At 39.7% G+C, this 144,179-nt stretch overlaps 1 protein-coding gene, 2 long non-coding RNA genes and 1 other non-coding gene across 24 annotated transcripts; 1 reads left to right on the forward strand and 3 right to left on the reverse strand.

Moving 5' to 3' along the window:
- Nucleotides 1-9,006: 9,006 nt before the first annotated feature.
- On the reverse strand, nucleotides 9,007-44,381 carry LOC105354749. Of its 2 annotated transcripts, none has more exons than XR_909305.2 (5): nucleotides 44,197-44,381; nucleotides 30,598-30,686; nucleotides 19,426-19,582; nucleotides 11,902-11,983; nucleotides 9,007-9,374 (listed from the first exon to the last, which is right to left on the reverse strand). It is a non-coding gene; the product is annotated as an uncharacterized LOC105354749 (long non-coding RNA). The 2 variants fall into 2 exon arrangements; XR_909304.3 differs by lacking the exon at nucleotides 44,197-44,381 and adding an exon at nucleotides 41,875-42,274.
- mir9a-4 (microRNA 9a-4) lies at nucleotides 39,115-39,218 on the reverse strand. Its single transcript, NR_107133.1, has one exon. It is a non-coding gene; the product is annotated as a microRNA 9a-4 (primary transcript).
- LOC111947900 lies at nucleotides 43,279-48,124 on the forward strand. The gene is made up of 2 exons (XR_002873858.1): nucleotides 43,279-43,529; nucleotides 46,993-48,124. It is a non-coding gene; the product is annotated as an uncharacterized LOC111947900 (long non-coding RNA).
- A 447-nt stretch (nucleotides 48,125-48,571) lies between these two features.
- mef2c (myocyte enhancer factor 2C) lies at nucleotides 48,572-117,173 on the reverse strand. 20 transcript variants are annotated; one of them, XM_011479270.3, is made up of 14 exons: nucleotides 116,888-117,169; nucleotides 108,778-108,891; nucleotides 106,252-106,432; nucleotides 102,332-102,435; nucleotides 86,054-86,268; nucleotides 76,543-76,746; nucleotides 63,318-63,461; nucleotides 60,106-60,295; nucleotides 59,244-59,291; nucleotides 54,294-54,466; nucleotides 53,908-53,931; nucleotides 53,004-53,133; nucleotides 52,536-52,671; nucleotides 48,572-52,250 (listed from the first exon to the last, which is right to left on the reverse strand). In XM_011479270.3, exons 5-14 carry the CDS (start codon nucleotides 86,105-86,107, stop codon nucleotides 51,902-51,904), a joined length of 1,452 nt encoding a protein of 483 aa, XP_011477572.1. In that variant the 5' UTR covers nucleotides 86,108-86,268; nucleotides 102,332-102,435; nucleotides 106,252-106,432; nucleotides 108,778-108,891; nucleotides 116,888-117,169; the 3' UTR covers nucleotides 48,572-51,901. The 20 variants fall into 20 exon arrangements, with proteins under 20 accessions (XP_011477572.1, XP_011477576.1, XP_011477573.1 ...); XM_011479274.3 differs by lacking the exons at nucleotides 63,318-63,461; nucleotides 102,332-102,435 and adding an exon at nucleotides 63,012-63,149 and having other exon boundaries at nucleotides 60,115-60,292; nucleotides 116,888-117,173; XM_011479271.3 differs by lacking the exons at nucleotides 63,318-63,461; nucleotides 102,332-102,435 and adding an exon at nucleotides 63,012-63,149 and having other exon boundaries at nucleotides 116,888-117,173.
- Nucleotides 117,174-144,179: the final 27,006 nt, after the last annotated feature.

Here is a 144,179-nt window from a genome sequence, read left to right on the forward strand (position 1 = left end):
TATTTTACTTTTAAACCCTACAGTTATAAGCTACAGCAGAATTGGCTTTTGACAAACATTATTCACAAAGGACTCAAAACTGTATTTTTGTAACTCCTGAGAGCCTTGTATGTTCTATTTTAAACCAAATAGTTAAAACAAAAAAAAAAAACAGAAAGAACCTACAGCTTATTTTGAAACTGATTTTTCTTTCTTTTTATGACAGTGGGATTTGACATTTTTTCCCAACTGGGAAATGTTGTGTTACCATATTATAAAGTGATGCATATCAGTTCCTTGGGTTTTCTTTTTTAAATTAATTGCTGGTAAACATTTTGCTGCAATTGTACTGGGTCTGTAGTAAGTTTACTGTACTTTGTTGTAATTAAGTCTAAGTTTCACCATCCATTTTTGTGATTCAGAAATATGAGACAATAAAAATAAGTAAAGATTTTTACATTTCACATTTAACCCCTTCATAAATATATGACCCAGTAGATGACTTTTCCTTTATAGTGAGTCAAAAAGTAAAACCAAATCATTCAGATGTTTTTTTTTCTTATATTTAGAGAACACGTAATGTAGGCTTGAAATTAGTCTGTCATACAATACAAACACTAACACAGTGCAGGAACATACAAACATCATTTGGGTGCCGAATTCAAACCCAACTCCCCCTATACTTGTTTAACGTCTTGGTGTATACAGGGCGCAGGGTTCTGCTACAGGGCATGGTATAATTGAAAGGGCAGAACACAATACTGCTTATTCAAACCAACCAGCAGGCAAAGAGGGCATGATAGGAAAACAAAGCTGCAGCCCCAGGAGTGAAGCAATGGCTACAGAGATGAACTATTTTCTTACAGTTGGTCTTGTGACTTATGGGTTGACAAAACCGAATGTTGGAATTTAACAGATTTTGTCCATTTTAAAATGTAAACATTAAAACTCTCATGTTTAAAAAGGCTGTAACTATTCTTGTTCCTAATCACTTTAGTTGTTTTATTATTTGGATTGGATTTTTACTTGTGCTATTATTCTATGCTTTAGAGTTTTTTCAGCATGAATTTTTAGTAAAAGAAAAAAAAAACTTTGGTCCCTCTATGGCTGTTGTTAAGTGATACAGAAATGAGGTTTAATTTAAAAAACAACTTTACACAGTTGAACAGAGCTTTATGAAGAGAGCCTGAGTAAGTTATTTAGACCGATGACCATTCTTTCTTCTGTGAAAACAAATTGCTATGTGAAAACTTTTTCAAATTGTAATTTTGATTTTTTGTAATCATATTTAATGTGCGACCTGATGTACTCCATTCACATTTAAGTGGTTTTATGTGTTCTGTATTTAACATGAAATCTTCTGCAAATCTGAGTCCAAAACCTCCACCTGTGACAGTTCAGCTAGCAATGAGAAAAGGAGGGAAGACAACGGAAATAAAAATGGAGGTTAAATTAAACAGAAAACAGCAGAAGAGAAACACGGAAACAAAGAAAGTGAAGGAGTGACCACTGTCAGTGTTCTACACTGTACGATTTATCTCTCTCAACCGGACACAGCATCACGACATGTGTGCAAAGACGCACAACGCTCACACGTTACATTTACTGTTCTCTGTCTGATAAAGAGGCAGCTAATCAAACAGTGTGTGACAGCAGCCTCTTATGCTGTGATGTGATAAATACGGCAAAAATTAATTTGACAAGTTTCTTTTACCAACATCTACCCTGTTTAGGAAGGGTTAATAACACTTTCTGGGTAAATGTACCTTCTCCAAGTTGTACTGAGATGCAGAGGACTCACCTTGCTCCATGCACTATGGCTGATACTGCTCTCTAGAGCAAACTTAAGTCTATTGAGTTGCAACAACAGCAAATCCGTTGAGATGCACACCAAGAACGATCATGTAAAATATCAAAATTTGACTTCAGATACAGATTATAAATTTAACATGCAAATGTTAAAAATCTGATCATCGCACATATTTTTTTCCCAACAATCAAATTAATTTTCATACTTGTTCATTTGATTTTTTTTTACTTTTATATCTAAGGAAAAAAACATTTAAAAGAGAATTCATGTAGTCACAAGATAAGAGAGTAGGTGCTTGCTTCATGCAAGTTAACTGTCATCTGCTTTTGATGTCGTCCAAACAAACCACCACAGAAGCTTGTTAACCTGTTTTGAAGACCTGTAAGCTCTGGGACCAAAGGCATACATAATTTTAAAAATATGGGAAAAAAATAAACAAACTGAAGGAAATCAAACATGAACTGAAGCATATTTGGGTGTTTTGTGAATATTAGATTTCGGAAGTGCATGTAAATGTATTAGATCTGATTATTGCAATTACCTGATCATACCCACTTTTTTAGATATTTATATGCACTGGATAGGCTGAAATGAAACCATTTAATGAAACATCAATTTAAACTGAAATCTTGAATGATGAATCATCATGACAGCACATGCACGCCATATTTGGAATTTATATTTCTGTTGATAAGAAAAGCATGAGTGGCATAAGCTAGTAAGTGCCATTGCAAACATGAAAGCAGAGCAACAAATCACAGAGACAATCCTTCTCTGAAACTGGTTTGAACATTTTACTAACTGTTCATGACTATCCAGTGTCTTGTTTTTTGGTGAATCGTAACCTTGAATTACAGCGGATACTAGAGTCCCCACTGTCTGACATTTAGTTTATTGTTAAAAATGGTAGCAATTGTCCCACTCAGTAATGCTAAATATACAAGTTGTTTTCATTAAGGCAATGCATAGTTGAAATTGTAGTTTTATGACATTATGACTTACTAAACACTCACATGGAGAGAATTGTTTAATTGAGGTCTATCTGACTTGAATAAGGATTTTCCTCATTTTAGATAGGTTACTTTTAGCTTTTTAGCAATTTTTAAAATTGCTTTTCAATGTGCAATTGTTGCATTGGTGACTTTAAAATGTCTTTTAAGAGTGACGGGTCTCTGTTGTGTGGCTTTCGGTGGCTTTGCCCATAGGCAGCTGAGATGGGCTCCAACACCCTAAAGGCCCGTACACACCGGGACTAATTTTGCGCGCGATTTTCGCCGACGTTTAACGCCTCGTGACTAAACAAAGGGCACCAATGTGAGTGTGCACAACAACGCGAAAAAACGCCACGTGTCAAAGCGTCAAAAAAAAAAAACGCCTCGGGTTCGTTTTTTTTTTTTGACGCGTCGAAATCTATTCGACCAATGAGAATGGCGCTTTTGCACATGTGTCTGGAGCTTCTGAAGTTACAGTAAAACACAACTTGGGGGCGCTCAAACACAAAACTGCCTTGCTGAGCACACATACCAGCAAAGAAGATAGACGCCGAGTTGCATCTACACAGCCGCGAAGAAATAATGACGGACATTCTAAAATATCCCCGAACCAAGCACCAGTTGGAGCTACTGGTGCTTGAAATATTCATGTTTTTTTGTATGATTCTGACAAGCGCGTAAATACTTGCTCTCTTCTTCTGAGGGAAAATCGAGTTTAAGAAGCGTAAAGTTGCGCAGCACCACCTTGTGTACAGGAGTATTTCTGTTTACATTAAGCGCCATCTAATGTCAGGGAATGAAATTGCATGTTCGCTCGGCTCATCGTCAGCGAAAATCGCCTGGGTGTGAACACAAAAAACGTGGCGAAAAACGCTGGCGAATAACGCCTGGCGAATATTCGTCCCGGTGTGTACGGGCCTTAAAACCTGGAATCCACTAAACGTTCTATTCTGGTCCTGTTTAAATGGTCTAGGCAATTCAGGAAAGGATTTCCACTCAAAGTTGGCGCACCATTGCACACAAAGCTAACAACAACAATAGAGGTCATCCAGCAGCAGAAATCCCGCTTGGCTTTCGGCACTTGTATATACAAAGCATTTAATGCATTTTGAGAAAAGGTTGCTGGCGGACAAGAGGAATACAGCTGCTTTCTTGTCGCTTTCTTTTGTTGTATAGACCTTCAGCAAATCAACGGGTTTCAACAGTAGCCCCGGCTTAACCGGTCCATTTTCATTTTTCTATGGACCTACATCCAATGGAGGGCCAAAAATGCTTATGTCCGGTCCAGCTTAATGAGTCCATTTTAATATGGAAACGTTCAATATACCAGACTGCACCAGACCGTACTGTACCACTCAGTGGAAACGAGGTTTTAGTGATCCTGTACAGCACTTGTCTTTCACAACTGATCTTCTTAATGGTTGGTTGTTCTCTGCTGTCTTCCTTCATTGCTTCCGATTCAAAAGTCAGTGTGACACATGGAGCCTGGTAAGAAGCCAGTGGCCAATTGAGGTTGACTGGGTTGTGGAATTATCGGGATGCAAAGATGTATTATGTTAATTTTCACACATGCTTTAAAAATCATTTGTCAGCCAGGAAAATATGTTTTTGTATCATGTAAGTGTTTTTTTCTTTATTCCCTTCAAGGGTGTCCACAGTGAACCCCCCAATGATTTGCATAAGTGAGTTGGCTTCAGTTAAAGGTGATGCTCCGCCTGATACAGTGTTTTGGTTTCCATTGGCTAATATCTTTAAGTAAAATTTCAACGTCAGACAATTATTAACAAATTTCATTTGTTCCTTGGTTTAGCATTGACCTTCAACAAAATGGCTATCTAAAACCTTTTATATTGTATTTTATAACACTGACACAGGAGCAAATCTGTGGTTTCCAGATCATCTAAGGAGAGAATTAAAGACAAGCACAAAAAAGCAGTTTCCGAAACACCTCATTTTTCTCTCCATGAAGCCTCCAAACTTTGAGCTTTGTCGTCTGTTGGGTTCATGGGGTGGATAGTACTAGTGAATCTTCTCCCAAACAAAATAAGATAACGCATGGTTCTGCTATCTGTAGATAAAAGTGAAATACTGTGCCTTCTTGTGGAAAATAGAGGTGGTAGCTAAAGAAAGAGAACTAAAAAACAGACCTTAGAAATTGTATTTAAAACTTTTTCTTGCCAGCACTTTACCAAGGTTATTTTTACAAGCCAAAAAAATAAAGAAACTGCTTCATAGTAACAGACACAAACAGTTCATCACCTGCTTGCAGTGTGAAGTACAGTTTTGCATCAAGCTTTTCAAAACGAGCCTTCCAAGGACAGTTAAAAAAGAAATGATGGTATAATCTTTAGTTTTACAAAAATTAAGGAAATGTGTGGTTGCAGAAGTGCGTACAAATACTTAGAAGAAAGTAAAGCTGCAGATATATAATGTTTACTAACATCAATGACCAGAAAGAACTAGGAAATCAGGATCATTGCAGAACAAAGCAGTATCTTTATTTACATTGGTGATTGTTTATTCTGGTGATATCTGAGCAATGGCACAATCTAATTGTTCAGCTTCAGGGGCAAAATAAAAAGAAAATTGTGTTCTCTAAGAAACTTTCACCCTTTCTTTGAATTGACAAAACTATTTTCTACTGACATAAAAAATAAATGTGATGCCAGAATGTTAAGGGACCACAAAACTTTTATTTACAACTGCTTATTGAAATACATGTGGTGATAGTGTCAAATTTGAGCACAAATAAAAAAACAACATAAAAGACCCACGCCAATGTGCTTTTGATGTTTTAACATGTTCTTATGGCATTTTCCAGATGACATATGTTAAGAAAATTAAACTTAAAATCACATTACTCTATATTTCTTTATTCAAACTGTTGTGAATCAGAAGCAGCTGAAAAAATGCCATTTGAATAAGAGCTTCTTTTTGAAGTTGAAAATACGTAGGGCCAAAAGCTCCCTGCTCTGCTCCATTTTGATGCATCCACTTGCAGACAAATAGATCCCTGTCACTGTAAGCCTGGATAGCTCCGTTGCACCATTTTTGTTACACCGGTAATATTGGTTTAGGGTGGTAAGCCAATAGGAGAGTGGGAACACTTTATAATAGATCAAATGAAGATTGAAGCTGGTCTTTAAGATCCTCTTCACGACCTTTTATAATTTGTTGTCATCCTAAATTAAACGAAAAAGATCTGTTGACATAATTAGTCTAAATTGCAGTTTTTATATTTGTTTAAATATTTTCCCCGCCCATTGGTTCTTAAACATAACCTTTGAAGGTGGCATATAATGTGCTGCATTTAAATACTTGAAAGTAAACTTTCATTACTCACTCATCACTGATCTCCTCTCTATTTAATGCATCCCCTGAAGGAGTCACGTTTTTAGGAACAGTGATTTAGTTTTACACCCCAATCTTTAACATTCGAGCTGAGGGAAAGATTGGGTCTCTGTTATGGATTTACTGGTCTGTCCTAAAGGTGGATTTGAAACCACAATCTCCTAGCAAACACTTTGCCAGTGAGGTAGTCCAATGAAAACAAAGGTTCATCGGGTTTATGAGTATTTTGTTGTTGCAAAAGTTTCACCCTGCATCTCTGAGCCCCCTCTGTTCCATTTTTTCCACATGCCAATGCTATCTGAAATGAACAGTCACCATACACCGTTACTGCTTCTGTATTTCCTCAAAAGCGTATAATCAGAGAGTTGAGCAGATACATAGACATAATGGAAGGATGGCATAATAGACTGACAATTTTGTTTTAGGTGTGAAAGTTGATGATGACTAATCATTTTAAAACTTCGGTAAATCTTAATTTGTTTTTCTTTTAAATTTAAGTTCTGCCAAATTTCCCTAGTGACAATAATATACTATTTCTGAGTAAATTTATTTTATTTTGAAAGGAAACACTCATTGTGGGGCATGTGTAAGTCCCACTGACTGTATATGAAAACTGGACAGAGTGAGCGTCACCCATGGAAAATGAGTTGCTTCCAGTTCCAACTAATTAAAACAAATTCAGTTGCCATATTTTTGCAACACAAATGTCGACATGTTGGATCCAGAAATTGTCAGTATGCAGTTATTGGTCTGAGCTGGTCTGAGTCAACATTTCCATGGCAACCACTCTCGTCAATCAGGAGTGAGGTTGTTGGAAGTCCACACCCCTAACACTTAAAAACGGGCTCTGGAGAATCTGTGAATCAAACACTTAGAACATTTGCCATGAGACCACATAGCCTGCTTTTATTGAGAAATCTGATTGGACAGTTTATAACTTGAAAACCTTGCTCTACAAAAATGTTAAATAAATGTAGGAGAGCAAGAATGGTTATTCAGACAAAAATATATAACTGAATTATAGCTGTGTGTTTATCAATAGAAGTGTATGGGATTTTGCCTTTTTCGGACCAGCAGGTACTTCACGATTGGAACGCCAGGGGGGAGGGGTCACGTCCAGTTTTCTTTTAGTCGATGGTAATTACACAAATGAAGAATGGGTACAAAAAGAATAGAGGTCTGCATCTCTTTCTGCCATAATCTCATTATGCCTATTGATCTGTTGGTTTTAGAAGCAAAACGATCTAAAAAAGATCATTTTGAAGGAAAAAAACGGATGATGGCAGGGCAGAAGAAAAAAAAAACATTTAAAATGTTTTAGAAAATGTCTGTATCTGCTAGTATCTGTGTAGATACCAGAATGTGGGTGTTTCTTTTGGGCAAGTGACGCTATTACAAGCTCCTACTATCAGATGAGGACTTATAGAAACTCTCAGGTTCTTTTCTTGCTTTAATTTTTTTTTTTTAGTATTTTAAGTTTTTTTTTCTTTAATCTAGTGTAAACTCAGCAAGTTGATAATCTAACAATTACAACAACTTAGAAAAATAATTCCATACTATTCACTGATACCCTGTGTATGTACATTTTTTTATGCATGCTAATTTGAACATACACTTAATGAATAACAATTCCTTTCAAAGAGATACATCTTCAGAGTTTATCTCTGCAACGTTGTCCTGCAATTCCCCTCCATGTATGCAATGTCTCAACTTGGAGGACGATGCAGGATTTTATCAAAGTGACTTGGAGCTAAGAGTGTTTCCAACACTCCCTGAACATTTTTGTTGGCGTTCCTTTATTTTGATAGTTACCTGTGGATATGAAACCGCTGGCTCAAGGGCATCCTTTGTTTTATCACAAAAGCCTCCAGCAGTTGACACAAACATCAGTGGACACTCCTGGAACACACACCACCTCACCTGTCATAGTGTAACAATCCCATCAGCGTTGTGCGGCAAACTTCAAGCAAAAATGTACTCAGACACAAACATCAGCTTGGATTGGAGTCCCATATGACCACTGATGTGTGAGTTTGGAAACACGTGTGTGTGTGCGGCAGTGTCTTCCAGGGAGGCTATCTTTCATGCCTGGCTGTGATCAGGTATTCTACACATGACATGATATGATGATACAGGCCCAATTAAGGGATGGGGCTGGGTGAAAAAAGTGATGACAGGGCAAGCTGAAAACTATACTGTGATCTGACATCTGAAAGGAATAGAAACACAAGAGGGGGAGAAAGCGGGAGAAGGAAATGTGTATGGTAAGGATTGGGGGTAGGAGAAATGGTGGATGAGCTTGAAAGAAAGTTATAGAAAAAGAGGCTAAGAGTGAATCAGTGAATCGCAATAATAAGGTAAATGACATGTAATTTGAATTCAAAAAAAGATAAATCATTAAAAACAGCAACTTGATCAATGAATAATCACAAAATACATATTTTAGATTTGGTTGCATAATAATTTATATGTAATCCACTTTTTTGGGAAGAGTACTAACATCCCAATGCACCGTTTTTTTTATTTCTTTCCTCAAAAAGGATTAGCTAAAAGATGTGTGTCAGAAATATTTAAGTAGTGCTTCATATAGGAAGTAGAGGAATAGGTTTATAGCCAATCTTTTCCTGCTGCTGTCTAAACTTGTTTCCTCAGATATCGTTAGTGTGCCTGGATAAACTACAACTCTGTCGGCTGTTGTGGTTTTGATGGGGACACATGCTGCTTTGATCACCTTGCCAGCTTTTATCAGTTTGTGTGCTCTTTTCACATTCAAATGGGAACCCAATTATGTCAAACACCCTTTTTTTCCACACCTGGTGTGTAGCAACTTCTTTTTTCACAGAAAAGACAAAATAATTCACACTTACAATGTCATTTACAAGAAAAAAACAGCTTTATTCAGCTGTTAAAAACACACCAAAAGAACCCAATCATTCTACATCAACAGTTAAAGCACGAAGCAGTTTTATTTTATATCTGTTTTTATTTTTGAGAGGTAATTTTATGTAAAATGTTGAATCTGATAAATATAACCACAAAAAAGCACAGTGATCAGATTCTCTAAGAGTTGAAGGTACGGTACTATTTTCAGCTCGTTTAACAGCCCTTTGATACATTGCATTTACAGAAATACAGAAGTAGCTGTAGTAGTACTGCAGAAGCGGCCAGAGCAAAATTAGATCTGGAAGTTTGCCTTGATGAAATTCTCATCTCAATCTTCTTTATGTGTCATCATCTGGAAACTAAGAAAATGGAGAAACGAGGGAAAAATTAGTTTTTATTTAACATGCAGGAAAATGATTTATAACATTTTTTACTAATCTTTGGTATAGTGAAGTAAAAAAGAGTTAGTACCACTTCATCAAGAAAAGAACAAACACAACGTTTATGCACAAAATGTCAATCATAGGATGGAGGACAGCAGTGAAGAAAATAAAATAAAAAGAACCCAGTGATCTTTAAGCTCCAAGTGTAACAGGCCTCAGCAATATCCGCTGACACTAGTCCCCTCATATCTCACAGCACTTGAATTTTCTCGTATTGTTCTCTCTCTACTTCTCACATGTATTCTCTTACATGATATGCTTAGAACCTGATAAGAAGCTCCGCAAAGGTTTTTGTAGTTGAGGACACTGGCCTGGGAGTGTCTCAGGGTTACAGCCATGAATGAAAAGACTCAAATACTGCAAGATTTTTCAGAAGTTTCCCTGGTGTACACTAATACCCCAGAGGTTTCTATCAGGTAATACCAAATACATTCCATGCTGTGTCCATCAACACATTTCTCTGATGTTTGGTTGGTAGTTCAGAGCTGTACAGGGGGTCCCTGGGCCAATCACAGCAAGCCACAGTTCAAAAAAGAAGTGAAGTGAATTTGGTCAATTCAAGCCCACTTTTCTGTCTTCTCCCAGCCCCATATTGGTACACACTGGCTGCCTGTCTAAATGTGACAGCTGATTGCAGTAAAGCCCACATGCGCGCCACACTCCTGATCTTCTCTGCTGACACTGCAGTTCAGTAAAGAGTGAGTGTACCATCTGCGGCATGGAAAAAAAAAACTTTAGGTAACATCATTTTTTTCAGAGGTAGAAGCTAAACAAAACAGGCAGCAGCATCAAACTAACAGATCAAACAAATATGTAAAAAATTGTACAATGTTTTTCTTTATTATTACAAGTTCTAAAGAGGTTAGGTGCTTGTATTTACACAGTGCAGCAAATCTACCACCGTATTTGATGACTACAAAGGGTTTAAGCCAAAAGAATAATCCAAACGTTTTTGTCTGAATAACAATTTCATGATTTCATTCCTAATTATATTTTGAAGTAAATGTAATGAACAAATAACCAGCCAAAAAAAAAAACATGGAATTATGATACAAATAAATACATTCCACAGTTTTGGCTTATGGTTGAACACAATGGTTTCATTTGTCTTCTACCATGCTAAAGAGTTTTGGTAACAGGGGTGCGTGCATGTTGTGTGACACACATTCCATTGATAATAATTCTCTTATTAAAACCTATTTTACCACAGTTACAAGAAACACAAATGAAACAAAAAATACAACAACAAAACATGATTTGGATTTCATTTTAACAGTTTTATTTAAGATAAAATTTGGAATTTAGGGGGGTTGGACATGGGGAAACTGTATTTTAGGGATAATCCAATTTTTTAAATTATTTTCAAGCATTACTTTCATAGATTTTGTCTTAAGACAAGTAAACGTAATCAGTATTTTTGTGTTTGGATTATTTGAAATATGATGAATGGGATGTAAAATGCTCTCCAATTCTCCAATGACCCCCATAGCTAAATTGTTTAAAAATTGAAAAACGGCAAAGTGATTGTTTTTTTATTTTTTACAGATTTGTATTTTTAAAGTTCTCATCCATAAATAGAGAGTTTCAAGTCTGGGAGACCTTTAGCAAATTAAAGAAAATCACATGATATAGTGGTTAGTGCTGCCCAAACAACAACATTGTTGGAGAGTTAAATGTCTTTTTCTGCTTTTGCAAGCAAGTTCTAGAGAGTACCGGTACTTACTTACCTGAATTTTAAGCAGGAATGTAATGCTACTGACTTTTTTTTTTCTTACAGAATCAGACGTGTAATTATAAAATAATATTTACAAAGGCATTTGATACAAATACCCTCAGGTAAAAAAATATTAAACAAATGACAATGTCTTGGACTGTTAGTGTTTTTTCAGACAGCTCTAACAAAACCAAAGCTTAGTGCTTGTGCACAAAATGTCCTCTGCATCAACACACACATGCATATGTGTCTCTCTTTCTTTCTTTTTTATTCTGACGATGCTTCTGAAGCTCAGACAGGCATATTGTTTTTCATCTGTCAGTACAGATGGAAACAGTCATGATCAAAACACACTACAATGGCTTTGTGAGCACCAAGGAGGCTGCTTGCTGTCTATGCTTGAAGCACTGCATTATCCCTAAGTGTCTAGCATCCAGAGTACAGTAAATAATGAATGCTACTCTTCCTACTCAAAATCTCCTCCACTTTGGGGACCAGTCAGGGTTTACCTGTTTAAATGCCCCCGCCTCTATCTCTGGAGTAATGGGTAGTACCATGGGATGTGGCTCAGTTGAATTTATTGAGACAACATCTCTCAATGTTTTCTCTTTAAAAAAAAAAAATATATAAATAAATAAAAAAGACTTTTGGCAATTTTGTAAAGTATTCTCTCTAAAATAAAATACAAAAATCTTATTTTCAAAATCCTTTGAAAAGACCTCAACCCACCTTGAATATAGGCAAACGATGACGTCTTCAGTGTGGAGGCTCCTGTCATGTGTGGAGATACGGGTCATGGGCTTCATTCAACCTGAAAATACAAAATATACACTTATTAACATTAATGTAAACATAAATGTACAAGCTTCCTCAAAATGTGAAAAGTGCCATCTGCTCCTTTATCTATAGTAATTAATACATTTGTGTTAAACAACATGTACAATAAAGATTGACTCTATTGTGCCACAGCATAACTGAGTCTTTATGGTCTCCTGCGCCTGTTCTTTTAAAGCTTACACAAAAAGAGTTTCAGCTATTGTGAATTATTTACTTGTTTCAGCATTCGGTCCTTTAACCCTACAGAGAAAGCACCGGCTGTTGGGATTAAAAATAAACTCCTGCAAGATCCTAGTTTGACTTTACATCCATGTCAGCGCTTGTGAGCACACGTGTATGTCACATTCACAGGGGTGGCCTTAAAATATGAAACTGTGTGCAGCTCATTAAAAAACTCATTTGTCTTTCATTTTTTGTATGGAAAGAGAAATTTAACTGATTACTAGAATTAAGGGGAATTCAAAAAGGAATCTAAATACAGAATTGTCAGAAAACAGCAAACATTAGGATAAAAATTGTAGGAAACTGACTGGGACTTCAGCAGCTTCACTTAAACTCAGTGAAAATGAAAAAAATAATTATATGCAAGCATTATACACAAGCACATGGCTCCATCAACTTTCCTTGTTCATGTTACCATGGTATATCCTTGCATGCAGCAAGGTTGTCATGGATACACCCAGACACATCCGCCATCCCAGGAGCGGGGGGATGCTGAGCGCTTCAGAGGGGCTGGCGCCGAAGCTTTCCCCCCACTTACTCCAAATCCTCAGTCCCCTTTCTCTGTACCCCTTCCCCCAAAACGAATCCTTGTCCCTTATTCTCTCTGAATAAACAGCAGAGCCTTAAAAAAAAAAGGCTCTCCTCCCTTCAGTTCAGCAGGCCTGTAAACACACACAACAGATGCCATCTTGCACCATCCTGGCTTTCCTTTATTTTATAAAGATTGTAATGTAACCAATGCATTGTGAGGCGGTAATACTGAATTTTACCCAAAGATTAAAGAAAAGAATGATGCTTTAACTTCAGCTGAAAGAAGGCCAGATAGATGTAAAATCAGAAAGTGGTTAGTTTGTATGATTAGAGGACCTGAGGTTGATCTAAAAGTTGTCCGTTCCAGTAGCTATTATCAGTGACTTAATATTGCATATACTTTTGGGGAAAACCGTCAATCTCTGCAAATTCACTCTGTCCTATAGTACTCAAGTACTTGGCCTGCGCCCAAGCCTACCAAGGTGAATATAGACTTATAAACCAGCACAATAATAACTAGTCTTCAAAGATAAAACACCAATCAAGCCATTTTATTTCAAGGTGAAAGCTAGGCATTCCTTTGATTTACAGAACAAATCCTTCATTATTTCTCTACAAATGTCTGTTTTACTGCATTAAAAAATATATAGTTGCTATAAAAAGGCACATCAAATCAGCTATCGTGTGGGCTACGGATAGGATAGGGTTAATCTTCTATGACATGCCCTCTTCCATTCCCACTCTCTTTACCCTCCCTTTTATATTATTTCTATGGCAGTGCTCACTGCCTGCACATATGCTGAGAAAAATAATCCCCTTTGATTGGAAGGCTAATTTGAAGTGTCAATAATTCTTATGCAAATGAAGGTACAGTTTCGCACGTCTGGAATGGGCTGGGGGTTGGCAGGGGGTGCGGCAAAGATGTGTGCGTGTGTGAACCAACCCTTCCAGCAAAAAAACATAAAGTGCATTTCTGACCCCCTCCCCACCAACTCCTCATCCATACCTCTCTAAGAAAGCTTGCATACAAAGAAGGGGGCATAATGGGACGAGGATATTTGCATGCACATTGTCCATGCTGAGCACCAAAGTGAGTATATACTGAGTTTCATGTCGAAGCTGTGTAAAAAAACAAAAAACAAAAAAAAAGCTTTAAAGGGAAAGTCAGCCTCCATAACAGACAATGAAGCGTCATAGCTCCACGTTGTAATAAAAACAATGAGATCATGTTTAGAAAACCAGAAGCACAACTGGTTCAATCGTGGGAAAATATTTGATCGCACAAAACAATTTACCCAGAGCTTTGTCATCCATGCATTCTGTTCTGCTATTCTATACCAGAGATGAACGTAGTGAATATAATCCAAGTATCTGCTCTAGAATTTAGATATGAGAATAGCCTGTTAATGGAGAAAGAGGCATTAAAGGAACTTAGAAAGCTCAACCAGGAATTTACATAGTAAAATATGTAACATTTGTTTCTAAGAACAGGAAATAATCCACGTTCCTGTCACCTGTAATAAAACTAGAGTAAAACACCGAAAGAGAGGGAGAAAAGAGACTACAATCAGACTGCTGTCTGACCCTCTCAGCTGATGTGGCAGTTCAAGTAAGAAAAAGGCCTTTCAAACTCAAAACAGGATCAAACAACTTGCTGTAGAGTCTGGTTACACCATAACAATAGCTTACATTCACTCCCAGCTTCCACACATAAGGTTTTACCTCAAAAGGAGTAAAGGGAGGGAGAGTGTAGTGTGAAGAGTGGGTTTGTGTGGGTATGGAAGGGAGTATGGTGATATCTTAGACGATAATGGCGTTCAACAGATTAGATGGTATCCGACTACCATGTTTGTTTTCAATTCTCAGTTTCTGCAGCTATGCTGAGATTTGTGGTCTAACTGAATGTTACTGAGTCTCAAGAACATCTTTACATACAGATGCATCTCAGTAAGTTCAAATATCTTTAAAATATTGATGGAATAATTTGAATAATAACAGTTGGATAGTGGTGCAACCTTTCATCAAGGTTGGCAATCTGCCCATGGAGGGTGAGACACAGAAGGTCATGGGTAAAGAAACTGGTTGTTCAAAGAGTGCTGTATCTAAGCTAAAAAAGGTGATGCTGAATGGAAAGGCAGTACTAACAAGAGATAGCTGCAGCCTTGATAGAATTTTTAAACAAACGCTGATTGGGTACTCAGAGCGGATTCACAAGGAGCGGACCGCTGCTGGAATCATTATTTCTAAAGCTACTTTACACAGAAGTATTCGGGACAAGGACGTTAACTGTTATATTTTTGGTGTCAAGCCACTCTTAAACCAGAGACAATGTCTTTAGTGTCATAGTTTGGCTAAAAGAAACGGGATGTTGTTCAGTCGTCGAAAGTCAATTATTGCATTTCTTTTGAGAATTTGAGTAAAAAATTTAAAAAAATGGAATCCAAGTTGCTTAAGGTTCAGAGGTGGTTTGGGAGGCCATGTTATCTGCTGGTGTTGGTCTGTTGTTTCTTACTAAAGGCCCGTTCACACCGGGACGATTTTCGCCGGCGATTTTCGCCGACGTTTAACGCCTCGTGACTAAACAAAGGGCACCAATGAGAGTGTGCACACCGACGCGAAAAAACGCCACGCGTCAAATCGTCAAAAAAATAAACCGCCTCGGGTTCGTTTTTTTTTTTTTACGCCTTGCGTCGAAATCTATTCGACCAATGAGAATGGCGCTTTTGCACACGTGTCTGGAGCTTCTGAAGTTACAGTAAAACACCACTTGGGGGCGCTCAAACACAAAACTGCCTTGCTGAGCACACATACAAGCGAAGAAGATAGACGCCGAGTAGCGTCTACACTGCCGCGAAGAAATAATGACGGACATTCTAAAATATCCCCGAACCAAGCACCAGTGGGAGCTACTGGTGCTTGAAATATTCATGTTTTCTTTGTATGATTCTGACAAGCGCGTAAATACTTGCTCTCTTCTTCTGAGTGAAAAGCGACTTTAAGAAGCGTAAAGTTGCGCAGCGCCACCTTGTGTACAGGAGTATTTCTGTTTACATTAAGCGCCATCTAATGTCAGGGAATGAAATTGCATGTTCGCTCGGCTCATCGTCAGCGAAAATCGCCTGGGTGTGAACACAAAAAACGTGGCGAAAAACGCTGGCGAATAACGCCTGGCGAATATTCGTCCCGGTGTGTACGGGCCTTTAGTCTGCCATTACTAGTTTTCCTGTTATCCAAACTATACTTCATGATGATTACTGATATCAGATATACTGATATCTAAAACCTTCATATGCATAGCTTTGCAGACCTGGTCTCCAAAACCGTGGATAAGCAGACCTGCCATTGAGATTGAGTGTTGTGAAGAACAAGAACAAGAAGAAGAATAGGAACAAGAAGATGATCAGATGCAATGAAACAGAGCAGCAGAAGACTGTGATCACAGCTTGATGGGCTTCCTGTTCAGCAGTTCCACCAACTGATTGCCTCCCTGCCATGTTATGTTGCTGCAGTAACTCGTGCAGAAAGGATCGCAAGCCAGATATATACAATTTTCATGTATTATTTCAGTAATCCAACAATCAATGCTTTCTTACTTTACTGAGACATAATAAATAAGAGGCGTCTAAATGTGGCATATAAATAATTCCTCAACAAACAGAGAAAAAACAGGAGCAGTAGACATGTAATTTTTGATTGTGTGAAGTTTTAAACTTAAAAAATACCCTTCCTCAAACTTGAGGAATGGTCTATACATTCAAATACCATCGACAAATTCCTTAAGATGGAGACAACTTCAAAGGCAGTTGTTGTAAACTTAATCACCTAAAGGATGCTTTCTGAACAACTTCAACAATGGAGACAATCAGCTGAACAGCCAAAATTCTGCATTTGATGCAATGACTGGTAGCCCTGGCAGCTTGCATTTGTTTTGCACTGGATGAATAATTTTGGAAAAATTAGTATGCGGTCAAGGATGGGAGGGCTTGTCAAGATCAGGAAGAAACATCTCCAACCGATTGGGTGGATCCCCGTCCACGAACAAGGCTGACAAGAGGGCTGACTAGTGTTAAGACAAGAAGCAAATAAAATGGCGAAGAACACATTGAATATTCCTTTTCATATGAGTGCACTGAGAACACCTTCATAGACAGCCATGCTCTCTATCTGTCTGTCTCATATGTCTGTTCATCTGTCAAGACATTCTCTCTCCCTTATTTCTTTCTCACACCCCTTCGGCTGTCTCCGCTTCTCCAAAACTATATGTCATTCACGTCAAACTGCTCGGGCCTCTTTTTTGAGGGTGTTCTGCTGGACCATAGAGCGAATAAACATCCATGTCAGGCGAAAGCGATCTGGGGCCGTTTTCTCTCTGAGCTTGAGCTCTCCTGGGAAACACACAGCTCATACAATGGTTAGAGAGGGCCTTTTGTTGAGTCTCTGGGAGCTGCATGGCTAGTTCTGGATCAAACAGGAGTTGTGTGTGTGGGTAAGTGTGTGTATATGCGTGTGTGTATATACTTTTACATTTTGTCCACACACTCTCACTGAAATCTCAGACTTTCCTCATCTCCCTAAAGTCAGTGTGACTAAGTAAACTGCTTCACCCTTTAGCAGTTGTTAGAGAGCAGGAGAATGAATTTGAAATAGCCAGAGAAAAAGTGCATAGAAGAAAAAAAAGAGGGAATGGTGACGTAAGGCTGAGCTGCACTGATTTAAACTGGTTTAGTGTCAGTCTAAAAAGGATTTCTGTCGTACTATATAGAGACCACAGTTCAAAGCTTGTGGGCTGAGGTCCCTCCAGGGGTCCGATTCATGGGAACTCTGAGGGAAGGTGTGAAATACTAATGTCTGCCAATGTGTTTACAGGTGTCAGTTACTTATGGCAGAAATTGTTGAATCTCAGAGATTGTTGATGATTTAATACCTGAAATAGCAAAAGGATTGCAACATACATGTGTGAAATAATAGCTGTTATGCCAAAACACAACAGATTTCATTTTTGTTCTGTAGGATTTCCTCCTGGGATGGTAAAGGACATACATTGCACATTTAAATGTCTAAGAATAAGTTCAAGGAATTTAAATTTAAGGCCACAGCCTTGCTCCTGACCATCTGCCTTTGCTGTGAGAACTATGGGAATTCTCTTACTAAAAGGCTTACTGAAAAGAACTGACTCTGTTTGTTCCCACAATTGCACTGTCTTTGAGACTCCCCCTTTTCCAGTCACCCCATTTCACACAAACCACCTCACGAGTCCCTCCTTTTCTGCCTTTGCATCCTTCTTTCTGCTTACCTTCCTGAACCCCCCTCCCCTTCCAAGTCCCTGCCTTCCTTACAACTTCAATTTCAGGCACAATGAAGTTGTTCTGGCTGACAGTTCGGCTAGTAGAATGAGTGGTGTTTGAGCCTGCTGTGTGGCCCATTCTGCCCCTCGCCAGCTCAGTTACCAAGACCTTTGCTGGTGGTACATGGAGAACCTCCATCCGTCCTCACACTCCCATTACAGCCCTGACAATTTGTCTCAAGCTGCACAGAATCTCAGCAGCACCTTTTTGTTGCATCCAGAATTCATCAAATAAACCAACATACATTTATAAAGCCGATATTTAATTGTCTCCAGATAAAACTGAGCCATTTTTTCATGAGTTTTAAAAATGCAGACAGTTTTTAAATCCTTTTTTTCTCCTTTGTAGCCTCAATCTGCTATCCATCTGTTATGGCAAAGCCAGTGCCATTCCAAAGCCAAGTTGGCCTGATATACTCAGTAACTCCATGTCTTGTAGGGCGTGTCAGAAAGGATTCTGTATTGGGGTCAGTTGTAAAGACAAAGCCTGCAGCCCTCTCTCCTCTGTCGCTTTTAGTAACCATCAACCAGCTTGTTGTCCCTATGCCCCCCCTCTGAAATCCCTTTTTTACTTTCCATGTGATCTCCCCCTCTGAAATCCCTTTTTTACTTTCCATGTGATCTCTCCAGCTTCCTTGCCAAGCCCGTAACCAAACAAATACAAAACCTGTGCTGTAAATATTGTTTCAATGTGAATCTCTTCTGATGTTTGAGCACACAAAGGGACAAACACAGTAGCCAGGACATGAGAAAGTGGCTTGGAGAGGCCCTAAAGGGGGGACCATATGTTCAGGCGTTGTATATCAGTCAGCTCTCTCCCAGTGCTCTGCCAGACCACCATAACTTAGTTTGTCTTCGGCACAAAGTTTGGTCCAAGCTTGGCTGGTTTGATTAGGAACCCATTCTCTGGAACCAATGAAGCTTAACAGACCTCCAACGAGGGAGTTAATCACACCCACTGCCGCCCACACTCTTTCTTACTATCGCTCTGTCAAAATCACTGTTTCTATGATTTCTGTTTTCGAACAGGAAACCAAATACAAGTAATCTGTTGGTGCCAGACAGTGGTGACTGCTAAGTAAGAGTGAAAGGTTAGAAAACAAACACTGAGTGTCACAGCTTTCTTTCTTCACTGTCTAGCCGAACCACATTCAAAAAACAAAAAAGCAAACATAGATAATTGTGTCTCTGCTGCTGGTTCACACATGTTGTTTGTGTGTGTGAGAGGACTGCAGCAGTGTCATGTTCTCACCTGACAGATGCTTTTCTGTCTCAGGTGTGAGGGTTTTTCAAATGTTGTGTGTAGAATGAGAACCCACCCATGATGTCTTGTATGTCAACTGGAGAGCATGTGCGAGCTGAAGGACGTGGTGCACTGACAATGGAGCGCCCCAGGGTGCAGAATACTCTGAACGACCTTGAAACTCAGCACTTTCCATTTCCATGGCTGCAGGGACCCAGAGACAATCTGTGTATCTGCACAAATGGGAGAATTTGAGAGAGCAATTGATGATCAGAATTATCAGATCTACAGAATTCTAAAAAAAAACAACAAAAAAACCCCACAATATTTCGTGTAAATCAACACCAAAATCTTCAATGCTTAGAGACTGAAACTGCTACTCTGAGCCCCACAGAGTAGGGGATTTGCCACAGATTGTACACTGCAATTGAGTATGTCTTAAGTACATCAGCACTCTAGATATGAGGATAACTTCAAAGTACACAAAAACACATCCAGATGTGCACAAAGATGAAGAGGACTTGGTGGGTCAAAAATGGCGGTAGGGGGTACCCATGGCGAAGACAGAACCAGCAAGAGGTAGCAAAGGCCATGCCGGCGGGCTGTGCTCGGACACAAATGTCAACAGCATGACAACCTGTGTACAGACCCCCAGCAGTGAGGAAGCACACAAGATGATCAAGAAGAAATAGATAAACAGGAAAGCATTCAGTACAACCTTCTAAAGTAAGGTATACCAAAGCTGGGGAAAATATGCATTGTATTGTTTTTGTTCCTTTTTGCAGAGATTCATCTTTTTTTTATTTTATGAACCAAATAAGGTTTAAGAATGCAATCAGAATTGATAAAATAAGACTAAGACCAAGTGACAACTGTAACAACAGTTTGCTTGAACAGTTTTTCTTCATTTGATATAAATCTTCGTATTGTTGCAAGACCAACACTTTAAAAGTAGGATTCTTTTTTCTGAAGCCCTTAATCAGATTATCAAAAAAATGGACTATTATGTGCAACCAAAACTCTCATTTCCGATTTTAGAGAGTGAAGATGAAACACAAAACTGTTTATAAAGGTAAAACCACCGAATGGAGGGACTTTGCCCCCAGCTACAGCATCAGATGTGACCAAACAATATACACTGATCTGATATGTTAAAACAAAATGAAGCTTCATGCCTAAGACTATAGAAAGGTAAAAAAAAAAAACCTCTTTGAGATCTCAGGTGGCAAGGCTTTACATATAAAAACACATTAACTGACATTCATCTTCAGTACATAAGTCTGTTCTTGGATCCTAACTTTCATTAAAGTAAGTTTATTGCATACATGCCATTCTTTGTTTTACATTCAGGTCACCTAAAAATTAAATTATGCTTCTTCAATCATACCCAGATGTGATCTTTCAATTACAAACATGTCCCTGTGTGTGTCAGTGGCTGCACCTTATCATTTAAGGTGACAGAAAAGTTTAGTTGTTCACATCGATGGCTTAGTTGTCTTGTTGACTGTGAGTTAGCAAGTTGAAATTGATGCCATCCTTTTATGGAGCTAAAACTATGTCAAAAGGGGTATACAGGTTATTTAGTTTAACATAAGACAGGATATACTCAGCAGCACAAAGGGAAAGATTATGTAGGGCCATACACACATGAGCAGTTCCGATTGCAGAACAGCAGGTTCCACGAACTCAAATCCGAGGCCATCTTTCTTTCAGAATGCTCCGTCTGCATCTTCACTCTTAATACAATTTCTTTCTTTCTCCCCTGCTCTTTCATTTCCTCCATTTCTGGCTTCTGACTGGAATCACAGCAAAGTTCCTCAGTGAAAGCAGTCTGCTCTCATCATCACAGACGCTTCCACAGAGCCTCGGCCAGACAGTGGTGATTTGTGTCTGTGTTAAGGCAGAAATACTCCCTTCCTTTTTCATAGTAAAGATTGCTGCCATTATCTGGATCTATTCCTCTAGCTGACACACAAAAAAGACCAAAACACGGAGGGAAGGAAGATGAAGGAATTTCACCCAACTGCTGTGTAAATTGCTGATTGAACCGTAGAGATAATTCAGAAATCTATTTGTCAGTGTCACTTACAGTTAAGATGAGGGACTCTCATGATGTGGTGCAAAGTTTTAGTGGGTCTGTGGCCAATGGTCAGTGTTTTAGAGACGGCGGTTCTGACAAGCGGAACAGTAGACAGAGCTGGAGGTAGCAGAGATAAAAATGTTAAAGTTCTCTTTGGGGGTGACGAGGATGGATAAGATCTGGAATAAATACACCAGAGGGGCAGCTAATGTTATATACAGTATATTCTGAATGTAAAAGGGAACCAGATTGAGATGGTTTTGGACAGAGAAAGGAGGAACAGCAATCATGTTGGTAAGGTTGAAAAGAGCCTAGAGGAAGACCAAAGAGGAGGTCCACGGATGCCATCGAGGAGAACATGAGAGTGGATAGGATAGGATTATGGAGGCGAATGATTCGCTGTGGTGATGTCTAAAGGAAGCAGCTGAAAGGCAAAGAAGATTGCCAATGGACAGTTTCCGATGGTTCAGTCATTATCATGTAATATTCTAGATGTAACTTATGAAAACTATTTCACATTGTTCTCTGCAAACGTATTTCTATGTATCAAGCAACCTTTAAAAAACACAGACAGTTTACACATGAGCAAGTGTTACAATTGTGGCATAATCTGAGTAATATTAAGCTAATGTGCAGTGAATTGCAACAGAAATGCAAATTCATCCTTGTCTTTTTTCACACAGAGTAATGAAATCCAATCTTTTGTGGCCACTGGGCATCGAGGGTGGGAAATCCAGCGAGGCGCAAGGCTTTCTTTGGTCACTCGACTGGACTGTGAATGAGCCAGTCACCAAGCAGGAAAGATGGTGTGCCAGCGGCGTGCTCTCTGCTAATTGATTGCTTCTACTAACAAGAGCATAATGTATTCTATTGTGATCATCCGTTGCCCATGTTCATTAAGCCAGGAAGCAGCGTGATCTTTCCTTTTTGTCTTGCCCTTTTTCTCCCCCATGCTTTTCTTATCCCCCTCTCACAATCCTCTTTTACTTGCTCCCTCCTCTCCTCTACCCCCGCCTCTCTCTGGCGCTGGATGGGAACGGCGATACAAAGGTGCCATGACACGCAAAACATCCCTCACCATTAACAATGTAAAAAAGAAGTGGAACAAAGAGCAGTAGGGAAAAATAGAGTATGGCTGGCAGGATTGCTGATGAAGGAAAGAAAAAACACATACAGAGCAGAAATGCTGAAAAAAGAAAGGAAAAGGGAAGAATGCATCACAATTTAAAAGTCCAAAAGATCAGTATCAGGGATATACCTCTTTCTCTTAACTCTCCCAGACTTTTCATTGTGCCAGGTTCCAGACTTCTCCCCAAAACCAACTATTTTGTGTTGTACTCTCATTTTCTGGCTGCTTTCCTTCTCTTGCCCCCTTCTCACCCACCTCCCATCCCCATTTTACTTCTGATTGTATCTCTGCTTTGCCTCTTAATGAGAGCTTGAGGACAATAGTGCCATTGTTGAACATGTTTGGAACTCTGAGCTTAAACAATTGCTGTTTACCCAAGCAGTGGCACAGCTTGGATCCTCTTCTCTTTGGCACAGCTGGGCCAAGTTTGATTAAGTCTGTTCTGCAAGTTCTGAAATAAAGAAGTATTTCAACCAATAGCCCCCAGTATGTGAGAACGCTCTAGGCTTATTTCAAAAAGTTAAATGATTTATCTTTTCTGTGTTTCTGCAGCATTTTTGCAGCAATGGAGCAATCATTGCTCCTACTCTACCAGTCACACAGTGGTCATGACTGCAAATACATTATAATACCACGCATTATTATAGCTTTTTGGTCGTTTTTTTATTAGTCTAAGACTAATGTCTGGTGAATGTCTGTTTTGTTTTTATAATACTTTGCTTATTTTACTGTAATGCTCTCTTAGTTGGAGCAGCTTTTGGTTGGTGCAGGCTTATGTAACAGTCTGAATTTCAAAACCCAATCCAAAGAAAATCACGATTTTAGTGGTCTTACCATGTTGTTGTGGAATTTTTCCCATGATGGAGGACATCTAATAAGAAAACAAGGTTTAAAATTGTATTTCTGGGTATTTCTTTATTCACATCATTGTGAATCAGGAGCAAACGAAAAAAAAGGCCATTTAGGTGTGACATAGAAACTACTACTGCAAGCCGCAAACTCCCTGCTCCGCTCCATTCTGATGCATCCACTTGCAGACAAAGAGATGCATGTCTTTGTTTTCCACGCCTGAGCTGGCATCTGGCTCAAAACTGGATAGCTCCAATATCGCTTGCCATTTTTGCTGCACTAGTAATGTTAAGGCCCGTACACACCGGGACGAATTTCACCGACGTTTAACGCCTCGTGACTAAACGAAGGGGCACCAATGTGAGTGTGCACACCGACGCGAAAAAACGCCACATGTCAAAGCGTCACTTTTTAAAAAACGCCTCGGGTTCGTTTTTTTGGTTTGACGCGCCGCGTCGAAAACTATACGACCAATGAGAATGGTGCTTTTGCACACGTGTCTGGAGCTTCTGAAGTTACAGTAAAACACAACTTGGGGACACTCAAACACAAAACTGCCTTGCTGAGCACACATACCAGCGAAGAAGATAGACGCCAAGTAGCGTCTACACTGCAGCGAAGAAATGATGACGGACATTCTAAAATATCCCCGAACCAAGCAAATATTCATGTTTTCTTTGTCTGATTCCGACAAGCGTGTAAATACTTGCTCTCTTCTTCTGAGTGAAAAGCGACTTTAAGAAGCGTGAAGTTGCGCAGCACCACCTTGTGTACAGGAGAATTTCTGTTATACATTAAGCGCCATCTAATGTCAGGGAATGAAATTGCATGTTCGCTCGGCTCATCGTCAGCGAAAATCGCCTGGGTGGAAACACAAAAAACGTGGCGAAAAACGCTGGCGAATAACGCCTGGCGAATAACGCCTGGCGAATAACGCCTGGCGAATATTCATCCCGGTGTGTACGGGCCTTTAGGCTGGGATTGTGAGAGGCTGTAAAGTAGCAAGAGAGCACATTAATAGATGGATGATGGGACCCGAGGACTGGATAACTCTGAATTGACGGTCCCACCCATAATTCAGAGGCAAACTTCTATTGAACTCCTGCCGCTCTGCAGAAACTATGTCCCAGGAAACAACACAGGTTTTTGATTTAGACTAAAACAGCATAATCATAATTAATAGACCACTGGGAGCACTTTTTAAATAAATCAAAAGATGATTGGAATCTGACTTTAAATGCATTTACAGTTTTTTCTGTCTTTTTTAAATAAAATAGGTAGATCTTCTGAGTTGTGAGACTAAAATTGGCATGATTGATAGAAGGTTGTACGTCATATAGATGTGCCTAGCTCATTAATAAGCATTCCTTTTTTAAGAAACTGCAGAAGTTCCAGGTAGTCTTATTACGTGCCAGGGATATTTTTAAGAGGGTCTTTGTCTGCAGAGAAGAGCGTTAAGGAGGACACCCTCAGTGACCTTTTGGAGCCTAATATATTTGCAACAGCTCATTAGTCTGTCTAACTCTTCTGTCATGACCTAAAATATTTCTGGTACCAAACTCCCTCTGAAGGTATATACACAACAATATTATAGCACTCCTTCTAAGAGAGGAAAGAAGCAAAAAGGAGTAAAGACAGAGGAGAAAGTGTCGAAACATTAAAGAAAATGGTGAAAGTGATCTGGTTTCAAAATGACCTTCATAATGTAGGACAAAGCTAATTTCTTGATTAAAAAAGTCCCACTTGGGCAAAAGATGCTGCAGGCAGTGGATCTATGATTGACTGCAAGGAAAAACAGGGAGCCCTCTCTCCATAAAGGCCTCAGATAATATACCAAATGGGCATGGAGGTATCAAGCTGATGCTTGTGGCAGAGGCGTGCTGAATCAGTGGATTGAAAGTCTTTTCACTCAGCCACATCATTCTGCTCTGTGGGCTGTAACCTGCGTGTGCTAGCAGCACTATGCAAAGCAGCATCATGAATATGCGTAATTAGGTGGGACTGGTGTAATTTTTCTGTGTTATGGGATGTGACATTTGTGGAGCAGGAACATACATCAGTGTCAGAACAACTGACAAATGCAAATCCCCCCTTCTCTGTGGTGAGACCTTCGACACTTTGTGACACAAACTCCACAAACTGTGCGGTTTGCCTTCACGCATTTCATTCATGCAGCTGCAAGCAAGATGCAGAAAACTGCTCATTCACAATCAAGCAAAGGCATCCAGCAGACAGAAAAATACTTATCCAAACAAACATGCACAACAAAGGCAGGAAATAAACAGTGAGACTTTTGAACACATTCAAAGATACACTGTGAAACAACATATACTGTAAAATAAAGGTATTTGTGTTAGAAAATATGCACCTTTTTGCTCTCTAAGGGTAGGACACAAGGACAAAAGAGAAGGACAGACATTTAAAGGTGGAAATATAAAATGAAAACCTAAATATGCTCATGTTAGAACTAAAGATAAAGGACTGGACAATGCCTCTTACCGTTTTTCAACGGTAAAAGCCATTGTAATTTTAATAATAGACTTCAAATATCTCTATCAGCTAGCACAAAGTGCTGAACTCATCTCACCTCCTATTTCTTTTCCTTGATTTTGTTTAAAAACATTCCAGGGAAAAAGCTGTACTTCTGTTCTTCTGAGACTGAATCATAAATCATCCACTTCACTTTTTTTTTCTCTTTTATCCTATTCAGTTCAGAAAAATCTTCAAAAAAGCTAAAAATATTAAATCACAAATAATATCATATCCTCTTTCTACACTGCCCAAGCAGCTATTTATAAGTGGAACTTTTTTGTCTTTTTTTTTTTACCCGAAAAAAACACATAATGTCCACAACAGACCTCTATTCCACTTTGTTGAGAGAGAACCAATTTAAGCAGACTGTTCTGAATCCCAGAGCCACCTCTGGTCTTTCTTTTTGCTTTGCCCCATCCGTATCCCTTTCTTCATTCCCGTTGATGCACACATGTACAAATACACATATATATAAACACACTAACACTCAAAGCATACTGCCTCCATCAACCACCCTGCCACACATGCAGAAGGGGAGGACACATCCCTCATAGCACCCAGGAAATTAACTTGACATTTGATGCAGACGGAAAAATATATTTTGGTGGGGGGAGGAGGAGGTAGAAAAAAAAAAGTGTACCAAAGCCGAGATAGCATAAACTCATCCCTTGTTCACCCTTCCCCATTGCAGTCCCCTTAAGCCCAGGGACGTATTTGAGGGGGATTTCAATAATCTGCAATGCAGAGGCTACTGGATGTCCACGAAAAAAAAAAAAAAAAAAAAAAAAAAAGCCTTCATCTCTTTGTCAGCATGTATGTTCTCTGTACACATAAAAATATTCGTGTGAATTTCCATGTTGTCTATATGTGTGGGTGTCTGCCTGTGTGTGAGTGTGTGTGTGTATACGTCTGAGTTTGTCTGTGTGTGTCATATGCGTCTATGCAAAAATTGTATTTTTGCCTGTGTGTCTGTGTGCGTGCAGTGCGAGCATTTGAAGTGCTATAAGCTATAATGCCTACATAAAATCGCAACAGTTTGTTATTTCCTGATCTGTGTCTTTCAGTTCTACATCCATAACCCACTGCTGCTGCTGTACTCGTATATTTGTGGAATCCAAGAAATCTTTAAAAAACAAGAGCAAAAAAAAGCACCAGTGGTGTTAAACGGCTTCAGTCATCATGCGATGCAGAAACTTTGTCTTGCACTAATTTAACAATTGGATTAAATGCTTAATTTTTATCTCAGCAAGGAGCCCAAACCACAGGCCAAAATGAACATACACAAGCACAGCAGCAGCACTGCAGACTGTCTCAATGTCCCCTGCATTAGACATGCAGGAATGTTAACATTATTATGCACAATTGTGAATGTCTGTCTGTGAGTGCCCTCCCCCTTCTCTGCTCTGCCATATTGTGTCTGTGTGTTAAGTCAGTGAGTGTGTGTGAATGCTATCTGGAGGAAGATGGAGGGTGGTCTTATGCAAATGTTTCCTTTTTTTCTTTTTAGATGTGAGTTTAAATAAATTAAAGGCTGTAGTCTGACTATTAGATTCTCAACATGTTATATTGATAATCCGTGTTTCATCTTTTTGTAAAGGAGCGATGCCAAGGTTGAATGAATTGCATAAAAAGTGAAATTACGTTTAAAGAAATTAATTAATTGCGATTATTTGGGATTTTAAAGCAAAATTGTGTTCGGAGATGTGTCTGCAAATAATTTAAAACAAGGTTTGAGATTTCTGGAGAACAGGCAGACACACTGAGGAAAACACACACTAAAAGGAAATACAACTGTATTTATTGTGTAAGAAACAAATTTTAGTTTATGGTTCTATGAATTTTTTTATTTCTTTACTTTGTTTTAATATATTTGTGTTTGTGTGTGTGTATGTACTGTATTTTCAAGGTATACATTATTTATTTTGTCATAAATGTTGGACAAAATGTGTCCTTTCTATGTTTTTGATTCGATTTCTTTCTTTAAAAAAAGAAGCAAACACATTTTTTCCTGTTCTCTTTACTTATCAACTTAAATCAATTTTGCATGTAATTTTCTATACACATTAATGCAAAGGGGGAACAATAAATAAGACCACAACAGTCAACGTAGACCTGCCAGTCACTGAATATGTCTTTATAAAATTTCTGTGCATAGCAAATGCATATTTTTCCCTGTTGGAGCAGAAAAGAGAGGTGAGTCTTTCATTAGCTCCTTTGTTACAAATATCTGCTGCTCTGCATGTCATTAAGGCGGAGCCACAATATTGCATCATCCCAGCACTTCATACACATGAAACATGAAAATATGGTCCGCATGCTTTACATCCCATTTATGCTAGTTGCATCTTTAGGTAGTCAGCGATTGCTACTGTGTTTTGGTTGATTCAAATTGCCATGACAATTTAAAAAAATCCTTTCTACCTCTTAGAAGAAGAGAGTATTTTTATCCTATATTTGTAAAATTAGGTTTTAAAACCAATTTAAAATTTGTTTTTTATTTGTTTTTCTTTTATTTTAATGAATGTTGTTAAGCTTGTGTTGCACACAAAGTCTTCGGCATCTTTTTGTGCCTATATATAATCTCCTCCTGCCACACAGCTATTACTTGCCAGCAATTTGCATTTATTTGCATGATTTTCACAATGTGAATTTTCCTTTGTTCTACAGTATGATGATGTGAGAGAAGTCCCTTCTGTCCTGCACTGTTACACACTCTAATGGAAGAGACTTGATTTCAAAAAACAAAATGTATATATATTTTTCATTAGAAAATAATTCAGTGACATCTGTGCATTATCATCAAAACATTTGGTATAGTAAAAAAAAAATAGGAACTACTGTGAGTACTTTTACTTGTATATTTGTGAGAGTTGTGTGGGTGCAACAAAAGAAAACTGTTGTACTGCTATAAGGGGAATGAACATCTACAATAAATGGCAGGAACAAAGAAACATAAAACATGACAAATGGGACACAGGGAAACAATTTGAAATCCTTAATTTGAAATCTTCAAAATGACTTGTAGTTATATTTGTCTTAATAATTTACCTGATATCCCCCCTGTAGCCCTGTTGGGGTCACCAAATGGCTTGCCTTTGATTAACCAGATTTTGTCAAAACTAAACTTTGCAAAATCTTCACTGTGAAAAAATACTATTTCGTTTATTAGTGTAAGTATCTGCCGCATGTCCTTTCTGCATGCATACACCTTTTTTTCTGTCTTTTTTTTGCTGAAGATTCACAAATTCACACTATCTGACTCTCTAACTCTCGTTAATCATGAGGAAACGTGCGAATGAGATCATTGATTGCTGGACTGGCACATGGCAAAGAACCTGAACCAGTATGGAGATTTATATTACCAGACTCAAAATGCTGCACAATTAGAACTTCATCTAATTGAGCAACTAAATGTTTTTGTATCAATGAAGTGTCTATTTCATCAAAATGTCACAATGGAATTTATTTTTTTAAATTGCAATAAAATAATGTCAGTCAGGTAAGCTGAAGAACAAACCTGTTTTTTATTTTGGATTTTAAACCTCTGACTCTTTGGTACTCTCCATGCGGAAACAGCTGACGGGCAGATAGATGTTGTTGTTGTTGTTTTTCTTTTTTAAATAAGACTTTGTAACTAAATAATGCAGAAACATATAGTTTTTCTAACACACTCTGAGCAGTGCTAGCTTGCAAGGAGGTAAAGCTATCAGGAGTGCTGCTCTGCAGTTGTTGCATTACCAAAGAAGAAGAATTATTATTTCAATACTTAAAATCTTTTAAGTATAATATTGTTTAACCATAGAGACATTTTTAGTTATTCATGACATTCTTGTTTGTGCTTAATGTGAACTATCATAAAAATGGTTAAGTTTTGATGAATATGAAATCAGTTCAAAACACAAATGTTTAACCTTAACCTTAACCATTACAGCAGAAGAACAGCAGGAAAGATCAGACATATGATTAAAGTTCATAGGTTTTAGGTTATAAGGTCATTGATACATAACATATCTATATATTTGTAGGGGTCATTTTTGCACTGAGACTAAATGTTTTCCCCATTTCAATGGCATGAAATGTCATTGGCAAAGCATCTAATTGGTCGAACAAGACGCCTACCACGTATAGTCAGCACTGCCAGAGCGGAGAGCAATTAGTGCTTCTGTTCCAACAGGAGATTACTAAAATCACTTCCTAGTTATAACTATAGTGTGTGTGTTTGTTTTGTGTGATAATGAAATGTGCGCTGTAAGCTTTGTTTCCCCCCTGCGCTCGTTGTTTTTGGATTGAACCACAAGGTTAAAATGGGTCATGGGATTTCATATTACCCACAATCATATCGCCTCAGTTCCATTTTAAAGCACTGTTGTTCTGTTTCCTCTGGACCACTACTAACATCCGTGCCTTTATCCAGCACACATGGACTAGCTTTGCTGCAGGCAAACAGACACACATGCACACTGACTAACACATTAGCAGACACAGGCACAGGGAAGAAGAGCAGTTAAAGCATCTGCTAACAAAGAAGCTATTTTCAGCACTGTCTCTTGAAGCCATGAAAGGATTGGTTATCAAACGTTGATTAAAACTACTGTTTGTTTTTTTGTTGCTTTCTGCACACAGAGTTGTTACACTTTTAGTTTGGAATCAAATCTCACCTCATTTTTTTCCATTGGAGGGCTACATTCCAGCAATCTTTTGATGACCTGTAGTTCCTGCTGGTCTTTGCTGCTCTCCTCCTCCATTCCTGAAGGAACAAAACAAACAAAGCAAAAAAAAAAAAAAAAAACATGCAAAGAATGAATGGGTTTTCTGAAACCAAATTCTTTAACTGACATGTTTGCTGAAAACAACAAAAAGGAAAATAGCACTTCAAAGTCAATTTTATCAGAAGTCAAGCTTGGAGGAATCCAGAGTTGCTTAACTTATGTTCTCTGCCACAGAAACAATGCCTAGCCCACCACACAAAAATCTTTATAGCAGTCCACAATCACAAACATCTGCACTTAAAAAAAGACAATTATTGCATATCTTAATAAATCATAATCAAGTTGTTTTCAAATTTGAAATCTAATCGTTTTAGATGATTCATTTTAATGAATCGCTCTTTCACATTGCAAATAAATGTGGTAAATAACACCCTTTCCATGTAAAGACAAGTAGAGTAAAAAATAAAATTGGTAACATTAAAACTAAGGTATCCGGTTTTCTTCTTTTACTTAAAGGCAACACATGACCCATCGGAAAATATTGTAACATCTATATACAGCAGTGTTTGTTTTTGGTTCCTATGCTTAACTGTTAACTGTCCTCCCCTGTGATCTTGGTGATTTTGGTTTGTCGGCATCAAACTGACAGATGCCACCTTCTATTAGAGTTTCAAATCAAAGCTCCCACACACCTAGAAAACATGAAACTTACATGACTAGCACTGACAGGAGGTAATAATAAAAAACAATTAATATCTTTTAATTCTGTTTTAATCTTTATCAAATACACACAGTACAAAATGCACACACGATGAATCTTATAGAGATAAGTGAAACATACACATCTACATTTAAATAACACCTAACAACAAGGTGATATTAATGCTCTGTCAAACTACCCACTGCAATGTTTAACACTTCTGGGAGTACCTTGTGGTTATGTGGCAAACCAGGGTGCGTGTTTATGTGTGTGTGTGTGTGTGGGTGTGTGTGTGTGTGTGTGTGTGTGTGTTTTGAACCCTACGGCAGAGTTTAGGGTAACTATGCAACACCCCCTACACACACTTGCACTTGCTTCTCCCTCTGCGGCTTGTGTGGCTTGTCTCATCCCATCTCCCTCCTGCTCCTCTATCTTCCTTCTCTGCTGCATTCCACTCCCACGTCTCCACCACCACCCCGCTTTTAGCCTCCACGTGTGTAAGGTAGGGGAGTTAGGAGGAGTGAGAGGGCACCACACCGTCACTAACGGGTGCCAGTAATCAAGCCTCCTTTTTTTTTTAAATGGTGCTGAGGTGATGCTAAATGCGAGGAGAATTGCATGTTAGAAGATGAAATACTAAGAAAAAAAATCTAATCTTTGAGCTGCACTGATATGAAACAAAGTGTAGTTTGGAATTGGATCATCACACATATATCTGGCGAAATGATGCCGTTGTAATTATGCCTTTCTCACAATGTGCCACTCCTCACCCATTTCACCTGCGCATGACATAAGAAAAGGCAAGGAACAAAAGCATTTCCTTCATGAGAGGTGTGTCTTTTCTCCATCACAGCAGCTAACAGTGTTTCATTATCCAAAGTTGAGGTCTGTATTGCCACCCAGCTCCCCCATGCTGCCTGTCTCATTTCCTCTCAGTAACAATCCATTAGCCAACGCCAGGCTCAAACTCACAGCCATTTAATTATTCTCACTTTTCTGGCAGCAAGCCAGGGTGTACCACTCATCAGAGGAAACAGGGAAGCAGGGATGGGACACAGCTGATTTTGTGTGTAAACTACACAAAAAAAAAAGAAAAAGAACAACCAGCAGGCGGTACAAGGACACACAGTTCCTATAATTCCGATTATTCATTCACACTTGAGAACGCCCAGAAACACACGTGAATCCTCAAAAATTTATACATCAACAACAAATTTAATGGGACCTGTAAAGTGTAACAAGAAACGGATACGTTGAATAAAATACTTTCCTAAACGGGTGAGGTACATATGTGTGTGAGGTGTGTATGTGTGTGTTGATGCCAGAAAACTGGTTAAGATGTGCGGCATAAATCATTTTGAATAATATTCCACACGTTCTTCATGCTCAGGAGCACTTGAAGATGAAAGGGAATCCTAACACTGTGTCTGTATCTCCCTGTACAATGTGTGTGTGTGCTGAGTGTGTGTGCACATATTTATGCCACCTCACTGGGCACATTTATGTTAATTAACAGATTGGAGAGATCAACGGTGGTATGTGCGTAATGGCAGAAATGAATTAGAGACAAGAAGACAGAAAATGATGAGGTGAGCACGATGGATTTGCAATTAAATGGCATTATTGTCATTGACGTCCTTTATCTGCCCCCTGTTGTCATCATTGGTATAGGAACTTGTGCATATATATATTTTTTTAAATATAAATACTATTGTTGACTAAAATGTAAATCTCCCCATAAAAGCTCTTGGATTAAAAAAAAAAAACATCTGCAAAATAAAAGTTGCAAAACTTTGTTGTGAGCAAAATGACCAAATTCCCATGATGCTTTAAAAATGGATATCATAAGTTGTAGTTCTTGGTTTTTGCTTAACAAGAACTACTAATTGTTTCACATGATGAAAAAATCAATAAAATATAAGTAAATGTTGAGCTCAAAATCCTGGCTCACACCAGTTTGCCTTTAATTAACATTTCAGTCTTGGTGTCCCATTAGCCGCGTGCATTAGCCTGTTTCGCTAATGCACAACAGTAATCAAAGGAATTAACGCATGCGAATGATGTTGTTAGCATGCAAAGCTGTCGCTGACGCAGTGACAGAAATTCTTATCTACCTCGGGTACTGATGCCGCACGAAATTTGTGCGAGTTACTGTGCATGCATAAACGTGTCTATGCCAGCGGACATTTTAGGTCTACCCTCCCCACTCTCACTACTGCCAAACGCCTTAAGATGGTGGCACCTTGAGGCAGAGAGAGACACTTGTGCAGAAAGCCAACCTCCTCCTCTTTTTCTCCCTTCTTCTACCTCAGGTCCTCATGACAACGCAGGACAGACCCCCCCCCATCCCATCCCTGCTTCCTAACCCCTAGTCTCCCTAATAAATATTTAACTCACCCCTCTCTAATAAGGATATTAGGCGAGAACACCCCAGCCCTAGCGTATATGCATGAGTCCTTTCTCATCAAATTTACATAAAAGGACCAGATGCTAATACGGGCATAGCATCTAGCCCTCACTAGCCTATATGTGCTGGCACTGACTCCCTGGTCTGAGGGCCCATATAATTTAATTGCCGTACTGCATATATTTTCCAAAGGATTCGTCGTATTCAAATTCCGAGCCGGCTTCGATGCCAAATGCTTTACAAAAAGCAGAAAGGCGGCTATATTCGAATTGTGGTGGGGGGCTAGTCAACAGTAATTTTACATTTTTTATGTTTCTGAAGCTCCGCCTCTCATGCATAATTGAAGAGATTATGTAGAATATGAAAATGAAGAAGAAAAAAACACCTCCAGAGCAAACGCAGAAGGCTTGCGTTTTACAGAATCAGAGCTTGCTGACAAATTACCCGTTTTCTAAAAAAGACAAATAACATTTTTTTAATGTTATTTGTCAGCATTAAAAAGCATTCAGCATTGTCAGCATTGTCAGCATTCTTTGCTTTAACAAAGAGAAATTAAGGAGAATCCTTGTAAAAAATATATATATTACGTTTATCTTAATTGATCTAGATTTTGAAAAGAACAGTAGATTGCAACGTTGATATTATGGAACATGGTGACTAGTCTCTCTAATTAATAGGCAATGAATAATGTAATGGTACAAAATACATTATTTACACCCTTTCATCTTGAAGGAGGTAGCTCTCAGATGCAAGCTGGCATAATCAAAAGCCGACAAAGCACACATATCCAAGAAAACTCAAAGGTATTTTTAGAGATTTTAAGCAATAATTGCAATCATGTTCTTTTTTGTCAAACACTCATGGACAACCAGGAAGCTGAGACCAGTTATAGCTCTTTTATTTTGTACCAATTTGTCAAATACACATTTTTCAAAAATGCTTTGAAAGAAAAAGTGTTGATTTGACAAAACACACAAATACATAACAATAATTTCAGATATTTGTTAGGAAGCTCTTAAATGACGCAAGTGCATCACGAAGATACTGAACACTCCATAATGACTGGTTTACATTCAACAATGTCGAATACAATACTCATAAAACTGGCAATGTACTTATTTGAATAAAATTCAAGTTATTTAAATACAAAACAATCAAAATGATCTTCTCATGTTTGAACTGAACAAATCTGTAATGTGTTGATAACACATATCTTAGTATTACAAACCACTGACGCAAGTATACAAACCCAACGGATAGCTTAAAATAACGTTTAAAGAAAAACCCCAAGACAAATGTGTCGGCTTTGCATTTCGACACAGTAAGAGAAAGAGGAGGGCGATACAGTGTGGTAGAGCACAGCATGCCCGCTGCTCTGCAAAAGGAGCTCAAGTGGCCATGCATGATGTCATTAAAAAGGGCCAAGCCATGGCATTCCTTAGTGGATTATTGGCAAGTTATGGCTGGCTGGTTTGCTATGGAGGGAGGTCGATCAGATCCTAACTAATGGGTAATGACACAATTACTAACAGCAGTTACATCTTCTAGGCCTGTGTGAGTCTGCATGTGTGTATCTGCAAACCATTAGGATAAACCATACAAAATGGCTTTTATGTATGTTTATATATTCTGTACTAAATTGTCGGCACAGGGTGGGTGACATTCAGGTTTCTTCAAAAACGCGCAACCAAACACAAAAACACTAGCCCTAACGGAAGCCAGGAACCTGTCCTGCATTGGTGGGGACTGATGCTGCCATGCGCAAGGTGATCTCACCTACCGTTGCCGTGGCGACACCAACCAGAGGGAGCTGTGTGTGTATGTGTGTAATCACGACTGTGACAGACGCTTGCACTGAAACAAGAGAGGGAGAAATAGGAGGCGGGCCTGCAGGAATTCACATTGTGCCTGCCTTGTTTAATGTTGGCCTCATTCATTTATTACCCTTTACCGAGGGAAATACTGAAGTGGCCCATTCAGTTATCAAGGCAATAAACTTAGCATTGGCCACATTGGTGGAATAACAGGTTGCCGTATTATTGGACAAAAATAAAAAAAAGAAGGAGTGCATGTCACGCCACATGCATCGGAAATGACTGGACTAAGATAAGCAAGAGACCATGGAGGGTTGCGTGCATGCAGGCCGATGCTTTGACAAGTACACAGCATACGGCACACATGCAGACACAAAGAACATCTAAGCTCCAACAACACTTGCAGACCAGTCCTCACATTTGTCTCTGTGGAAACAGACAAAATAAACTCCCCTTCCACCAGCTGGTATTGTTGAATTCTATTAGTGATGAAAAGCTAACTCAGACCATAGGGGTCATCTGCTCATCAGTGGGTGATGGTGGCCTAGGTTTGCACCACAGCCATGAATGCAGTGAATTCATTAGCCCTGGTTCACAGATGGTGTCTGGCTGCCTGTCTCAAGTTCAAGTTCATGTCCAGGAGATGCACATACAAAGAGTAAGGCATAGACCCGCCAAGACAGACAGTCTCTGTTGACTGGGAAGCAGCCATTGTTTCCCGTCAGCATGATGGTGGTACTATCTAGTTATACAATTTCCCAGAACTTTTCAACTATTAAAAAAGGCATACACAAGTCTGTGCACATGCAGAGACAAAAAATACATAAAGGAAATCTCTGTTTAAACGATTTACAAAAGCTAACACCACAAACATATAATGAGTGTTTATATCAACACAGCAGCAGTCTATGGCATTATAGTACCACGGTCATGCTACACCAGAACTAAGAACAAACTTGACAACAATGCTCAGTCTTTAGCATGGAAAGAAAGGCTTAATGGGTATAAAAGACAACACTATTTATGTGTGCACATGCAGTCACAAAGGACAGATGTGAAAATGCCAGACACAGTCACATAAAATATGCTGATAGCCCAGCTGATGACCAGGAAAACACCATCTACGGTTGCCCTTGCTTGCTAACAATATATCATGTGACAACAATGGCTGCAGTCCAGTATATGTGTGTGAGGGATGAAAGAGAAGTGCAGATTCTGGTTGAAACATCACTATCTTTGCGCAAATTTGAATCTCAGAGATGTAAAAGAACAGGGATGTCTCAACTTTCATCACCCCATCAAGCATATTATTTCCCACAGAAGTCTATGTTCAGACACATTTCTGCACTACCAGTTACAAATAATACAACATTTTCTTCAAAACTTACTGGACTCTTAAATTGAAAGATTTTTTTCCTGTTACATATCCATAGAAATTGCTGTTGTTTAATAAAAAACATCGAATTATAAAAAAAATATATGCATGTCATAAACACCCTGACAGTCACTGCCATTCAAACTACAGTTCAGAATGCCTGAAAGAAGACAGATCTAAGCAAGTATTATCATGTCTGTCTACACATGTGATGCTGCTGTCTCCTATTAACCCAACTCAGCATTGCAAATCCCACATAAGGGCCACAAGCCATGCTCCTCTTCTAATGTATGCTTTAATACTTCTAAAGTAAAAAAAAGTCTGATTTTTTTAAACACTTATTTGTGGAACTTTCTGAAATTATTGAACCTTAGACATGGCAGAATATTAGTGTAAGCATTACATGGTCCAATCGTTTTTTTTTTTTTAAATGATGAAAAAGAAGACTTACAAGTATTACAATAAGCATTTAGATTAGTAGTAAGATGAGGTCATCCTTACAACATTACAAAAAGACTTTAGAATACTTTTAGGAGTGCCCATGTGGTTTTGTTAAGAAAATGATCATTTTTTGCTGAATTAACCAAATGTTTAAAAAAAATAACAAATGAATAAATGTTTGATTCTTTGCTGCTCAGCCTAAAAACACTTCTCTGTTCTCAGATTTCTCTTTGGCCATGGCCCGGGCTCATATTTGATCCTTAACAGAGGCCAGAAACAAGAGTAACCAGCTTTGTCTTGGTTGTATGAAAAAGTGTCTGACAAATCTTTTCAACGTGATAGTGCTGAATACAGGCACTGTGCTTGTGCTTAAGACAGCATGTTAATATAACTTTGCTGGAAAAAGAATAAAAATGCACCGAAGGTGTATTTTAAAGCACAACAAGCAAAAGAAGAGACTCAATTCGCCCAAAAAAGCTAATCACTCAGACCAGGGGGAACTATAAATGCAATAAAGTGTATTCTTGGAAAAAAATATGAAAAAGGAGCAATAGCTTTTTAATACATACATGGGATGGTTTCCAAGCAATACTTTTAGGAAAACTATATATATTTTTAATACTTAAATTGTTAGATGGTTGTGTCTAAATGTATACAACTCTGCCTGCGTCATCTGATGTTTTCTGTTCATAAAGCCTTTTTTTATTTCACTAAATGGAATTTTTTATGGTCAAGTTCAAACACAAACAGAATAGGAGGTGTCATTCAAATGCTCTTTGGTACAACGTCTGCTGCTAATAATTTACACAAGTGACGCTTGCGCGCTTCGTTGGGGCTGTGCTGGATTACAGGGCTGCACCACATCCCTTTCATATTCTTAAAGCCCTCATAGTTTTAAGATAATGACCCCGGGTCCTCATTATCAGCACAATCGGCCAGACATGAACGCATGCAGGACCGTTACGAGCCCAAGTTTGGGGAGCGACGCGTCGGCAGGGGCTGGGAAACGTCGCCTCTTTCTTTGGGGATGCAGATGAGTCTGGTGCACTTGACGTCTTTTCATGACCCCTGTCGGCCCCACCATCCCCCCACCCGGCCTCTCCAGGCCCTCACGGCGCTGTCTGTCACATTAGGCCTGGGCACGGCATTGCCACTTGCCCCACCGAGCGTGGGAATGGGATCGTCCAGTCGTTCACATCTCCTGCACTGCGGTTAACGGAATCAATTAAGCAGGTCCGACACCCCCCCCCCCCCCCAACTCATACGCACACACACCCGACCTCCTTACGCACACACGCATCTCCCCATTCCCCTCTGCCACCTCCCTCCTTCTCTCAACCCTGTCCCCACCTCTCCTTCTCCTTCTCTCCATTTTTTGTCAGTTCAGTATGCGTCCTAACTATTGCTGCTTGGAAAGCCAGCGTCGCTTCCTGACCGGAGAAGCAGGGAGGTGCGCACGTGGGTTTTACACAGAAGACCCGGCATGTCAGCGTTTTACGCTCTAAGTGGGCCTATAAGTCCAATTAAGAACAAATACACCTTCAAATAAGATGCTATTGAAACAGGAGCATGCAGACAAGTTCAGTGCAATGTGTGCCAAGTAAAAATAAATACAGAAAGGATCCATTGAAAATATGACAAGCGCAAAACAGATCATATTTACAAAAATACATTTAATCAATCAACATTAGGAGCAAATCTTGAATCTTGGGTCCAGAAAATCTTCTATGAAGAGTCTGGAAGTAGTTTTTACTTTCGGTTATCTAGCTTTATGACGAGCAGAACACTCATACAGCTAGATAACCAAAGATAACAACCCACTTCCCAAATTTCTCCGTAATCCACATCCACGCCTCCTGGTCTTCAGGTTTACAGCTCAAGTTATAAAAAAAAAAAAAAAACACTTGCTAAAAAGTCATCAGTGTCTTCCTTCAGATGTGCGTCATATCCATCACTCCTTTCTGCTTCTGCAGGGCCACTGTGGCACCAACTGTTTAACACTCTTTTGGTGGAAAAATTGGTTATATATTCCCGATGGTTAATGTCATATTCACTTGACATTAACCAGTATAACAGACTTGAAGAAAGTCGCGGTAAGGTGCAGTCATCCTTGCAGAGGGGCCTTCATTTGCAATGCAAATCACCTCAATCCCACAAAAGGCTCTTTCGCTTCTATTAAGTCGTCGTGGCAGCAGCAATAGATATCCTCTGAGGCCGGCGGAGAAAAACACTAAAGAAGAGGGAAAATCCGTTTTCCTGAGGAAATTGCACATAAACGGGACAGGGAATTACGATGCAAAAGCTTCGGATTATAGAAAGATTTGGTTTGCTTTGGTCACAGAGTGTCAAGTTGTCCCTTTGCATCCACCACACGGGGCTAGGTCGCGACGAGATGAGTCCGAGGAGCCGAAGCGCGGCGTGTTGCACGCACCCTCTCCCTGAAAGGAGAACACAGGCCATCGCCGAAGGACAGAGGGCTGGGGGTGGTCAAAATATCAACCAACCCCGGTGAGGTCAAAGGCCTCGGACCCAGTCTGTATACGGTGATGTAATAATGAAGAAGGGGAGGAAACGCTCCATCCTAATGCGCGGTCTCCATCCACGGATTGCGTTGGAATAAGTCCGCCTTGCAGCGAGCAGCGCCTTCTCACGCGCGGGGATGGAGATGGGAAAGCATGTGTTTGCTTTTTTTTTTTTGGAGACTGGGAGCGATTCAGATGCATTTTCTTGGTAGATGCGACATGAAACTGCCCCACGTTCAACCACACAAAAAACAAAATCAAAGCAGAGAGAGCATCCCGGAGCTGCCGGAGCGCCAGCCAGCCTCCGCTGCCTCCAGACTCTCTTCTCAGATTGCCAATTGCGTGATTCCCGTTTGCTTATTGCTTTTGCTCGCACAAAAACGACGCGTCGGGGTGAAAAAAAAAAGCCCGCGTGTGCTCATATCTGCGTGGAAAATTCCTCAAAAAGCCTCTAGTGTGTTTTCCCCCTTTTTTGTAACCTTCGTTGCATCCGATGAGTAACAATGGTTCTCAGGTAGGCTGACGATGTCGCTTTGCGCGGAAGAAAAAAACCCCAGAAAGCGCTCCTCTGCGCGGATTTGAATCTCCTCACCTCTTTTACAGGGATGCAAGGAGTTGGTGGAAAGCTCAACTCAAACGGGCCAGAGAGAATGGAAAAAACACACAGGATCTTTGTAAGTGAGTCAACAATAACAAGCAGGGGGACATGTGATGGATCATGCGCAGGAGCATGCAAGCTGCAGGTCATGGAGCGCCTTTAAAGTGCCTTGTGCACAATTTTGATTGTGTTCTGATTATAAAAGAATAAAAAACATCGGGGTTCATCTGATAGTGTGTTTATGTGAGGGATATATTCAATACCGAGGGGTGGGGGTGGGGGGTTACAGATAAAACCACATGCGGGTCTCCATCACCTGCTTTCTAAGGTGATGAGGTTTTCTGTGCAGATCGACTCCGGAGTTTATTCTCTGTGGTAGGAGGGGCAAGGCGGGACTATTTTAATGAGCAAACTCACTTTCAGGCCCTGCGCGTTTCTAGAAAGCCTGTCTTCTTATACGGCAACAATTTGCCATAAGGAGATGACATATTCCTGCACCTTCTTAAGCAAACACATTTAAATTCAGTTACCATGAAGCATTTATAGAAATATAAACTCACACACAGAGTGATCACCTTTTTGTCAGAAATCATGCCTAAGCCCCCCCTCGTTCAGTTGATGGATGATGATTGACAAGGCCCACCTTTGAGATCTGCATTACAATGCTCACCTTATTAGGATGAAAGAGGCTTCATCGTGGGCCTCCCACATACAGGCCACACTTAAAACACACGTCATTTTTTTAAAGCAACACACACACACACCTTGAAAATCCTTCATTTTACAGATGCTTCAATCTAAAAGACAGTTTGTCGTCTGTTAAAACACTTTCGGCGGTTTTTATATCAGTGACCTTATCTAATTGATATTGATTCTGCACAATGACGGTTTGGTTTTTGGATGATTCTAGAAACTTTCATCTTTTTACGTAACGCACTTTAAAGGAGAAAACTAAACTATAAATGACTCACTTCTGCTTTGTGCGTCCAAGGCAAGTTTCAATCGTCTGAATCATGTTTCTCAGACTTTGTGCAAAGTTCAAGTCTGTCTTCTTAAATTTTTTTATAAGCTAAAAAAACAATAAAAAAAAACTCGTCTTTGAAATACGTTCATATCTGAAAGAGGGTTTTTAAGTGATATCACGCCTTATGAACACATGAAATAAGTAAAAATAAAAGCGTGAATATAATTATTTAAAAGTTGACTATGATGTTTAAATCTAAAAATAAAGAAATTTAAAAGACCTGATTAGCCACAAATCTTCCACAGTCATCATGTCAAACCTTAAAAGACCTTTCATCCACGTTTCTCATTTGACTTTTACGCACAAGCACGGCTTCAGATCGTTACCAAAAAAAGTTGCACTTACATTCAAAGGGCGAGTCAAACACCACTAGGAGTCTGCAGAAAGCGTCCCAATCAGCGGGGAAAAAGAAAAGTTTGAGGTCCATGGACATGGTGATGCGGTGAGTATAAGTTCCCCTTAAAAAAATGTCCCAACCGGGTTCGGTGCAGGGGGGGCTTTAAAATTGCCGCTGCCAACGTGCAAGCCTGCATTAGGCGTGCTACAGCTGCTCTGTGCAGAGCACCAGCATGTTCCACGCACATGACAGACAAGAGGGAGGGATGGGGGAGAGGGAGAGAGCCAACTTTCCCATGTCGTCTGCAAGCAGCAAATAGAAAAGTGCGCGCACAGTTGCGCTCAGAATATGCAAGTTTTTTTCCTCTTCTTTTTCTGTTAATCGTGGGGTCGGACGAGCAAGGTGGGGGGTGGTGATGATGAAGGGTGGGAGGAGGGGTGGTGGTGGTGGTGGTGGGGGGGGGTGTATAAAGTCCAACCTTCTATGTGACGAGTAGACCGACGTGCTCTGAAATTCAAACAAGTTCCCTCGATTCTTTTGTTGCGCGCACAAACTGAGGCAGCATTGTTCGCGGTCTGGCGCGGACCTCTCTCTCCGTCTCTTCGACCAGCTTGCGATGTGAGCCGCGCAGTTGGGTGGTAATGAATTTGCTGCAGGCGCTTCGCTAACACGCTTTGACAAACGGAACGCATTTACTGCTTTCCAGACAGAAGGGAAATAATTTCCCGCATGCGATTCCCATAAAAGTTAAGTGCGGAATGAGGTCAACGGAGAAAAAAAAACACAACAAAAGGAAATGTATAAATACTTCAAAAAACTTTACTTCATACATAACCTTGTGCAACGTGTCCCATCTCAACCAGTTTTCAAATTGCACAGAGAAAAAGAAGGTGTGAGCACGCGCGTGTCTTTTTACGTGCTCGCGCAAAAAGTTTAAATGAGGTGACCTACTTGTCAGTAGGCCGTGTTTTCAGACAAATTCCTCTGGTGATAACATACTTTTCGTTTTTCTCACTTTTTCTTTATCATTATTCGTATCCTTGTATCGATGAAACATACTATTTTTATATTTACAAAGTATTATGACGTTTAGAACACAAGCTTCAGGGTAACTACTATTGCGTTTACAATTGTATTTTTTTAAACATTTTTAATTGTATAAAAATCCTCACGTGCCTTAAAACGCTGCAAGCGCAAAGGGAGCGCCAAGAAGCCTCTCATTTACCTCTCTACCCCCCTCCCTAACCTGCCCTTGTCTAATTGCTGGCGTATCCATTAGCATCTTCTGGATTCACGTTTTAGTTTAACAGCGAGGGCACGTTCAGTGACGTAGCCAAGAACATCAGCTACGTGCAGCCATATTTAAATACATCAAGGCAATTAGCGCATCAAAATATGCAAATCCTTCTTACTACATAGTCCTCCCGGCTGGAGTCGGAGTAATTCCCCCCCTGCTCGGTTCGTGGGTGTTTGATTTCCGTTTGGAGAACCAACATAGTCTTGTTTGTTTCTCCAAGAATTTTTTTTCTTAATGCGAACGGGACAGAAAGGAGAAATGAAGAGAAGGGGAACCGCGGCTCCTGCGTGGAAAAGAAAAGCGCCCATGCGTAATAAGAGGAGCCGCTCCGCCATTCTTAATTCTCCGACGCCGTGGGCTCTTGGTGTGCGTATTATTTTTACATGTTGTTGCATATTCATCGGCTAGATTTGCATTATATAATTATGCCTTTTAATATTTCTTTGAAACCATTTTCTGTGATTTTATGATGTACTCAAAGCTGCGTCTTTGCACGAACATTAATCCTTTTTTGCGTAAAACATGATGGCTGGCTGCTGATGGAGCAAAAGCGAATTCACAGTGCAGAGTTTAGATTGTCTGCTGTAAAAATGCAATAAAATAGAGGGAGTCATTGAATGCAGAATGCATGAACAAAGAGCTATTTGGTAAACAAAAGGGGAGAATCAGAAGGAACCCCGCGGAGTTAAGCCTTAAAGACAGAAATGACAGTAAGGTCAAATAACTCAAATCAAATAAAAACTCAGTCAGTGCAAAAACTCAGGACTAAAATGATTGCGCTCATGTTATACTTAAAAATGCAGTGACGCAGCCTTGGCATTTCATCTGCAGCCTCCCTCGCTGCTCCTCATTGTCCGTGAACGCGCACAGAGGAGCCAGGAGCGCGCTATTTTAAGTCCACGCTTGAAAAAATGTATCTAAAATAGGGCTATTTCAATAGATTAAAATTTTAATAGGTTTATTCCATTTTTTATAAATACTTTTCTACTTATAACTAAAAAAATATATGTATACCAAAAACGCGCCAACTTACCTTCACTTAACATGTAAAAATGCGCCGCAGTTACCCGCTCTTTGGTGACACGGGTCATGTAACTTGTTAAACGGTTTTTTTCCCCCCAGGAGCTAAAACTTTCCTTCTTCAAGCCAAAGCAGGTGCAGTCCCTGAAGGCTACTCCCCTCGTCATTGAAGCTTGCTCTAAAATGCGCATGGCTCAACACCAATGGTCAGACTGACTCACCTAAACACATTCAAAGCCACGAGAATCTGTTAACCCACCAATGCTAGACTCCCCACTCTCAAAAATTTCAGAAAAAATGTTTTTTTTTCTTTTTCTTGTGGTGTTTCTGAATCAAAGAGTGATCACGCATATAGGTCGCGCCATGGGAGTTTCAATAGTCCTCACATCATGCTTTGTTATCACCCAGGTTGTTAGACCTATACCCTGCCAACTTATAATCAGTTAAAAATATTCAAAGCTACATAGTCTGAATACCTTAATGTATTGTTAGGGCTCATAAAGTTGTTTACTTTAAAATTGCTTTATATCTTCATCAATCCACAAAGAGTCAAAAAGGGGCTGGATTTAAATCATTCATTACGTATATACCCCATTTTTCAAATTGATATCTTATTTACATCAATTAGGTATTCAATAAGCAGTTTTAATTCTTCCAATTGATTATTTTTGGCACACATATGTATTCTTTGGGCAGTTGTAACTCTGCATTTGCCCCCTACAAACTGAATAAATCTGGTCGTACATGCGTAAATTCTGAGGCTTGGACATCACTTTCAATAGAAAAAAAAAAGGTTTTATTAGAATTTTTTAGTAGTCAAATTAGAAGGAAGTTTAGCTGACGATCCCCTTTGGGGAAAGATGGCAAAGGATAATTAAAAAGATGCATGCTAATAGGCTTGGTGAGCGAGCAACACACAGATGGTTTCCAAAAAGATAAACCTAAATGGGAAAAGGGAAGGGCGGTTACAAGTGCCTTCTAGTTAAATGTCTTTCTTTTGTCTTTATGAAACATATTTTCATATAAATGAAGACGGTAAAATTGATTTCAAATCATGAACGCATTATACAACCTGTACTTCCTCATTTTTCTTAAGCAGATTTACAGTGCAACCTTAATGACAACAGAGGCTTTCTTTTATGGTTAACAGCTTAACACTTCATCACTGTTTCTGATCGAGGATTTAAAGAGAAAAAATGTTCATTTTCTTTCAACGGGGAATAGCATATGAATACAATATAATACATTCTTCTCTTTATATTACAATTATTGATTTTGTTATTGTGGTTATTGCGGAAGTTTCCGTAACAGCCAACACAATAAAGGTCTGCTTTCTTTTCTTTTTTTGATTGACTTACATTAGTGTGTAAAAAGTTTATTTTTTCTTTTCTTATATTTCTGCTCACCATTGTGAGATACCGAAGTAGCAGTTGTGACCTCCTTGGGGTTGGGAAAGTCGTGCTGCGTTGATTGCGCCGCGGGTTTTTTTTCGAGCAGAGGGGGTGGATCAAACATGAGACAGGCGACTGCTTGTAAAACGAGCAAACGGTGACACCTAGTGGTGAAACTGGAGATTGCTCTGCAGAAGAAGGACGATTGGATCGGTCAAACGAGCCGAAATGCACCTGTTCGCTTTGTCACCTCTGTCTTCATTTTATTTGGTCACAATTATTTCATGAACCAAAAACAATCATACAAGCAAACACACACACACACACACACACACAAACAGAGTCATCTTTTGATTTTATATTTTTAATTTTTGGTTTGTATTTTCATTGTGTTGCATGGTGTTTTAGGGTTCTTGGAATAAATTGTTGTTTTTTTTTTCATGTATTTTATTTCATGATCAAAAGTTGTAACTCTGGATAATGAACACTAACAATACGAGGCTCAACCGTGAGCAGCCAATTCACCTCACAATGACGCTAGACACACAACCGGAAGCAAGGATAGGAACTAGGCCAAGGGGGCACAAAAGGGCAGCCTGGGAAGCAAGCAAAGGGAGGGACACAGGTAGACACACATACCCAGGGAATTCAGAGAGGTGCGGTAAGATTTGCTGCAGTATGTTCTCGCTGCGTTTTCTCTGAGGCGCTCTGCTTGGCTGGAGCTGCTGGAGTCTTCTTGCGCGACCTATTGATCCTCTCCTCCAGCATGCTTATGCATTTTTCTGAAAGATTCCCCTTTCAGCTTGTAGACCTGGTCCTCGCAGACGTAGTACAAGGCCACCACGGTGTTCAGGGTGGCGTTGCGTACAGATGTGCACAGCAATCTCCTACAAGGATTTGGCTGGAAGACGTTCATCCTATCATCTTCTGCGAGGCAACCCAACTCCACTAACTATGCACCTCTGCTTGGAGTTTTTTGACTTCGTTCCCTCTATAAGGAAAGGGAAAACTTTTCAGATGCGTCAAAGTTGTAGAGGATAGCCCGACTGACGTTAGGCACCACACATTTCGATGCTCCAGCCTTCAGGATGAGGTACGGGATGAAGGAGTTGGGCTCATCAGGTGGTAGTTTCACAGTGAAGCAGCACGATGAAGAGCAGCTTCAAATCCAGCTGCTCCACAAAAAAAAAAAAAAAAAATAATAATAAAAAATAAAAATAACTATTTGAAGAAAGGTATAAACGCACACTCTTAACAAAAGCCTCAATGTAAAATGATAGTAGAACATAATGGCTATCAAATAGAGTTGACTAAATTTGACTTTATTGCCATTAAGCTTAATTTATTACAATAAATGTTCATTAAAAGTGCACGTGTTTTTGCTTTTGTTTTGATGAAATTAATATTTGGGCTTTCAGGATCGAACAGAGACGAGGGCGATCAGCTTCCAGGAGCAGAGTGGCGAGACGATCCTCAGCTTCCCACAAATTCTAATATCACACGTTTTACACTGTGACCTTAGCCTTAAAACAAACAACAAACAAACAAACAAACAAACAAAAAGTTGTCAAAGCGCACTTAGGATGATTATGTGGCTTGTAATTTTCATGACTTTATTCTAAAAAAATAAATAATTACATAAATAAACCAGAAAATTCCACATTTTCAATGTAATAAATAAGTAACGCCACAAAAAAAAAAAAAACGTATACGGATTCAATATCAGTGTAATCGAAACAAAGCATCAAACTGTTGTGAGACACATTCAATTTCATTTTAAATGCAACATCATTGTCCAAATCGTTGAAAATCCCGCTGATTGGGCCTAGAAATAAGGTGATTAATCTGCAGGCCTTCTGTTGGCTCATCCATTGGGTTCATATTCATTTAGTAACGATTGCAAGTTTTGTTGTTGTTGTTTACCAAATTGAATAAAATGTTTTTCAAAATTAGTATCGAATGTGCGTTTTTCCTGATGCTTGGGGGTTCGTTGGTGTTAAGGGGCATCTGGTTTACAAAGAGGAGTTGGATTTTTTTAGACAACTATTTTTCGCAAACAGATTCAGTGTGTCAGAAAATGGAGCCCTAAAAACGTTTGCGTGTTTTAAATTAACTTTACTCAGCGGCCGAAAAGCGTGAAAAACGTTTACATCACTGTTTTTTTGTTCTATCTTTTGATTTTTTATATCCGCAAATGAGCTCCTGAAATGGTCAACTCACAAGGGAACTGTGTCTTTAAGATTTTATTTTTTTTATCAAATGAGAAAAATGTCAGGAGTTTTTTTCTGATCATTAAATTTTATTTTGACTAATTGCAGTCTTTTGTCTTTAAAATACAGAGCCCGGGTGTTCAAGGAGTAAGAAACACTTTTTGAAAAATACATTTAAATGGGGAAAAAAAATCACGAAATAGTTTTAAAAAAAGCATTTGAAATTTTAAAAAATATAATTTTCCCTCATTATTATTTGTAAGAAATTCCTTCATATAATACATCCAAGATGACAAAGAGAGAGAGAGAGAGGTGTATGAAAAACCAATGACTGTTTTTTTTTATATTTATCTCAAATGTATGGTGGTGCTATTTATTATTATTATTATTATTATTATTATTATTATTATTATTAACAATCATTCTATCCAGCCTGTTTTTTTACCAATGTCTTCCTCTATTGAATAATAATAATAACAATAATAATAATAAAGCTTTATTAACATAGTTTTACTGACATCTTTACGTTTTTTTAATATAATTTTTTTTAGTTCTTACTGTTTTTATTTATTGTCAGTGTACACTTATTGGAAAAATACTATTTTATACGCTCGTTTTTTGTTCTATTTCCTGGACCTCTTTTTTTTTTTTAAAGTTCTCCAAACCTCCATGTGATGACTTCATTTTTGCTTTTAAAAAAATAAAAAATAATTGTGTTTTCATTTTTTTCTGGGTTGCAGTGGACACATGTTGAACACAACAAAAACCACACCAAGTCACATCAGGATAACTAAGAAAGCCAGTAACTTTACTGAAATCTCTTCAAAATACAAATAGCCTTTTTCCCTTCAGCAAAGGAGACTTTTGCTTCATCTCCAAACATTTTTTCGACACACAGAATCAAGTCCCTTGAGTTACAGAGATGTGATTTCATTCAAATCATCTTCGTCTCAAGTGGCGACAAAGGCCAGCTTATGCCGCTGAAAGCCGCTCTTGTCTTCCAGAAAAAACATTGGTTCCCAACCTTTTTTTTTTCTTTAAATTTAAGGGTAATACAAGCTACATTAAAACTACCAACCAGCTTTTGAAATATTTAACATATCACTTTTTTTATGTTTTGAGCACAACTTAAATAAACCACAAACACAGTGAGCAACAGAGAATGTCCCGCGTGACTGTCCAAGTCAAGCAATTGTATGTTTTATTTTTACATGGCTGTACAGGTGTATGGTCTCCCCTTTGCACTGCAAGTGACTTATCAAAAATCCACTGAGGTACTGCTTGGGTCCATTTTTGAGGTACTAACATTATAGTCTGTTTAAGTATGAACAAGAACACCACACAAGGAAAATCAATGGCTTTAAATTTAGACAGGGAAAAAAAAAATGAAAGAAAGACTATTTCTGTCCACGTCTTTGGTTTAAAATCATTATTTGTTAGCAAATGTTCCAGGAAATGGGATTCATTCAGTGATTTGATAAAGGCCTGGAAGAAATTTGACCAAGAATGAAAAGCCAATTTTTGAAAGAAAATCAGTTTGTGCATGAAATGTTTCAAAAGTCGATGCACAGGGAGATGAATGAGCGACAGATCAGGCTCGTTACGGATGATGTAGCTTGAAAGGTAAAGCTACTTCAGGCTGACCGTAATTGAAATGTGAAAACAGTTGTACATTTGAGAAAATGCTTTTATTATCTTGTTTCAATGCTTGCAAAAAAAAAAAAAAACAAAAAAAAAAAAAACAAAGAAAAAAACAACAAATGAATGTGAAAATAAAAGCTGATTTTACAACACAGAAATGCCACTGGCTTTGGTTTCTCCACTTACTGCCTGAAACATGTTTATTTCTTTTTTTTCCTCAACCTTTTTGTACTGAAGTTTAAAAAATAAAAGAGAGAACACCATTACAGAGGCTCTGCCCCGTTTGACTACACAGACTGTATACAGTAACAACATTGTGAACCTGCATGAAATATGCACATTGAAATATTATAACACTTAAGTGACAGCAGATACGCGAATGGGAGGCAGAGAGATATGTGGCTAGTTTCATTGTTAAAAATCCCAAAAATAAAAACAAGGATTCTTCTAAAATATGCAATTGTGCTTCTCCCTAACCAGCACGATCAGTTTGTCCTCCTGTATCTTTAGCTGAACTGTCGGTGACGTGATGTGGAACCCTGTTTCAAAGACTGGAACATGAGAAGTCAGTGCATGGCACAAAATCCAATTAGGCCTGCAAATGAGTTGTAATTTGTCACAATGGATTAGCAACATTTCTTAAAAAGTGATTTAAAAGTAGATGACAGTACAGCTGCTTGTGCAGAATCTTGAGCGCGATTTGACAACAAAATAAATGTAAAAAAATATTTTGTTGTGACATAAATTGGACTAAATTTGATCATTTAGACTCAAGATGAATGCACAAACGTCCACCGACTTTAGAGGGTTCATCATATTTCCTCATAAATTTGACAGCCGTGCATGTTGAGCCATTTATTCATTTCTGAGTCATCCCCAGTTCCAGCTTCGTGACATTTTCCACATGCGGGATGATCTTCATCTGGATCTGTCCCTCTGCGTCACACAAACCCCAGCAAATGCTTCCCAGCTGGTTTCAAAAGTTAGTCTAAATGCACCCCTGAACAACACTGTCAGAGTTCAAATGAAACAAACCAGACAACATGTGCAACTGCACACAGAAACTCCACTAAGAAACCAACAAAAATTATTATTATATATATTTATATATTAGAAAGCTATACACAAGCATGTTAATTTCACAGATTTTTTTTTTAAAGATTCTTAATATTACCATTATTATATATAATTAGAAATACACGTTTAAAAACAAACCTCTACAAAGATAAAACAGTTCAGCAAAGCATTGGATCTCAGTCTGTTTTTCATGGCTTGGGCTTTGAAGCCCTATCATTTCCCCACGGGGTGAACTATCCATCTTTTATTAGCAAAGCTATGAAAAAACACATTCTGGCTTATAGAAACTACAAAAAGCCACAAAAATGCTTTGCATTGTATTCCTTTCATATGAAAATATAAGCAAGTGTATTGTACATTTTTTTTCTAATTTTTCAGCTTTTTCTTTTTAGTTGTTTTTTTTATTTTTTATTTTTTTTTGTTTATCAATACTGAGTAGTTAATACTAGATCCAGAGTTTTTTTCTCGGTTATGCTCTCGATTCAAAAAGGTGATCCTCGCTCGGTTACTTAAGCAGAGCGCTAAAATCATCGAAGGTGCCGCATCCCTGCAGCCTCAGGTTGACCTGTACAATCCTTCAAATGTTGCATATTAGCTTTTCATTTAGAGAGTTGATTAAATCTTGCAATGTCTGGCAACGACTGATATCCCACCCTCCCGACCCGCTATTTACATAAATACGTTGAACCTGCAACATGACATCATCTAATGTTAACACACATTTTTGCAAGGGAAAACTGCAGAGAAGGTATATAGCAATGAAAACCGATACTGTACACCTGTACTGTCTGTCCCACTCAAGTGCTAAGATGTTTCCCCGTGGACACTTTTTTTTTGTTGTTTTTTTTGTTTAGTTTTGTGTGCCACTGATATATCGCTGGGTCAAACTGTAAGTACATTTATAAGACAAAGTACCTGACGATTTTTTTTTTTTATTGGCTGATATGCATATATGTACACACGTGTAAAGATATATGCATATGTGATTCTTTTCATCCACATACAACAGAATTTATGCATAGTCCCTCCCCACCACCACATTGAGAAAATATCCCTCCCAGATCCCATCAAAACCATCAGCCACCCCTCCAAAACCCCACCCCACTGCTTTATATAATGTCAATATGTATAGCACGCACACACAGCAAAAAGAGTAAAGGAAATTAAAATTAAAAAAAGAAAATAATTTAGCAACATAATTTTGAAAAGGGTCATCCCTTTTTCCTTCCTTCGGTTTTAAAGAGATAAAAGGTGGGGAGGCCATGGGGCTGGGGATGAAGGACTTTTGATATTACGTGAGAGGAGGGGGAAGAGGAAGTTTACTTGGGGGCACCTTAGTGCGGCATTGTCGAGGACTCTGGGCACCTCGGGCCAATGCGGGGGGGACAAGACAGAGTTATCATGTGGCCCATCCTTCTGAGAGGCGCACCCGTTTGATGGAGGGGCTCTCGCGCTCATCCATGGCAGACCGGGCCAATCCAAGAGGTGAGTGGAACTCGTTCCTGTGCTCGTCACGGTCGCTGCCTTCATGGGAGCTGCTACAACTGCTCAGGCTATCAACGGGGGATCGTCCCGAGTCCTGACGGGACGAGGGGTTCTGGGGAGGTGGCACCCCACCACCGTAGCCCCCTGGTGTGCTGCTGGTGCGATCTCTAGGAGGAGAAACAGGTTCGGACTTGATGTGCAGGCTTTGAGCAGAGGGCAGGGAGAGATTTGAACCCTGACATAAGTGTGAGCTAGAGCAATTTCTGTTGGAGGGAAAGGAAACGCAAGGTGTTACAGAGTTACAGAGCAAGAGACAAAGTGATTTCAAAGTCAGTCTATGGTACACAAACATGCATGCAGCCGCACATAAAGACACACATGTGAAAACAACCGGGTGTCATTTATTTCGGACCTTGCAAGTGAAAACAGTGAGGGAGTCTCAGACTTCTCAGTGGAGCATCTCAAAAACATGATCTCTGTTAATATTGCATGTGCTGCCATGCATTTAGCAACCCCCCCTCCCTCAAATGCAAGTTTAGTCCACTCACCCTAGCTGACCAAGGGCTGAATGCTGCATGTTCTGAAGGTGTTGCTGTTGCCATCCGCTCACTGACCCGAGGTGCAGGGAGCTGCCACTGTTGAAGCCAGACAGTGAGGACAGGTCTGCACTGTTCAGAGAATACTCTGTGCAAGGGTGAGGAAGAAAATAAAGATGCATTTAGATCACAAAAGTCCAAAGATGCAAAGTTGTTAAATGCTGCTGACACAGTTTTCTTGTCATTGAGTAGAACAGCAGCACCCTCTAGTGTTGAAAATCTGTATAACAGTTAAAAAGGAATTCAGATGTTCCAATATAGAACACATCTATTGCAAGACTAAAGCTGGACAGATGCTTGGAATATTTTCGGTGCAATTTAGTTTAAGAAAAAAAAAAATCAAAGTACAGAAAATCAACACTACCATAAAATAAAAATGAACAATAAAAAAAAAAATGAAACAAAATGACAAGTACATACCGGTACCATAAGAAGTAGAGATGGCAGAGGGGTATCCACCCATCCCTTGTCCAGGCAGAGTGGGGGTTGCTACGGATACCACAGGGGTGGCCAATGACTGAGCAGACTGTGAGTTGTTTATTCTCTGGTTCTGTGACAGGAAAAGGAAAACAAAAGAGAAGGGAGAGGATTCAGAACACAAAATCAGCTTTGGTGCAAAATAAATAACTGAAAAAACCCAACCACAGTTTATATAATTTTCCTCTCTTTTTTTGTCATTTTTTTCTCTTCACAGATGCTGAGAGGATGGTTGTTAGGCTAACTTCAGGGGAAATTAATCACTTGACATGAGGCTTGGCTGAACCCTGGCAACCCTATTATTTACCACCCTTTTCTTTTCTGATCGCCCACTGTCGCTATAGAAACAATATTGGTTTCCACGGCAACACATGGCAGCAAAGGCAATGGAAAGCACCTTAGTGAGGGTAAGAAAACAATGCAAGTACACTTTTGGTTCCCAATCATTGATTTTAGTAAAAAAAAAATACTATATGTTATTTTATTCAAACAAAATTTAATTTATAGAAAAGAGATAGGTTTATAGCATATGGACAAAAAAAATGGCTATGGCTTGTAAAAAAAAAGAGATGGGAGGGGGGGTCAGGTTGCTTTAATTTCACCACACCACTTGGTGGCACTGTGTGTCCTCACAAATGTCACTTAAGGCAACACTGGAACCATCAGCAGAGTCAGCAACAATATTACAAATGTAAAAAAAAGTTATTCTGAACCTATTTCTAAGAAAAATGAGGGGGGAAAAAGATAAATAGAATTTAGTTGTAGTTTTGATTTAATAGAAGAAAAACAACTCAAGACTGAGGTCATCCTGCTTTGATTGCTAAACTTAGGTGGCAATCGGACTTACCAATAGCAGATCAACATCCTCGGACTGATGGCATTAAGAGGGGAGGGTAATAAGTTCAAATTAGTGAGTATGAGTGATCAGATAAAAGGAGCTCTTAAGGGTGGATCTAGGGATGAAGCCACTTTAGAATTGAGCCAGTGCAACCAAAAAGGAATGGGAGAAGAGCTACTATTATTATACTAATTCTAAAATGTGTTTTATGTGAGGAATAAATACCAGGACTTTGTGTCTAAGCAAAAACGTGCAAACACAAACGACACAGGATCAATCTCTCTGATAGTTTAAAAGACTTGAAGCAAACATAAAAGCAACAGAGAACATACAGGATTAAAAAAAAATGTCAGAAAAAAAGATGGGGTAGAGCGGAGGTTATGAAGATTACTCACGATGGAGGGCATGTTATTCTTGCCGCCGGGTGGGATTAAAACACGGAGGTCAGGTTTACGGTTGTTCATGCCTAGGTTCATTGGAGGGGGGGACTTTGTCTGCATGTTCTTATTTATTCCACCAGGAGAAACCAGCAGCCCAGGTGAGTTGCGATGATTTCCATATCCATTTCCTGACAGAGAAAAGAAGATACAGAGATGTGTGAGATTCTTCAATCAACTTTAAAGAGAAAGTCATGCTGAAAAAGCTGTAAAAGTATCTTGAAGTGTATAATGAAAGTAAAATTCATTTTTTAATGTGTTTTTATGTTCTCTGTCTTGTGCAGGACATTATTGGAGCACTTGTTTGTAGTGAATAATAGAAACAGAGCTTCACAAAAAATATATGACCATTTTGGCCTTCATAATCCCAAATGTTTGCTGATAAAAGATGCACCGTGTGCATACACAGCCTCTGACACTGTCAGCGAAGGCTTCACGTATGCTGAGACAGCCAGCAAATCTTAAAAAAACCCCATCTAATTATGGGTAGAAGGGCAACAAAGGAGATGCGAGTGATCATTTGCCCATCAGAGTTAAACATGGTTTTGTGGTTCTTCCTGACACAAGCCCTGCCTTAGTGATGTCATCAGGTCTACATCCATTCACACGGGCCAAGATCAAACACCCGTTTCTCCCTGAATAAACTGCGGGGTCGATTTTTAGCAACAGCATGAAGAAAACTGAAAGAGAGGCATATTTCGCAAGCTGCATAGACTTTGTTTAAAACCAAGCCCTATGGACTGTTTTTCCCCTTAATTCTCCTTCCCTCTTCCAAAGAGTAGAACACAGGGCACTGTGTGGACGTTCCCACTTGAAAGACGGCGAGGAATTATATGTTAGACATAAATGAATTTCCTAATCATATACTCCAGGGGAAAATGAGTCGCAGATGTCTTCCAGGGCAATTTCCCTTGCTGATCTTTGTTTAATTTGAGAGCAAGGTTTTTGTTGTTTGGAAATGAAAAGTCTCAAAAGCTCAATTTGAACAATCTGAAGAGTAAACGACTGCTAGCGGTGAGAGTAAATGAGGCCCAAAGCAAACGAGAAATACGGTGTGTTACTGCTGGTGTGTGCATTTGTAATCGTCTCTCGCAAGTGTGATGTGTAGGCACGCACAAGCTGCTGCAATCCCAGACTTTGTGCCACTCCGTTTTAGCCCGTATGCCGTTAAACATGTGCACGAAGCCACATTAGCGCTTCTTCTCCGTCACATTAGGAGCACACTAACTCTGTGGAACTCTGAGACATGCTGTATGAGTACTTCTGCACGAGCCATGCATATGGATGCAAATGTGTTTTTGTATTGGACCCTCTTAGCTCCAATGTCATTCTCGCATTAGCAAAGAGGCAGCTGCCTCTTCAGTTTTGCCGCTTTCTCATTCTCATGGCTGGCCCTTTGTGAGACTGAGTGGGTGCATGTGGAGATAGATGAATGACACCTCACACATGCATGAAACACACACACGCACACCACACATACTTTAGTAAATAACCCAGCAGGAAGTACATCAGTGTTTCTGTACAGATGAATAAAAAAGACACTGAGCTATAGAAAGACACTAATACATACTTTGGACAAGATGACACGGACTACGTCTCTCTGACAGTTAATCAGACATCTGTGTATTGCCTCCCTGTAGAGATGGCTGGCGTCCAGTCAATTATATGTTAGATGACTATAATCATGAGTGGCACAGGCCAGTCCTTTAGCACTTCAAAAGTGAAATCACAGGCCAATTAGACTAATGAAGCAAGAACTGTGGCTTCGATCAGTCTGTTCTGCACTGTGATCGCTCTGATTTTAGGCTGGTTGAGTTCAATAGAGACTCGCCGCTACATCAGCTGAAGACATGTTACCCAGGGTTTATTTCCATTTTCCTCTTTTAGCACTGCTTTACACCGTCGGGCTGCAAAAGCAGGCTGATGTGAACTGTTGGGAGGAAGTGCCAAAATGAAATGCTGCTCAGCAGGCATCTTCTTTGCTGCTGTGGGTATCTCACAACGTCAGATCTGAGTTTCAGATAACAGCTTTATGTTTTTTTGTGAGGTGTGGGGCAACAGCTAAGGTCAATGTTGGTTAGTTCCATGGTTATTTAAGGCATTTTGAGAAACATGTGCTTGACAAGGCCCCCTGGAGTCTTCATTCTCTCTGTCTTTCCCTCTTGCACACACACCTTCACACAAACACACACACACACACACACAAAAAGAGAGGTGTGGTTAAACTCATGAACATTTTACTGTTACTGAACAAATTTCTGATGTCCTGTTGTGGTCTAACAGGCGTGCTCCGTTCTATTCCCCATACACACACACTCTTCCGGTGCGGTTTGGCCAAACATGCATTCAACCCTGAATTCTCCAACTGAACAAAGATGTCAAGTTCACACTCACAACATGTACACTTGAAGTACAACGCTGCCGAGACTAAAAGAAAGACACTGTTTCATCAGTCCCGGACAAACTTTTGTCAGTTGCTCTATAAATGCCTTTTACCCTGAGTTTCCATTTGATTTTGACCAGAGATCTCGGATCAATGTATTCTGAGTGTCACTCGTTTGAAGCAGTAATTGGTGTAAGATAAAGGTGAGAGGTGCTGGGAGATTCTTGTTAACTCCTAACAGACCTTTGGTGAGGAGAGTGCCTATCGGAGCACAGATGACAGCTAATTGCACAAATGACAGGGGAGAGGTTTTCACAAGTTGAGACCTTAATCTGGAGCTCTGTTCGTCTTCTCACATTCTCTCTTTTTCCTGCCTCTTTCAGCATTTTATACTCATGTCAATTCTGCTTAAAGGAACTAAAAGACTGATGACAGAAATAAGTCAAATATAGAATAAAAATAAAATAAAATGACAAAGTGGTTTGCCCCAGGATAAGAAGATTAGATTAATCTAAAGGGATGTTGAATACATTTTGATGTTTAGATTTCATTTAGATTAGTTTTTTCTTTTAAGGTTTTTTTTATTTTTTCACCTTAAAGTCCCACTCTGATCATTTGATCTATTGTATAAGTGTTCTCAGTGGTCCTTTAATTATGATTTTGCCGTTTTTAGACAAACTAGGACATAGTATCTGCAGAGCAGCAGTGGTTCATCCGAGTTGTGGGTTAGACTGTTGGTGCAGCGTGAGTCCACCTTCACTTCCCATCAGCCATTGGTAAGGGCTCTTCTGCCAGGCTACAGCCCCTCAAACCCCTATCCTAACATTACCAGTGCAACAAACAGTACAGTTTTGAGCCAGATACCAGCTCATGCAAGGAAAGCTAATATGTACATGGATCTATTAGTGTATAAGTGGATGCATCGAAATGGAGCAGAACTGGGAGCTAGTGGCCAGCCGACTGTAACACCTACATCACAGCTACAGGCTTTTTCAAACAGCATTTTTTCATCTTCTCCCGATTCACAACAATTTAAATAAAGAAATACTCAAAGATGCAAGTTTAAGCTGAATTTCTTTTACTCTATCATCAGTAAAATACCACAAGACCATGTCAAAAACACCAAAAATACAATTTTCATTGGAGTGAGTCTTTAAAATCTCTAAGAACAATTCGGTTTTGATAAAGTCAAATCTCATTCAACTATACTTTATAACAAAAGATCTATCAATGCTTAAGGTATAGTTTTTATTTTTTATTTTGCTTCTTTCTCAAATAATTTTTGTTGCATAAAATTTTAAAGCTACACTTCCAACGACAGTCAAATCCTGACAACTGAGAGATCCAGACTGCTTCAGAAGTCACTACTAAAGGCACCTTTTAAAGAGCAGAAAGCAGAATAATTAAATGCTCTTTGTTGCGCCATGGTGCCTTGTCTTCTCACACTGATGAAGTTAGAGGAACATCATTAAAATGGCTGGGCATGTTCGTAGAACACTTCCATCTGTGTTCCCCCACTGTTTCTCCTTTGCACACATGGTTCTCCCATCAGTGGATATTTATCACTGGGGTCCCCCCAACACAGTATTTCTACCCCCTTCCTCAGATGAGATTTAGTAGCGCTTTGAATGGAATCTTTCAGTTCCCGCGTGACTCTCCCTCCACGTTGTGTTTTTCACTGCTGCTGAGCGACGTGCAGCGCTCACAGAGCGCCTCTGTTCCCCCTGCGTGGTGACACAAAGGCTACATTTGAAGCACGCACAGCTAAACGCCGTCAATGGAACACACGCCACAACAAACGCTCCTGTTGTGTGTGCGTACGACTTTGTGTGTGCGGCGAGTGACCAGACAGAGAAACCAGGCATTGACCCCCCTGTGACGGCGGGCCCGGGGGGCAAAGACAAGGCAGTCCAGCTGTGCCCAACTGACGCCCTCAGTGCCTCCATTTTTACACTCCTGCACTGTATGCACTGGCTGTAAAATTTAACCCTTTAAAAAGGGAGTCTCTGGTAATAAACTTCAGCTTGACATGTCCTCAGGGGCAAACCAATGGACAAACAAAAGCAAACGCACACAATGTCTCACACACTTTTCTCAATTGTGCGTTTCTTCTCTCTCTGCGGGTTCAAACCCGAACGCATTCAGCTCAGACACAACTACTTTAACGGCCTCTGGGGAAACAGATAAAATTTAACAACGCGCTCAAACGTATAAGATTTACTATAAAGACAGATGTACTTTATTTCTTGTATATTCTGCAAATTTGCCTCCATTTTCCTTCACTTGTTCTAACATTTTATAGCTCGAAGCAGGCAGGATGTGTCACAGCCGAGCAAACATTCCCAGATGAACTCCACGACCACTAACTTCAACACATCATGGATGAAATCTCCACTTGGGTTTGGGTTAGTGTTAGTCATGCATTTTATGGCCCCAAGTGGGTGAGTGGGTGCTGTGTATGCGCTGGAGTCTGTACGTGTCTGTTAGGGAGGCTTCTGCGTGTGTGAAGAAGAGCCCATTCTTACCAGCACTGGTGCCTGCGCCAGTGGTGAGGTCAGCGCCCATGAGGCCACCTGTAAGATGAAATAACGTGTGAAGCAAAGGAAGGAGAGCCATTAAAGGATAGACACCCACATCCCATCCACTCTGCCTCCTGTCTCTCACTCACTTTAATCACAATAAGCTGTGTGTGTGCCATTACAGCACTGCTACTAGACGCAACCCAGCCTCCAAGTCAGAAGTTATACATGCTTAGCTATGGGCACAGTGATGCATTAAGCTGTCGTCCAAGAAAAACGACATATTATTATTTTTTCAAACATGTGAGGTGAAGGAGTAGGAGGGTCTCAGTCGTGTGCGGTTTTCTGTGGAAGCGCCAAAACTCATATTTCTTTTATGCCGGCATTTTGACCATCAACTTGTAATGACAGGGTGAGGGTGTGGGTAACAGCCTTCAGACCAGAGGGACAAAAAATAAAGGAATTTGGACAATCATAACAAACCAAATGGCCAATTATGTTTATATTAAAAGAAACGCGGCACCAACACATTATGCCAGGCCTCTTTAATGTTAAATCTCAGACTGAAAATTTAAAATGAAAACGCTATCCAGGATTTATTATTTTATATCATTTAATTGTGTCTTTTGACAAAATACCAAACACAAAATATGCAAATTTATGCAGGGGAAGCAGGGCAGTGTCTGTCTTTGTGTGTAATATTGTGGGTAGCTGTCATAAATTAAATCACACATTTGATTTGTCAGTGTCTATTAGCATGACAGACAGGTTCACACGCACACGCACGGAAACGCTTACACACACAGAGAAGACAGACAGATGGGATAACAGCATGTGCATGGGTGCATGGGTGCATGCGAGGCCCTACCTGTGTTACCTGCACTGGGAGGTCTGTGTGTCACTCCAGGAGACATGCTGTTTCTCTGTAGACCATGGTGTGTCAGCGGCAACAGATTGTGGTTGCCTAGGGTACCACCGGGGTGACTGTAGATTAGATTGTTCTGGTTGCTAACGGGAATGGAAACGGGCATGTCATAGTTGGATTGGGGCACAGCCTGCTGAGAAAAAAACGGAGAGAGAAAAGTAGAAGTTGATTAGGCTTGAGATAAGCAATGAAGTAAGTAAAAAGAAGAAGGAAGATACTATGGAAAGAAAAGAACAAGTAGAGAAAAAGATGACAACATAGGACACAAAGTTAAAAAGATGGTATTGTTTAAGTAACAACTTTAGGTAAAAAAGTATAGAAATATGTGGGGGAGTTAAGGAAACATTGCACAAAAATTAAAATATAAGTTATTCAGTTCTTCTAAAACATAATATATAGGCAGCTAACAGTTTATCATTACAGCATAATTGAGCAAAGCGTGTCTTGAAAGCTATTTTTAGAGATTTTTTAGGGACATAGTAATTCATCTTGACTTGGTATGACAGCAAGCATTGTGGAGCAAAAAGTTTAAGAAAGAAAATGCATGCTTTGAGTTTGGGTTAGATTACTTTGGTACCCAAAAACACTGCTGGTTCTCTGAGAACAAGCAATTTTTTTCTCAAACCCTTTAACTATCCAATTGCAGGTCGATCTTCAGGTTTGGGTTTTTGTCTTTTGTACTTCAGAAAATAAAAAAAATAAAAAACACTGAATCCATTAAAAGTAAAAAAAAAAAAGAATTATTTTAGGTTTTTATTTTATCGCAAACGTTATAATGTGTTTTATTTTGGATTTTATTAGAACCAAAATCAACTTCCGGTGTGAGTGTACATACTAGGAGTTTGCTTTTTGTGACTTATTCACTGATATACAAGGATAAACAAAGACATGTGTAATACGTGTAAAAAATTATAATAGGAAAAAAATAAAGACATGTAAAACTTTTTAGCCAGTTTAAGAAAAAAACATGTAAGTTGTTTTTTATGTGTCTGTGCCCTGCATTGTTAAGCACTTTTTTGGTTTGTTTTCTTCAAAAACTTCTTTAAAAATACACTTTACTTACTTAAAATTAAATCTCAGAATGGGAAAAGGTTAAAGAGCCAACCCTAATGTGTCCTTCCCCCCCCATCTTTAGCAACAACTGCTTCAACTGAAGAAAAGAACATTTGTTTGCAAGTATAACTAAAGCTAATTGTTTGAAATGGTAGATGCAGATCAGTCAGCAGGCTCATCAGTAACACGAGTGCAGCTAGCCCGACAGCCTCAGGCATCTAGTTTGTCATATTTATTGTGTCACTTTGGATGGGGGGGGGGCTTAACCTTGGGAGTGCCCTGGAAGTGGTTGATCCTTCATGTTGGTTTAAGGAAGTAGAAAATGGGTGCCTAAATTATTGCCATGTGTCTTGAAGCTGTGGAAGGTTTGCATCAGCGAGATCATCAGCGTGGCTTACATAAAAATGGGCTCAATGCCTTAGCACTGCTTATACTTGCACATTCACTTATGCTCTGTTAGTTGGCCAAATATTATTTCAACATACAAGGATTGCTACTCTAACCAGATATAATTAGGAGTTTCTGTACATTTCGCTTCAGCTGCAACTTCACACAGGAATTGGTTAGCCAAAAAACCTATGGCTGCTTTCTTTTAAGGCCAGGGAAAGGCTGTCGCTTGCTCTGCTTTATTTACCCCCACCCACCCTGTAATTTCTTCCATCTCAGATTCTTTGTTTGAGTTTTTAAATCCCATGATTGCCTTCGCAAAGTTCTCTCTATAGTGGAGGCCATCTCTGTGTGTACATTTGTGTGCGAGCCTAATGCTGGGTGTAAGGGCCCCATTTGTAAGCTGTCCTTTAACTGGTGCCATCCTTCCTGTTTTAATTCATCTTCTTCCTCTGTCTTCCCCACAGTCCCCCAACAGTCCCCTGCAATCCAGAGGCCCAGTGCTTGGCAGCCACCCTGACCACACACTGAACTGCCACTTGTTGTGTGTAGAGTCCACCCCCACCCCCCCATCCCCACCCAGCTCCGATCCCAAAGCCACCCCACCTCAACTCACCAAACCCTGCCTTATTTCTAACCACACAGCCGTCTGCTCCACGTGGCTGAGACACAGCTCTTTTCTTACTTATCAACTGTGGAGTTATCCCATTCTCTGGGAAGCCTAGGTTCTCTGAATACATTTGAATTTATATAAACAAATGTGATACATTTTGAAAGGATTTCCGCTTTTATCTTGGAAAATGCATAAAAAAGTTCAAACACCTCAACAATATCATGTGCATCCTGGCATGGCTTTTCATAGTTCACTAGTTCATAGACCTTCTGCCTGCCTTTCCTTCAGCACAGTGGACAGACTGTGAAGCATGAAGTCAAATGTTCGAGATTTAACGTGTTTGCTGATATTTTGTTTTCTGACTCTGTCCCTCATGCTGCAGGTGACTGAGCACTGGGCGTTGTGGTATAGAAAAAAAAGGACACGCACATGCAGAGCAAACCTCCCCTGAGAGCCATGCAAGGAATTATGGGTAAACTTTGGTTCAAAGAACAAATATTGTTATAATTTGTCATTGGAGAAAGTGTGCAGTCACTAAAAAGAAAAAAATCTGTGCTAGTTATGGTTACTGTCCAGATAAATTAGAGGACTGTTCCTTAAACATAAGCAAGCAAAATCAAAGAACTGTAATTTCTTCACTCCACACTATAATCTCACTCTGAGCTCACTCTCGCTGTGTTTTTGTGAAATTAGTCTGGTGGCAAACAACTGTGGTTAGCCGGGTTAGCTCAGCAGTGGCCAGCAGGATTTTGCTGAGCCTTCTGATGAGGCCGCACATTTTTCAACATGTACTTACAGGTATCTTTTGAGTTTTTATCATATGATCAAAGTCCTCATTAATCTGTTTGTATTTCTCTTCAGTGCGTGGGGTGAGGATGAGAGTGGACTCGAGCTCCGGGCTCTCGCCACCCTTGTTTTCCTTCTTGTTCAAAGCCTGCCAGGTCCCACAACCACAGATAAAAAAGGGTGGGAAACACAGACATGAAGGGACGAAGAAACGGGTGATAGGACAAGACGACGAGGGGACGGTGACAGAGGGAAGGAAGGGAAGAGGGGAAAGAAAGATGAGAGTAAGACTCTGGGTTCAACCAACAGTACTTACACACAGTCTCTGTCTGCTGATCATTAGATCAATGTCCTCGTTTATTTTCCTGTACTTGTCCTCGGACTCGGGGCTGTGGCCAACCGAGTCATCTGCATCGGGATCTGGGCTGTCACAGCCGTTTAGGCCCTTCTTTCTCAATGTCTGCAAACAAAGGTGTACAATATTATTGAGGGTAGGGCACAACAACCCAGCTCAATCGCCTGGGAGGGACAAACTCAAGTCAAAGAACTTTATTATTCCGTTTGGTGCAACGAAATTCACTGGCAAACTAACTTGGATCCAAGACTATGGCAATCAAAAGAGCTACAAGTTTAACTGAAGGAGATTATATGTACTCTGCAAAAAAAAATAAAAAAAAACAAATCTTTGATCTTTATAAAATGGATTATTTTGCAAAATTGTGCGTTTATTTTGTTAACATGGTGTGACAAATGGCACAAATGATTTCATTAAATCAGACAAGACAAATGATCCCAGTCTTGCACAAACACAAAAAAACTTAAATGAGAAGTTAAATCACACAAGAATTGCATGTCTGTGGTTTATATTTTCGACAAGGCAGTTTCTGTTTTGGCCACCTGATGGCCACCTGCCCCCATTAGAGTGGGCAGAAAAACACCAGGAAACCACACTTTACTGTTCACTCACCACTCCCTGAAGCCAGGAGAGAGACACAAAGAGGGCTATAAAGTGGGAGAGAGAGCGCTGCATCTGTCCTTTCTCCCAAATAAAAAAGGTTGACAACCCCTAACAACACAGATACGTTTTATTGAGCATCCCTGTGTGATAGCATGAGGGGACGTTTGCTTAAGTAAGTGTGCGTGTATCGATGGGCGCTGTGTTCTTTTGCCTAGTAAGATGAGAGACAAAGACAGAGCAGGAGAGAAGAAAAGTACAGTAGCTGACAGTTAGAGATCTCATCAAAGACACCCCCTCCTCTTACTCTCCTCCACCCACCACTCCCGGCCCCCCTCCCTTTCTCCTCCTGGCTTTAATAAAGGGAGATTAGTCTACGGGAGGAATATCACGGGCCTGCTGCTGTCTGTGCAGTCGTCGCTTCACACTGCGCTCTCCTACTTTCATCTGAAGCTTCATATCAGACAGACGTAATTAAATTTACTTTAGCACACCCTGTATTTGATGCTGATCAAGTGTGTGTGTGCTTGGTTGCATGTCTGTGTGTGGGAGGGAAAAGAGGGGAATGAGTCTATGTTTGCGTGTGCACGTGGGTGTGTGAGAGTGGGTGTTAGAGTCAAGAAAAAAGAAAGAGCCACTGAGCAGGAGAAAGGAGGAAGATAGATGCTAAGATAAGTTAATCTCAGTGAACTTCTCTCTCCTATTTGTTTGTCTCTGCCAGTTCTCACTCACAGAAGAGAAACAAGTGCACACTACTCCATTACAACCAGCAGAGGAAGTGACAGGGAGTGATCTGCCTGCTTAGAAAACAAATAGAAATCCAGTCATCTCTCATGTCAGCACAACAAAGAGCTGTTTTGAGCGCAGTTTAAGTGAACTTGGAGGACTTCTATTGTGCGCACGTTTGTGTGTGTGTTTGATTCCTGAGGCGTCTCAAGGCGAGGCAGCTACTGTAAGTGTGTCAACTTTTGTTGGCTCTCCGTTTCTTTCTCCGAATCCTCGCTTGGCCCCTCGAGTGGAAATCTGGAATTCTGAATTTGAAAGCTTCTCTCATGTCTTTGACAGTCTTCAGGAAATCACACCAAACAAATCAACCAAGGCGATGAAGGAGATCTGACTTCCAACTGACCTACAGTGAATCAGGCTCTCTTGCTCTATCAGAGGAGGATGAGTCAAAAGAACAAAGGGGTTGCAGAGGTTTAGCACGCTGTCTTTTTTGGCAAAGGCACGAGATGTAAAAGTTTGCCGTTTCTTCTCTGTAGTTTCATTCTGGCCTTGTTGATGCATCATATCAAACTGACAAGAGCTGAACTGCTGGCCTTTTCTCACTTCATATGAGAATGCAAACAAGTTAAAAACAACTTTTCTTCCTACTTACATAGATTCCCACCTACTGCCACCAGCACAAAGTGTGTGAGAGATTCACTTCCATTCTGGGAAGAACAGAAGCGGAGCATTGCTGGGAGATGAGAGGCAGAGCTGGGTTAAAGGTGACACCCATATGGGGTAACTGAGCTGCACGTCTGCTGTGGAGTTGGGCAACAGCCTCCCTGGGCACTGACGGGGCGCAGGCAGCCAGGGACTTTAGTGTTACATATTAAATGACAACAAGGCATGTGGCTTGAGCTTAGCCCTTCAGCACAGCCCAACATATTTAGGGAGCAAGACAGTGATGCTATGCTACACATCCCAGTTATGCCACCTGTTACAAAACATCACACCTGTTCCCAAACACAGGCGCTCAACCCAACATCCAATCAGATCCGCTGCTGCGCCTGTGTAGCCATAGATGGACGTCTCACTTCTGAGTCATCCACATCAACACTGCTTTACTTTTTCCACCCTGTGTTTATGTTTCAAGTTTATTAAACCCACAGCCTGATACTTTCTTGAATTTTGTTTGCATTTCACAGTTTTTGCTTGAAGGAGTCACAAAGCACGCCTCAAAACAAGGCTGTTTTTGTGTTCAGTAGCTGTTACTGTCAACTCGCCTGACCAAGATGTTACTAAATAACAGTTGGTTAGATGAGAAAAAACAACAACTTAGATGACAAATTAAAAGAACAAATTTTTAATAAAAATGACACTTGAAATGAGAAAAAGAGGGTGGGTGTGATAAACTGGCATAAAAATAAAGTCTTCGGGGAATATGGTAAGAGGAGTAAACAAAGGCGCAAAGTAGCCACATCTTCGGGAATGTTCAAGTTTTTATTATTTAGAGGTACTTTTTATGAGTATACATTTTTACAGTTAAACACTACCTTCACCCTTCCTGCATTCACACCTTACCTGCTACATTGTTAACACAATTGAAAAGGATTATCAGTTTTGGACATCTCCTAAAGTGAGAAGCCGTTCTATGAGAAAGAGAATCACCTGGCACACAACTAAAAGAAAGTACAGGGAATGTGAGAGAAACGAGGGAGGAAAAACAGCTAAAAAGCTGTCCTCTTGCTTGGCTGCGTGTCTTTCTCTATGGCCCCTTTGGAGGCTTGCTCCTAATTAAACTCCTTCTTCGTGATGTTCCCTTATGATTCCACTCACAGCAGGCACAGCATAGACAAGGTGTCCTACATACTTGAGACACCCGTCTCATTGGTACCCTTCAGCTTTGCACCCATAGCTGAGATGGCCTCGACAGCGTTGGTCTATCAGGTTTGCTAAACTCACCAGAGGCAGACTTGTGAATCACTGAAAACTGATCTACACTGTCATAAGCTTGTTTTTTGATTTGGCATTAGAAAAGATAAGACAAAAAATCATTTTATAGTTTTTGTTACTAATGACAACTTCTTGTAGGTCTTGAGATAAACAGTGGGAAGGATTTGGTTGAGAATTCTAGGTGGCCCCAGGGGGTCTGCTAAGGACAGATGACGCCTGCTCAGAGCCCCAGCCATACTAGGATCCGTCTGCTCGGCATTCTGCCACCCTGCTCACCCTACCTATCCCTCTATCCGTCTTTCTGCCCCAATGTTTCGGTCTCAGTCTGCTCCTCAGTCTGTCACAGTATTCCTCACGTTTTTCTGCAAACTGACTACGTCTCAACACAATCCTAGTCAAAACACTGTTGGCTTGATGGGCGCATCTTTATTTTTGGCTAATTAATGGGCTGTGTTTGGAAAGAGCTTCAGTACTGACCATTCCCCTCTGCAGTTATGTTGGCAGTGGCTGAAGGGTATGACACATTCAATATTGTGTTTATGGGTTTTGGTGACAGACAGGCAAGTGAATGTTCTCAGTGTCTTCAACCCATTGACTGACAGCATCAGTGCAAAAGCCCCCACAAAAAAAAAAGAAAAACAACTTATAATAGGCCTTTTATATCCTCTGCTTACATCGTAGGGGCTTTTGTTTCCACGCTGTTGGAAGCAAAGCTATGACAGAAGATAATAGCTGGAGTTTTCCCTGATGAATGGTTTAGTTTATTCAATTTCAACCTATTAGACATGGTTGGGAAAAAGTCACAAACATGTTGGCACTATATAAAAAACACCAAGAACTTATCTTTCATGGTTAATTGTGTGATTTTTGCACCAAAAAAGTATAAATAAATTGCACTGGATTTAGATTGTGACATACAACTTTTTCATTTTAGCCGTTTCAGTAAAACAAGAGGTACAAAAATAGACTGATGTGAAATAATGCCCACTTTTTTGTTTACTGTTAACTGTTAACATTTCTGGGGCAATAAATTGGGTTTCCTTTCTTAAAAACTGTAATTTGTTAAATCAAGAGAATTAATTTCCTTCAGGTCTTTTATGCATAATGTTTAGCGGGTCAAGAGAATGAGCAGAAATATGTCAAAGAAGTGCTCTGATTCTTAAATTTTGACGCTGTTTTTTTCTAACTTGCCTTAGTTTTTGTGCCCCCCCCCCCTTCCCACTCACTGTGGCTCTTGCTGTCTTTTCTCTGCTTTTTAGAGTGAAGGGAACATCAGAGGGATCAGGCTGGCTTAGTTTATTGGAAGCAGATGGCAGACCAAAGGCAAGAGGGCCACCGTTTCATGAAGCGTGGTTTGAACATGCCAGGGCCATGTCGGGGGGCATACCCATGGATGATGGGTGCATGGTGTGTGTGTATGTGCTTGAATGATTGGAGTGGGAGATGGCTGATTTTGTAGGTTACCAGTCTAAAGAAAGGATTGGCTAATTACAGTGTAGTCCTGCTTCTTTCCATATTTATGTTAGCATGTCTTGTTAACTGACTGAGAACTTTGGTGTCAATGAATTTTCATTGCTTTAGCAACATTGAAGCCTGTGGTTTACTGCCTTTCTGTTGTATTTTGATCAGAGAAAAAACACAACCTTATTTTTGACCAACTGTTTGCAAAACTTCAATTTTGCTGTCTCAAAACCATCAGGAGATTGGGTTTGTGCCAACTTCTTTATGATAAAAAAAATTGAGTTGACTTCAAAATTAAAACTTTATTTTATCGAATTCTTGATTGATGATTGATTAGTATATTCTACATGTGTAAAGGAAAAATGACCCAAAGACTGAGTGCACTTCTTCGAGGTATAACTGTAGTGTTGTAGAGTTGATGAAATTAGTGGTTCAAGTTAAAATGTATGTACTCTAAGTTAAGGAACTCTGATGGAACACTGATGGTAATGATGTTTGATACAAATCTGTTATCAAAACAAAAGACTTGTCCATTCTTATCACAATTTTAGGTGGATCAATGCCATATAGAGATTTGTGTTGATGGTGAGACGTGGTATCTGGAAATAGGTACCAGTAGTTGTGAGTACGTTGATGGTGAACGGTGTCTTGTGTCAGGACAAGCATACTTTTGGGTTAAAACCATCCTGCATTGATGAGCACAGTCCCAGATCTCATTTGGAGGGTCAGCCTTGTTGGCAATTTTTTTCTTCAGTCTTGCTTTTCCTATTGTCTCTGAAGAATGAACCAGGTGGGACAATGCAAAGTTATTAAAGAGTTTCTCAAAATCAACCAAGTCCTCAGTTCAGATTCTTGACCAAAGGGTTGAGAAAGTGCTCTGCCCAATGGAGTGGTCACCATGGGCGTCTTTAAAAATGGAAAAGTCAAAGTAAAGAGTGCAAGAAAGATGGAGAAAGGGATGAAAAGTTTTTTTCCTATTGCCATTGTGATCGTGCATGTGCTGAAATCCCAGTTAAAAAGAGTCCACTGCAGACAAGAGCCCACTCACAGAAATACAGCCTTAGCAAGCCAGTACACAGCAGATTACCAGATGGTGCAGTGTTTCCCATATGGACAAGACACACACTAAACACATGTCAGAATCCAATACTGTTTGCTACAGCAGCATCCCGGCTCTGAGAACAAAGTGGTCATTCAGACTTGTCACTACACTGTATAATTAGCCAGATAGACATTATGACACACAATGCCAGCTCAGAGAAACTGCATAAAGAGGACACTTATGAGTTCACCCTTAACCCCACCATCTTTCATCCCATCTATACTTCAGTTGTAAAACACTTAGCTACTCAAATGAAAGAAGCGTAGAATGAGCGTAAATGTTCTACTGATGCAGCATAAAAATCAATTCTCCAGGGTTGAACTGTGTGTGTTTTCAACCCGCGTCTTACTTTACATGCTTTATGCAATGCGATATGGGCTGTTTATGAATGCACATGTGACTGTAATGTGATCCAGCTTTAAATTTTAAACTTCAAGGTAGTGACAGCTAAAGAAACGAAAATGTCTGACTTTTTAGATAAAAACCTCTTCAAGCCACCCTCCATTTCTTCTTTGTGGGTACTCACCATCTCCACCTCAACAACCACTAATCGTCACTTAGCTACTTTTGTCTCTCCGTCTCTTATCGCGTGGTACCACAGCAGGAAAAGGGAGCCGGAGGGAGGCCTTGAGTAACAATGACCAGCCGGCTGACCTCTATACTATGACCTTGAGTTTCCACACTCTACCCCAAAGCAGCAATCATGACCAGGAACGGGGAGCCAAGGGGTGGGGGTGGGCGAAAGCTTTAGGCGGGCAAAGGAATGCCATCTATAAAAATAGATCTTCATTATTCTGAATTTTCCACAAATAGTTTCAAAGAACAAGGCATCATTTCATCTTAATGGCTGGCGTGAATTGTTTTGAGCTGTGTAGTGGAAAACCTTGCCTTTTGGCAGCGTGGCCTCAGAAGTGGCCAGCCTTTTTCACTGTTCCTCACCACAGGGACCACATATTGGCACATTTCAAACATTCTATTTTTAAAGCCATCTTTTGTTGTGTGAGTACCTCAGACTTCCGTTTCGGTAATGACCTTAAAAAAAAACAAAAAAAAAAAACACGTCTGATAGAAATTGAAAAGCCCTAAATTCTTGTCTAAATTTCTGCTGTCTTGATCTGTGAGGACCTGATGTAAAAATGCTTTTAGATTGCATTGGTTTTTTTGTGCTTTTCTTGTAACTTGTGTTTGATTTCTGAAAAAGTCAACACATATAATGTATCAAATAGGAAGGGAAAAAGTTGTTTTGTTCCCACCAGCCAACGCACGTTTTCTTACTTTTATTATATTAAAAAGAATTTGAAAGACAAAGTTAATATTACATTTGAAAAAAAAAAACTGAATCCCATACATATAAAAACTGAAAACAGATCATTATTTTATGCAGCATGGGGGGGATCAACATTAGAAACAAATAAGACGCATTTCTTTATTTAAGGGGTTTTGAGGCACCACACCAGTGGTCTTTTGGATGTGGTCGATCATCAGAGAATAAGAGGGAGAGACTGCTTACTCACCACTTCTGATTTTAAAACAAACCCCACCCATAGAGTACAAAAGCAAGGAGCAGGGAATTAAAGAGAGAAAGGGATCCCAGCCATATTCTTCCATCCCTTTCCTGCAAGAACAGGCGGCTATATTTAGCGTTGCCAGATTCTATATTTAGAGCCTTAACTTTTTTTTAGACATTTATTACACTAAAGAGATTAAATAAAAGGGTGGTGGTTTTGGGGCAACACTTTTTGCTTTGACAGAGTTATACCTAAATTAGTGAATACACAATTAAAACATTCAAAAAGATGAACTTTCTGAACCAGAAGTTTACATTTAGTAGGAAACTGCTTTTTTTAACCACCTGAATTCAGTTCTGCTTTTTATCTTTTAGAGGAAGTCTAAAAGCAGAAAAATTAAAACTTTTTTTTTTAAGACAGAATCTTTCTAAAAGCTTAGGTTCTTGCAGTTTAGTTTATCATCTGACAAAAATAAAATTTTGAAAGGTAGTCAATGTTTTTTATAATAGTTTTTTTCTCTTGAAACAGAATTGTTAAAAAAAGAAATCATTAACATCTGCTTTATTTGATTTTCACTTTGGTAAGGGTACACATTTGGACTTTTAGACAAAGATGCTGTTAGAAAAAAAAATAAAGTGTATGAAAGTCAAGGGAAAACAAAAGAGTTGATTTAAAAAGTGCCTCATAAACTGGTGAATTTCATTTTAGTTGCTTGCAAAATTCACATTCTCATATAAATCAATATAAATATATGATTATACTTTTAAAGCTTTCCTGGAATTAACATCTTTCTTTCCTGTTTGTCAGTTCTATTGTAATTAACTTACACTCAACCCAATACAACACCTGCTCTTAATTTGAATTCTTTTTTTCTTTGTGTGCTAGCACCAAGAAATAGAAAAAACTGTCATCTTAATCCTTGTTTAAAAAAAAAATGCTGTACCATTAGCTTGCCAGTGTCACAGGGTTAATTTACTTAGCTGTTCAAAGCGGCTTTAGATCTTAATCTTCAGCTAACCAGGAAAAACAAGCCAAGTTGTCAGTCACTAGTAAACACTAAGGCACTGTGAACGCAGCACCAACTCCACCCTTCAATGTTCATTACACCACATGTGCCTTATTCTGAAACCACAAAACAACTTCACACAAATTACCACTCATAGCTAAAGCACAGAAGATATGAGATGACTCCCTTGTTTCACTTGGACACTTGTAAAAGTAATGAAGGATAAATTACATTCAAGTCCGAGTCATTATGCAGTCGCTCTCTGAGAGCCATGAGAAGAAGTCATTCAGTGAACTGATCAACACAGAAAACTCCTCAAGGCTAATGTTCTCCACGCTGTTTAGAAACCAAATAAGCACACAGAATAGCACACATGCTGGAAAATATTTTCACAAGAGTGCGGCAGAGCGTGAGCACACTGGCACTTTAGAGAAGGAGATCACATGTCCTGGTGACTTGCAAGACTATTTTGAAAGATAGAAGAAAAAAAATAATAAAGACCAACATTGTTTGGGTAAGTGAAATGAACTAAACAAGTTTCAACTGTATTAAGAAGGCAGAAACGCCCTCCATAAGTATAAATGCTGTGGGTTTACAGTTTCCAAGAGATACCAGGTTTGATGTGCCCTCTCTTTATGTTTCTTCATTTACACTCCTCTGGCAGCACCACCTCCTCTTCCCAACATTCTTTCCCCTCCCTCCACTGGACTGTCAGTGGGCTGAAATCACACCTGTACTCCTCACACGTCTCAGCACACGGGTGAAACATACGCAGGGTGAAACATGGTGAGGGAGCTTTGCTGAATCTCATTAGCCAAGCAGGTAGTCATTAACAGAATGACCTTTGGAAATAATTACCAGCCTTTCTCCCTCCATCCCTCTCTTCCTCCCTCCCTCCCTTCTCTTCTCACACTCTTCCATTGCTCTGTCACTTCTATCTCCCTCTCATTCAATACTTCGGTCTTACAGAGAACGGAGGGGGAAAAATGAGGTTAGGTGAGGAGTCAAGTCCCTGCTGCTGCTGTTTAAGATTACAGTGTGAGCTGAACTTTCAGATTAGGTTAATCCTTTGAAAATGGGATTGGCCAGTAGCCCTCCTCTGGAAGGTAGGCAGGCAGGACCCGTCAGTAGCGGGATCCATGTGCCATTCCATGTGATTCTTGAGCCAACAACACGCGAACATGCACTCCTGACTGAGGTCATTACAGCGCCGTTGGCTCTTCAAGGTTTGAGCCAATTGTCACCAAGCATGTTCACATGCAAGAACCCGTGCAGAGCCTACACTTGCCAAGCACTCCATGTCCCCGTGCAATAACCAAAACTGTATGTTAAAAACAACAAAAAAACCCTAAGTACACTATTCTCTCCAATCAGGTGATTTTCCGGGCAGCGAGAGGACACATCTCCCTACCCATTCACTTACCCTTTAAGCGTTTCTCAATTCTGCATTCTTTGTTTCCGCAGAAGGAAGAACAAGCACATTGTGGAGCAGGAATTTGGCAAAGCACAAGTGTGTTGTTGGATTTGGGGCCTTTGAATCACAGCATGAGCCAGCCAAACGTTGCTTAGGTTTGGGATAAAACTGCAATCATTGGGAGGAGAAAGAAAGGTCTCTTTTATGTGCTATTGCAATTTACAACTGCATAGCTGAATAATAAATCACCCAAAGTGACTCAAAGTGTTTGTTCTTAAGAAGGAATAAAATAAGGAGGAAAAAAAAGGAGAAATGAATTCATCCGCTTGTCATTTCCCAACACAGGCTGCCATTTTAGTACTGTTCTCATGTCCAGGAAAACAGTCTGGCAAGTGGGGAGTATAGGAAATCTATCTGCATGTTTGACTCTTTTATCTAGAGCCAGACTCGGGGTGTGTTGTGGACCTGCCAGGAGGACACACTTGGAGCCTCCATGGATATCTAGACATGAAGGATCTGCCTCTGTATTTGCTTTTATCAAACAAGTTAGGGTGAGATTAAATTTGTCTTTGAACATTTGTCATTAATGAAAAGATACTCCCCTTTTGTTTATGCAGGAGCTGATAACACAGCGTATTGCATTATTTCTAGCGTCACTAGAAGAATACGTCTCTTTGTCATTTTTCTTGTTTCATCCCCTCTACTGAGGTAAATATTATATCTGGTGTGTGGGACTATTGTAGAAGTGATGTTCCAGATGAAATGGTTTTCAAGTGAGTCATCAAGACCATTTTTAACTACTCTTCTCTACCTTTATCTTGCAATCCCCATTGGGGGGTCTTTCTCACATACATCTATTGAACCATTCATGGATTCAAAATAAGAAAAATAAAAACAAACTCGAGTGTTCAGTGAAAAAAAACAGATACAAAAAGGACTAGAAAGGGAGAAAAAAAAACGTCCAGCTTCTTGTAAACATGCTGCTGCAGGAGAGGCAGTGCAACACTCTCAACAACGTTAATTATCAACCAAAGACATGCTAATTACATAGAGTTTTATTGCTAATGTAGCAGGCCTCTACGCCAGCCGCCCACACTCTGGGCTCCGCTCCCCTACCTCTGCCTCTCCTCCCACTACACCTTCAGGCACAGCAGTAATAGAGGGAGAATGATGCATGCTTTTCAGTGTACTGATAAAGACAAGAGCCTCAACAAAATTCAACATAAGAAAGAACAAATATTAGATGTCACTTTAAATTCTATAGATAAACCTCAGTTTTAGCTACAAGCTTTGATGTAATCTCGTAGTCTAAACTACCCCCCCATGTTCTCACACCTGTCCCCCCATCTCTCTCCTATACAAGCTAAACGTGCAAGTCCCAGCCCTGCGGCCATTCCCCTTAGAACGCCGCAGCTCAGGCTGAAGTCCTCTTTGGATCGATTTCTCCTGCAGTGAGTTGCTCAGAGAGCCTCGCTCCTCTAGGGATCAAACTGTAGGCAGTGCTCCACAGCCCCCCCCCCCCCCCCCCCAGACTCTTTCAAATCTTTCTCCTGACATAGCTGTTTACACGTTAGCCATCCTATGCCGTCTAATGGAGACAGTTCAAAAAGAGCTTCAGCGGAGGAACCACTTGCTGAAATATGTGTCAACTCTCTTCATAGGTTCAGCTGGAGCAACATAATGCACTGACCACAGAGGGTCTGAAAGGCACCAGCACTTACTGGTACACAACCCATAAAAGTGGTCCACCTTCCATTTGATGGCTTAGATGATAAAGTGATCCTCTTCTTTCTAAATAAACTGTAGTTCATTTTCAAGCCACTCCGGGACACAGGGGCCACATATATAGGGGCCTATAGCAAACGACACTTGATGCTTGACTCTTAAAAGTACATTTTGCACCACCACAGTTGAGGTTTTTCTAGATTGTGTCTGTTTTCACTTTTTAAAACTAAGACAACAAAAGCATTAACCATGGTCAAAAATTATTGTTCCAACAGCAGCTCCAAAAAATATTTATTGTTGAAGAATAGAGCAGGATAGCAGGGGATAAATGTAGTTGTTCTCTGTGCCGTCGGAAATAAAGCCCTTTTTTAGTTCACTTAGTGTTCCATCAACTAGGTTAGTCATCTGTTGAGTGCTATATATTTGCTAATATATGGACTACATGAACACACTTCACATTTGACAGCTCCAAATGGAGATGCCTTCAACAGTATGAAACAGAGATCAGCAAACCACTTGTGGGGTTATGGTATGATAAAATTCATTTATCAACACTTTTTAAACCTCTCTGAAATACCAGGAGGAAAGAAATCATACCATATAATACGTATTATTTTTAAAGAATTAGTCTACGAATGATTATTGCCATCGGATCCGCGCCCTGTTGGGAGAAAAAGACAAACATCCAGCCACATTTTATTTAAACAGTTATTTTTTAATGCCAGGAACAAAGTTAATGGTTTCTGTGAATGTCAAACCTGAAATGTAATTAATTTACTTTACTGTTTATAGTATAAATACTAAAAAGGGTATCTGGAATTAATAAAATGTGTAATTTATGCAGAAAATATGTTTTCTTTATTGAAGGTAAAACTAAAATAAAAAGTTCTTGGTCAGTTCTTTCAGTGGGAAACCTAAATGGCAATCCAAAAAGATGAAAGAAAATTAAACTTAAACTTAAAATAATTTTGTGTATGTGTTGTCACCATTTCAATGATCTCTCTGCATTATAGAATTCAAAATTTAAAAATGTGATATTTTCATGACATCACTTGTATATGTGAAGGTTTAGGAGGAGAGAGATTTAAGTGAAACCCACTGCCTGTCACAGCCCCAAAGTGCTTAATAACAGGTCGAAAGCCCAAAGCTTTAGACGGGCGCGAGCGTCATTTCCTGCTTTCTCTACCTGCTTGATGTCTGGACTGATGCCGCTGTTTTAAATCGGTTTGAGCCACACCAGTGACATGTGCCCAAAGCAGGTCAGATCAGCACCCCCCTCTTGGAAGCACATCAATGATGACAAGAGACCAATGCCAGGGGGTGGTGATTACATGCCACAGCGGGCAGTCTGAAAGGGCAGGATCAATGCTAGTCTACCCCTTTTGTGTTGAAATGAAATAAAAAGTGGTAGTTTTAAGAAACACGTTTTCTTAAATATGGCAACATACTGTGATTCTTAAAATACTTTCTTTTAAAGTGATTGATATTCCTACTGAACCCTTAGGGAGCACTGACAAGCTATGGGAGCAATTATCTCTTGTACTGTGTTAGGTGTGAAGACTAAAAGAGAGAAGTTAGGGTTGCTGAATGAGTCACAAACACGGTAACCATCTGTCTACTTGTGCGTTTGCATAAACATGCTCCTCTTGGCCCCGTGTGTGTGTGTGTGTGCGCATGTGTGTGCCGACTGTGAGTTGCCTGTAGCTTACCTCCACAATATCAGAGTTGGTTCTGCTCTCATGGGGCTCGTTGTACTCGGTGTATTTAAGCAGGACCTTGTCCATGTCTGTGCTGGCGTACTGGAACAGCTTGTTGGTGCTGTTGAAGATGATCAGGGCAATCTCACAGTCACACAGCACACTCAGCTCATACGCCTTCTTCATCAGGCCAAACTTTCGCTTCGTAAATGTCACCTGAGTGAGACAAGAGATGAATAAACAAAATTAGAACACCATGGCGAGCTGTGGCCAGATGAACACATAGCCTTTCTCCAAAAACTCATTAGTGAGAACACATTTTTAGCCATAAAAAAGCTATTCTATGTCACAGTGCCACATAAAAAACAAATTCAATACTTTGTCTTAAGTAAAGAAAAAACGAAAAAAAACAGGGTAATGAAAACAATTGTCATTTAGAATTATGCAGCTGAAGTTGTCGGTTCTTTTTAAATGAAAGTGAAGTGTGGTGATAGTTCAACACCCGCCAGACTGTTACACTCTATCCACTACATGAAGGTTAAAAAAAAAGAAGCTGGGTTTGCATTTAGGGAACTGAAAATACTCTGTGTCAGTCAGATAACGGTAAAGAAGATCCCTTGTTGCTTGTGCATCAAAGTCAACAGAAGCTCATCGCAGCTCATATCAGGTCAAAGTCACCCAATCTTCTGGCCTTATATTTGCACAACGGAAAAGCACAGAAAACTACCAACCAAGGAAAATAAAAGATGACTTTTATGATTGTGTAACAAAAAAAAAAAATTACACTCCGACAACAATAGTATTTTAATTTATTATGGATTCTTTTTTTTTTCCAGTTTATCCGTCTGTGTGTGTTGGTAAAGGCAATTACATTTGTGCATGTGAGAGGCTTTAGATCAGAACCCTCAACTACAGAGGGATACAAGTGCCCACACTGTCAAAATAGAACAGTCCCTATTCCTTTATTGTGTGGATCAAAACTCCAAGCTGTGGAAGTGGTTTTCTTTACTGAAGCATGTGCTCCTTAGTTACACGAGAAAAAGAGATGTGCCTCTTTGAGCAGCACGTTGTTACTGGAATTCCTTTTATTTTGCTTCTGCAGCTTTATGTGAAAATTACACTTTTCAAAGCTTTCTTTGCAGAGGAAACACTTCCAGGGCCGTGCCCAGCTGGTAGCTAACCATCTCCGCTTGTTAAATTCTGCAAACATTCATATTCTCAACAGATAGCGTCTATACAATATAAAAAAAAGTAAATGAAGAGTAAACAAAGCTTGAGTAAGCATAAAGACCTGAAAACAGCAATAGAAAATCTCTGTGTGGGGTTGATTGGGGGTAATGAATGGGCAATAAAAGTTATAAATAATGCGCTGTCCTTCATATTTTCCTTTCATAACTTCAAAATAAGATAGGCTTGAACCATCATTGACAGTTTTACATTTCTTGAAATCATATCTGCCAGGATGCACCAAGAAATTCAATAGCAGATTCTCCCTTGCATTCATTCGTCTTTTTTTCTCTCTCTCTCTCTCTTAGCTGAAGGAGGGTGAAACTTCTCATGAAATGCCATATCTTGGACTCCTTCCCCCACAAAACAATGTTTCAAGTGATGTCACCAAGTTGTGCCAAGCTATATGTCAGACAACTACTGAAACCAGAGACGCAGACGATGCTCTGACACTTGACGAACTTTTATGCGTAAAATCCGATGCTGCGGCTCAGGACACACAACTAAATATTATGCTGTAATAGAAAATATATAAAAAGAAAAAAGTACAGATTTCAATGTCATTTTTTGAAAATTAAATAATCATAATGAATGCACTTTGGCATAAGTCAACCAAAATTGAGACTGGAGGTCCCTAAAGGGTTCTGGGTGCTTAACATTAGTCTGGTTGCAGTGCAGATCATGCAAGATCCGGTCAATAAGACAGCAGGACTGCAGAACCTAAGGTCACAACTGACTATTGAGCAGCAGGACATACAGAGTGTTGTCTTCCCCTGATATTTTTCCGGCAAGGGGGCACAAGGGACAGACACAGGACACAGCTAGCAACCATCCTGGCTCTTATCTATAATCACTCTTTCACTCAGCTGCTCATTAAAATTTCAAATTGTAGCATGCACCATCAAATAGCTTTAAACTGCAGACAAAAACATCAACTTAACAACAGAAGCTTAAGCACACTGGTGTAACAAGTAACAATGCAATAATTATTCCATTCCTCTCTTTTTGATTTTTTTTGCCAAAAAGAACAAAAGCCTGTCAAAGTCATTCTGAGCCTCACACCTTATTTGTAGAACCGTGCACATGGTTTTCCCCACATATTTAAAATCACGCATACTGACTTTAGCAGCACCACAGAAAAGAGAATGAGTGTGAATATCAGAAGCCTGAACTGACCAAACAATAACACCTACATAAATATCACACCACATTTACTCCCATATCTCAACCTGACACCTACAACCTGCTACCACTAAAACATGTACAATTCAACAACACGGACATACATCCTAAAACACACAAGCATGAGTGCAGTGCATGCTCACTAGACTCACACACACACACACACACCTGAAGGATAGTTGGGTTGTTTTAGAGTGATGCAAAGACGTCAAACACAGGTTTAATCACATTGTGTGGGATGTGAAAATTTGTACCTCATCACACCTGTGATATTTCAGTTTAAGGTTCCGTTGTCTCCGCCCGCTGATACTGTAGACTCTACAGTGTAGAGGCTTAATAGCATCATGCAATATCATCATATGACTTTTAAACTGCCAACATTAAGATTTTAACTGCTGGACTTTTCTAAGGAAGCTAAAATGACTAACTTGTTCCACATACAAACTAAAAGTTTGTTTCTGTCTGTTATTGTGGGTGATGAATTAGAGGGCAGTGGATTAAATGAAACATTTCAAAGTTTTAAGTCTAATCAGTTTTAGAAATGCAAACGTTTGTGACAAGTATAATCCAAAAAAATATATTTTTCATAAAAACCAGTCTAGAATAGAGAATTTTTTATAACTTTTTAAAAGCCAGTATTATTAACTATTTTAGTTTTTCAAATACCGGTAATATGTTTCAGTTAAATATGTTAAAAATTAAGAGTGACAATATATATTTTTGTTTTTCACTGCCTCCACTTGTTAGATTAATCATAATGCCCACTACATTATAGAATTGACAGATTTGTTTTAAATTAAAATGTTTTAAACACTATTTTATTAAATTCACAAAATCAAACTCTGCAAGAGATATAGATAGTGTCAGTTATGATATGTTGGGTGTTTTGGTACGTTTTTGTTCACAATAATGCCAGTTTAGGATGTAAAAATATTGACATGAGTGTTTAGGAAAAAAACAACGTATTAACCCACTGTCTTAAATTTTATGGACATATTTTAAAATATGCTATAACTGTTTTGTAAAATAATTAATCAACAATATATTTTGCATTGTTTTAATACTGTAATGTGCAATTAAAAATGAATTACAATAGATGATTTTATTCACACCATAATGTTTTAAAAATTGAAAAGTGTTTTTGAGATTTTATAGAAATGTAATTTCCTTCTACTTGCTCTGGTGGAATGATAATTCACTACAGAAAACATGAATGAAAGTTTGGATCATGCTAATGAGATAGGACCTCAGAAATCCATGTATCAAATATGATACCAATGGTTATATAGGGCTTGAAAAAATAAGGTTACTTTCTTTTTTTATTTACTGGAAAGCTTTTTAAAATATCGACAGCAGTCGATTTGTGTTTAAAGTTTGCAATGTTTTGTGAAACATGCCAAGACATCCTGACAGTTTCTGTATTTGCGTTCTCTTCTCTGGCAGTTGACTAAAACTGCTCTGAGTTTTCAAAGGCAGCCTTAAAGCAGAGTGATCATGCACTGCAGACACATAACAACACAACTTATTTGTTCACTCCTCCTCCACAAACTCTTCCCAAGAGAGAATTAGACACATCACAACACAGTCGCAAATGTCTTCAAATCTTCACTTGTGCATTATCTTCTTCTCCGTTGTCAACCTGTTTGTTTTCTATCTGTTTTAGGTTCCTTTCTAGGCTTTGTAAATTTGAGTGTGTATGTGATGCACTCAAAATGACCACTTATAATGACTATGAAATAGTCTCTACTTGAATGTTATTAACTTTTTAATTTAAGGGATTTTTTGACTTGACAAAAAAGAAGAACATTAAAAAAAACAGAGAGAAGGAGGGATAGAGGTGAATTCCCTGAAATAAGGCTGAAAGAAAGATGGGAGGAAAGAGGAGGAAAAAACGAGGGGGCGGGCGCGCAGGAAGCACATTTGTATGCATTTCCTCTCATAACAGGAAGAGGCCAGTGGCTTCCCCTTCACAATGGCTTCGCTTCTGCTTCCCACCTCCTGCCTGCTTCCCTGGGGGAGGAGGAGCAGAGGGAAGAGGAGTGGAGAGACAGGCAATGAAAACTGCTGGTTGGTGAACCAAGCATGGCCATGTAAAGACACACACACAAACACACACATGGTTGTCAGTCACATACGAAGCGCCACGATTTGTCATGAAACAAACACTTATCCCATTGTCAGAGCCAAGCAGGAAGGCATGGCTTCACCTAGAAGAAATACTAGGAGACCTTTGACTGAACTTTGCCTTGAAGCCAAAGAAGCTGCTAAAAGCAACCTAAGATTCCTTCCAAGTGGTGACAAAATTATGTTTGGTTAGGAACCTGTATGGTACCCCCACTTTTGGATGCGCCTGTAAACAATCCGGTAACAGTAGCTGTAACCAGAGGAGATGGAAATTGTCAGTAAAGTACTCCAAAATCTTTCACATTTATTTTCAAATTTTGTTAACTCCTGCAGTTTTCTTCATTTAAATAAAATAATCTTGTTCCAAACCAACTGCTTTATTTGTGTAACTTTGTGGTACAGTAGACAAAAACCGAAGACTAAAAAGAAGGAAGTGCAAAACAGCAGTCTAAACTATGGTCTGAAGACGGATTTGAAGCTTGAGGTTGGGTGTCTTAAACTTTCCCAATTCTTGCTTCGTGTGGCCCGAGATTTTTTATAAACGAGAACAATATAAAATTGCTTTCTGTTTGATCTGTATGCATCCGACAGTTATGGTAAAGGGTCAGGCTGTGATTGAAATTGGCATTTAGGAAATAAAATGTATAAAAACTAGATAAAATCTAGATTTCTTTCTCTGTGGAGGTGTATCACTTTAGGCAACTTCTCATTATTATGTTCATTTAGTTTAAAGGCTTACTTACAATAAAAATTACAATTTAATTCTGACAGCTTTCTGTCAGCTTAGATTTTCTTTCCAGAACTACTGATTACATTTGAGCGCAGCTAGAAAATACCTACACTTCCTCCATATGTTACTGTTTGTGCAAAAAAAGCCACACATAAAATTGGATGAATATAGAAAGTGGATGTTGCAATGGAAGGGCCCATGTTAGTGGTCAGAAGGACAAAATTAACTTTTCTGTCATTTAAATATGGGGAACCAACTGATGGTGTGGCACAAAGTTACACGCTTCAGACACAAGGTTTGCAAAAAGTTTTTCTATTTTGTTTTTTGCAAAACCAACAAAAAAACTTTTTTTTTTATAATTTTAGAAATTTTTTTTAACAAGGGTTGAAAGTTTTTATGGTTGAGCTGAAGTCACACTCACAATTCCCATACGGAATCAGAGCTAATACAAAAAAAATATTATTATTATTTTTTTAAATACATCTTTTTAGTCAGTGCTTTATAAAAGTATTTAAAATGTAGGCATAACTACAGTGGTCATAGACGAACTTGCCATTTGAAAACTGAAGAGTGTAAAGAAAAAGAAAACGACAGAAACTCAAAAAGCCGACTGCATGAAAACAAAAGACAAAAGTAAAAAAAAAAAAAAAACTAGGCAAATGAATGAAAAAAAAGTGGGGAGAAGGTGAGAGCTTACTAAAAGCCCTTTTCAGGTGAGGTCTCGCAATACTGAACATATGATAGAGCGGAGCATCACTCGCTGTGGTAGGAAAAGATGGTAGAAGGTGGGAAACAGGGAATTAGAAGGGGGGTTCAGGGGTGAGGAGCTACCCTGTGGGCCTCATTATTTTCCTGCTGTTAATTTTGCTCACACATTTTCTCACCCCGGTGCTGTTGATTGGAGGGAAATAATGCTCTGCAGTGGAAGCAGAAAGACCATGCGTTTCAGCTTCTGAGCTGCAGTTTAACACTGTTTGCATGAAAGAGCAAACTCGTATGAGGAGACACTTAAAATCATTCAATTTAGTGTAGCCCACATGTGAGTTTGGGTTGCTGCATTCTGTGGGAGCTGGGAAATAGTATTATTTTACTTCCCGTTGCTGACCCGATCCATGTTTAACCTTTGACCCTGGGTCTCCTCCCTGAGGTGCTCCACACAAGAACACATATTCACACAAGCAAGTCCTCTCAAATTATGCCCACAGAGTGTCCTGGCTGAAGAGGTAACACTAATTAGAGCCAATAGCAGTAAATTAGTCAATTCCCAAGACAGCTTCTGCAGAGATGCAGAACTTTTAAAAGTCAACCTGGAAGCAGATGCCCAAGCTTGTAAATGCTGCAAAAACAAAAGCATTAAATGCGTCGTTTTGAACATGTATCATCTGCTATCGTCCAGGTTTAGTCCAACGTTTATGCGCAGGTTTTAACTGTAGGTGTGAGTCTGCTTAGCCTTGTGCGCGCTGGATCAAAAGTGTTCTTTTCTGTGCACAGACTGTGAGTTTATGGCACAGGGGGTTCTTTCATGTGCCCGAGGCTGGGAGAGGGTACGAGTGGTAGGGCGGCTCCGAGCCAAGGTTCACACACTGCTGCCCACTGTCCAGAGCTCCGGGCAGCCAGTCAACGCCAGGGAGGCCTGGCCCTTCTGCCACTGCTCTAGGGAAGTGTTTCAGGGCCTCGGGGTGGCAGGCGAAAGTGGCCGCCCAGAGAGAGTCAGGCCCCGTGCCCAGTATGACGCTTCTACAGCAGGGAGCCGCAGGCATGTGGAGGCAGCATTGCCCCCATAGGAGGCAAGGTAGCGCTGACAGCTACACAGAGTGGTGCCACTCTAAAGACAGCTGCTGGGTGGAGAGTGCGCGGGACAAGAGAACACTGTGGTATATATTTTGAAGTAAGATTTAAATGTTGGGACTTCTTTGAAAACTCTGCAAGAGGTCTCATCTGTGAATTTATCCATCTAAATAAATCATAAAAATAAACTTTAGAAGGGGGAAGGCCACACAGGAGGTTAAAGTGGACAGCAAATGCTTTTGCACATTTTTTTATTCATAAGTTTTTTCCCCCCGGTTCCGGGTTACAGCACGGATGCGTGTGGCTCACGGTGGCTAAATAACTATCTTCAAGTGACTTAAAAGTTGATTTTCTCCAAAAAAAGAGAGCTGACCATGACTACGAAGACTTTTACATAATAATTTAAGTAATTCATCTTTGTCATGTACTTCATTGATATTTCAGGATTCTTAATTCTGTTTGATAAAAGCTAGGAACCGGATAATGATAAATCATATAATAAAATGGTTACGGTAGAACAGGGGCGGGATTACATGAGTTCACTTCCTTCCAGCCCCGTTCAAGCAATATTTATTAATATGTCTAATTATCCTAAGTTTGATATGTCATTGCATGAACGTATAACTGATGATTGTATTGTTTTTGTGTATTATTCTTATTTGATTGGCTTGAAACAAACCATTTCAAATCAAATCAAAGTCAAAACATTGACATTTAAAGTTTGCTGAAAATGGGATACTTTTTAAAGCAACACTGTGCAGAGTCCTCTCGTGTTCACTTGGCCTTAGCTCAGGAGCATTTCCTCAAAAAGGAAGTGAAAATATGCAAAACCAGAGCTTCTGTTTTTGTCTTTTTCCACAAAAAAGAAAAAAAAAGCGTGTCTTGTGATGTCTGCCTCTTGGAAACATGGTGATGTAATGTGTTGGGCTTATTGACAGGGAACACCTGCCTCAGGTTATTCCCACATGTCTTACTAAAAATTAAAAAAATGAACAAGTTATCTATTATTTGAAAGTTTAAAGCAACAGAATCCTCTTCTAAATCGATTTTCCTTTCTACGAACCATTTCTCTCTGCTCAGTTTCATCCTCCCCTCTGTATATCCCTGATATCTCAAGCATTGATTCACCTCAGGTGTCCTTCCTGTTTCCCGCTTTCCCTCCTTATCCCAAGGAGTCAGAGTGCCTGGTGCAGCTCGCAGCACAAGACCAAGGTGGAATGAGGAGAAAGAGAGGTGGAAGAGGGGCTGAGATAACAGAGAGGAGTAAGAGTGGGTGCTGCTGCAACATGATAGTTTTATTTCTTGTGTCAAACTCTGTGACCTCCTCATTGCTCTTCCGTGTGTCTGCTTGTGTTTTGCCACAACAAAAAGAGTTTAGAATGTTAGCACACGCTGCCTCAAATTGTCTGTGTTTTTAAAAAACTTGTTTTTCGATCTCTATTCCTCTTTGGGTACTCTGTCTGAGAAACTAAAGTTAGCAAAAAAGCAAGAAGGAAAATGACAGCTTTGTAATATATTAAGCCCACCCATGCAAAACTTGTTCAGCTACTTTACCCAGTTAGTTAATTCAGCTGTCAGTTAGGTTCAGCGATGATAACGTAAAAAATACAAAAGTTTTGTTTACTGTTTTCAGTGAAGATGTCTCAAAGGCACTGAAGCTGGTATGTGGTTAACCTATTATCCAAGACTTTGTTAACAGAGTATAGATCCAACCATGCTGCCAGGAAGCTAAAAAGTGTCGGTGATCAGCCGTGCCACAGGAAGTGATCGATTGTGGGTCTCAGGGCAGCAAAAAAGCTCTGTCTCTATCTATTTCCTGTCACTTGGGGTACGATCGGCTCTCACTGTCTACTATTAATTATGTCTCCCACAAGTAATACCAGCTGTTGTTAGATGGTCTATTTTAAATTTATTTTATAAAAACTGTTTTTTTCAGTTTGTCTTATTAAGAAAATTATTAAAAAGAAAAAAAGAAAGAACATGTTTCTTTTCTGGGTTACTTTAAACTATTCTGTCTGTGTTTGGTTGTTTGTTTTTATGTTTCTCCACCCTGCATTCATGTTGCTGCCACCCTCCTCCTGGTAGTATTCCATTGGAATGGCTAAACTGGGTGGCATGACTTAAGGGCCTGTGGCTGTGTGGAAGAGTACCTCAGCTCTGTGCAGGTACACCCAAAACAATTTGCAGTAATTGAGACTGTATCCTAAAAAGGACAGATGTTTTCAGAACACCCATGTGGAATATGATCTGGATGCCCTCACGCTGGTTTGTCAGATTCTGACTGATCATTTTAAGTCAGTTAAACTGCCTCCACCAGAAGCAATAACTGTACTTTCCCAGCAAGCACTGCACAATCTCCCATAAGACGCTTATGGTTGAGGGCCATGTGGGGTGTTTCTCCTTTCTCCCTCATCCACTCCTTTTGTCCCCCATTCTCATACACATTCATCCTCCCATCCCCAAGGGACTCACCTGTCTGTTGCGTTCATCCATAATCCGTGTGATCTGAATCTTTTTCCTCCCCATCGTCCCCGTCTTTTTCTTTCTCTCTGCTTTCTAAAGAACTTTCTTCTCTCTCTTCTTTCTTCCTCTTGTCTCTTCTTTCCTTTCACTTTTCACTTCCTTTTAGTTGTCTCTCTTCTGCTTTGTATTTGCTCCAATCAGCTCAAAGATTCCAGCATCTGTACCTGCAAGAGAGGGAAAGAGAAGGGATGGGTAGAGGAGAACAGAATAAGCGTTAAAAAAAAAGGAAGTACGGCAAAATGCTGAGAGGAAAAAAATACAATAAAGTGGCATCATGGCAGCCACAAGGGAGGGTGAAGAAAGACAAAGAATCTGTCAACAATGTTGTGAGAATCCCTGTATTTTTTCCCGTCGATATCATGCAAATCATTTCTTGCACTTTTTTTTTCCCAGACACAGAGTATGAGAGGAGACAGCGCTGTCAGGATGTTGCCTCTTTCACAGAGAATTTGACAGTGTTTTGGATGTGCCGCTAACTTAAATGCTCTAATCACTGACTCTGTAACATTATCTCTGTACTGAGAAATACATTTTGTTTCCTCCCATGCAACTGCATGGTATTGTCAGGGAAACTGCCTGGCACAACTTTTCTGTGCTCTATCTGTGGCCCGTCTCCAGAATGGCAGATGTGAAGGAACACAGGTAAAAAAAAAAACAAAAAAAATAAACATTGGAGTTATTCTTTTTAGGTTTTAGCAACAAATATCTAAAAGGATAACATGGGAAAAGTGATTATTATGTGACACAGTAAAAGGATATTTTTTAAAGACATCAATGATAGAAAGATTTTAATTCAGCAGGAGTCTCTGTATGTCAGTGGAAGCATTTAATGGCTTGAGCTTGAGTGCAAAAAGTTGCACGAACTTGTGCATTTCAGATTAGAGGCCACGCGCTTATGGCCTGGACTCCAAAAGTGAGGAGGGGAGAGCTGCTCTAAAAATTATGAGTGACTGTGAGTCCATGGAGCCATGCACATATGTGTGTGTGCGCACATGTGTGTGCTCTCATGGCGAGGCTGGCTAAGGCAGAGCTCCAGTGCATCTCTCAAGAGTTCTAAAGTAGGCCAACCCAATCTATCTCAGGGAGGAGCAGTAGAACTGTTGTTGTGTTTTCTTTTGACAGTAGAGGTGATAACGTCCCTCGTTATGCAAATGAGCATCCCATTATTTAAGCTCAGTGCAATGCAGGGGAGCTGTCAGTGCCGTCACATGAAAAAAAAAAAATAAAAAAAGAAGGAAAAAAAACTCCATCTATCCTGCCTTTTTTCTCTACTTTCCCCTTCTTCTTTCCTCTCTCCTTTCTGAACCAGATACCCGGCACCTGGCAGCACAAGCATCAGACATTGATGTGGAAGACGACACCGCTTCACCAAAAGACATGTCAGTCTCAGTCTCCCTCTCCATCACTCTCTGTCTCTTTTCTCAAACACCCTTGCTCTTTTCCTCACTCTCTCGTATTCTCTCCTTCTCCACACATACCTGCACATTATAATGCACTTCCTCACCCCCATTTTTTCCCTCCCCTAACCTGAATCCATGTATTTATTGGGTAACATGCATGAGGAAGCATAAGAAAGAGCTAAACCCCTGAGGTGAGTGCAGCACATTGCAATGCACTTGACCTTTTTGCGCTAGATAGTAGGACATTGATAATGAAAGCTTGTAATAGAGACATCTAGGGATACTGTTGCTCTTAGTGACAGAGCTTGTGGCAACAGCACATGACTGCAGATCTTTCAAAGTGTGATTCTTTGCTGTGCCACAATTATGAAATAGTCCATTTGTAGCCACATTATTATATTTTCTAAGGAGGGCCAACAACACATCAATTATTGTGGGTTTTTTTTCTTTCCAAAAAAAAAAAAGTGCCTGTCCAAAAACTTCCATCACATGAAAGCTGAAAACAATGCAGGACAATACTTAAAATAATGGTGAAATGGAAGACAAAAACACTTCCTGAGATGATGGTTTGGAATACACCCACTTATGGAAGAACTGGGATGCGAACACAAATGCATCGTTTGGCAGCTGGGACAGCAACCAGACTTCACCAGTGATAATAAGATCTAAAATAACTCTGTGGTAGCTCTGACGAGGCAATCCAAAACATTTTAGCATTGCTCTGTGTAAACACACCCATCCTTAGAAAGAAAAACAAAGAGCTGCCCTCTAGAACAAAAAAAAAGAAATAAGGATGTTGTCAGACAAACTGGGATTACAAGCCAACACTAAGGCGCTTGGCACAAGACAGGCAGACAAGGATATCAATCAAGCCAGCGCACCTCAATCACAAGCTGACAGCATCATCCCCTCCCAGTCTTTGTACTTAACATTACCCGGCCCGGGCAGCGCTCCAAAGAAGGAGGCGTTACCTCCATGATCCCTGCCTCCTGGCCTCCACCTCCTTCTGAGTCCACCCGCAGCTCACTAAGCAGGGCTGAAGCTCTCAATGTCAGCACCCGCTAGGGCAACACCTTAGGCCTTACGTAACGTTAACACTAAGATTAAGCTTGTGTCCTGAACATTTAATCCCTGATTCTGGCTCTCAGCTCCAGCCAACACTGCCTGAGGTGAGGTTTTGCTGCCACTTAGCCCCGTGGTGTGCCCTCCCAAGCACACTCAGCTCCCCCATCCCTTTTCATCCCTGTTTCCTCTGCCTCCTCCTACACACATAGACATGCCCCCCCCTTTCTTTTGTCACCAACCCCCCGCCTTTCCTCACACCCGCCCCCGTCCCATATGAGAGCCAGCTCCTGGTTAAGAAGTGAGTGCCCACCTCCTCATTGGGCACCTTTCCCTTTCCTTGCCTTGTGGTGGATGGAGCATCATTTAACTTAACAGATCAAAAAATCCAATTTAGCCTCACGGCACCAAGATGGAAAACCAGAGGGAACAACAGGAATCAAACAAGAAGTTCTAACTGAACTTGGTCAAGCGTCACACCTCTGCACTCTTGATTTGACTGTTGTGCAGATCAGATACCTGAGTTTCAGGAAAGCAGGAAGAGAAAAAGAAAAACCTCCAATATCTGTACAAAAACAAGGCACTTTTGAAAGCTTTTCAATCAAATAAATGTAAAAGAATACTGCAATAACATGGGCTAGCTAAAAACAATGAGGAGGTTGGCATGGACAGTTGCTTGGGTCAGAGATGGATGGAAGAAAAACACTTGCTCTCCTGCTTGTATTTCATCTTTGAGTTTTAAGCTAAAGAGGTGACACTGAAAGAGGAAAAGAGTGGTGGAAAAAAAAAAGTTAAAAAAAAAATTTGAATGAGGAAAGGGAAATGGAGTGAAGCATAAAGAGGGATCCTCTGAACAAGCACCATGCCTCTCCAGGGGGAGGGGAAGAGCTGTACCCACGACCCTCCCATCTGTTAAGCAGACGGATGGAGAGAGCGGGAGAGAAAGACTGGGGGAGGATGGGAGAGATCGAAAGGGAGCAGAGATTCAGCACATATATCTAATGAGCATTTTCTCTCCGTGTCTCAGAAGTGTAGCTGAGAGGACAATGAGAACATACACACTCAGAGCACCACAAGGCTTGATTCTAGGTCGCCTCTCTCCCAAGTGTTTAGTCACTAAAAACTAATATACAGCACATGGTGCTTTTTCACATTCAAAAAGCTGTCTGCAGGGTTCTTGTAAATGTGGCATTGAGGACAGATACTGAAGGCGCCTTCTTTCAAAGAAGCGTACAAGAAAGGGGATATTTCACTTATATCCATGCTCAGGACTAATTCATCATGTTGAAAGAGCTTTGTTTGTGAATGAAGGAGAACGGTCTTGAGCCCTAGTTCTAAGAACAAAAGTTGCGCTCGGCCAACTGATGAGACATTCGGAAAATTGTGCTGGAAAAATGCTAAGAACGAAACCAGTTCTCCTGTAAATGTGCTGTGTGCAGACTTCTGCTGATGCTGCTGTTCTCAGACCCAGATTCTACATGTTATAGCAAATTGGGGAAGGTGATTTATCAAGACGGAATTGGCAATGTTTTACTAAGAAAACCCCACCTCGATACACTGTACATCTGTAGGACATTTAAAGTTTGCATATACTGTGAATAGAATGTGTCTGTGCAATTTGTACGAAAACAAATAAACCCATACGCTATACAATAATTTGATCTGATGATTTCTAAAATACTGTGTAGCCATTTTAGTTCCTTGTAAAGGAATTACTTGGAAATTCTTTTTCCCCTTTTGGTCATGTTCTTTTTCAAAGACCTCAAATGCAGACGGATATGAGGGGGAGTCAATGAAATGTAAATACGTGAATCAGATTCCATAATTTTCAAACACTAAATCATATTAAAAACATTATTTTTGTCATCACTGATCAGGTCATGTACGGAATACTGAAAAAACATTACTCTCTTTAAAAAAGATGAGGATAAAAAAAAAGTTTGCCACATTATGGTGCTATAACACTCCTGCATATTGGAGGAGATTTCATTTTCTGGGATATTTAAAGGATTTCTCTTTGTGATTTTTGTTGTCGCGGTGTGTTTACATCTGTGCTTGCTTCTGATTTGGAATTATTGGTAAGCATCAGCGTTTTAGCTCTAACAAGGATGGAGAAATACAAATAGGAGCAAAAGACGGATCTAGCAAAGGCGCTAGTCAATGGCCGAGGAGGATAGAACAGGAAAAATATGTACCAGGTCTCATTGTGCCCCTAATGTCATTACAGGCAGTGACTCCTCTATGTGGCACGCCACACTCCCCATCTGTCAGAACGAGATAGGCAGGGTGACGAATGGCTATCACTGCGACTTCTCTCAGCCCCCACCACCCCCATGCCACTTCAATGTCTGTATCTTTTTTTGAGCACTGGGGGAAAAAGAGTGACCTAAACCTGGGCGGTAGCCCACACGTAGGTGGGCCTCCATGGATCTGAATCTTAGCAGATATTAGGGCTAATTTAACATGTTAGCAGCTAAAGAGATTAGCAACGTGTTCATCTGGGGATTAGAGTGATAGTGGTGGATCATCTTGTAATGTGTTCATTCCTTTTTTTATCCCTGTGTGCATTGTAGCTCAACTTAAATTTCCGAGGCTGCAGTAAGTCTCTGTGTGTGTGTGTTTCTCAGTGTGTGTTGGATATGTCTTCACTTGTCTCCCTACATTAGATCACGGTTTAGTTGGATCATTAGTGAGACAGAGACGGTTTCACGTATATTCTATTTTAAATCTCTATGTGCCCTCAAACTGAGGCACCTGTCTATTGATGAGGAGAAAAGTGAGCCAATAGCCTGTGGTTGGCAAACATTTTATACTTTCAACCAAGCACTCATAAATGTGATTGACATTTTGGAACAAAGTATGCTGTTATAAAAAGCCACTCTACTGCCACTAGATGTGCTCTCAGTTCCTCATCAACCCCAGTTTCTTAACTTCAGACTTTAACTTTGAATTTCCTTCATTTTTACGTGGATCTGATTCTATCTGCAGCGTTTTTACTCCTCTTGTCCTGAAATCTCGCAGCTCTGCTCTGTGGTCTTGGAGGACATGGAGGCAGGAAACATACAAACAAACATACACATAGAGCTCAGGGGAAGGATGTGACAGCAAAAGAAAGACAATCAAAGGTGCTAAAGGTGTTTCCTTCCACTAATCAGTTGGTCCACATAGCATAAATAAGGAATCAAAACTAAACTGACACTTTTTCCTTTATCTCCTGCAGCAGATGACAAAGAAAAACAGAGGCATTACGTTCTCTGGAAACTAAATCCTAAAACATAGTTCTTGTTTTTGAGCATTTGAGAGTCTTGAAGAAAATATATAATTTCTTGTTCAACAGAAATATAAATGGTTTAAATAAATTTAGAACAAATTCATTCTGCAGTTTATATTTTATAAAATATGTAGGTGTTCTTTTTGAAATAAATAAATTTGAAGAAGCAAAGAAGTGTTTTGTATGTTCAATATTTGTAGTATTTTTACAATTAAATATTTTTTACAATTACATTTATTTTTATCTTTTTTAAGTATGTTTAAAATAAAGCAACCATATGATTTCAGTGGAAAAAAACCTGCTACAATTGCATAACTTTATTGTACAAACCCGCCAACATCTTTTTCTGTCAGTCACTGCAAAAACACAGCTTGATTTGGAGATTATTGCTTTTTTATGCTTCACTGGGATACATGTTTATAGATTTAGGCACTGAATTATGGGACGAAGAGTTTTGCCTGCCTGACTGGCAGTGTCAGGTAAACATAGCGATGTGGTAGAAGAGAACGGCCGTCTGCCTTTCGTTTGGTCAGCTGTGTGCTTCACTCAGCACCAGGAAACACAGGCCTTGGGCCGTCAGAGCAGAAACAGAGACAGGTAGCCATCCGTCAGAGCCAGTCTAGAGACAGGTGAGAGCCATCTTTCCATAAGCCAATGCTGACTTCCCCAAGGACAAAATGACTGGGCATAATTTGTCAAAAACCCCTCTTTGAAAGAAGGCCAGGAGCTGTAAAGCTGCAGCTGCTAGACCAGAGGCAGACGAGCAAAAGGCCATAAGGAAAAGTCAAATAAACAGGAATAACTGGAGAGGCTAACTGCAGTGGTTTAGGGGGTGTTCTCACAAATGTGAGCAGCTTGTTGCTGTGACAGTGGTTTTAAGCCATGAGTAATAAAAAAATAAACTCAGATGACCACAACTGCACAAATAACATTGTGCATAAAAAAAGAGAAGAGGAGAAAAAAGGAGAAGCAAATGCGAGCCATGATTTGGAGAGGCCCCGGAAAGGCTACAGTGAATCACCATTTAGAGGATTTTTTCTTACCATGGCAAGAGAGTACAAAAAAGCAGCTGATAAAAATCAAGTGTAAAGCGGAGACTGAAAAGATGATCAAGAAAACAAAAGAATAAAGTGAAAACGGCCTTTCGGAGTGGAGTGAAATTGGAGGTTTTAAAATGGTGTTGAATTTGGAAGTGGTGCTGATTGCGGCTGTGCACACATCTGGTGTTTTCAGCACAAATAACTTGACCAAGTTTCACTTTATCACCACTGTCACAGCTTCTTTCACTTCTGCGTCTCACCCCCACCCTCCCTGTCGCTCGGCAGTCACTGAAAATGTTGCCCTGTGAGCCGTAGGACCCAGGTGGAACCCGACTGCTGATACTGGGGGAACAGGAACAGAAAAATTAACAAACACGTACAAATGAACAGTTCCACTCACAGAAGACAAGGCTCAGGTGAAAAGATAAGTCGTTTTCTGCTTAGCTATGATCATTAAACAAGCAACACCCAAATGAGCAATAAGCCATCGCACTGAGATTGCTGCATGAACCCTTCAGTAAGTGTACCCAGCCCCCACAGGAACAGCCGGGAGTCATGTCACTAAGAACACAAAGCACTGACATATTCACCCAATTATGTACTCTGCCGAGTATGACAATGTCTCAGGATGTTAGCGATGTTCTCCAGTGGGGGAGAAGGGCAGAAAGAGTGTGTATGTGTGTTTGTGTCAGAGGTTTGAGTATGAAGCTAAGACCTCATTGCTGCATGGGCCGCACTTAAACTTCAACCCTGTCGCCCAAAAAAATATCTTCGTATATGCAATTAATTTGAAGCAGGAAATATATCGCGAGAAAACACAAGTAAAGGGGACGAGTTGACATTTTTGTTGAACAAACATTTAAAGAAATTGTTCAACAATATTTTAACCATGAAAAGCCCATTCTTTTATTTCAATTTTTGGACCGAAATGGTTTGTGTTATATTTATATATTCATTTCCTCAAGAGTAACTTGTTTTTTACAGCTTTCTTTTTAAAATGTTTTGTAGTGTCTCCTAGCTGTTTCTCCAAGCCCCCCTTTGACCTGATGGATCACCTAATTGGCACAAAACTGTTGTGCAAGGCAGCCTTTGGTTGGAAGCCAAAATGGGAGCCAAACAATACACTGAGTTAACGTTACGCAAACTTTGTTTCAATGGCAATGTCATGAGACGACGGAATGTGTCAGAGTTCAGGAAAACTGCTGTATGTGGGAGAGACTATCTCTTTTACTTGGGTACTTTGACCTCTGTTTCCTTGCAAAATTTTTGAAATGCATTGCATGAATCTAGGTTATGTATACCATTTGGAAAAATGCTATCTACGGGGGACATCTTGGAATTGTTTAAACCAGACTCTTCCCTTTTTACATTGACAAAATAAGAGTCAATGCAACCAGCCACTGCGGAGAGTTTCTGCTCTAAGGAGGTCCTTCCCCCATGAGTTTAGAAACACAGCCTCCAAAACAGTTATTATGTCATATCTATAAGAAAATGCAGTTTTCTTCTGAAGAGACGCAGATTCTCAGCAAGTCTTGAGATCCGACTTTTCACCCTGCACCATATCCGCACCAGACATCATAGTCGAGACAATCCAGTGATGATTTCATCACTCCCCCATCCTTTACACTTTTTCTTTGCCACAATATTCTAATCACCCTAATTAAAAGCTTTGTTCATTTAGAAATCTCTGATGACAATTTGTTTCACTCTACCCTACAGCAGTGGTGGCGGTGAGGAGAGGAGAATTAAATCTGATCTTGTGACAGCAATTATTAAATGCTCCCTCCTGGCCTCAATTAGGGCCTGCAGGCTAATGCTAACGTGGCTAACTCTGGCCTTTTCCATCCTTAGTTTTGGTTTGTCACCGTTTCCGATGTGTGCACACACACAGCCTGTGAGTGTCTTACAGCTGTGTGGTTATGGAAATGTGGGTTCACTTATTGGCTGTTATTTGCTTTGCATGCTCACTGATGGGAAGAGGTGCACACAGTGATTTCCCTTTTTGTTTTCTTTTTTGTTTTTCCCTTTTTGTAACCAAGTCAGCATATGCAGACTGGCAGATCTAAGAGGAAGTTGTTGAATATAGATGTTCTTTGTCGCACTAGCATCTCCAAGTTTGTATACCGTAATGAGTGTATGATGTAAAGAGATTTATTTTTCAGGTAATGGCAGTCTAAAGCTAACACTGTAACTGATGGAGCATCAATAGCACTCCCTGTTGTAATGGCACTCCAATAGGATTACGTGTCATGGTCGCAGCCTTGCTGAGCTGAAATGAGAGCCACAGCTCTGCTTTGAGTCCATGCATCGTGTGTGGGTAATTTGTGGATAAGTAGAAGGTTGCACACTTCAACAAGGATGTCCTTCATAGATTCGACCTTCTGATTTTCCTTTTTCTTCTTTTTTTTCCCTCCTCCGGTCCCTGTGCTCTGCAAAGAAACCAAGTAACCTAGATCACAGAGTACAGGGAGAGGGGGACTGTGACAGAGAGAATGAGAAGCTGAGCTAGAAGAAGAGTCTGAGCAATAAAAGAAACACCAGCTCTTAATGCCATAGAAAATTGACCCTACCAAAACTAAAAAAGACAAATCTAAAATTTAGCAGAATGATGTCAGTTGGTCTTTTATTTTTTTATCCCTTTTTTTTTTAACTTTCTGTGGTAACCGCAAGATGACTGAGCTGATTATTGGTAAGGATTGTTTCTCTGTTGACGCTGAGCACCATTAAACAGCAATTGTGCCACTGGTAGTGTTTATTTAAGAAAGGCCGGTTTAATGTTTCCCAGCACTGTCTCCTCACCACAGACACACACACACACACAAAGACAGACACACACTTACAGTGTAAACTTGAGACACAAGCTGTATACACTGCATTTATAATTTATGTTACCCCTTTGCCTTTTTTCAGGTTCAATTCAGGTGTCTTCAAACATGAAGTAATCAATTAAAAGGGATATGCATTTGAAACATCAGGGTTTGGTTGTGAAAAGTTATGCTTGAACACTAAAAATATGAATCTTTTTCAACACATCAACAGAGCACTTTGAGTCTCACAGCGGGCTACAGTTCCCAGTGGGGAGCCGGTGGTAGATTGCATCAGGCAGAAGGTTGAATGCAGTGTGGAGGGCGTGTGGCAGCATACGGTACCTACAGATCAGCCTCTGTTTAGGGGAGTGGCCCCACCAAGGCTCGAGCCAGGCCAGACTTGGTCCAAGCCTCTCATTAGTCATCGGCTGGGTGCCGCGCTCCTTTTTGGAGTGGTTAAGGGGGGACTGGTGAGGGTCTGGCAGTTCCACTGTACTCCACTCCCAGCACCATCCCAACCCGACCTCATCAAAGTGAGCGCTCGTAATTTGTCACAGAAAGCAGCCAATTAACATATGTTAGGGGAGGAGGGAGGACGAGAAGAAGGGAGTGAAAAAAGATAGCGTGTGATTAAAGAGTCTGCACAGCTGCAGAACATCAAGATGGCAAAGCGAGGTTTGAAAGAGACCTCAGACCCAGTAATCTGATAAGACATACCGTTACTTAAACCCCATATGCAACAGAGAGTTGAGAAAAGAGAATGGGGAAGAAATATAAAGACAAACAAATATTAAATTACTACTCTAAATGTTTAAGTTTTGGCAAAGAGCCTTTTACTCTCTAGATGTGGCTGCAGCAAGAGCTGCTGTGTAGCACACAGGCGACCCCAACTGCTGAAGTAGTCCTGCTGTTTGACCATTCTCTATTTTTAGCCAAACGCTCACCATTGTGCTTGACGTAACTCACACCTCTGGTAGAATCTCCTTTATTTTTCTTTTCAATGCACTTTTTAACTCCTTTTCTCGAAGAAAAGTTTTTTTTTTCAGTCTTCATTTATTTTTCTGTCACAAAGTCTCAGACAAGTTGCTTACATTCTGACTTGTTTGTTTGCTTTAAAATTCTTGCTCTTCATGGTTAGTTTTTTAACATGCTGCGTGCTTATTTATGCATGTATGCAAGCCCGTGTACGAGACTGTAGGACTGCATGTCTGCGCGAGTGTGTGCATTTATATGTCTGTTGTTGTTGATGTTGTTGTTGTAGGAACATCTTGTGAAGTGAGTCGTGTGATATTCTGCCTTGTTGTTGCACACGGTGGCAGGCTGAATGCATTAGAATCGCACACCGATGCCATTCTGTGTTCTGTCGTCTCTCAGCCACCTCTGCCTTGTCTCTCTGGCGCGACTGATCACACGAGTTGACAAGCAAGTTTGGATTTTTGTATGCGTCGCCATCCTTCACTATGTGGGCTTCAGTTTTTTGGGAGAGGAAAACATGGGAGCAGAGATGAGAGCAAATTTGAGGGATTTTTTTAAAAATTCCATGTGGGGGGAATTCCCCTCATCAGGAACCTGACTGGCTCTGTATTTCTAAAACACCTGTAAATTATGTGATTAAAGATCATTATTATGACTTCTCTCATTGGAAAAACGTACTTTCACCTAAATCAAATAGCAAAATGTAAACGTAAAAACCCCTTCAATAGCAGAAAGCAGAGTCTGCTCTGTGCATAAATCATAACTGTTTCTCTTTTCCTCCTCTTCCCCTTTCCTGCACTCTTATCCTTGCCATCAGAAGTATCGGACATGATTTATTTATTTTCCCTATTTGGGAAATAAAGGGCTAAAGTGAAGGAGCAGAGAAGTGAAGGAGTAGGGGGAGGGAGAATGGTGGACAGAGGGGACAGTTGAATGTGGTTCATGAGACTTGCTGCTTGCTCTTCTCATCTGTTTTGCAAGCTGGTGGTTCAGTGAAGGACCATGTACCCCCCACCCCCCCACCCCATCCCTGAAATCCCACTGCTGCGAGCACAGCTGCATCGTTCACATAACCTCGCCTGCTCCCCTCCCCTTTACTTTAAACCCCACCACCGCCACCACCACACACACGCACACAAATGATAGTAGAGCACGTCTCCCTCACAAGGCAAACAGCTTCTTCACGCACATAGACACAAAGTTGATGTGCACACATGCATGAGCACACCGGACAAACACACGGAGCAGCGGGCACATTGTAGTCCTAGATCTACTTTTAGTTCTTCGCTTTATTATTATTTTTTCTCATATAAATTCCTTCCCCTTTTCTACACGCGGAGGAAAATTCCCCGGCCTTATGACCCACTGTGGGCCTGAGAACATACAGACACACTCACCCACACACACTTGATCACTGTAACTACAAACTAACCGTTTTTCTCCTTTGCAAGTGACCTGCATTACAGCTGTGTGTGGGAATCTTCGGGATTCTATATGGGGACGTGTGTTTGGAGGAGTGTGAGAATGTGCACATACCTGCACGTCATAATTCACACTCTGAATGGAAACATGTACATTTTCTGCTGGTATTATGTATGTACATATATTCTGTTTGTGTGTGAGCGTGTGTGTAAGCAGTGGAAGAGGGAGGTGAGTAGCTTTGGGCTTCTGCTGCGCCTACTGTGCATTATCCCAAATAAACAACTCATTACACGTGTACTTAACCAAGGGGAACCAGAGAGCAGTGGAAGCTAATCCCCGGTATCTTTACCAGCATTTCTCGTCCTATTAGACTAGAGGAGGGAAAAGCCCAAGAAGGTAGGCCGCTTTGTGCACCAAGACTAAGTGGGATGCAAGAGAGAGTTAGAGGGAAGAAATGTATTTTAGTTAACTTCCCACAAGTTCTGCTCTTACTTACAGTAACCAATTTGACTATATCCTTCTTTCCCCTTCTTCCTCTCCCCTCTATCTTCTCTCCTTTCAGCTCCCAGTGGGTTTTGCATTGCTCTTCCTTGTTTTCGACCATCTCTAAGAACTGGGTCATCAACAGATCGTGCGGCAGCATTTTGAATAACGTTAAAGAGTGCAAAGAAAGCATGTTCTTACTAGGAGAACAATCCAAGGTTTCCTTAACATGTAGCCAGCTTATCAAATTAAGCTGTCAAGAGCACATTAATAAAATGCGGCACAATTCCCCGTGCACAGAAAGGGAGGAGGGGGAAGAGGGACCCTTCATTTACTCTGTGAAGAGACAGTCCACCACGGGCAGTAATGCTTTTCAAAGACTCTCACTCGCTCTTTTCTGGTCCACTCATAATATGATTATGGAGGCCATGTTATGAAGTGCTAAGATGTAAAATGTCACTCATTTAGGCGGCAAACAAAATCTTAGGCTTAGATGCAGCAGCGCTGAAACTCAAATTTTCTTTTTTTTTAACTTATAGACTAAAAAGCATCTACAAAGGCTATTATGCGGTTTCTACAGTAAGACAGTTTGGTTCAGAGGTTCGATGCCCTGTTAGAGATAACATGAACAACTAGAAAGACACTTTCCTGCCCCTGTAATTAAAGCAGAAAGAGGAGTTTGACCGCCAATAATCCTTTTTTGAAGCAAATAACTGTTAAAGCATTAAAAGCTTGCACTGCTATAGGTCAGGTCTCCTCTCGCTGCTAACACCTTTTTTATTAAATGCTATGTCAATCCATGTAATTTCCTTTTCTTTCACTGATTTAAAGCTAAAATCATCCATTCAGAAAGCAGAACATATAAGAAAGAAGTGGGGCACAGGCAGAATGTTAGCACTGGCAGCTCTGTTCACATGGCATTTGCTTGAGACACAGAAAGGAAATTAACAAGACAACTCGGCTCACAGATGGCAAAGAAGAGAGAAAATCACCCTGTGACCTTACTCGCACAGAGTACATGTCAAAAACTGCAGCTCTCAATTTCAAAAACCTCCTTTTGTGTTTCCATCGTAACGCTCCTCTTTAAGAGTTTCTCTTTGTGAAGATTAATGTGATAGATGCGCCAAAGGCTTTGCCTGCGTTACTGCCAGCCCTTTAGTATTTCACTCCAGAAGCGGCATTCCTAGCCCGCTTAATAAGCTTCCCATCCTGTTTTCTCGGCCCTGAAGGGGCTGCTCACCCGTAGCCTGGAGTGGGCCAGCAGTTTGGAAGGATGGATGTGACGTAGAGGAACTGGGACGTTGCTGGAGGGAGGCTGGAGCCACGACAGGTATCCCCCGTACTTCCTTAGCTATTTATAAAACCATGAGTCCGGGACTGGGCCAAAAATAGGAGGGAGGCCATTTTTATCCATAATGATAAGAGCAAATAAAGACATCCTTAGTCACAAGTTCAAATGTGCACACAAACAGGAACAAAGAAGAATAAAATCCAGCTTTGTAAAGAGCAAAAAGTAAAACCGATGTCTAGAGAAAAAGTCCATGCAGACTCAAGAAAAACACAAAAGCCCATATTAAAGGTAATTTTTAGAGTATAGGCTAGGTGAAACTATTCTCCTCAGTATCATTTTTTTTTTTGGCATTGCAAAACAAACTCACCTCTTTCCTCTCTCCCACTCCTCACCCTTTTCACCTTGCTCTATTGTCACTACACAGTGTGTCTGAATGTGAACCTCACCCACACACAAGGTTATTTGTTTTTCCATCGGGTCGAACCACAGTGCCAGGTGAAAGCATCTATTGGCAGGATAAAGAGAGTGGCTGGTGTGAGATCACAAGGCCCCACTCCACCCAGCTAAACCTTGAAGTGAAGCGACGGGCTGGAGTTTCAAACAAAGTGCCCCCTCATTCATTATACATGCAACTGCACTGAAAATCTCCTTCCGCCACACCATCTCTTCTCCCCTCACTCACTGTCTTCTTCTCCCCGTTTCTCCAGGCCTTTCTTTTTTTCACTTACTCCCTCTCTTTTCACTTTGTCCCCCCTTTTTTTAATTTGAGACAAAGCATCCCATAAAGTATGAATAAAATTAATGACATCATGAGCTGTACTTTGAAAGAGCCACTGTGGGGAAAAAAGCCATATATCACATGGCAGAAAGAGCCAGTGATGAAAAAGAGGAGGTAAAGAAAAGAGGGGGAAATCATGAAGAGAGCAGACGAGTACAGTGGACATTGTCCCAGCCAGCTTCACTTTGCTGCTATTTCATTTTTAAGCAAAAGAGTTTGAACGCAATATTTTCCTTGTTTTGTTTCCTAGCTGCAACATCTACTCAATTTCTTAGCGTTCTCTCGACCCTCTTGGACATCCATAGACGTCCTCAACAGGTCTATGATGCACATTCTTTGACAGGCTGGCCTTTGGTGTGGGAACGGCACAGATGACAGTGGAAAAGAGCAGTCGTGTGGACTTTGGCAGTGAAGCATCTGTTTAAGGAGTGAGTCCTGCGGACAAGGGCGAGCTTTGCGCCGGGGATTCTCGAGCAGATCTTTTTCTGGACGACACTGACAGCAATTTCAAAAAAGTGGAATTCCCCTGAAGTCAAATAAAGCGACTGAGATCTGTTGTGCTCAGTCTCTGCATATTTTGTGTTCCATTTATTGACAAAAGCAGCATCCTAGGAAAACCTGACTGGCTGAAATTACTGCAAATTCAGTTTAAACACACACGTTCCACTAAAAATACTCGGTGTCACTGTGACGCGCGGCAGCAGCGGCACAGATTGTGGCAGCCGAGAGAGGAGGGACTTCAGATGGATGTGAGCTTGTGTGAGGCCACGGCACAGAGCTACCTCTGTGTGTCTCACTGGACTCTATTGCAGAATGACTTGGCTATGTTGCAGCTGTGACAAAGATAAATTACAACCGCTGGAAGACATTTTTACATTTTTTCCTGCACTTTCCCCCCCTCAACTCTCTCCTCACCTCTTCTTTGTTGGCATTGGGTTTCTTCCAAATGCGTCCCTCACCAAAGAGAAACGGCAAATGGGGATATAGGAGAGGAATATCTCTGTCTGACAATACTCTACTGTCTAGAGTTCCCCTTTAAGAGTTACAGGTCAGCATTAATGTTTTACGTGGAGCATGCTTTCTGTCACTGCTGTTAAGGAGATGGACAGGCAGAGTTTACCCCTCAAATAAAATGATAAAACGTACTTAAAGTGTCAAACAAAACACTCCTTTCAATGATTTATAAACCTCCTGCTTGACTTTGCTTTAAAATGTCTTAGATTTGATGCCAAGACAACTGTTTTAAAACAGACAAAGTTTAAACAAAGAAGTTCCACTTTAATCCAAAATGTTTCCCTTTGTCTTATCATTTCAAGATTTCTGCTTCCCACGCTCCTTCCAGCCTTCCAGGAACCCTGCCCAAATATCTGAGAGAGCAGGCCTCAAACATGGTGAGGTGTTTTGGGTGTCTCTTTAGGTGGGCTGCAGCTGACGATATGATTGTGTGGTCAGCAGTGCTGAGCACAGACCACCCAGCAGGCAGCAGCTCTAATAATGACCAACAGGGCAAGCAGGAAACAGGAAACAGGATGAAGAAGGCAGGATATCCTGTTCATCTAGATCAGCGTGTTAAGCATGACATAACAAAAGCATCACTCTTTAATAAAGAATACCTGATCGGAGGCCAAAATGTTTGTCGCTTTGCCTGACTAACCACAACCCACACGTATATATTTCTGTCTATACTTTTCACTCTACCTCATTTTTCATGCGTATCTGTCTTCTCACTTCGCCTTTCCAGCCCCTCATATTGACACTGTTTTGCAGACTGCTCCATCATCCACGACATCAAATCCTACCCTCTTCAGTGCGAGAAGAAAGGAGAAAGAGAAAAACAACAAGCATCTTTATTTGAATACACACACATCAGCGACAGCCTCACAAAACCCAGACAAAAAAAAGAAAAAAAAAAGAATTCGAGCACGAACAATCGCACAAACACAAGACCTGAAACTTGAACATGAGCAAGCATTCGCACACACCTCCCAGATGCACGACTGACAGACAAACACGCAGGGAACCAGCAAACACTGAGCACCGCACAGCCAGAAGTCGATTTTATGCAGAAATATTCTATAATGTGTTTTACAATACAATTAAACATCAAAGGCTAATATATTCCGCTGTGATCTTTAACACCCAAGTGAACATACCCCATACACCCCCTTTACAGCAGACTGAGAAAGTTGCTGAACGTCACTGCTAATTACTAGATAGAGACAGAAGAATTCTTTGTATCGTTATGCAGAAAACAGGACATATTCAAATATATGCATTGAAGATGCAAAAAACAAAAACTGTGCAACTTACTGTTTAATTTTTTTGCATTTTATTATTTTGTTTTTGACCTTTATTTAAGTTTAATAAGTAACTAAATGTCTAATAGAGTTCTAAAACCATTTAACTTATATCAGTATTTTTGCAAACGTAAACTGGAAGATGTTTGAAACAAATTTATTTAGAGGTTGGTAAAGTTTTCATTTTCATTATAAAATCTGCAGATAGAAAAACAAAGAGGCCATACAACACAAATAGGACCTTGTGATTTGACCGGGAGATATGAGACCCTGGAATAATTATAGGGCAAAATAAATTGAATTGCTAGCAAAACAAACAATCAAACAAAAACAAACAAAATAAAACAAATAAAGGAAATATCTGTATCCTTATTTTTTTAAATTTAATATACAGCAACAAAAATATTCCAAATTACAAATTAAGGTAAACAGTTATGTTTACACCGTTAAGGAATCTTCTTAAGTTCTCATTTCATATACACATTTATGAGCTAAATATAATTGTCCACAATTGACCCGTCTATTACCTGTTCATTTGAGCCAAAGGGCTTGAAGTCCAATTACAGTTCTTCAATATCTACCTCCAGATCTTGCCAACCGGCAATCTGCAAATGAATGTTTTACTGAGTAAACTCTGCAAACCCCTTCCAAAATATTTGAAACCATTAAAGGAAAAAAAAAAAAAGTTAAAGGCTCAGCAAAAGCGGCTATTAAACTATTTGCTGTAACATAAATACATTTGATGTCTCCATTAAGAGTAATGTTTCCATAGATCTGGTTTCTAAAAAGCAGGGAATCCTAAAATGCATCTTTTGTGCAGTCTGCACTCTGAAGCAGAACACTAGTATGATTTACCTCTTATTTTATTTATTTATGCCTTTTTTAATTATTAAAACTTGAAAGAAAACTTGTTTTTTACAGTACTTCAATTTTTCTTTCTCTATGTCTCTGTATACCAGTAAAATAATGTATGGGCTTTATAATATAAATTTAGGGGCAGCATATTAGACATATAAAATTAAATAAAGTCTGTCCAGAGCTAATTTTGCCTCAACATATTTAAAACACATGGTAGAACTCTCACCAAAGTACACAATGTGTTCCTTCCCCTCACTTAACTAAAGCTTTACTGAGCCCCTGGTGTACAGCAAAGTGCCCTGACAATCGGCTCAATGCCCCAGCCAATCACAGGGACACGTGACCTCCTAATCCCTCTCTGTGAGAAGGGTAAGAGAGTGTTGTCACTGGTGGTTTTGTGAATCAGCATCCAAAATCCCAAATGATTTGTCAAGAGGGAGAGGACTTGAGAGAATAAGAGAAACGAAAGCAGCGCAAAGCAGATTGGGTGTTGATGCGGACAAGGGGTTTAAAACTGTTTGTGTGTGTCAGGAGTGGGGTGGGGGGGGATAACAGAAAGAGGGAGAGTGAGAACATGCTTTGGTCCACCGACCGGTGTGTGCGTTCGCGTTCAGCATGCGTGGATGTGTGTGTGCGTTCGTGAGGGGTCTCTGAGATTACAGAGCTTGGCTGACAGAGTCCTCTGTGTGTAATCGTGGGTCCACATGTGAGCGCTCACCTTCCTCTGAGCGGATTAACCTAACGCTAAATCCCAAGAGAGCAACAGGCCAGACAGGCCACACAAAACAACTTCATTGACGATGGTCAGAACAAGGAAGGCCGTGCCAAGGGATTTGGAAAATGTAAAAAAAATATATTTTAAAAAGTTTCATTCCAATAAAAACTTAAAAAATCTTAGTTTTGCATTTAATTTAAATACACTTTTTGAGTTCTGTTAATTCCAAGCAGAAAGCACTGAGTGACCTCATGAGAGCAGTGCGCCTTGGTCAAGTTTCTCCCCAACAAAAAATACTTTAGCAGAAAAAATAAAACATTTTTTCCCCCAGAATTTTAATAAATCATCCAAATCTCTACTTCAAAAAGCTTTTTCTAACCTCCAAATCGTTTTATATAGAATCCTTTCTTCTAGTTTTCAGAAAACATTGCTGACTTACACAAGAAGTCTCTTGTTTTTAAATTGTGGCGTTCGATTAATTGGTGCAGTTCATGTGTAAAAGAACAGGAATATAGAGATAGACCTTCATGTTAATATTAATGAGCATAAATTAAATGCCATTATCTCATTCTGGTCCACTGTCGGCTCATATGGAAAGAAAATGTGCTGAGGAAATGTTACACTTTCACAGCTCAACTCTCAGTTTTACATGCAAATTTCAACTGTGGCCCTTATGTCTGCAGACTTCAAATGCGATTTAAATATTTTCCTCTCTAAATATGAAGCCTGAGTATTGTTGCCACGAGTTTTTTGTTCTTAAAAAATCTATGCTGTAACAAGTTCAGGTATATGCCAGATGAGGCTTATGCTTGGTTGTAAAAATGCCGCATTTACAAAAAGTCAATCTCATCTGAAAAATCAGAATAAACTCCAGTTAAGCCTTAATAAGCCAAGCTTCCTCTAAAAGACTAAAACACTTTGAGTCTCCGCTCTGCGTGCAACTGCTGCAGACGTCAATTAAACTTCTGAAATATATATATATATATATATATATATATATATATATATATATATATATATATATATATATACATATACATATATATACATATATGTGTGTATGTTTAATTTGTGCAATAACAGGATTATAATTACACTTTAACACACTAATTCGGATCTGGCCAAGCTCCATTGACAGGCATCTCAAAAGTATTGCATTTCTATGCGCAGGAGCTTTTATAAAAAAGTTTAAACTTCCTCACTTTTGCTTCATTTTTTGTTTGTATTTCATTTATTTAAGTGATTTCCAAAATATCTTCCTAATGTGTTTTGTCCTAAGTTATAAAGTAGACTGTTCCAGGATGGAGAAGGACTGCATTTTTAAGTCCTCAAGTGTAACTTTTGAAGGTGCTTTTCCTGAGCGCTCTAAAAAAAAAGGGGGGGACGTGCTGTGTGATGTTGAGGAGCGCGTGCAGGCAGCTCACTCCGTCTCTCTGTGGCTTTGGGACTGTGCGCCTGCATGTGGACATGGAAAAGCTGCACAAGGTCGACTCCGCGCCAACATTCCTTTAAACAGCACGCTAAACGGTAATAAATGAATTCTGGATGTCACCTGATGTAACATTACGGAGCGGCACCGGTCAACAGAGGTCACAACAAATCAATGCACGCACTTTCTGTACGACTTTGTGGACGAGGCAGCGCGCATCTAACGGGACCGTTAGGATTTCTGAAAAACAATTGAACATGTGACGCAAAATACTTTTTATCCCCCTCTACCTCCTTAAGTGGCAAGTGTGTGTACTTACTTCCTTTAGCCTGAAATCTTCTCCAGCTGAAGATAGTAGTGGGGAAAAAAAAGAAACTTAAAAAAAGCGGTCCGCCAGCTGTTTTGGCCCGGCCGTTTGACAGGAAAGCTCGAAGCCGCTGCCGGATGAGTTCGCTGAGGCGCACTTAGAATCCAGGAGCGCAACTTAGCAGGAGACGGTGCTGGGAGGACAAAAAAAAAGTAACGTGCGTGCGTGATAGGAGTCTCTCTAATGTCAGAGAAAACTACTCTCTTTCTCCCTCCCTCCTTCTCTTCTTTCTCCCTCCCCCTCGTTGGTCTCCCCCCCTCCTCCTCTCTGATCGGACAGCAGCGAGGACGCTTCGCCTGTTCTGTTCGCGAGGTGCCGGTGAGCGCAGAGGGTCTCGGTGGAGCGGCTGCCGTGGAGGTGGAGGTGGAGGCGCAGGCGCTGCCAGTGAAGTGCCGTGCGTCTGGGGCTCGACGGTGATGTGGAGAGGCTGCTTCCGTTCCTTCCCACAATTCCGCCCGATTGTTTCCCTAAAGCCCTTCTTCTACCGGCGAAAGGAGCAATAATCGATCCCATCCATCCCACTTTTTTTTTACTCTTAAAAGGAGGGGGTCTCACTTTTCTCAACTCTAATCAACGAGGGCACACACTTCTTTAATCTGATCTCTTCAGCCCAAATAGAGGACTCAAGTCAGAGCAGTTTACATGAGCACACATAGCAAATGTAAAAGTGTAGGCTAATTATTGAACTCATGAGAATATGTTAAAAACAACAATTTGAGTTCCTTAATTATTTATAAACTCTGAAAAAGTGGGGGAAAATAGAGTTAATAATATAACTTTTTAAACGTTTTTCCCTAATTGGTGTATCCAGGCAGAGCTAGTGCATTGTGGGATACAAGACTTTGGAAGGGTGGCCCAGGAAAACAGCAGAATTGGAAGCCATTATGCGGCGTGCACACCTGGCGAGGATTCGCGTTCAAGAACGCGCTAAACGGGTATTCTCAGCCTGGGCTGTTGCTCCCCGATACAAGTGCATGTACTCACAGTTGGAAGAGGCATGGTGCGAAATTTGGACGTGGTGCAAATATTACACATCTTGCTCCAGAATTTTTCTTTCACAGATTTATTCCGATATATATATTTTAAAAAAACGGTTGGCATTTTCATGTTTTGAAAAGGATGCTTCCCTCACGTCACTCTCAAATCGGAGTCCCTGGTTTGTCAAAGTTCAACTGGTTTAGCTTTTGACGGTCGCACGTTTTGTTTTTTTAAAAACTGACTCAAAAACGTACTTTTAGAGAGTATTGAACGTAGAAGCCATAAATATACATATATTTGAGTTTACATTGAATTCTTATTGGAAGTGGTCACTTGAAGGCATGTTCCTGAGCCCAGCGTAAATGTAGCATTATAAATCAAACGATCCAAAATGTGTATTTCGAACTGTTTGATTAAATTCGTGCTTCTTTAAGAATTTGCAAATTGTATTGATCATTTTTTTTTAATATCCGTCAATAATGATACTAATATTGACACAAAAGTTTGGGGTGGAAAAAGCTTTCTGCTGTGGGGGCTGCTGCCCCTCTGCTCTCCTGTAGCTCCGGCTCTGACAGTCTCAATTAGGAGACCAAACTAACTGGAAAATAAAACTTGCAGTTAAAGTGATCTGCTAAAACCTTTTTTGGCCATTTGTTTGAATGTTCCCTGCTTCCTTTCAAAGCATGATCTCCCTCTTAAGAAAGTGGCTGCCAATCATCCTTCAGGACTCTGTTATCTCAGCCAGATAAGCCCAGATACAGACAGTAAGCACCAGGGAATTACCAAGCCTTCATTCATCCAACCAAAAGATTTCAAAACATCCACTCTATTAGTGTGAAGATAACAATTAGAACAGCAAGTTTGCCACTTCAGATAAGACACAGAAAGGCAGAGCAGAGGCTTTCTCTGGAGAGATGTATCCCAGATAGAGTTTGTAATACCAGAGTTTTATTAGGCTCATATAATAGAGATTCTGTATCATTTTTGAGATTATAAGTGGCTGCTGTGACTGAACACAATCAGGACTGATTTCAATCACAAATACAAAGTCACTGGTTTTGCCAAAATGAGTTGTTCTCTCAGCCACCCAGTCAGTAAACCAACAAGTCCTAGGAAATGGCAGGACAACAGTTAATAAATAAATCAAGCTGGCTAATCTGCTTGACGGGCGGACTTTACAGCGTGTAACTGAAGTCGCTGGTGTCCGATGACTCTGGATACCACCTTCACATCACCTGACCTTTTAATCTTTAACAGCATTTCCTCTGGTACACAGGCCTTCTATGATAATCAATAAGGTATAGTCTGTTTGACACCAAAGGGTTCGTGAATGCGGCATGGCAGATATCAGTAAAACGATAAACGGGAGCCACTGTGAATCCCTGAGCATGTAGATTCCACACGAGTTTTCCTCTCAGACCTCTTAGTGCGCTCGGCAGGTAACGGTGTTGACTCCGTCGCAGACATATTGACACAAACGGACGGATTTAGCGATCGTACCACATTTCCCCTTCCTCTTTCGTACGTGTCTTTGCTCTCTACGCAGTCTGCCAGCAGTTCATGGGAGAGCTCCTCTCAGTGTTCACGATGCTTCAGGTTGTCGTTCGCTGGCACCTGGGAAGAGAGGTAAAGCAGGGAGGTGTGAGGAGACAACGGATGAGCCTGCCAGTGAAATGGTTACTTTTTCCATGTGTGAACACACACTTGCATGCAGTGAGCACTATGTGTGTATACGTATGCACACTTCAGGATCGTATGAATTACAGAGGAAATAGAGATAAAGTACGTTGTGAACTGAATACATTTAAATAAGGAAAAAAGAAAAAAAAAATCAGTCCACAAGGCAATGCAGTGAATCATGCATATTCATATGAGACTCCCTGACTTGTCTACTGGGATAACCTACAGTGAAAGCCCACTTGCAGCTTTATTAAATGCATATACATTTAATATTATGTTTCTTTTGAGTGAATATCTTTGAGGAAAACTTGCATAAAAGGAGAGGAAGCTTGAGTTATGGACAGTTATGTGACTTTGTATTAAAATTTCAAATTACAACATGACTCTTATTGCCACAAGCATCTGGCCAAATTATTTCCCTCCAATTCTAACTGCAGAAAAACAGTGTTTTATTTTCAGAAGCATGTTTGCAAGTGTGGGCTGCATCAATGTCTGAAAGAGGAAAAAGTTCTACTTCACAGTTAGACAGAATAATTATGCATTTACAGCATGTCACAGTGTGTAAACACACACTGCAGACTATTGGGTAAATGTAATTTACCATGAGGTTTGGCGCACAAAGAGAACAGGGGTAACTGCAACTGGAGGTTAAGTCAAACAAATAAGTGCGGTTTGCTGATATTGATCTGGCTTGGATAGTTTTTTAAGGCCCTCCTGGCAGTCAGTTCACAGCATGTGTCTCTCACACACTCACACCCACTCAGACAGAAAAGCGCACACAGACACACAAACCCAAAACTTACACGCGTCTATATCTGTACAGTACGGTTTGCCCGAACATGTATGTGTCGCTTTGGTAGAGGAGGGGAAAAGAAAAAAAAAAAGAAAACATGTCTCTGTTAAGCAACAGATAAACACAAACACATTTCCAGGGCAAACCGAAACGGCGCAGGCTCGGCGCAATCTGTTGTCAATCAAACTCACGTGAAAACACAATCTGCCTGTCACAGTAGATGATGTTGTCAAGCACCCTGTCACACTGCTCCTGAGAATTAGCCAGCTAACACAGAAACACCACAAGACACAAGTATGTTTTTGTTGTGTCGTGGTTGCGTCTGAGGATGCTCCCAGCTTTATCTGGTATTTACCGATTTCAGTCATTCTTCCTGCCTTAGCTCCCTAATGAATTTAGGAGGCGTTTGGTGTTTTGCAGTTAGATTGATGCTACAATGATGCGACAAGCAACGCCTTCACAGTGGGGACAAAGAAGACCTGCAGGCCGTTGTTTGACAGGCTCAGCTGGAATGCTATATGTTTAAATTTGCACAAATGCATGTTAATGTGTACTTCCTGACTTATGCACATTTAAAGGCCATGCCATCTCCAAATGTTTTTAGAATTCAGGATCTTGATCATTTAATATGGAAATAGTTCTGATTTTTCTCAATTGTTTTAGGGCTGAAAAAGTGACAAAACATCTAAAATAAGAGTATAGATTCAATATTTGTTCACCTCAGAAACACTCAGGCAAAATATTTTTCTTACAGATAAAATATAAGAATTACATCTATGCCAAACTGCTTTTAATCTTTGAACCAGCTTCCCATGCATCAATTTATGATCGGAGTCTAGCCATTGAAAAGATTTACAATGAAACTCAGAGCTCGGTATCATCAGTAATTATATAGCAGAATTGTAGCACTCCAGTCTAATTAGGAAAAGGAAGGTGAGAAGGATCTGCAGTCATTAATTTAGATCATATTAACTTCATCTTAATATATCAAACAATGGTGCTTGTGAATATGCTGAGGTGCCAATGATGTGTTTCTAAAATTGAGATAGTATTTTGTGTAAATTCAACTGGAATTTGTTTTTACCTGTTGAGTCATTTTCTTAAAATATGAAAAAACTGATTTCATATTTACTTTCTTACAATCTGGAAAAAAAAGACAAAGTTGTCAAAATGTGTTGAATGTTTAGATAGGTTATCTAAATATGTGCCCATGACTAGTTCCACCACAAATTGGCAGTTTTGCAACCACACCTATTTGTTCACAATAATCTATATAGCCTGTATTGCGATAAACTGGTAAAATCAATGTTAATGCAAAATTTGTTTCTTTTCTACATGGTCGTGTTTTTTTTTTCTTACTTTAAATAGTTGAGTTTTCACATAATTACCTGCTCTTCCCAAGTAATTACTTTCACCAATAACATTTTTCCTTGAAGTTCAATCATTGAAATAGCATGAAAACACTTTCTTTGCGACTTTTGCAGCAAAAAACGGCAACCTCAATCACTTATAACAACCTCAACTACAACACTGCAATACTACTGCTGCCCTTAAAACAGTGCACAACCAGGACCACAACAGATGATAGGACATGTGATTTGAGCATTTTGTGCTTACTCGACAATACACCTTTTCTAAATTATGAATGAGCTGAACAACAAGCCTATTTTGTCCCAGATGATACTCTGGTTACATCATGAGAAACTGTGCACACTGACCTGCACTGATGGGAGAGCAGCTGATCAACTTTTTCTGTGCCAATCAAATGCCCACTAACAATTGCTCTATGTATGTTTTAAGAGTGGACAAAACAGGGTCTTGAATTTTAAGGAATTATCTCAAAATGTATTTAGAATAAAGGTTTTATATGTTAAATATATTTTCTCTCAACTCTGAAAATTACACACTAAATAATTTTAAAAATTATTAACCCATATGTAGGAATTATTATCACTGTGCCATATGCTACACGGTAGAGACACATACTGTACATAGTTGCTGCAATTAAGTGTGCTGCCTGCAGGGGAGGTCTGCACCCGTCTTAGCACAAAACAAAGAAGTTTAACACATTCCTTAAGTGGAAGCATTCCACATGCAAAGTCTCATTAGGATCTGTAAATCAATAATAGGATTTTATGGGGTGGTGAGTATTTTGATGTTCCTATTCATCCATTTTCTAATAATTTAAAGAGAGAAATATTAAACAAAGATTAAATGTTAGTCTATAAGCTGAAGCTGTCATTGTAATTATTTTTGTTTTAAATTACCTCCTTGTTTTCTTTTATTTGTGATACTAATGTTTCTCTAGCCCCCATTTCCAGTGAATAGCCAGTTTAACAGGCATGCTTTCTGTCTGTATATCAAGGGCAAAACGTTCTCTTAGTCTCCACTAGATTGGTTTAAGAGGGGAAAAAAGAAACTCACTTTCTGCTAATGATTTTTCCTTCTTTTGAATAGCTGGAGTGTAATTCCCTAACTGTTCCAACACAGGCACAGTTATTTCATTGTTCTTGCAGCCCTTTCTCTAATTGTGGCCATAAAGGAGAGATCCCAGTGTTTTCTTTTCTTTTTTCCTCTTCTTTTCTTCTGTTTTCTTTTCTTTTCCTTTGGCTTAGTTAACAAGATTCCCACCAGTATTTCAGTGTCAAAAAACGAGACCATACCGCTAAGAAACACAGTCCATCACTCATCTGAAAAAGTTCATTAAATATTACATTTTAGAAATACTCTTAGTGTTGCAATTTTTTTTTACAAGATCTGAACCTCAGAAATCCACCCCATTCATTTTTTTGTGGGTCAACTAAAACACCTTTGACCGGTGAGACACGTCTGCTGTGTCTTTGTCCTTTGCAATCTGAATTTGAGACTTGTCCATTTTTAAAAGTTAAGGTCTGCAGATCCTGGTGTGATCCTGCTCAAGGAGGACTGAGTTATGTGAACTTAGTGAATTGAAATAATGTCTAGTGATGCTGAGAGAAATGCAGGATTCAAGGAATCCTGGTAGATTGTTGATTTGCAACAAAAAGATAGAAATTCCTCACTAAAATCTGGTGTTTTTTTTTCCCATTTCTTTGATCCTTTGTCTGAGAAGTGCATATTTTCTATGAGAAAAGGATGTGTCTGTTTGCTGAAACTTATAAAAATAGCTTTTAAATAATGTGCATATGAGATTTTATGAAGACATTTGTGGGTAATTACTAAAGTTTGCATTATTGGGATGTTACCACAAGTTAAAAGCCATCTGATGCTCTGTTTGTTTTATATTGGAGTATAAAATGTTATCTATATTTATACAGTTTAAATGTACAGTTAAAATGGTCTCAGTGATCTTCTTCAGTTCTGACTCATTTGTCTCCATTCATTGACCGTTTGTATTTATCCTCCGGTTCACGGATCAGCAAAGTTCTGCCTGCAGCTGTTGACCTTTGCCAAATCTCTTGGCAATTAAAGATCACTCAGCATGACTATGCGACTTCTCCCACACTATTACCAAGCAGCTGATAGCATCTTGCAAGTGCAGTGGAATATAATGTGTAACTAAATGAGGATTCCTCCACTCAGATGTGTGACTGCGAGGCCTAACGACCACGCACGCGAGCCTGTGCTACAAGTTGGAGCTTGGCAGATGAGCGGCAGAGTCTAAAGCTCTTTGTGCCTTCAGGATCTCCCCGACTCATTCTTATTCATACATGATCAGAGGGGAAGCAGGCAACTGAGATTAGCTACAGATCAAAAGCGCTGCCTAGCACCACAGCTCATGTTTTGTGGATTTAGGCAGCCCCAGCGCAGAAGCATTGTATCGTGGCAGTTGTGCGCCACTGTTTTCTGTCCTCAACAGTGCTCAGGGGGCTTGAAGAAAAGAGTTATCATACAAGTGGGGGGTTCCACGGCTGGAAATCTTCCAAAGTTAAACAATAAAGATTAAAGATCTAAATAAAAAGAAAAAAGGCGCAAGCAAAACATTGCAGAAGTGGGATTCGCACTTTTGTAGGTGAAACAGCTTCCATATGTGTAATTGGTCTTGGGTTAGTATTAATTTGTTTGTTTAAAAAATGGAATGTGCTTGGATTGCGACAAAATTTGTAACACAAAAGGATTTGGAATCAATGGTGATCCGCAAATAACCATAAAATTAAGTAATTCCGTTCATTCTTTAGAAGCTGAATGAAAACCAACACCAACCAATCAGCAACCTGCTTTCATGAAGCCTATTCATCTTCCAATAAACTTATACACATCAGTGGGAATCTCAGAAAAAGCTCAAAACAAATAAAAAAAAGTTTTTTTTTTTAATTTTACTTAATTTTTATTTTACTAGGAAGTCCCTTGAGCTAAAAATCTCTTTTTGAGGAAGATACATTGAATCAGAATGGAAGAAAACCCAAATAAAAAGAAACACAGCTAAGATAAATCTGCTATAAGACCTTTTTCTAACCTTAAAAATTAAAGTTTTTTTTTAACAGATTCCACTTTCTTTTAATACTATTTATAATAAACATTCATGAATAATTACTGAAAACAACAAAAACTACCAAGGCTTGAATTTGTAATAGCAAGATGAGGAGTTTCAAAGGCAGAGATGGAAAGGGCTAAGACTTAGAAAAAAAACGTTCAGGTCCGTGGATCAATAAAAATCAGGATTTTAGGGACAGAAAAGCAAATAAGTGAAGCATGCCATCCTAGTTAGGTTAACAATTCTAATGTATTTGCAAATTTCATGATTATATGCAGCTAATCTAAAAAAAAAAACAAGACATGACAATTTTCACAGAAGTGTGGAGGAATTTTCTTTTTAATTTGTTTTGTATAATTGTGGGGATTAATAAATTGCTCCTTATGCCTTGTGGGGAGCAGGGTGCCATTGGAAATACCCTGTGGCATTTACCAGGTGCATTTTCATAAAAGGAAATGCTGCTCCCAACCTTTAATAAAATTAGCAAAATAAGAAAGAGTACTCGCAGACGCAAGATTTTTTTCTCATTGATGTCCATAAAATACAACTGTATTTCCCTGAAGCTCACAGAAAGTTAAGATTAGTTGGCACAAAGTGTATGTACTTTCTTAATAGTTACCTTAAACAATGCAAAAAAATGATTGTTTTCTCTTTCTGACTCCCCTATAGTCTGTTTTCACATCATACTTAATGATCTGTATCTGTATGATTTGACCTGTTATAGAAAGAAACACCTCTTCAAGCCAATTACAGCATGGTATGCTTGAACATGCTTTAGCCCAGAATTGTGGGACTGTAACTTTAAACTTAAAATGACCTAAATTCAAAACTGAGGTGAGCATGTGTTGACTTTCAAGCTTTGTTCAAACCGCCCTTGACAATCCCTGTTAAAGAGGCCACTTCCAATGAAAAGTCTATGTAAGCGCACGTTTTGGGCTTTCATGTTCAAAACTCATACATTCTCGCATAGCCGTTTACAGTATATGTACAAAAACGCGTAGCCATTGAATGCACATTGCCAGTTAAATAAGGCCAAACTTTGACCCTTCGGGACTGATCAGTGACATATGGATGCCGTTGTTTTTAATTCACAAAAGTGCCACTTGATTAATAATCATAGAGGAGAATCAATTGGGGTTTGTGCCTAGTGTGATTTAAAGTACCGGTATATGACACAAAGTCTTCCATATATTGGAATAGAGCTTTGAAAGAATAAAGGCTGGAGCAAGATTTACGACATTTGCATCACCCTGACATTTCACACCAATCCTCTTCCAACCTTTGGTGTCTGAGATGTGCTAGTAAACAGTAGAAAGGGAAAAGAAGAAGAAGAAGCCCCTCCTTGCTTGTCCAGTGTGAACACCGTGGGCTGATCAAATGTCTGGTGTGTAAAGTAGCTCAAGTCTTTTGCCAGCTGCTGTTGCTTTCAGTTAACCTAAGTTGATAGTGTCATGTGTGCTGGATCAAAACATATAAAGACTAATAACAAAGATTCTATTAAAATGAACATTTCATTAAGATACTTATTATTGACCTCTGGCTTAAAATTATCTTATAGAATAAAAAGCAATGTAATAAATAAATAAATACATACTATATAGCCCCACAGTCTATATGTATGAGTTTTCAATATTGTTGTAGTATTTAAATACTAATTTGAGCTGTTTTAGTATGTTGTTTCATGCAGGAACTGTCCACAAGTGACAAGTTTATTAATGCTTTACAAAATTATGTCCCCGTAATTTACAAATATAGCTGTCCTAGAATTATATTAAAAAGAATCTACAATTGTAGATGTTATGGTAATTGCCTATTATGCTTGATGCACGTACAATGTTTAACGAGATATTAAAACTATGTGTCATCATCCTTATAGATGTCCTTACCACCAGCCCTTAATACATACAGTTACTCATGTTCTTATCTTCTCAAGTACTCATTTACAAAGTGAGAAGTCATAAGTGAAAAGTAGTACACGAAGGGAGATCTTTGGAGAATGTAAAACCCAGGATAGGAATTAGACACATAAACATGGAATGTTTTAAGACCAAAATGATTTAGGAAAAATTAGCATTAGCTAAGAGTTTAACTTTAATATTTAATATTGTTCTAATGAAGCAAATTGCAGATGTTATTAGTTAAAAACACTTTACTTTAAATTTTTTGAAAAATCTGTTTGAAGGTTTAGTGGGTAATTCTCAAAAAGGAGTATAAAGTTAAATTTAAACCTTTTATCTATCAAGACAGATATAAAAATAAAAGTAAAGAAACGGTTATAAAAGCATAGATTTAATGTGGAGCTTTTATCGGTCTCAATCAGCCATTCCTCAATTGGCTAAGAACAGTGATCTTTAACAGCTATGATTTGACTCCACCTTTGACTCTTATGCTCCACTTTGCCACTAGCAGGAAAATCACGTTTAATAACGGTTTGGAATGCCTTTTGGCCTTACTTTTATTGCTACAGAAGATTCTGCATGACAAAGACAGCTTCAAAATAAATTTAAGTACTGTTCAAACTGAGCAGCTCAAATATACAAATTACAGTTTAATCTTTTAAACATGTCATAACTCGCTGTGCTAAGTGAAGCATGAAATCTAGACAGACACAGGTTTTCGAATGACGCAATAAGATCTAGGCAAGAGGTGGAAAAAGGCAGGAAAAAGTGAACGGGAAAACTCACCAGTGCCTTTTTTTTTCCTTCCCCAGGAAGTTACACCCTGCAGCACCAGCTGAGGCCCAGCTTAATCAAATAGTTATAAAAAAGGAAAAAGAAAAGAAGACAGTACAAAAACAAAGGTAAACGGAAATCTACAAATTAAAAGTAGCTTCAAAAAATATTGCCTGCTTTAAATAAAAGCCAGACCAGCTGGCTTTGAATAGAAACCCCTGCTTGGGTAGCTTGTTTTCCCCCCAATCTCTGCTTGAACTGAATCAAGGTCTAGTTCTTTCAGACCACCCCTGACACCCCGACACCACTGTCCAAAGTGAGTCCACCTGCCTCTATCACTCTGGAGTAAATTTAGCCTTCAGAGGGATCAGTGTCACCCCTCCAACCCTTGATGCACACACTCAAACACACATGCCCCAAATGCTGTCATCTCTTGCAATGACCAGAAATACCATCCCCTTCGTGAATCCACAACTACCCTTTGCACTTTTAGCTTTCAAAATTCCTGCCTAAACTATGCTGGCTAGAACCTTTAATAATGTCACTATCGTATGTGCACATTGCTGCATATTTTCTTCACTTTGTGTATAAACGTTTTACTCAAAGTATGAAATATTATATTCCATGTGAAAACAAAGTTACTGCCTTTGCGTTTTTTCCTTCTTTTCTTACATGTGGTGATCAAGCATATCATAGTTGCCAAACCTTAAAAATAACTAAACTTTCTGGCATTTAATCTCCCTTCCTTTCATAAATGCACTTTATGTGAATCATAGATAAATTTGCCACTGGAAGAAATAAGTCAACATTGATACTATCTTTCAAACTATCAAATACCAGGTGCAGTGGTGTACACCTATAATTAGGCAATAATAAGCTTGTTTATCCGAGTAAATCCATGACTAAAATTTGCCTACAGTCTTGTTTTTTAAAGAACCATAATGCTCAGGAAATGTTGATTTGTCATTACAGCCAGATAAAAATCATACTTTTCCATCCAAAGGAAAACTTCAGTTTTCCTAAACTGCTGGCATCCCGACTATACACCATTTTTCTTTCTTAATGATACATCCCGTACACTGTACCAATCATCAAGCTTAATCCTAATATTATTTGAGTGGGGGCACAGGATAATTGTAATTTTTATCAGATATTTTCATTGCACGCTCTTACATTTCATGCCAGAACCCAATACATATTTATAATGACACAGTCTGATACACCCAAATTAGTGTTTTATATATCCCTGGTAAATTAACCAATTTATCTAAGTGGAGAGGGATGATATTAAGGAAAGATGAGTAGGGCATAGGTTGGTGTTTTTCCCAGAATACATCCAAAATCATGGACACTCTGTAGGGGTAAAGCAGTGGTGTCAGTGGCCCTGGTTGAAAGGTACTCATACTCCTGACAGTGAAATATGATTTCGATTGATCTTGTTGTATTGTTTACATGTTCCTGGGAAAAGATAATCAACTAATCTATTTATTTGAGGTAATTTCTATCACCATGGCTACCTGTACTTTCATACACTGAGCAGTTTAGTTTTACCCTGTCTGGCAATCAGAATGACCTCATTGACAGGAATTCGGTGATCCTTTCGGGTGGGAATCCAGTAAATAGGGGATCAATGGATGTTGGTAAGAGTTGATTTTATTATCTCAACATGTTCAGATGAGGGAGAGGCTTCCTTTTGATCAGACACAGTGATAAAAGTCTGATGTGTCGCTGTTGTGACCTGCTAACCTTTCATTTGCAATAGCAATCAACCCTTTGATGAGTAAGTTGGCTAAAAATATGTACATTTTGAATAACCAAAGGGGCTTCAAGCAATGTGAATAGAATCACATATAGGAAGAAGAAAAACACAATCTAAAATGTATATGAAACTCAATTTCACTTTGGCTTGATTCTCAAATAACTTGAATAAATTTGATGCTAAAACACTAAGGCATGATAGTCAAGCCTTAACAATATTACAGTATTTAAAACAATTCATATTCAATTCCATGTATTCATACATATTGGATGGCACTGTCTGTAAAAGAAGTTCCAGGGTTAAGGCCAGTACACACCGGGACGAATATACGCCAGGCGTTATTCGCCAGCGTTTTTCGCCACGTTTTTTGTGTTCACACCCAGGCGATTTTCACTGACGATGAGCAGAGCGAACATGCAATTTCATTCCCTGACATTAGATGGCACTTAATGTAAACAGAAATACTCCTGTACACAAGGTGGCGCTGCGAAACTTTACGCTTCTTAAAGTCGCCTTTCACTCAGAAGAAGAGAGCAAGTATTTACGCGCTTGTCAGAATCAAACAAAGAAAACATGAATATTTCAAGCACCAGTAGCTCCAACTGGTGCTTGGTTCGGGGATATTTTAGAATGTCCGTCAATATTGCTTCGCGGCTGTGTAGACGCTACTTGACGTCTATCTTCTTCGCTGGTATGTGTGCTCAGCAAGGCAGTTTTGTGTTTGAGCGCCCCCAAGTTGTGTTTTACTGTAACTTCAGAAGCTCCAGACACGTGTGCAATAGCGGCATTCTCATTGGTCGAATAGATTTCGACGCGACTTTCGACGTTTTTTTTTTTTGACGCTTTGACGAGTGCCGTTTTTTCGCTTCGGTGTGCACACTAACATTGGTGCCCTTTGTTTAGTCACGAGGCGTTAAACGTCGGAATTCGTCCCGGTGTGAACGGGCCTTTAGGTTTTTACCTGGACCCGAATTCTGACAAGGAACATTCCGTAAACAAGATACACACTTCCCTGTGTCTGTGTGTGAAAATGGATTAGGTACTAATGTGATATCCATGCTGCAAATTCTGCTTTAATTAGATTTATGCAAATTTATTATGCTTTTGATATGTTTTGACTGCAGTGAACTTTGTAAAAATGTGATGCATTTTGAAAATTAAACTTTAATTAGTTGCTACAAAATAGTTTTTTGCAATAGCACAAAATCATGACATCTGTTATCCCCCTGTTTGATTCTCGGTACTGGGAGGAGGCAGACCTTGGAAGTGTACCCAACAAATGGTGCCCAGTGTGGTGACGCAACGTGTTCATCTCAGTAGCAATCAACGTTCCACTAACTGGTGTGTCCACATGAAAATGAAGCATTTATGAGAAGTGGTTGCAAAGACACCTGTCTCAAAATGGTAATGTGGTCATTGGCAAAATGTTACACATCACTGACTCTATTGTTACAAGTCTAAACTGGGAAACATAGCAAAGAGCAAATTGTTTGATTGTGGCTTTGGACCATGATACATGTCGGCCATGTAAGCCCAACCTGCAATAACTGTGGAGTGTTGCTAACAGATTTTTCATACCATTGCTTGCAGATTATTCTTGTTATTGTGTTTATTTAGTAAGGTTTTTTTTAAAGAAAACAAATGAAGTTTTGGTTAAAGTTACTATAAAGAACTTTAGTGGTAGCTTGCCTGTTATGTGACTTCAACATTAGCAAATGGTAAAGATATTTTATGTATTGGATCAACCAACAGATTTAGGTTACTGTATAAATGTATGACGGCTTCATTACTACTTTACATTCATTTGGTACAACTCTTTAGATCAATTTATAACTTTCCAAGAATCATTTGTGGACCCATTCATGTCTATGAGGATTTATTCAAAGAGTAATGTAGCACTTTTACTTGATATAATGTACATAATTTTACAAAAAAAAACAACAACAAACGTTTAGTCATATTTTTTGCCTCAAACACCAAAATTGTTGTAACCAGTAATACTCTTTAAAACCCTTGTGCCATCCTAAGCATTTTAACATTGGGAATTGGGTCATCTAGACCCACTAGACAGTGCGCTGAACCTTTTTTCTTCAATGATTTGTGATCTTCACTGGTGTGCATGGATTACATGAAATCTTTCCACCTTTATCCACTTTTGTCATGGTAGGGAGAACACTTCAATGCAAGAGTGGGGTCATCTAAGATAGCACAAGGGTTAAAGTTTACTGAGGTAAAAACTGAAAGTGTATTTTAGCTCCAATGTGCAAGAAAATATGTCAGTGCCTTTCTGCAAACTTTTTCCAATCAATAGGTTAGATCCCCTCTTGCTTTATGTAACCCTACCTCATCTGATGGTGTTTGTTTTTAATATTTACTCAGTCTAAATAGTAAATGATAATCAATAACAGGAAACTCTTTACTCTGTATCTTCAATGAAAAGGGTAAAAATTAAGGGCCACCAACTCAAATTCAACCAATCAAAACAACATTTGGTTCTTGGCAACTTTGGCAAATAGCCACGAACTCATCACTTACTGTTATGAGGTAATTCAGTGCAGCAGCTCATTCATCAACTCTTCTTTTACAATTTTAGATCTTAAAAGATTTTTTTTTTCAAAGTCAGAATAAAAGAGAATTTCTACTAACGGTAAAAAGGTAGAATCTGTGCCTTTTCATGATTAGGGCGAGAAAAACTTTTGACAGTAGATCCTCCCACACACTGCAGGAGCGTCAGATTTATAAACACCCTTTTGGACAAGCGTCCAGCAGCGACTTTGACGCGGGTTTAAAACAAAAGCAGAGGACGCAGATTTGATGTGCGAATCGCGTTCAATTGATCTTAAATGAAGCGCCCGTATGGATCACGGATCGTCTGTCCACTTCTAGTAGCTTCCCGAGGAATCCAGAGTCAGACTTTGCAAAAAGTGATTAAAATAATGAAGCTCAGAGACGTTAGTCTGTCCGGCATCAGCCCCACTGCTTTCAATACATCTCCCATGATGCACGGGGTTTATGTGACGGCGTCCCCTCCTGTGCTGCTGTCAACTGTCATGAAGGACAACAAACACAAAAATCTGTTCTAACAGTCTGCAAAATTTCTTGATGAATGCAGGAAAACGGTTTAGTTTTTCTTTAAGGTTTGTGTTGGAGAAGAAAGGAAACATTAATAGCCAGAGATTCCAGTGTTTGGTCCAAGTCATCTTTCTAAAAGAAAGAACTGCTTTCTAATAATGTTTGACTTTAAAGAGCAAATTATATTTCAGACTTCAGTAACTTATGACAAATTTTAAGTCAAGTTTAAATATAAGTAATAACAAAATAAAAGAAACAGGATTAAGGTAAAGTGGCCATCTAAAATGAAATAAGTTAATCACCCAAAAATACACAAAAAGTTAGATTTTTGATTTAGACAAAACAAAAACAAATCTTCTGCAAGTTCACATTTTTTGTGTAGTTACAACTAATCGTATAAGCATGATATTATGTTGGTCTTTTTTTGTCTCAAATTTATCAAGCTTGCTGTTATTATATATTTGTTCAAATGATACTGTCTTATTAAGTCAATTGTTTAGTTTTTTTTGGTTCACATGTAATTGCATTTTATTAAGCTAGAGGGAAAAAGAACTAGCTGGGCACATTTTCAACTGATTTAGTTGGAAATTATTATTGAAAACTATCACAACTTTTAGGAAAAACAGTTGCAAGTTCATATTTTTTGAAGGCATGACAAAATTGGACTTACTATAGGACTAGGTGCCTTTGGAGTTTCCCTTTGCAAATTACTCGTGATGGAAACGATTTAGTGATGAATTAATTCATCACTTTAAATCAGATATTTTCTTAAACAAAGATAAGTGGTTGCAAATACCCAACCTGACCTCAGTTGATTAACAAAGATTGACCTTAGTCACGGTGCCCTGTCTTCACGGATTCTATTTTTTTTATAGGAGAGCCTTAATGGCAGGATCTGATAAAGCACAGCAGGAGGAGGGTTTGAAAGAGACTAAAAAGCTGAAAGATTGAGAGAGACAAGGACAGAGAGAACCTGGAAGTGAGAAAGTACCCAGAAGTCTCCATCCAAAAGCAATATTTTTACTGAAACCTTAACTGTTCCATCTGGCTCTTTTGAAGCGAGTAATATTACTAGTGCCGTGACAAGCTTTTAAATACACCCAGGTTCTACTGTAAGTTTTTGTGGTATTTTTCCACGAGATTAAGTTTTATAGCTATATCTTGTTGTTTTAGGCAATTACAAATATTATTATAAAATGAAAATGCACAACTGCTAAACTAAAAACCCCAAAAGATTAAAAAAGGAGAATTAAAAAAGTATTCCTATTGTGGCATTTTTTTTGATTCACTGATTAATACAGATGCACGACCTACCTGTAATTCAAAACTGTCTAAAAACCATCTTTTTGTGAGCATGTCGTTTTTTTTGAGCGTTCGGGATGGATAAAAAGCCCAAGCATTTTCAGGTGGCCATGGTAACTAAACAAAGTCATTTTCCTTGCACTTATTGCACTGTGCTTGGCTTCAAGTCCACATAAATTACTTTCACCTTCCTCTCTGCTGATTTCCAAAAGACTAGAAGTGCACGGAAATAATACTTTTTTTTGTTTTTTGCTTGAATATTTTAGTTTAGCACTTGGAGATTCATTGCTAATACATTTAGCTGTGTAGTTTAACTATAAGCACCATGCATGTATGGTCCACTGAGAATGAAGGCAACTTATTTTTTTCACATTGGTAAAAAAACAAAGTAGCACACATTCAATAAGTAAATCAATTTTGATTTCAGGTAGTTGACATTGGCATTGAAAATTAAATAAAACAAGTCATATAAGTCATGTCCTAGACAATCTTCTTTTTTAATTTTACATATTATTTACTAATGCAAATGAGCATGACACACCCTTTTGGTAATGTCAAATTTATGACATGAGAGAGTACAGTTAAACAGCCACAGTCTGCAGGTTACAGAAGAAAAAAAATCTAGTCCTTTGATGCCCTGAGAAAACAACATCTCAGCCCAGAGGTTTTGGGAGTTCCCTTGCTCCTCTGTCAACTGCATTTAACATGACAGAATACAACTCTGACTCAGACCACATAGATAGAACACATCTCACTTTGTCAGGGGGAAAATGTGATATGCTAGTTGTTTTGCTGTGGGATGTATGACTGCCACGCATGCAGGAGAGGAGTGGAAGTCATAAACGTTCTAAACAATACCTACTTTTAAGAAGGGTTTTGTAAATGTGTCCTTTATAGCATACCCACCCATGCAAAAGTATAATGACAAGAAATGGCTTGGATGATTACATCTCCATTGTAATTTTTGTGTGTTTGTGATGTCTCCCTAGGAAAAAAAAAAAGAAAGAGTTAGAGTCCGTAATATGGATTAACAAAAAACTTAAGTATCTTTGAATGACCAAACAGATTTACCATGGATCTGTCTGTGTTTTGCTAAATGAATTGTGTGTTAAACTGACAATATGGTACCAACAGTACGTTTTGTATGTTTGCCTTTGCTGAATATGCAACACAAACATTTTTCTGGAGGAAGGAACAAAAAACTAAAAGGAGTAGATGCAAGTGGATCAAATGCGATTGAACAAGCTCAAAGCAAGATTGCTGCTTTCGGCCTGTATATTCATACCTCTAAATTGCAGGTTTAAATGTCAATTTTGAATTCCAGGAGATGTTATTACAGCACAAGGTGACAAAGACAGCACATCTTTTCTGCTCATGTAAATATTTGAAAATGCCAGAGGCAAAGATTAAGGAGACATTTGCTGTAGGACATTCAGAGTTTAAATGTTTGAGCTTTTGGATTACTCAAGAGCTGATATGGAATCAGTAATGGCATTAATCATTTACATCCCCCTCCACCCCTTTGTATATGTTCTATTGTGTACAGTCTGCTCCTCTCCTCCATCACTCAGGCCCTCTTTTTTCCCAGGCTCTGGCTACTGCGCTCTTTGACCACTGATGAGACTCTTCAACCCCATCTGTGGCCCATGTTCGATCCCTGCAGTAAGGCACTACAGGCCATCATGAGTGCAGAGACATGTAGCCGGTAGTTGCTGATTGTGCTCTGCAATGGCCTGAGAATCATGCTCTGCATGTCACAGAAAAAAAGCATGCACCTTATGAGATTTCAGACCATTTTTAAGCAAACTGCTTCTCGTCATTGCATTGATATAATGGAAATAATCCATAGCACTTGCTAAGACCTGATTTAGTTGCTGCAGTTTGATCCTGTTTTTCCCGGCACAGTTGGTTAGCAAAACACCAGCTATAGTATCAACAAACATGAAGTCCAAATTGTAAAAAAGAAAACAAATTTCAATCTTAATCAAGGGTGTCTTGACCTATATTAATCCTTTCTCAGAATTAAGGATCCTTTGCTTTGAGAAATAAAACCCTACAAGACATGCCTGCCAGCAACATTGGAAGACAGTTCACATCTTCTTTAAAACATTCACCCATATATGTGCCACAGACCCATAAACACATCCACAGTGGCCTAAACAGAATCAGCACAAGTTCAAAATAATTTGCTTAATCTATAAGAACACTGAAAAAGACAGCGTCATTATCCACCTGTCAGGGGCGGTAATCACTTCAAAATGTTCCCTCTGCGGCCTCTGCCACACACCCTCTGTGTGGAACATTGAAGAACAACCATTTAAATGTCTCCCAATCAGCCCTTTTGCCATCTTCAATTATACCTTACCAACCGTACATTTGTGTAATTTTCTAATCTAGCTGAGGCGTAGGGCTGTCAAATGTGACAGAGAAAGCAGCCAAGTACAAGCAAAGCTGACAGACATTTCCAGAGAGATGGAGGGGCATGTCTTTTGATCTTCCATATGCCCTGGCACTAATGGTGGGATACTGTGGCATCCTGTTCTAGTGGCAGAGAAAAAGCCAGTGGGGATGCATGGTTTCAAGAAAATCATTGCTGAGGAACAAAAAAATAAACACATTGATATAATTGTTTCCAGCAAAAAAAAAAAAAAAAGTTTTTTTGTTTTAACAGTGTTAGGAATTAAGGGGCTTCACTCCAGACAGATTTTCTGTCATTTTGTAATTCAAAAACTCATGTCTGGCCTTTTTTTTTTTTTGAGTTTAGGGGGGGAAAAGCTCTTTTTAAGGGAACTTGGTGAACTTGAACTTGGTGACCTCTGCTCTAAGCAGACGGATGTGGAGTGCAAGGATAACCTGAGTCATAAGCCATTACATGCAAAGCCCCCCCAACTCTTCTGACAAAAAAATAAAAAATCTAAAAAAAAATGAATGATGTGAGGTGGACCCTTTTTTTCCATGTTATATTACATTTCTTCTTTCTTATTTCTGGATTCATACTTAAGGATAAAATTTGCATTGCATATATGCAACCGCTATTAGCATTGTTTACTATCAAAAACTAAAAATGACTTCCTTATGTGGCCTTTAGTGACGTGTAGTCACATAGAGTCATTGAGATAAAACAAGACTGAAAAACTTGAACTCTGTTCTATTTATTATAACCTTATTTTTCAAATTGCTGTTATCATAACACAAACAAATTATGAGTTTGTTGTGAAATAAAACCTTTTGACTTCCTCAATTATGGCATCAATAAACAACATTCCTGTAAGAGACATAAATTGTTAAGCATTTTTAATTGATCCTCCCTCTGGGAGAGAAAGTGGGGACTGATTACCTAAAAAATGTAGGTATTTTCAATTGCCGTCATACATCGTCTTCAATGCATGCAAGCAAATACTTATTTTCCTAAAACATATGTGCTATCAAATTTTGTGAATTGCTCTTCCTTGCATTTTGTTTACCAAAGTCTACCAAAAGGTCAGATATTGATTCAAAAACAAGATATAAACAAAATACTCATTATTTTAGACAGCTGCGAAGCACCTAATTTACCTCATTTGTCTACATACAAACATACACTGTATATGAAGCTTAAGCAATTATAATCCTTGCAGTTATAGGTCTGCCATGTTGAAAACACTTCTATCTGCGGAAATGTTCTGTGTTTTCCCTGTCACTCAAACAAATGTAATACTTTGGTGTAAAATATCTCACCATCCCTGAACCTTGATTGAAAGGAATTTTACATACATGTACACCTACAAAAAATGTGTTTATGTAAGAGATATTGATTTTAGGGGACAGACTGTCTAAAATGACTTCTTTAAAAAAATATACGAGTCTGTACAAATCATACAATATAATCTTTATGTTTGTAGACAGGTGTGCTAAATCCAGCATTAAATGAAGGAATGAAGTGTGCCACGAAAGACATCCTTTAAAACTTCATGAGCACACAAAAACCTGAAATATCCACTGAAGCTAATTTATGTTTTCAAGCACATGACGGCGCTTTAATGCTTTCTCAGTAATGTAAAATGACACTAAAACAGCAAACTTAATGTTTGTCACTGACACTGAGACGAAACATTGTCTCTTACTTGAATTTTACACAGCAAAGGAATCCCAGTGACTCACATAACATAAGTCTTCTGGTGGGATGTACTACAAAGAATTTGGAGCTACACTCAAAATTTGGATATTATGGCAAAATTATGTTGTGAACACAATTTGCAAGCATAATTTCCAAATAACTCCATACATTTTTCTAAAATTGTGTCTCACTGTTGCAGATTTTCTCTTTTATTTTTAGAAAATCAAACTCATATTTAAATAAATGCTTGTTTTTTTAGTGCTGTTTTGTTGGTCATAATGTTAATTCTTCCAGATCCTTCAAATTTGATCTGTCCATTTAGGTTGAATAAATGTGCACAAAATAGCTAAAGTGTGGTCTAGTCTGACACCTCCATGTTTTAAATATTATTGGGAAAGCTTTTTGTTTTATTTGCCTCTGTAAGAATATTTTGATGGCAATAATCTTGATGGGTAATACGTTAGATGAAAAATGTTGTACCTATATCCTCTTTTTTCTACAGTCCCACTCCCATTCACATAAATACTCACATGGGGCCAATGCCATTCATGACTTTAACTTATTACCAGCAGAAGCAATGAGGGGATCAATGTTTTTCCACAGGGACACTTTGTCACAGTGTAACGGAAGGCAGGAATCCAACCTGCAATGTTTCGATCAGAGGTCAGTTATTTTAAACACTTCCCAAGACAAAAAGAACTAAAGTTTAAAGAAACAGTTTTATTTCCCAGACAAATTTTTGATGGTTTTCTTTTTTGTATGGTATGTTAATGGTGCGTCTAACCAATACTTGACATACCAGTAAGTGACACAGACACAGTATGTGGTGCCCAGGGGCGGAGCTACAGGGGAGCAAGTCTGCCAGAATACTCCTTAGAAACACTATGGATCGCCTCGTCCATCTCCTTAAAGAAGGTGTCCTTCTCTAACTCACATCTTACCTGAGAACTATAACCTCTGAGAATATTCCAGATCACACCTTCAACTTTTACCTTCAGACTCATCACCTGACACTCAACTCCAGAACAATCTTAGCAAACCCCTCCCTCAGGATCACTCCTATCTTATTCTATTCTATTCTAATCTATTCTATTCTATTCTATTCTATTATCCATCCACATCACAATTTAACTGCTCCTATTCTAAAAATCTTGCTCCCTTTCTTTTTGGTCTCTCGAATACACTGGAAATCTACCTTTCTTCTTTTCTCCATGTCAGCTAACTGGTTTTCTGATAAGTTTCCTATTTTCAAAAATCCTGCAGGTTCTAAAGTCATGCCTTTCCTTTACTTACTCATCCTAAAAATATTCCTTCCTTCTCCCCTTCCATTAAGAGTAGTCTACTTTCCACCAGCTCCCTGTAGGTCAACAACACCAGTTGCGGTCATTGTCAAGCTGGGCCACAACCAATCAGATACGAAACTTCTCTTTGTGATTGAAATAATCGTTTGATTTGGTTTTTCGTCTAATGCCCTTGATGACACAAACCCACTGTGCCCCCTTTCACCCATATATTCAATAAGTTCTAACTTTTGCATCATTTTATTTAAGCAGCATTTAAGTACGGTATTTAAGGTCCCATAAAGGATCCCATACATATTACCTTAAAAGTTATTTGGAAGACACTAAATTAGTTTCTTTATACACACTAGCCACACAAACAAACTGCAAAATTTCTAAAAGTTTGGGGAAGTAAACAGACAGTAAAACTTCTTTCCTATGAAGAAATTACCAGTTTTGGACCTTTACTATAGATTATGTTTTGTGTGGAGTGAAATAGTCTTTGAACGGTGTGGTAAACCCAGATTAAGGGACTTTATTGATTAAAATTAATTAATCCACTTACAGAGAAAGAGGATTCTGTAGCTCTGGCACGACTTAAACAGTCCATACAAATTAAACAGTAAATTTGCTGCTTTTAATGATATTCCCAAGTAATTGAATTGCAGGAATGTTTCAAAATATATTGCATTAGCATACAAAAACCCTGCATTTTAGCAATGGATAACCCAAATAAATGTTTTAGTAATTAATTTTGGATATGGTTCAAGCCTATTTGTGATTGTAATTATCCACTCTGCAGTGAAGTAACAACATGTGGAATTTAGCAAAGAAGACAAGATAAAGCTAATACATATTTATAGTTCTGATGTCAACAAACAAAACAAAAAAAAAAGGAAAAGAGTTTACCTTAAGCATTTTTTCCAGGACCACATAATCATTTTGGTAAAAAAAAAATCCAACACTACAAAAAACTTTATCCTAGTTTGATTTATATTAACCAGCTAACAAATTAAGTACATGTTGTTTGCATATAATCTTCCTTGTCTTTGTACTTCAAATGTTGGACCTGACAGGAATGTTGACTTCCATTTGTCCCTCTGAATAAGACTTTCTGACAGGTATGCAACTACAAAAGTGGCCAATGCCAACTACAGCATTGAGAACATATTCTGTACCTTTACACACAATTTTCTATGCCCTACATGATGCTGAAGACTGTGCTACTGGCACCAAAAGAAACAAAAAAGGTTAGACTGTAACAAAGTATGGTATGACATAAACATTCCTCTCCAATTTACATCAAAGTGATTGATTCATCCATTTTTTCAAATTTGCTTTTCAATGGTTTACTGGCAAAAAGGTTGTAAAGGAAAGCACATTAGTTGCTTTTCTATGTGGTAATGCAAGGTAATAAAGAACGACAAGGACCATATAGATTAAGGTTAATATCCCAACAAGTCTGCAAATTTGATGCCAAAAACTGATAAACCGGATTTTTTTCAAGAACATATTCCATTCCATGTGCTTCATCTCCAGACAGACAAGCGTTCTGACTCCAACATTGTGTATGGAAAATGTCGTAGTGTATTCAGCCTGCATTCTCACAGGCAAACCGAATTTATGACAACAATTTAAAACTTTTTTTGTCCTGCCCTTTTTCTTCACAACGGAATAACACCAAAATTGAGAAAGGTTTTACGAATTCTGCACATTTACATTTGTTTGGTTTCATGTCTGATTTGATTACAGGCTGAAAATTCAGTACAGCAAACAAAAGTTTCTATACTCTGTCATCATCAAACTTTATATTAAAACCTCAGGTTACCCCACCAGTGCAACATCCCTTTGTTTGTTGATTAAAACCTGCTACAGTGAAAGTGCTTGACACTTTAGCAGGTGTAGCAGCTGCATGATGGTTTGAAAATGACAGGGTGATTGGAGACTCCAACTTGATGGTCTGGTGATGCGTTGGCCTGCTCACATTTTTGTGGTAAACTAAAAACATTTATGGGGGGATGGAAGCAATTATGAAGCTTTTAAGTGCACAAAATAATGAAAAAAATCCAATAATAATTTGTGAACATCACATTTTTGAGAAATGTTTAAAAATATTTTTGAAAACAAGAAGTCTTCTTGCAGCCAACTACACTATTTTTATTTTAAAATATTTTCATACTTCTGTCTTTTGTCATTTTTCTGTGTGACTGCGTGCTTAATAAACGCTGTGGTAACCATTTATAGGAAAATAAAGACATAATGTGGTGATAAAACTGCTCTATTGAATACCTAATACACCTCAGTTGACTTATTAACCAGACCACCTGGTGTCCTGTACTGTCCAAGTTTATACATGTGGCAAATCTAACACTTTCACTGTCATGTCTGAATTGATGCAGAAAGAATACCATCATAAAAGTGGCTAATGTGTGATAGCTAAATGCAGGTGCTTTAACAGGCCGATTAAGTCTTTAATGTTACGTATTTTATCTGCAAAAGAATTTACAAAAATAGCAAACTTCTGTTATGTTTGAGCCGTGGAGACGGTTTTCACTTGTGACAATTGCAAAACCTTTTTTTTTCTTTCATAAATGTCCCCTTTAACACCCTCAACAGCTTTTCGCACATCTACTCAGTGTTTACTCTGGAGATTTTAGCGCATGTGTGAAATTAAAAGCTTTTTTCAAATCCATTTTCATAATTCTTATTGTGGATGTGTTGATGCTTTGCTAATATAATGCTAGGTAACAGTTGCATTGAAGCAGTCAACCGGATGGCCTCTCCAGTCAAAGCTTAGTCATTTTACCCTTCTTTTTACTGGACCCTATGGTGAGGTTTAATGAAGTACAACTCCTTCTCAGCTCCCCAGTGATTAGGAGAAGATTTTTTTTTTCTGATTGAAAACTTCCCGGTGATGTCTTGCTTGGTTTGTGAAATGTTGTAATTACTGCTGGGGGTCTGTTTGCAGGGGGGCTGAGCTGCCTTTGCCTGCACTCCGGGGTTCTCGCCCAGTTCTGCACACTTAGCCCCGTCTAATTAGAGTCTCTGCCACGTCTCCTTACTACATTCCCCATGCACAGCTGGGGACGATCTCCATATCAAGCTGTGGCACAAAAATGTTCACCGACCGAGATTTTGTGTGCAACAACAGGCAACACTCCATACAATTTGAACATCAGCTTCCCTGCCATTTTCTCTTCTTCAGTACACCTTGGTTCTCTTTTCTCCATCTTTCTTTTTTTCCTTGCTTTGTTCTCCCTGTTCTCCTCAACAAGCTTAGGCAGAGCAGCTACAAAGAGCCCCACATAGGAAGATGAGAGGAAGCAGAGAGTGAAGAGGGTTCAGATGTTGCACAGGGCTTGTGTGTTTGTCTGCGTGTTTGTGTTTGTGAAGCTCTGAGAATGTGAGGCGACTGGAGATCGCCAGGTTAGTGAGAGTTGGTAGTACACCCGGAGGCACTGAAAAAGAACAGAGAGAACACTTGCCCCCCTCCCTTCAAGATCAGTTTTTCAGGCCCTGAAGGCAAGGTGATGCAGGCATGGTGGGAGCAACGAAGGAAGGAGAGGTGGCAGGCAAAGCTGCACTCTCCTGCTTTTCTCTTTCACCTGTTCACCTTTACAGGCTTTTCAAACTCTCCCCCACCCAGTCTTTATACCCAATGGGTTCGGAGACGGGTGTGGATTTTTTTTTTTGTCTTGTGATGTTCTGAAAAATGCCAGCTTTCAGAATGATAAACACCAATGTTGGGATTTATTTTCAAATCCTTACATTTGTGTTACAAGTGGGCATTATGACCCTAAAAATTACATTATAGTATATGTAAATCTTTGGAATGAGGAAATATTTACCTTTCATTCGGCAACTAGTGGCTTCCCCTACGTAATCTGCATTTCACAATCACAAAAAAGCTCATTTAAAATGATAACATCAAAAAATAATAATAAATAAGCAGTGGGTATATAGATAGTCTCTTATAATATTAATTGGACTAAATAAAATACTTGATATTGTTTTTAATAGTTTGTCATAGCTTTAGCTTGACTTTCAGGAAAATAGAACAATACAAGCTTTTAAAATACTGTTTTTTCTTTTGGCTCCAAACAAAGCACGCCATTCTGGTCTAGTTATCGGGAGTTTTACTAGATGTTATGGTACTTGTCCCACTGTTGTTGTCCCTTTGACAGGTAAATTCATGTCCAACTATAAAAAAAAAGATTTTTTCAATGAGATGCTAAATGAACGTCAGAAGAGAATTGCTATGATGTGCATTTGCATTAATAGAGGAGTAACACACTTGCTGAGCTGCTGACCCTTGCGTTGAGAAGCACCTTCAAACCATGTGCATTACTTTCACCTATTCCAAATCAAACCCACAAAAAAAGAAATGCACAGCTTCTTATTGGTAACAGGATCTGTGGTTTGGCTAAGCCAACTAGAACCTCGTGTTTGGCATTGAAAAAAAAAAATGCATGGATTGAAGCAAAGTTGAAGACAGCTATCTCCCATCCAAAGTTTCCGCCATGTGTGATCCAAAAATGCTTGATTAAATAATTTGTTCACTTAAAAGCTTCCCAACCCCTGCAGCTTGTACTTCTACTTCTCCTCCATTATTCGTGTGTTTTCCATAAACTACAAGAACTTATTCTGGGTGTTTTTTTTAATATTGTGGTTTACTTGACCATAGTAAATAAACCACTTCCATAATACTGAAATAGCTTTGTTGCAGGAACTGAATCGTCACTCAGTGCTCTCATCTCATATCATAACACCATGGACTGCATGTAATTTATGCTATATATCACTTTTTTTTTATTAGAATGATTTTTTCACAAGTGTTCTAGGAACGATTTGATCATCCCTCTTTTACAATTGGCTGCACTGCTGCTGTATTCACATGTGTATTAAATTACAGTTTGTCCCCTTTAGTTGCCACAGTAAAACACAAAGGCCTTTCCATTATATAATTTGCATAATACATCTGGTATGTACATGTGCTATGTGTGAACTGACTAAGGTAATTTTTATGACACTTTCAGGGCCCAGAGATTAAGGGTGTTATTTTCACAAAGCTGTATTTAACAAAGCCTTATTTGTTTTATTCATTAAAGGGACTGTAATCTTTGAGTCCTGTGGCTTGAGGTCAATTTAAAAAGGGCACCCAGAATGTAAAGCAAAAAAAAAGAAAAGCTTACTAGGTGCACGGTTGAACCGATAGATGGAAAAAGTGATAAACTAGGAACCGTGAATCTCCACAATACCAGCTTGCACCTGGAGAACTGGGGGAAGTGAGCATATCTAGCCTGCATGCTCTCAGTTCTGCTCTGGTTTTCCCTCCTTTTCTCTGTTGCTTGTATTGAGAACACACACCTGCAGTAAGCCTCTAACCACATACCATGCTTCAGCAATCTGCTGACTCCTGATTTACAGCTTCATGTCTGTAGCCAAAGAACCCTGCCTGGTAACATAACATTGAAAACTATTTTTTAGAGCATTTCACAGACACTTTACAATTATTCCAAAGGGAGGGCAGTTGACAGTTTGTGTCATGACGGAGTTTAATAACTGAAAGATGTTTTTGTAAATGTTTAAGACAGAACTGCTGCAATACGCAACTCATTAGGTGTTTTGAAAAGTATACAAACATACATGCGTTATTATCTTCAGTGCAAAAAATTATTGTCTGTGGGTTTAGGCAAAAAGTGAGATTAGCCCTGATGAGCCCAGAAGTTCATTGTGTGTCTAGACAAAAAAAACTTCACATCCTTAAACTCAGTTCAACAAAATATTTAGGAGCACTAATCAACCTAACAGGGTTTTTTTTTTTTTTTTTTGGACAGTGAGAAGAAGCCTTTTTTAATTACATCAAATAAAAACATAAGGACAAAAACATGACAAAGCATTCAATTTACAAAAGAAAAAAAACTTTTAGGGTCAGGGATTGTAGGGATTTAAGACATAAATGCAGGAGCCTTGGCTAGTAAGCAGGTAATATATAAAATAAACTAAGACATGATTTAAAAAGACAAATATGAAAAGAAAAGAAAAAAACAGAATGAGAAGAAGAACATTTAACAGTGACAAACAGAAATATCTGGAGTGAAATACACGTGGGACTGATTAGATCAGAAACAGCTGGTTGATTTGAAACTTAAACCTGGTGTGCTACTGTTGAGGGGAAACGGCAAACCTGGAAGCACAAGTTTCAGGTCATGACATAACTGAGAACAGCATTAGGTTCAGACAAAAAACTAAGCTAAATTAAAGCTACAAGTAGCATTTAGCGGGCCCGAGCACGTGCGGCCGCATGGCACGAGCGACCGCCCCGTGAGCAACGCCCTGCTCGAGCCATTCTCGTCGTTTTTTCTTGTCCATTCTGGAGCTCCAAGCTATTGTTAATACGACAGCAGCCTGGGGGGGGGGGGGGGGGGGGGGCTGTAATCTGTTGCCTTAAGGGACAAAGACTTTTGCATATAGCATGAAAAAAATTCAAGCAATGATGATAATTGCTATCACTGTCCCTAAGGATGAGAACAGTAGAACTCATTCAATTTCCACTACAATGTCTAGATGAGTGTCAGCTATGTCTGATAACTTGGCCAATTAGCTGGACCGGGATCTTGCAAAGTGCAGGTGGTTAACGTCCAGTGTGATGAGTCTGTGGACGGCAACAGTACAGCATAGCTTTTGGTTTCCACAAGAGAAGAACTCCTGACACATCTGCCCTAACAGACAACTACAAGAGGAGTTGAAATGTATAACACGGTGAAGGAGTTTTTGTGCAGAAAAAGGTACAATTAGAAAAGCTGGTAGCAGTGACTGCAGATGGGACTCCTGCTATGATCAATAGACAAACAGGTTTCATCACTCACTGTAAAGCTGACCCAGACTTTCCAAAATGTCTGCATTACTGCTGCGTCATTCACCAGCAGGCCTTATGTGCAGAAGTGATTGGCTCTGGACATATAATGACTCTTATTCTGAAAATCGTAAACAACCTCAGCTGCAAAGCAAAACAGCACAGGATTTTTAAGGTGCTATTGGAGGAGATGTCTGTTGAATATGGTGAATATGAACATTGTGAATCTGAACTTGCATTCTTGACTGACATTACTGGAAAACTAAACCACTTGATCTGCGAGCTGCAAGACAATGGCAAAACTATTTTTTTTTTGACCAGCCTGCCTGAGCCAGTGTTTTTCTTGTGGGGATCTTTTCTGCCAGGGCTTGTCAGCTTGGTCAGTGGATGTTGCTGCAGTTGTCTCCCTTGCTGGGACAGCTGGAGTTAAACACAGCAGCTCACGGCTCTGAAGTGGACCCCGTTGCTGTCCCAGTCTGGATGGGCACTGTGGCGATGTTCCAATGGCCAGGCTGGCTCCTGGTATAAAGAGATTCCCAAATACCATTTCCTAACCGCAGAGCCAAGGATGTGTTTACATGTTTAGGTCAAAAATGTGATGGACAGCTTCATGTTGTCTAAACATGCCACCCTGTTATTAATCCAGTTGATATGGTTCTCCATCTGTGTCTAGGTGATAGAAAAGCATTTTTTTTTATATTTAGAGCTCTAAGCAAACAAACAGTTGTCTATATAAAAGAGCTTTTACAATTGTGCACTTTTAGCAGGTCTCTGAGTTCATGTGACCAATGTATGGTGGATTTTCACAGACCTTGTTTAAAACTGAAGGTGAGAGAGACTTAGAGAAATGGCTTCATTGTTCTGGAGTTCTTTGTTTCATCCACAGAAGAGTAGAATTGGTGATTGATTTTGAAAAGCTGCTGAAAAAAGTATCTTTTTCAAATTGCAATTTCTAACTTGGGTTTTACATTTTGTGTTCCATTTTTTGTGCTTTAATTGGGAAGCATTTGTTATTTGTTTGGTGTTTTTAAGGTTCTGCAAATATACACATCATTTTTTAGAGACATTTGTTATCAGTTGTGTTTGTTGATTTGTAGTTTAATTTCATTGGATGTATAGATGTCGTGTGGGGGGGAGGCTCGAGAGCAGGTAGGACCCAGGCGCAGAGACGGGAGGCAAACGGGTTCAGGGCAAGTGGGTTTATTTAACTAACAAAAAGCGCTGCAGAGCAGGATGACAAAACTAAAAACAAAAACTTACTGTGGCATGGCAAGGGACATGGACGCCAGACAAGAAGACGTGATCAACATGAGCAGAAGTTAATGGACCAGCACAGGAGGAAGGCAGAGACAAGACTTATATACAGACAGGGCAGACAAGACACAGGTGAACACGATTAGGGCAGATGGGGACCAAAGGAAGTAAAACTCAAGAAACATGACAAGACAGGAAACCTTTCAAAATAAAACAGGAAACAGAACCAAACAAGACAGAACAAGAACTAAAGCGAAAAAAAAGACAACAAACTGAAACCATGACAATAGAAAGGAAAAGAAGTTCAAACATTGATTATAAAAAAGGATATAAGAGATAAAAAAAAAGAAAAAGGAAAAGAAAAAAGATAAAATATTGATTTAATTGCATTTTGAATGAATAAAAAACAATGATTAATAGAATCAGAATCAGAATCAGAAATCAGAAAAAGTTTTATTGCCAGGTTCAGTAGAGCGCACTTTACAAAACGAGGAATTTGACTTGGTGTATAGTGCAATTAAGAATAAGTTAAAAATTAAGTTAACAACAACAACACACTATATACAGTAGAGTAAGGTAAATTAAAGTGGGAGCACAGATGGGCTGGGATGGTGGGGCCTGTAAGTGTCACCGACAGTCCTTTGGTGGGCGGGGGGGGGGGGGGGGTCACCTGGGGGAGTTGGGGTACTGTTCAGCAGGCTGACTGCAGTGGGGAAGAAGCTGTTCTTGTGGCGCGAGGTCCTGATCCTGATGGACCGGAGCCTCTTGCCAGAAGGGAGGGGCCGAAAGAGATTATGTCCTGGATGAGAGGGGTTGGCTACAATCCTGGCTGCCCGCCTCCAGGTCCTGGAGATGTGCAGCTCCTGGAGAGACGGGAGGTGGCAGCCGATCACCTTCTCTGCTGAGTGGATGACGCGTTGCAGCTTGGCCTTGTCTCTGGCCGTGGCCGCAGCGAACCAGACTGTGATGGAGGACGTGAGGGTGGATTCGATGATGGCGGTGTAAAAGTCTACCAGCATCTTTTCAGGGAGGTGAAACTTCTTCAGCTGCCTCAGGAAGTACATCCTCTGCTGGACCTTCTTAGTGATGGAGCTGATGTTCTGCTCCCACTTGAGGTCCTGGCTGATGATGGTTCCCAGGAAGCAGAAGGACTCCACAGAGGTCACCGGGGAGTCACAGAGGATGACAGGGGGGAGGGGGGCTGGGGCCTTCCTGAAGTCCACTGTCATCTCCACTGTCTTCAGAGCATTAAGCTCCAGGTTGTTAGCGCTGCACTATGACACCAGCCTGGCTATTTCACTCCTGTAGGCCGAATCATCAACGTCAGAGATGAGGCCGATGAGTGTGGTGTCGTCAGCAAACTTCAAGAGTTTGACAGACAGGTGACCAGCTGTGCAGCTGTTTGTGTACAGGGAGAGTAACAGGGGTGAAAGGACACAGCCCTGGGGGGATCGGGTGCTTGTGGTCCGAGTATCTGAGACGAGCTTCCCCAGCCTCACATACTGCTGTGTGTCCGTCAGGAAGTCTGTGATCCACCTGCAGGTGGAGTCAGGCACATTCATCTTGGAGAGTTTTTAATACTAAAGATGTATGAAAGACATACCGAAAAAATATGTCTTTCAGTGTTTAACTGGCTGTCTTTGGATTATGCATGCCTGAGTAATGGCCATTCTTACTCCTCATCTCTCTGTTCACTGCTTGCTAATTTACATAGCAGGGGTCCCAGCAGGAGGGGGCGGGGTTGTAACACGACTGCTTCAGCAGAGCCAGGCTGAGAGAGGCTTTGACATGTAAGATGTTAGATGTTAGAATGCTAGATGTTAGAATGACCAGTTCATTTTATATCTATGAAAATATTCAGGGAGCTATGGGACATGTTCAGCTATAGGTCTGTGAAAATTGGTGTCGATTGTTGAAACATAAGTTACCATAAAAAAATGTTTGTTTGGAGTCTAGACAGATTTAACACAGGTTTTTGGATGAAAAAGGATTTTTTATAAATCGTCTGTTACACTTTTAAGTCTGAAAAAAATATGGAAGGCAGCAAACACAGATCCCTACCGTTTTTAATTTTTTTGTGCTGATATTTGAAAGATAAGTTATGCAAAAAAATAGGTGTTTGCAGTTTTGCCTAAAAAGACGTTTTCGGACCTTTTTGGATCAAATGTTGTCTAAAAGTTCACCTGTAACTTCAATCATTCTGAATTTTTTTAGGAAAACTAAACCACTTCAACTGTGATCTGCAAGGCAATGGTAAAACTATATTTTTTATGGAACAGCCTGCAGTGTTTCTTGTGGGGATCTTTTCTGCCAGGGCTTGCCGGCTTGGTCGGTGGTTGTTGCTGTTACCAATCCAGTTGATATGGTTCTCCATCTGTGTCTAAGTGATATAATCAGAATCAGAATCGTTTATTGTCATTGTACATGGGGATACAATGAAATTGCAGCAGCCTTGGAGTGAAGGAGTTACATAAAATAAAAATAAAAATAGAATAGAAAAAGAAATACTGTATTTACAACTCTTAACAAAAAATGAACAATATGGACAGAAACTGTTAAATATTAAATATTTGTGAATAAAATAGAATGGAATTACATGAGTTGCTGTGAGCACAGCTTAATAAATATCAAGTTATTGCACAGTGACCCGGTTAGACAGTCAGGATATTGCACGCATTGTAGTAAAATTAGAGTGAGGTGTGGTTGGTGGACGTATGTGCATTCCGTATGATAATTGCCTATGGAAAAAAGCTGTTTCTTAGTCTGTTTGTCCTGGTTCTGATGGACCTGTACCTCCTTCCAGAGGGCAGCAGTTCAAACAGAGGGAAAGCAGAATGGGTGGAGTTAGTGGTGATGCTAGTCACTCTGCTGAGGCAGCGAGACTGGTAAATGTCCTTCAGTGAGGGGAGGGGGCAGCCGATGATCCTCTGCGCTGTCTTTACCACTCTCTGGAGACTCTGCCGTTCTGCTTCAGTGCAGTGGGAAAACCACACTGTGATGCCATAGGACAGAATGCTCTCAATGGTTGAGCGGTAGAACGTTACCAGCAGCTCCTGGCTGACGTCGTTCCTCCTAAGTTTTCTCAGGAAGTGCAGGCGTTGCTGGGCCTTCCTGATGACAGTCATGGTGTTGTTTTACACACGGCTTACACATTGATACTGTGACGTCATTTCCGGGTGAGCTATTCCCAGTGCTAGCTGTGTGACTGCTGTCCTCTTGTTTGGCATTAGCCTTACTACTATTGCTTACTCTAAGGGTTATCTGGGTTAATATTCACATCTAGTACCTTTTATTAGCGAATTCACCACTGTTAAACCGCTTGCTGTTCACTTTTCTCATTTTGCTAAATAAACCACTTCTCTTTACTTAAACACCGCTAGCCTTAGCTTAGAACCTAGTATGGCCACCACCACTTCTTCCGCCTCTCCTCCTCTCTCCTGCCCCATGTGCCATATGTTTAGTGATGATCCTGCCTCCTTTAGTGAAGATAGGGGTAGGTGTGTTAAGTGTAGTCTTGTGTTAGACTTGGAGGCCAGGCTGGAGCAGTTAGAAGCGCGGCTCCGCACAGTGGAAGCTAAGCCGGCTAGCCAGGTCGTTACTCGTAGCGCGGGCCGCGCTACCAGGGCTAACTTAGCTAGCACCCCAGCGCCCTCCCAACAGCCGGGAGACAGTCAGGGGTTTGTACCGGTTGGGAGGAAACATAGTGCTAAACGCAAAAACTTAGAGCACCCGAGACTCCACGTTAGTAATAGGTTCTCCCCCCTCAGCGACACACCCGCTGAACACTCAACTCTGGTTATAGGCTCTTCTGAAGTTAGAAACGTGGAGCTCCCAGCGGCTACTGTCAGGTGTTATCCGGGGGCCAGAGTTGGTGACATCGAGGGGAACCTTAGGATGTTAGCTCAGAGTAAGTCCAGGTTCCGTCGAGTCGTGATTCACGCAGGCGGTAATGATGCCCGACGGAGACAGTCAGAGGTGGTTAAGTTAAACGTAACTTCGGTGTGTAAACTGGCTAAGACGATGTCCGACACTGTAATTTTCTCTGGTCCCCTGCCGAACTTAGTCAATGATGAAATGTACAGCCGCTTTTCATCATTTAACCGCTGGCTTTCTAGATGGTGCCCAGAAAACGGCGTTGGTTTTGTGGATAACTGGAGCGCGTTTTGGGGGAAGCCCGGTCTCATGCGGAGAGACGGCGTCCATCCCACTCGGGACGGTGCCGCTCTTCTTTCTAGAAACATTTCTGCTAGCCTTAGTCTGTTAACCTGACAATCCAGAGACGAGACCCGGGCGCAGAGCAGCAGTGTAAAACGCTCCTCTGAGCCTCCCTTAGGGTTAGTGCCGGTGCAAAACCCATGCAGGGAAAGTCAAGCAGGTCCTAGCTTTAGCTTATGTGCTGAAAGACAAATGAAAGGAGCGCGTCATAGAAACCTTACAGTGACAGACAGCAGTTCTCACAAGCAGAATTATGATGTCATTAAATGCGGTTTATTAAACATTCGATCCATTTCCTCCAAGTCCCTCTTAGTCAACGAGTTAATTACTGATAACAATCTTAGTCTTTTAGCCTTAACAGAAACTTGGCTCCATCAGGATGACTATGTTAGATTGAATGAAGCAACCCCCCCCACTTATGCTAACTATCAGAAATCCAGGATTTCAGGGAAAGGAGGTGGTTTGGCAGTAATATCACAGTCTAGCTTACTTCTCAGCCCTAAAGTTAAAAATGCTTATAATTCATTTGAAAGCATCATATTGTCTTTAAGTCACCCAAACAGGAAAACTCGAAAACCTGTTTTACTCATAATTATTTATCGCCCCCCCGGCCCATATTCAGAATTTTTAACTGAGTTTTCCGACTTCCTATCGACTATTGTCTTAGATTCTGATCAAATTATAATATTAGGGGATTTTAATATTCATGTTGATGACCCCAGTGACTGCCTAGGAAAGGCTTTTGCAGCTTTATTAGATGATGTTGGTTTCACCCAAAGTGTGAATGAACCCACTCACTGTCATAAGCACACCCTGGACCTTGTTCTAACCCATGGGATAGAGATCAGCCAGCTGAGTGTCCTTCCTCTTAACCCCATCATTTCTGATCACTTTCTGATTACCTTCCAGCTTACACTGGAACATCCTTCTGCCCCAGTGAATAAGAAACAGCTTAGAAGAATCTTAACTGACCGTTCTGTGTCTGAGTTTAAACACACAGTTCAGCCAGTACTTAGTGATATTCTGAGAAAATACTCTGAGACCAGCTCCCATAGTATCAGTCCTAGTATAAATGACCACTTTGTTAATGATGCCTTACAAGCCCTCAGGAGTACACTCGATGTTGTTGCCCCCTTGAAACCTAAGTTCGTCAGACAAAACCGAGTAGCACCGTGGTTTAACGCTGAAACTCGTTCTCTTAAACGAGAAACCCGTAAGTTGGAAAGAGAATGGCGCCGCTCCGGTTCAGAGCAGTCTCTGGATATCTGGAAACATAGCGTATTAAATTATAAAAAAGCTCTGCGTAGAGCTAGAAGCCAGTACTATTCAACCTTAATATCAGAGAATGGAAACAATCCAAGATTTCTTTTTAGCACTATAGCTAAATTAACTCGCAGTCAGAGCTCAGTAGAACCACATGTTCCTGTTTCTCTCAGCTCTGATGATTTTCTTACATTTTTCGATAGTGAAATCTCAAATATTAGACATAAGTTAAATCAAGTTATTCCTACTATCAGCCCAGAACAGGCTGAAGCGGTAGAAATGGAGGCATCCATAGAAACCTCTGTAACATTAGACTGCTTCACTGCTGTGGATCAAGCGGAAATAACATCAATTATTACGTCCTCCAAATCCTCAACGTGTCTGTTAGACCCAATTCCCACTAGACTTTTTAAAGAAACTTTTCCCCTAATTAATGATCCCATATTAACAATGATAAATGCCTCTCTGGAAACGGGTTACGTGCCACAGTCTTTTAAATATGCAGTTGTTAAACCTCTTCTGAAAAAGCCCAGTTTGGATCCTAGCATCTTGGCCAACTATAGACCGATATCAAACCTGCCCTTTATTTCTAAAATCCTAGAAAGAGTTGTAGTTAAGCAGCTTTACTGCCACCTACAGGACAACAGCCACTTTGAAGACTTTCAGTCGGGGTTTAGACCTCACCACAGTACGGAAACTGCACTAGTTAGAGTCTCTAATGACTTGTTATTGGCCTCAGAAAAGGGACTACTTTCTATTCTGGTCCTGTTGGACCTCAGTGCTGCCTTTGACACTATCGACCACGGTATTTTACTCCATAGATTAGAGCAGGACATAGGGATCAGAGGATCTGCTCTCCAGTGGTTTAAATCCTATCTGTCTGATAGGTATCAGTTCGTTAATGTAAATGGCCATTCCTCTCAGTGCACTCGAGTCAACTATGGAGTCCCACAGGGCTCAGTCTTGGGACCGATCCTGTTTACGCTTTATATGTTACCCCTAGGAAACATAATCAGGAAACACAGCATTAATTTTCATTGTTATGCCGACGATACGCAGTTGTATTTATCCATGAAGCCTGACCAGAATGACCAGATAGAGAAACTGAACGCCTGCATCAGTGACATCAAGACCTGGATGACAATTAATTACCTCCTCTTGAACCCAGAAAAAACTGAGGTCATTATACTTGGTCCTAAAAACCTCAGAGATGCTCTGTCTGCTCAGATAGTCTCCCTGGATGGTATAAGTATAGCCCCCAATTCCACAGTTAGAAACCTTGGGGTTTTACTTGACCAGGATTTATCATTTAAGGCTCATATATCTCAGGCGTGTAGAACTGCCTTTTTTCACCTGCGGAATATTGCTAAGATCAGAAATATACTTTCTAAGAGTGATGCTGAAAAACTCATCCATGCATTTGTTACGTCGAGGCTGGATTACTGTAACTCCTTGTTAGCAGCGTGTCCTAAGAGTTCCTTAAGAAGTCTCCAGCTTGTTCAGAACGCAGCTGCTAGATTGTTAGCTGGAACCAGCAGAAGAGATCACATCACTCCTGTGTTAGTTTCGCTCCATTGGCTCCCAGTTGATTCTAGAATTAAGTTCAAGATCCTCCTGTTAACCTATAAGGCCTTACATGGAATGGCCCCGTCCTATATTAAGGACCTCATAGTCCCTTACCAACCAATCAGAACACTTCGCTCGCAAAATGCAGGACTGCTTGTGGTTCCTAGAATTGGTAAAAGTACGGTTGGAGGTAGAGCGTTTAGCCACCAAGCCCCTGTCTTATGGAATAAACTCCCAGCTCATATAAGAGAGGCCGACTCAGTTTCTACATTCAAAGCTAGACTGAAAACATTCCTCTTTGGACAGGCTTATTGTCAGACTAGTTAGTATTCAGAGATTATTTAACTTAATGTTAGTTTGTTTAAATTAAACTTAATAATAACTATTTCTTTTAAAAGGCTGCTAGAAGTTGAAGCTGGGGTAACTATGGTACACTGGGGTTCTGTCCTCTTTCCTTTTTTACTTCTACCCTTCCTCTCCTCTATTCTTGATCATAATTTATCATTTAGTTCTCCATGCCTCTGTTTGGTGCAGTGCGATTCATGTATTGTCCCTCTTTTCCTCTCCCCTCCTGGGGAGTGGGAGTGCTTCCAGACTCCAGTTGGCTCATCTGTGCTCCAGTTCCTGACCGTTTACCTCGC

Source organism: Oryzias latipes, chromosome 9 (genome assembly GCF_002234675.1).
Source record: "Oryzias latipes chromosome 9, ASM223467v1".
Lineage (NCBI taxonomy): Eukaryota > Metazoa > Chordata > Actinopteri > Beloniformes > Adrianichthyidae > Oryzias > Oryzias latipes.

Excerpts from the sequence above, each read along its gene's own strand:
- mef2c (XM_011479269.3), bottom strand. The coding sequence starts at position 86,107 with ATGGGGAGGAAAAAGATTCAGATCACACGGATTATGGATGAACGCAAC. Across the intron at positions 63,462-76,542 it reads CCAACTCTGATATTGTGGAG|ACATTGAGAAAGAAGGGCCT; the intron begins GTAAGCTACAGG and ends CTTTGTTTGCAG. Across the intron at positions 52,672-53,003 it reads CTCTACTTCTTATGGTACCG|AGTATTCTCTGAACAGTGCA; the intron begins GTATGTACTTGT and ends ACCCTTGCACAG.